The sequence below is a fragment of the Anastrepha obliqua genome, chromosome 3, assembly GCF_027943255.1.
Source record: "Anastrepha obliqua isolate idAnaObli1 chromosome 3, idAnaObli1_1.0, whole genome shotgun sequence".
NCBI lineage: Eukaryota > Metazoa > Arthropoda > Insecta > Diptera > Tephritidae > Anastrepha > Anastrepha obliqua.
This window is the reverse complement of record NC_072894.1, coordinates 125791168-125917071: the sequence shown is the minus strand read 5'-3', so window position 1 is coordinate 125917071 and position 125904 is coordinate 125791168. Positions and strand designations below refer to the sequence as shown.

The 125904-nt window shown below is 36.0% G+C and overlaps 1 protein-coding gene across 4 annotated transcripts; it reads right to left on the bottom strand.

Annotated features, from left to right (window-relative positions):
* Positions 1–21181: 21181 nt before the first annotated feature.
* Positions 21182–81539, bottom strand: LOC129242745 (formin-like protein). Of its 4 annotated transcripts, none has more exons than XM_054879554.1 (8): positions 81461–81539; positions 40001–40087; positions 31749–33467; positions 31479–31692; positions 31119–31411; positions 30503–31057; positions 27995–28114; positions 21182–22134 (listed from the first exon to the last, which is right to left on the bottom strand). In XM_054879554.1, the coding sequence occupies exons 1-8, from the start codon at positions 81536–81538 to the stop codon at positions 21895–21897; spliced, it is 3306 nt and encodes a 1101-aa protein (XP_054735529.1). In that variant the 5' UTR covers position 81539; the 3' UTR covers positions 21182–21894. The 4 variants fall into 4 exon arrangements, with proteins under 4 accessions (XP_054735529.1, XP_054735530.1, XP_054735531.1 ...); XM_054879555.1 differs by having other exon boundaries at positions 21182–22107; XM_054879556.1 differs by having other exon boundaries at positions 31749–33440.
* Between the last annotated feature and the right edge of the window lie 44365 nt (positions 81540–125904).

Below are 125904 nucleotides of genomic sequence, written 5' to 3'. Positions count from 1 at the left end.
AGGCGCCTTAATTTAGCTGTAAATTTTAGGTACCGTTATCCACGCTTTGCTTTGTCTTTGAAGCCAGCCAAATTTATGTCAGAAAAGTAAGTATACAGCAAACGATTGTTCAGTTAGCATAACAATTATTTTTACGCATTGATTAAAAAAGTTAAAACTGTTAAAAGGAAATAATTAAAGTGAGTATAAAAATTTAGGGAAGTACGTTTTGTATTAATTTTTGCGATATTTTTAGTAATGGCACCAAGAGGGAAAGAGCTTTCTGATGATTTAAAAAAACTGATTATAAAATATCACAAGGAACATAAATCATTGCGAGAAATCGGTCGTTTGATAGACAGGAGTTTTGCTACAGTTCAAAAGATTGTTAATAAATATAAAAGTGCGGGAAGCACCACTAATAAAGAGCGTTGTGGGCGTCCGCCGCTCTTAAGTCCCAGAGAAAAAAGCTGAGACGAACCGAAAATCAGGACAAGCGCCAAATTGAAATCTGACGTTGAAAATGAGCCTGGAAAACAATTTAGCACCAAACTAGCACCAAAACTTCGTGAGTAGTGCCAATTGGAGTAAACGTATTTCATTCGCCAAAGATCATGAAAAATATGACCAAACGTTTTGGAACCAAGTCATATTTTCTGATGAGTGTAAGTTCATTATATGTGGATCTGATGGCCGTGAAAAAGTTTGGAGACAAGTTAATGCGGAATTGGATCCAAACAATATAGTTATATTATAATGTTACATACTACTATAATTAGTTACATGATCACCCTATTCCTATATTATACCTACTCTTAATTCTAACTTAATCTTACTCTTATATTTAATTACTTATGCTAACTCTTATGTAAACCAACAACATACTTTCTCACACTCTACACCCACACGCTTACTCACGCACTCAACATACACACAACATGCATTCCTACATTCATTGCTAGCTTTACTTTCTCCCATTCTCATTAAATGTAAAATATTATTGTAGTTAAGCTTTAAGATAAGAAGAGTTTTTGTAAAAAGCAGAGTGAAATAAAGTTCTTTGACAGAAGAAGACGCGTTTAACTTCATTATTATATGACCGAAGCATGAAGCATGTTGGGGGCTCTGTTATGGTTTGGTATTTATCGAAAATATTATGAGCCGATATGGGTATTTAAATATTTTGAAAAATAATTTAAAAGTTAGCGCTACGAAATTAGGCTTTGGAGGAACGTTTATCTTCCAGCAGGATAATGACCCGAAGCACACATCCAACATTGTACGAGAGTGGGTGTTATACAATGTGCGAAAACAGCTGAAAACACAGCCACAGTCCCCCGAATACCAACCCAATCGAACATTTATACGAATACGAGTATTTAAAGCGGCAAATACGTAAACATCCGATTAGAAATAAGGAACAACTGAAAAACGTCCTTCAAGAGGAATGGAATAAAATACCACCAGCTCTAACTGAAAACTTGGTTAAATCAATGCCATCACGACTTAAAGCGATTGTAAAGTCTAATAGTTAACCTAGCAAATACTAGGCTTTGATTTAATTATGTTTTTGATATCACAAATTAATAATATGATGAACTGTATACTTACTTTTGAGACATGAATTTTTATAAAGTTTAATAATATATTAAAAGCTTTAAATTTGTTCCTTTTTAAAATTTTGTCATTATTTGGATTAAATATGATTGTTGTATTTCATTCATGCACCTAGGTTTGAAGGAATCGATTGGGGGAAAATTGAAAACGTGTCCGGTGTATACTTACTTCTGTTACTAACTGTATGTATGTTAATTAATAAAAATCATCAATAAAGTTGGAACCAAGACCTAAAGACAAAAATTTACTGCTTGATAAAATTTTGACTATAAAGTTTTTCACTAAGTGCTTCCTAGCGCACAGCATTAAAAAAAATTGTATAGAAACTATACTGAAAATTATTTTAAAAACTAGTACGACTTTTTAGCTATCCATAGAGTTAGTTATAGAATCGGTCTAAAACGGCCGAAGCCGATTCTTTGGTTGGTGCTGATGCCGATTAATCGGTCGGACTCTAGCTCTGTTACTGTATAACTAGAGTTGGGTTTCGGGAATTTCCCGACGGGAATTTTCGAGAAATTCTCGATATTTTTCCATCCCGAATCTCGAGAATTGAAATTTTTAGCATTTCGAGAAATCCCGAATCTCGAGAATGTTTCAAGATTTCTCGAGAAATCCATTTTTTTTTTAATTTTTGTTGTCAAATATAAAGAGAAAAAACAATTCTTTCAAAAGTAAAAGAATACACATACATATGATTAATACCTGGACACCAAACTGTAACGGCCATTATGTTACAAAGAATCGCACACTACATACTGTTTCGCAGAATCACATACAATTCACACCATAGTTTCAATTGCTATGCGAAAAGCCACAACAGTATAACTGTTCCATTTGTTTGTTTGTTTGCTTTTTTTGTTTTAGGGTGACTACAGAGTAAATGCTAGATGCGTTGCTATGCTATGTCGAGGGAATGCACTGTAACATCAAGCTAATGAAGTTTAGTTTTATGTGTTTCTTATATGTAGCAGCAGTTAAGGGGTTATATACCTTGTGGTCCGGTGAAATTAGCGAAAGTTGGGTTTTTTTTAAAGATATGTAGCAATAATTTTATTGTATAAAAGTTTTTATTATTGGATATTACAATGTTTAAAGAAAAAAAAGGCTTTGTTTGTGTAAAAATATTTAAAAATGGCGGAGTTATGGCGTTTTCCCCCAAGACCCTTTTTTTGGAAGAGGCTTGCGGTGGACGCGATTCAAGTCCACCAAGTCAACTGAAATCAAAAAATCGAAAAGATTTCATTAGTATAGGGTTATATCTTCTTAGTGAACGATCAATATATTAAATATTTTGATTTTTGTGAAAATAGGAACATGTTTTTAAAAAACTCCACTTCTACAGTCCTAAAATTGGCATTAAAAAATTCATATCTGTAAAATAAAAATTTATACATAAAAAGTTGATCGTTCACTAAGAGGCGACATCAATTACGAACAATTTAAAAAAAAATTATAAAAATCGGTTGAATACTTTTTTTGCAATCGCGTCCACCGCAAAAGCATTTTTGGAAAAACACGTTTTTGAGATAATCGCGTTTAAAGTTTCAAGCGCCGCATGAGGCCGTACGCTCAGGACGTGACGACGCACAATTTAAAACGCTGTAACTTTCGATCTATTGCTCAGATCTCTATGAAATTTTTGGAAAATGTTCTCAAGGGATTGTACTTTACGATAAAGAAATAAAATTTAGTTTGATTTTTTTGAAAAACACAAGGTATATAACCCCTTAAGCAATTAGAAATGCTTTGAAAATAGTCAAGCAATTTCAATTTGTTCGCAGACTGCACAGACGACGTTTGTAAATTTATTTTTTGTAGTGAGCGGGTGCATTTCATTTTGTGGTACCTGATTAAGTATAAATTATACACCGTATAATAAAATATTTTGTGGTCCAAATATTACTTATTTTTAAGTTTTGAATCGACGTATCGTTGACTGTGAGTACCGGTTAGTTACTTCCTTTAAAAAACAAAATTTAAAACAAATTTTGAATTTTTAGCATTAAAAATCATGAGTTCAGAATACGAATACGACCAAGTGTGGCAGCTTTTCAAGCGATTTGACGACGAAGCAACATGTTTGAAATGCAATAAAATCATTAAATGCTAGTCATCGTCAACATCTGGACTTCACCGTCACATGGAGAGGATACACAACATGAAGCGAAGGGAACATGAGGCTCCAAAAGAACAGCCACCAGCCAAGAAGACCCGAACTCTTCACAACTTTTTCAATACTTCTTCCTCGCCTGAATCGCTTGAACAAATTGTTGCAAAATTGGCTGCAAAAGATGGAATTCCAATAAACACGATAACAAAAAGTGAGTTCATTCGTAATAGTATCAGCCGCTTAGGATTTCATCTTCCAAAGTGTCACAAAGCTGTTTTGGGTTTGGTTATGAAGTACTGCACGAAAATAAAAAGCGATTTGAAGATCAAAATTGAAAATTTTAAATCTGCACAGCGTAAGTTCAGCTTGAGCATCGACGAGTGGACAAGCGTGCGAAACCGACGTTACATGAACATCCATATATATTATGACGATGGACAATCTGACAACCTTGGCCTGGTTCGCATTCAGGAATCATGTCCCGCTGAAAAAGTATATGAGCTCGTAAATGCAAAGCTTTCAGACTTCAATATAAAATTACAGTCCCACATCGCGGCTATTACAAGTGATGGTGCCAGTGTCATGATCAAATTTGGGAGACTATCACCAGCGCATCAACAGATTTGCTACAATCACGGCATACATTTCATTCCGATGAAAATGAAAACAATGCAGCCAGTACTTCATTTTCCGACATTAATGCGGAAAGCGCTTCCGATGACGAGGACGACAATATCGTATTTGTTGCTGACAAGACGGTCACTATAAAGTCTGCATTTGAAATCGTAAAAAAGGTTCGCAAGATAGTTTTGAAATTCAAGAACTCGCCTGTACGGAATGCCATTTGCAGGATTATGTTAAAGAGGTCGAGAAGAAAGAGCTTTTCTTGCTGTTGGATTGCAAAACACGTTAGAATAGCCTGGAAACTATGCTGGCCAGATACATTTGCATCAGCAAGCATGTTCGTAAGGCGCTCGACACTCTTAATTTAAATTTTATGGCCACTACTGACGCAGAAGAAAAGTATTGCGAGGATATCATAAATGCTCTTAAACCTATACGTGTTGCTGTAGAAGCACTTAGTCGCCAAAATGTGAACTTACTTGCTGCGGATTCTATTCTCAGATTTTTGTTCACAAAATTGGAGAATCAGCACACCGAATTGGGCAATGAATTCTTATCCAGCCTAAAAAAAAACTTAACAGCTCGTAGATCTAGCCGTTTGTTATCGGCCTTTAAATATTTACACGATCCAGTTAACAGCTCTAGTGACAAATCTGAATTTTTCCACACCGGTTCTAAAACAGAATTGATAAAAGAAGCCGAAAACTACTTGGTTCGTCTATTTTCTACGAGCATTCAAGAAGACTAAGCAGTGTCTAGTTCTGACGATGATGACGTATTTGCAACCAACAACTTCGATGAAGAAGATATGGCGAAACAGCTTGAAAAGTACGTTCAGCAATGCTCAAAACCGAAAGCAAACATTGCGCAACATGCGGCGAACCAGATGTTTTCGTCGCTTAGAAACGAGCTAAAACTATATGAAAAAACTGGAGAGAAAACACAAAATGTTGAAAGACTGATCGGGGCTTTTAACACTGTTAAGCCTACATCGACTCAAAATGAGAGGAATTTTTCTACAGCGGGTAATTTTGTGTCCAAAAAGCGTACGCGATCGTCAGACGAAGCCATTGACAGTCTGTGTTTTTTAAAACATCATTTTGGGAAATAATGTTTACAATCACTTTTTTCCCCTATTTTAATAAGTATAATCTTGAATTATTTTTGTTTTGAATTTTTTTGTAATTATTTTTGTTTCACTTTTTTGTTTGGAATAATTGAAATAGTAATATTTTCAAATATTTTTTTATGTAATTTATACTTTAATAAAAATAATATTTTATAAAATTCATTGTCTTACACTGGTTTTAGATTTTTTTTTAAATTTTTTGGAATTTTTCCCGAATTTTCGAGAATTCTCGAGAAATCTCAAAAATTATTTTCGGGAAATCCCGCATCTCGAGAATTGAAATTTTCGTTATTTCGGGAAATCCCGATTCTCGAGATTGGGATTTTCTCGGGAAATACCCAACTCTATGTACATACATATGTGCTTTTGCACGAAATTCAGGTCCGTCGGAACGAGCCGGGCTGTAACGCGTCTCATACCCAAAACATCAACAACAATGTGTTGTGTCGTTCCATATGAAATGCCAAGTTCACTAAAAATCTCTCTTAAGCTGGTATGACGATTTTCAAGCACGTTTTCACTTCACTTTCATTTTCGAGGACTTTCGGAACGAGGCAAATCTTCCACCACTGTACGACCACTTTTAAAGCCTTTATAGTACCCGTATGCCTTGTTCTTGATAAAGCAGATTCGCCAATGGCGCTAAAAAGTGACAGATGTGTGTCTTACAGTCCTACCAACATAACAAAAAAAATATGGGCCGGTTCCCACGTGCGCGGTTCGTTTAAATTAAACATTCCCGGTACTTTTTGATCATAGAGTATGTATGTTTATTTGACGTGCTTACTGTGTAACATATTTCATTGTTGAACTATGAAGTACATCAAATCAGCGCCAAAACCCAATTGAAAAAGTTCTGCTGTCGCTCCTACTTCTTCTTGGATGACTCTTTTCTAGCACGTTTTGCGTTCGAGCTACTAGGTTTGTTATATGCCATGAGACCTGCTCTCATAGGTCTTCGGTATAGGAGTATATAGCTCTTCTTAATAAGAAATTTGTGCTCCAATAGCTTCTCCATCCAAATCGAATATAGACATGCCCCACAAAGTCTGCGTTCACCTACAATAACTTTTTAGTGAATGAAACACACAACCTGATTTTATAATTTTTATAAATTTGTATATATTTATATGTTTATTATATGTTTAAGTTTCAAAAACCAAAATAAATTTGAAGATTCCTCACATAAGTTTTTAGATATCGGTGAATAATGGCTGTAACAAGTAAATAAAGCGACCATAAAGTCTGCGTTCAGTCTTAAAGTCTAATACAAAAACATGATATGCTATATGCAAAAATTAAATATAATATTTAGTTGGATATCCACGTTGCTTCAGGACTTCACTCAGCCTATTTGACATTGAACTTACTAGTTTCTCTGTTTCCTCTGCTGTTATCTTCCTCCATTCTGCCTGCAAGACACTCCGTAAAACCTATTTACTAGTAATCACTTGCTGACCTATTCTTTTTTATAATAGATCCCACAGATGCTTGATGGGGTTAAGATCTGGGGACTGTGGCGGTGTTTTAAGCTGTTTTGGGGCGTTGTACAAGAGCCAAAGTTTAACGATCTCGGCTGTGTGCTTCGGGTCGTTATCTTAATAAGCCGAGATTTTCTGCACTTTGCTTTAAATTCCGTTTTAGTATGTTCAAGTATCCCCAATTATCCATCGTCGAATCAATAAATTCTAACTGACCCACCCCATTTGCTGCCATGCAGCACCAAACCATAACCCCGCCACCTCCGTGCTTAACCGTGCCAACAAGATTTTGCTTTTCAAGAACAGTTCCAGGTTTTCGCCAAACAATTTGACGGCCTCTTATTCCGAATATACCTACAAAATTTACTTTCGTCTGAAAATATTACTTTTTTCCAGAACTCGGGAGGCTTATTTATGTACTCATTAGCAAACTGAATGCGTTTTCGTCTGTTCACAAGAGAAATGAAAGGCTTTCTTCGGGCGACTCTACCATGGTATCCAGCTTGACGTAAAACTTTATACTTTTTTTACTAAATATATACTTTTTTTAAATGTTTGATTTATGTTTTCAACTAATTTTGAGGATGTAATCCGGGGGTTAACCTTTGCCAAGTTGATTATAGAAAGCTCCTCCCGGGTCGATAATTTTTAGGGACGCCCTGAGCTGGGCTTAGATGTAAAAATTCCAGTTTGCCGAAAATTTGTTACAACTCGCTGAATAGAGGAATACGTTCTCCCAATAGATTTTCCAATATTTCGGAAACTTTTTCCGTGTGGATTGTGGAAATTTTTATAATTATTTTCCTCTCAGAAACGCTTATTTCTTTTCCCTTTCATTCCATGTTCTTTAATTATCTCCAGTAATAAATAAAAAGTTCAACTAAGCTTTGTTAACATTCAGTCGAAGTAATGCGCAATCAAAAATTAATATAAACAAGGAAAAATATCTTAAAATTAACGGTATCATTAAAATAAACAGGCTGAACGCAGACTTTTTGGTGCCACATTTACATGCTGCTGAAATTATTTTCCCGTTATCTAAAAAGTGAAGTGAGGAATCTTGTTTTTTTTTTTGCCCTTAAGAGCTGGGAATGTAGTGAATAAACAAATTGTAAAGATTTCAATTTAATCAAAATATTCTATTTTGTTTTTAATAAATTTAAGAAGGCTATTCGGGTGAACGCAGTCTTTGTGGGGCATGTGTATATATAATCATCATCGCTTTGAAAAACGATAGCGGTTTCGTTGGTTAAAAAATTAATATAAAAAAATAAGGGTATTTTAATTACCTTTGCACTCGCATATTTTCAAGTGGTTATTCAGTTGTCCAGATAATATTATTCTCTAAACCCAAGAGTTGAATTTTGACATTTAAATAAGTTTTCTTACATTTACACTTCCGCCAAGTAGGTAAAGTTGCGTGAAAAATAATTTCTTGGAAGAATAAGTTCGATGACTTGGTGAATGACATCTAGAGGCATGATAAATTATGGAGAGAACATTTCTTCACTCTGCTGAGTGATAACATCTGCGTTGCATGACGACCGAACGATGACTGAAATACGGTTGTGTTAATCGCTTCATGCTGCTGATGGAGCTCATCAAGTGGCTGTTATCAATACTTTTTATACCAGGAGGCGTAGCATAGAAGTGAGAACCAAGATAGCTAAATATTAGCCCACCGAAAGCAGGGTAGCTAATGAGGTGCTGATATGAGTCCACTTTATCCACCATACAGCTGACACAAAAAAGACTCGAAGTAATGTTGGGTCTGAAGGCATGCATACCTCGCGAACAATATCAAATAAGGGCACCCACAAAATTCGAGAGCTGAAGTTTTGCTAACCTTAGAAGCTTGCTCAGGCGCCTCCGATCTACTCGTGGCCAGAATCATCTCGTGGCCTTCCAATAGCAGGCCATAGGTAATTAAGAGGATCACAAAACCGTGGATTAGACCTACCTTCACCTTGTCAGAAAGCACTAACGGAGCGCTGCTTATTGAGAGGAGCTCAGTTCTGAGTATTTTATAGATATTTCCTCATGAATAGTGCGAGCTCTTAGTTAACCAATCTTCCGGCAGCCAGTTCTCACCAACCCCTCTCCGACAACCCAGAAAAATAGTAAGAAAACACCGCCTTGCGGAATGCCCCTACTCACCTATAGATAAACTTGATAAGGTGGGTTCCAACTGCAATTTATTCAGAATTAGTGTTTGCCTCCGGGAAGACATTATTAAAAGTGCCTTAATGTCGAACAAGGTGTCCACTGCAGGTATGTGCAGGTCAATCATTTTCACAAGGGCATGAAGCAACCCTCATAGCTCTCCACAACTTTGGTATACCTATAACGCCTGGCTATGCAGCTTGCACATATATGGTAGAGGTTAGCCAACGACACGACACCTCCGCAGATTTCTGTGCAGGTATGATGCCATTTGCGATTTGAAGTGTTTAAAAGAGCCCATTACCCAAGCTGGGTGGCGCTTATCTAGCAAACAGCTACGGATGCAAAAAGCAGCACCATAGAAGTTAAATTAAAAGAAAACGCATTTTTTCAATATGCCAAATTAGCGTTCTAACAAAGGCAAAAGAAGAGGATTGCAGGGGTCTCCGAGTATGTACCTAGTTCGACCTTTTAGTGTGTAGCCATCGATCTCATTAACTCTTTTACTACCTATTAAAACAAGAGTTTTGATTTCCACATAACATAAAATTAAATAAATAACCAACAATAATTAACAAGTTTTCACTATCTCGCTCTTCGAGTTCGTTTTGATCTATAAGAATGTAAGAAAGTAAGTGAGGTTATATGCACGTGCATATATCTTCTTCTACTTCTTGATTGGCGCGATAACTGCTTATGTGATTTTGGCCGAGTTTAACAAAGCGCGCCAGTCGTTTCTTTCTCGTGCTAATCGGCGCCAGTTGGATCTTTCCAACGCAGAGGAGGCCTTCCTCTTCCTCTTGTCATCGTCCAATCTTTTGCGCCATAGGTTAGGGCGGGCATGATGAGAGCTTTATATAGTGTTGGTTTTATTCGTCGAGAGAGCACTTTACTACTCAATTGCCTGCTTAGTTCACCGTAGCACTTGTAAGCAAGAGAGATTCTCCGTTGGATTTAAAGGCTGGCATTATTATTGGTGTTAATGCTGGCTTCTAGATAAACGAAGTCTCTTACAACCTTGAAATCATAACTTTTAACAGTGAAGTGGGTGACGATACGCGAGTGCGCTGACTGTTTGTTTGAGGTACGGTACACTAGGCAGTGCTAGTTTACCGGACTATGTACACTGCTACAACAACAACAGCAACATTGGTAGGTACATAAGCAAGGATTCAAATGCCTAGCGAAACCCATGCAAGAAATGTGCAACCACCCTATGAAAAAAAAAAATTCTTGTCTGTGTTATAATCAAAGGCATACAAGATTTCTATGATTTCAAGAGTTATGTATTTTAATATTTATAGTCACTGCGCTTTGATTGAGATTATAAGGACTTGCTTTCGATTAATGATTAATGTAAAGGTTCATAATGCAGCAAATATTTTTTAACAAATTATATTTCTTGTAACAAAATTAATGCAAGTATAAAACTATGAATATCATTTAAAAGGCTATTCTAATTTAAGGCCTTAGCACTAACCTGTAATTAATATTAAATTAGGTTTTACGTGTTTTCTTAATTTTACTTTTCAAAGCAGATATGCATTATATTATTCACTACACAAAAAAATTATGAAAGAAAATCAAAATGTAATACCATTGTTGTAAAAACATATATAATATTTCATAGATTTGTTTTAAAACGATTTTATAACGTTTCAAAACGATTTTGAAAAAACACAAAAAAAATTTATATTAATGTCACCTAAGAAGCTCATAAACTAGTAAATTCGAACTCAGATATTATATTAGCCCAAGGCTCTGATTTATGCTAAAATTATTAATGCTAATTATTTAGTATTTTTCAACATAATACATCCTACTTGAATTGTGCATGTATAAGTAATAGTTTCATACTTTGATAGCTTTATGTATGTATTGGTAGATAGATTCCTTTGCATTGTCGTGTACATATGCACTACAAATGTGTGTATGTTTATGGTTATAGAAACATTATAAAAAGCTTATCTATTTACAATAAAGTACTACAAATGCATTCAATATTCGTTCATTTATATGTAAGTATCTGCCATGCTCCTTTCTCGCACGAGTTGACCCATTTATTGGGGTTAGCAAAATGCAATTTTAATTGAGATACGTGTGCGGCATACACATACATACATATATATAAGTATGTGCGTATGTATATACGGATATCACCTATGCCCTTTTGTATGTATATGTAGGTATGTATGCAAGTGTGTATGTGTGTACACGTGCTTGTATTGCAGTTATTTATTTTTATTATTTCGTTTTTGTAAATAGTCTGTTAAAAATTGCAAATGCACAATATTATTGATTTATGATAAAATATGTTAAAAAATCTTTTTTAAAACTGCTATCAGTATATCAACGTATTTTTATAAATTTATTTTGAGTCTATTATCTCGTGATCGTATCTCTATGCACCCCACTGCATTTATGCATTTGTTTAGCTGTTTTTGTGCTGACTTGTTTCATATTCATTTGCTCTCTTAATCAATTGCAAAATATATAAATGCGCTTGAATATTAGTAAAATCAAATTATATGATAAACGAGGTTAGAAACTCAGGCGTAAGTTAATAAAAATAAATTAAATATACAATCAAATTTCCATAGCTCGAACTCAATGAAAATGTGAGACTTCGAATTAAAGAAAGATAGATTTTAAATAACGAACATATTTATTAATTCGTGGTCAAGTTCATTCCACGTAATAATCGGAAATTAGTGATTGAAAACCTACTTTCCCTTTGATGTTTTCAGTAAAAAGAGATTCTTATTAGTTGAAAGCCTTATAGCGATCATCAGTGGCAGTGTTATTCGTTTGCAAATATAGAAAACAAGTGTAAAATAAAATGAAGAAAAAACTAAAAAAAAACTCCTGAAGCAATCTATCGGGTGTTTTTTTAAAAGCTTGAAAACTTTAAATGATAATACAAATCAGAAATATTATTCGAATGATATTTTTTATCATAACCTGGTAGTTAATTTCATGGTATTTATTTTTTAGAATATGATATTCGGCACATGTCTGCCGTGGCTACGAAATACATGGTTCATTCGATCAGGATCCACAAAGAATAATAAATAAGGTTCTTGTGTCGCGCACTGGTTTCACAAAGGACCTCTAAGGTTTAAGTGAGTTGGCTGTTGTTGTTATTGTTGTAGCAGCATAAACATTCCCCGTGCATATGCGAGGAATGCTGCTGAAGTGACAGTTCTTGGTCGGACAGTTCTTGGTCTTCGACTGTCGTGTGAACGTGAGTAGGTCGTACAGGCCGACTACCACTATAACCCAACCTAACCTAAGCCAAGATCCTTTCTAACACTTCGCTCTATGAATTTCGCGAGATTTATTTTTTTCAAGTAATACGAGGGGTGCCTTTTATATTTCGCGATCTGGCAACCCTGGTGTTGCAATCTGGCAACTGACAGCTGTATCGCAAAGTTTGACATTTTTTGGCTTTTACGTACTCAGAACGTTTTGAAATACCAGTGCTATTTGTGTTGCTTACAGTAACTTAAAAGATTCATCTCGGTCCAAAAATGGAATTAAATCGTGAACATTTTTTACAACTTTCGACGTGGATTAACTCAGCAACATTGCATGGATGAACTTAATTCATTTTTTGGCGATGAAGCTCCATCACGGACCAGTGTTTATCGATGGTATGGTAAATTCAATCGGGGTCGTAGTTCACTCCAAGAAGAATTTCGTGAAGGTCGTCCAAAATCAGTTGTTGTTCCGAAAACTATTGATGCTGTGCGCGAACTGATATTGCCAGATCGTCATGTGACCTGCCGTGAGATTGAGACAATCTTAGGCATTAGTGGGACCAGCATACATTCAATATTACATAAACATTTAAATGTCAAAAAAATTTGTTCGCGTTGGATCCCACACAATTTGTCAATCGCTCAAAAACAGGCTCGTGTCGATTGGTCGAAGGAAATGCTCAAAAAATACGATCGTGGGGCTTCGAAACACGTCTATGACATCGTGACACGTCATGAATCATGGATTTATGCGTATGGGCCCGAAAGTAAACAGCAGTCGACTGTATGGGAGTTTCAAGATGAGCCAAATCCAACAAAAGTTATTCGCGCACGAAGCACTTCCAAGCAAATGGTCGCCTGTTTTTTCGGAAAAACTGGACATGTCGCAATCGTACCACTAGAACAACGCAGAACAGTAAATTCTGAGTGGTACACAACCATTTGTTTGCCAGTTGTCTTCCAAGAAATTAGGAAAACCAATCGCCAAAGACGGATCACTCTTCACCAGGACAATGCGTGCTCTCACACATTGGCTCAAACAACTGCATTTTTGAGCACCCAAAACATCGAATTAATGGGTCATCCGCCGTATAGTTCTGACTTGGCACCGAATGACTTCTTTTTTATTCCCGTACGTGAAAACCAAACTGAGAGGTCAACGTTTTTCGACACCTGAAGAAGCGGTTGCGGCATTCAGAATGCATGTTTTGGAGGTACCTCATTTAGAGTGGCAAAAGTGCTTCGACAATTGGTTCAAACGCATGCAAAAGTGTATAGATCTTCATGGAGAATATTTTGAAAAACAATAAAGTGATTTTCGATGATTAAAATTTGTTTTTGTTCTCTAATCCCGAAATAGGAAAAGGCACCCCTCGTATAATTTCACAATAAAGTTGTGGAAATACAATTTTGAAAAGTTGCTGCCGTCAAACCATAGTTATCAAAATCAATTCTCATTGCTAAAAAAACACCCTATGTTGCATCATCATTGGATTGTTACACAAAGGAGAGAAAACTATTCGCTATACAGAAGTATTTCCACAAATACTTACAAAATTTATTTCGAGTTATGAGACTAAAAATTTGCGTTTATTGCTCTTTAGACGCTATTGTCACACGGTTTAGATCGAATTATAAAAAATTTAGTTGGAGAAGTTCGAGTTATGGAAGTTTAACTGTATTTATGTAAGTACATAAAATACACATGTTACATATGCATATACATACTATACAAATCTACACGCTAACCAAACAAACAAACAAAATCACTGACGTTGCAGCGCGTGCAGAGCTAAGTATCAAATACTACCATATTGATCGCGCTTTTGCAAAAACTGCTGACGATACGTCTGGACATAAGACACCCTTACGCAAAGCCAACGTATTGCACCTAAAGGTGCAATTCCCACATTCTGAAATATTCGGTCACGTTGAAGTAACCAACTCCGCCTGTGGGAACAGCAAGAGCAGCAGAGTATCGAGCGGCAGCGGCTACATTTAGATATAATATAAGTGGGGTAGAAATAATTAAAAAGTTCAGTTTGTTAATAGCAACTCAATAAAGGAGCATAGCTCCCCAAAAAAATATTTTTTTATTCTTTCCCAGAGTAAAGAGTTTAACTTACACACGTTACATGCACATATGTGCATACAACTGCTGTCAAAATAATAACACCTCTCTCTCTACGGTAATAGGGTATTCGTCCAAATGTTTAAATTCACAAAACGCTTAAGTTTATGCTCTTAACACGCATGTCTTATAGTACGTCACCGAAAAAAAACGCGGCAATTTCATCACTTCGAACCTGCAAGTAACAAAAAGATTCGAAGTAAAATCTTCTCCGAGCACACATCTTGTTTCGAGACTATTATTACTAATTAAATTTTGTATGTTTTCATGTAGATATGGATGTATGTAATAAAAATTCTAGTAATGAAACATCTCATTTTTGAATCCTTAATCCTTTTGTATGTCTGTTTTAAGTGCTATACGTTTTAGTGTATGATCCCAAGGGACAATGCAAGGCCAACTGCGAAGCGCGTCGCGTTGCACCAGACTAAACTTTACAGAGTTTGACAAAAAATTCGATATCTTCAGAACGGATTGGATGAAAAAGTTTTTTTTACAGATTATTAAAGGTGAGCATTGTGCGCTTAATCTGACTGTAATATTGTCCATTTAGCGCGTGAAGAACGCAAAAATAATTGCGATTTTTCATAACAATTATTGTTAAAAATTATTGTTTCAACAAATACACAGTCTTTGAGCGTTAAATCGGTAGAGTAAACATTTTTCGGTAACCGAAATAAATTTCATCAAATTATCAATTGTAGTTTCTGAGATATTGATTTTACAAGAATATCATGCAAAAAAATTCAATTGTTAATAAAAGCGAAATAAAAAAAAAACTATTCACAGCAATTATTATGTGACAAATTCTCTATCCAAAAATGTATTTGATTTTAAAATCGGGAATTTGATGGAAAATTCGGGGCCAACTTGACGTGATTTGACTCTATATATGCTTCTGTATGCTCGGCAAGAAATGTCGCTGATTTGAACAACGCAGCAAGACGCAGATCCCAAGCATATTAGCTAGAATGCACAGAAGTAGTTCAAAGCAAATGGAGTTAATTAGACGGAATAGCCCCCAAAACCGCCAGATTTGAATGCATTTGAAAATCTTTCCATTGATATCAAAAGAGGGAGTATTCGATTGAAAGCCAAAAAAATATTTTAAGCTTTAAAAAGTAAGTGAGAGAACATGCAAGGTGGTTTACGTAGAAATATATATTAGCTTCATGGATTAAAATTAAAATGAATATAAAAAGAAAGGGTACTTTTTCCCCCGGGCCCGGAGTTTTCAGAGGGGCCCGGAGTCGAGGGTAATTCCAAGAAATTTCCAGCTTGAAAAAATATAGTAAATAATACTTCTACCAGAGTTCCGTCACAGACTTTTTTTGGTGTCACCATATCGAATGTTATGATCACAAATTACGAAGAATAAATATATTATAATATGGTGATACAAAAGTGTATATTATTGAGATGTGTCACTTAAGGTACTTGACCACCTTGGAAAGCTAAAAAGTACAACATATTCAATAATTTTTTTTTCATGTTCTGTATAATATATATTATTAAAATAAATTTTTTTTTTTAATTTTTATTTAGAGCTTATATAATACAAAAAAAAATTGATTTATTAAAATTTCTTTTTTTAACATATATCCAGGAGGCGCCAAAGTCGAGGCCTGAAGAAAATCATGTCTTGCGGCGGACAGTTAATCTTAGAAATGGTAATTCTAAAACAAAAGAGAGAAACAAAGTTTTCAAAAGGAAGGTTCCTTGCGTGAGAATTTACCACAAACTGACAAAAAAAAAAAAATAATAAAAAAATGGCGGATGTTTGAAAAAAAGTTAAGAAAACACCCCTGTTTTTCACAATGTTATGCTTAAAAAGCAATACTTTATTAACTTTTTTTTTGCAAAATGTGGTAAATTGGCATACAAAACATCTTAACAAATAAAACAAGACCAAAATCATTAAAATCGGCTAAGCAGTTTCGGAGATAAAGTGTCCGCCATTCGAAAAAAAGTAATTTCTGGAAAAACGCGTTTAAAGTTAAAACTTGCTATTTTCTTTCCGCTGAGTCAGCAAGTAATGAGTGCAGGATGCGCCTGCACATTTTCACTGATTTCACTTTGTTAGAATTCGAATTTAAAAAAACAGTTTCAGGTGATGATTTTTAAAAGTATAAGGATTGAAAAAATGTAAAAAAAAAAATTTAATTTTTTGAAACTTATAAGGTGGTCAAGTACCTTAAAGAGTGTGTATAAGGCGAATTTTACTGGAAATTCGGAATGTTGTATGCATCCGTTCGACTTGTTGAATGCCATCACAGCTAAAAACTTGGATACTCTGTTCCCGAACATCTGCATTGCTTTGCGAATATTCTGCACCCTGCCAGTATCGGTTGCCGGCGCCGAAAGATCGTTCAGCGCTTTATCAAGGATCAAAGACTACCATCGTTCTTGTTCAACTCAGAGTCAAGTAACAGGATTGGCAACTTTGTATTTGGAATCTGAGTTAGCAAGGAAACTCGACTTCGATGATATTATAAGAGCTTTTGCCTCAGCTAAAGCAAGAAAAGCAAAATTCTAAGCATCGTGGCAGTCATTTTCAAATATTTGTAAGGCTCACAAAATTAATAAAAAATTTTAATTTTTCTCAGCTGCGTTTTTTATTTCAGATCTGCTGAAGAGTTTTCTAAAATTAATTTTAATCAATATTTCATAATTAATTCTATCAAAAATTTTATCAATGTTTAAATGTTATATCACTATAACATAATACGCATTTTGATAATAAAAAAATTTGAAGGGGACCGCATCTCAAGTTTCCCCCGGGGCCCGAATACTCTCCCCACGGCCCTGTTGTTGCCTATTGTTGGTATTATTATTGTATTGTGCGTTATTTATTGCCCTTTTCTTTTCTAGTAATAATGTTGCATTTATCCTGCCCTGCGTTGTAAAATTTTCGTGTTTATTCTCAACATACTTAAAGAGTTGCGTATTCTTTTCTCTGTGCAGTGTTTTCTATCCTCTACAAAAAAATAAGAAGGAGTGTTGTCAAGCGGATTTGAATTTTTATGCGCAAATACATACGAAATTTCGTCGAAATAGTTGTGCGAAAATGTTGTTACAAAAAAAAAAAAACAGGAAGTGAGTTGGTGAATTCATCCTTGACTTCGTCCGATAATGAAATCGAGTTGGAAGAAATCGAAAATGTCGTCACTGCGTCACAATGTTGTACCTCTGCGTCAGAGGTAAACAAGGAAATCCATGTCTTAAAAATAAAGTAGACTTTCTTTATAATTATAGAGTTTAAGAAAACATCTAGCGCCACCCTACTGATTATCTTAAGGAAAAATACTCCTCAAACACGTGGCACACTACTAAGAGTTACCAGGGAGGAAGACTGCAAACGCCAGCAGAAACTCGGATGCTAGCATTGTTGTTGTTGTAGCAGTTCATCAAACCCTGCAAGTGCGGTGTCATCATCTACGTCATCTAACGGTAGGCCCAGGAAAGATGTTGTTTCGACGGGTTGGACACGGAAGAAAAAGGGTCTTAGGTGAGTGGGTTTAAGAGGACGTGTGAACAGGTGATTAGTATCGTGCGGGGTACCTTCACACACCGGACAAATATTGAGTATGTCGCGTTCGATTCTGGATAAGTAGGAGTGTAATTTGCTACAATATCCAGAACGTAATTGAGCCACAGTTACACGGTTCTTACGAGACTGCTGATGCTCTTCGTCTGCAATGGGTGGTGGTTGAGTTCTGATGACGGCATTCGGGGGTCGGGAGCTCCTGAATCTCCTGCTAGGTGGCTCGGCTTCTTGCAAGTACCTGCAGGGCTAATTTCTGCTGTAGCACCCCACCAGCAATTGCTTGCTGATCATCTTACTGAGCTTCTTAACCGGAAGCATGGAGGCCTCGTATGTTTAGATTTTTAAAATGTGTGAATGGAAAACGTGACTAACTGAAGACACTGAAGATACTATCAGTGTTGCTTTCAGTGAAACTACATTCAGAGAATTCGCGAATATATTCAAGATGTATTTATCAAACTTATACAACTTTCAACAATGCAATGAGCTTTATTTCCCTATAACAGTATACTTATATAAAAAGTCGAACAACTGATTTATATGTAATAGGGTTAATTTTTTCTTGTTCTATGATCATGTGAAATATGCAACATTTCCCCAGTGCGTATGACAGGTAAAATTTCTTCCGAGAAAAGAAAATACTATGAAATTTTATCCATTCACCTCGAAAATACTATGAAATTTTCTCCATTCCCCTCGCCTTCTGAAATCCAAAATATGTTAAACACGCCGCTTATTCAAAGCGGCATTTGCATGTATATATGTATGTATGCGTCTCTGCACTACACAGAGCGTTGAAGCACAACAAAGGAACCGCCGAAGAGATGCTCTTCTAAGAAATTGGGATAGCCTGCCTAAGCTAGCGGTATGAATTATTCGGATTTCTAACGAACCAGGACTGCCACTACGGCAGCATGCATCGAAAATGTAAGAAGCTGCCACAAAAGCAAAGTAAATCAATTTGTGCAACAGAGTGTTGTTGTTTCATATTTTCATTCCCACGGCAGTTGGTTCGACATTAACGGAAGGATGCGGATTTATATCCGGCCAAGCACTGTCACTCCAGCAGCATTTCCCGTTATTATATGGGAATGTTTATGCTGCTTCAACAACTATAAGAAAGCCTTATTTTAGTTCAATAGCTAAAAAAACAAAAACCAAAACTTATAAAACAAAACCCAGCTATTTAAAATAAATGAAAAGAATAGATTTTACTAAAAATTAATTTGAAACTAATTGTTTTTGTTGTATTTATAAAACAATTTATATATATGGACCTATAAAACATATGTATATATAAGATTATTACATAAGAATTTACACATATGGTTAATGTGGGCAATATAACAAATACAAATGTCTGCATATAATTCGCATATTAAGAATAAATTGTTTAAAATTAAAATTAACTAAAATGTGTTTAAATTTTTTAAATACGAAATAATTTGGGAATATGCTTAACGCACATATGTATGTATGTAACTACACACAGATATCCATATATTTTTAATAACATGCACGAACCTGTATCGAAATGGGTTTACCCATTTTTAAACTATATTTGAGATATACAAAAGTATCTACAACGCTAAAAATCTTAAAGTTCTATAAGTAACAGAAAAAAACAAAATTGTGCTTTCTCAATGCAGTACACACATTAAGTTATTGCGATATATTTACAGATAATAGAAAATTAGTTAACAATAAAATATATACGAAAGTATATACAAATATGCAAAAAAAAACACATACAAAGATACAAAATGGTACACAATGTGCATGTGGTATATCAAATAAAAGAATAAACATACGAGATTTTTCAAAAACATATTTTATATGTACGTATATGTGTATGAGCAGGCTGAGATTCTTAAATATATGTATGCGTGTGTGTGGTTATATTATATTAAAATTCTATAATACATAACTTTTGATTTAAACATTTCGAGCTTCTTCGCTAATTCCATTCCACAACGCATTTAAACGAAAGCTACTTAACGCTCAATAAACAAATGCCTGCATTTACATACATATACCTTTTTTCGAAATTCACAAATTTTGTTAACACTAAAGGGAATGTACTTAAGAATAAACGTGTATCGTTTTTGCATTTTAAATCATTTCTAATTCTTTCGATTCATGTACATATCTGTATGTATGTATGTGCGGGTCACTTCGTAAACGCATTAATACTAAGTGCCAGTCTCTTTTGTTTCATATAGGGCAGGCAGATGACAGGGGGTTAATGCGCATTTAAGAGAGCTTCAATGAGCATTGAAATTTTTACCCGGCAAACAGGTGGGTGCATTTATTTAAAATTCATTGCTGACAAGGCGAATTCACACAAGGTGATGGCAGTCACCTTGGTGGTTCGTTTACATTCTGATTGAAATTTTGGCATTCAAACCAGAAAATTGCAAAAAAAAAACAAATACACTAAATTTTGTTTTTGTACTATCGCCATCACCATATATGGATTCGCCGTGGTTACTGCTGTACCAAGGCGAATATATTCAAGGTGGTAGCATTCGAGCAAGAAACTTTTTTTTTAAATTAGAACTGTCAAAGGAAAGAGAATAGAAGACTGAAATTAATGACAAATAGATAACATTAGCTTGTCGCGCATTCACAACAATTTTTCGTCAGTTCGTTTTTTAATGGAAGAAGAGGAAATCAACGAGTGTAATCACACCACCTTCTCTAAATACGCCTTGGGCTGTACCTAGAATGATATAATAAGAGATTGCGCCTTCCGAATTCGCTGCGACGTCATGCGCCGAGAATATACAAACAAAAGGAGTAGGCGAAATCAATAGAAGTTGCCAAGCACAAGCAATGATACACACACACATTTTCTTGCCGCAGCGTCATTCGCATAAAAAATAAAAGAAAAACTGCGTTTGGACGCTTTAAATTCATTTGTGCTTTCACAATTTAACACGCGGCAACTAATTTTCATGAATTTGTTTAGTTTAAGTGTCACAAATCACAATATTACCAAGCCATGCACTGAATTTGTTTGCTTTGTATTGTTAACCCTTTCGGTACGGAAAGCCGCTAACGGAAATACAAATTATTTTATATGTTTAATAGTTGCAATGGGTGAAATAAAAGTATTTTGTCCCACCAAAATTGTAGGTATCTTCAAACATTGCCGGGACATATAAGTCCCGTTCGGACCGAAAGGGTTAAGGTGTCTGACGTCACACTTGGCAAAATCACGAAAAATAAGTAACGGTTTTCGGTTTTGCCCCGCTTCCACCTATTTGCTTAGAGTTGGGCAAACATGTTGCATACATTGAAGCGCAGAATTAAGAAAAAATCGTTGTTAAAGAATACGACTCATTACCAAAATATTGTAAACAGGTGTAAATTATGGACGGTGTTGCCATATTGGAGTCGGTAAATTCAGTTTAAATGCAATAATGCGCATTAATTTGCATTTTCGCTACCGTCTATCTATCGTATCAAACTCAAAAGATGAAAATGTGCAATTTGCACAACTTGCAATAGTTTGAGATTAGCATTCCGCCGTATTTGCGCATATTGGGCTTTAACATTTCCTATGGCTTAGGAATAAAGACTATGCACACTTTACATTAATGCATTTAGAATGTGCCCAAGTGGATGACATATGTATGTATGCTATTTATGTATGTATATAACTGTTTTGAAAAATGTATCAAAAATCCCTAGTCTTCACTCAACATTTTATGCTATTGTAGAAAATACAATTAAATTTGTTACTTGTAAAATAGTATTGTAAATATAATTGTACATGGAGCATTTTTGTTTTTTTTTTTGTTTTTAATTTTTCCGAGCTTTCGTATTTTTCATCTTCGCTTTCGCTTTAGACGTCCAGTTCTTCGAGTGTTCGCGAGAGGCGGTTGTTATCGATGCGTCTGCGTTGACTGCGTCGCACTGCATCGGCCCGCCGATAGGGTTCGCTCTTCAGCCCCAGCAATATGTCTTCAAGTGCACCATTATAAACTTCATCTTGTTGCAGCAACTTCTTTTCACGCACCGAATTCGTTTTGCTTTTCAGCTCGTTGATGACAGCGTCCTGTAAGGAGAAGCCACAACCGGGCAACTGTTATCAGTTCAATACGATTTATAGTGGAAAATGCGAAAGCGTCGTATCACATTCAAACGAAAGCAGCAAATAAAAGCATAAAGGGCGCCACCACAGTGAGCCAGTAAGCACATGAGCATGTATGAAAGGAGGCATGAAAATAGGAGAAAGGATAAAGAATAAAAATTAATTAGTTTACACCGCCACCAGCTTTGTAATTAATCGCACTTAAGGTTATACTATAGATAATTTTATATTATATGCACATTAATAATGTACAAAAGCTTATTCGGAAAATTATGTTGCATGACTTTGGAATAGTTTAGTATACTTATATTTTTATTGTTATGGATATTAACAGGTTTTGTTTTAGAACACACATAACGGTATTTTGCCCATATAAACTTAAAAACTGAACTACATATGTAGGCACTCGGGGTGATTGTTAAATACTATTTGGAGTCGATCTCAGATGTCTGATTATTTCTTACGACTAACTTTCAAAGATTCTAAGCGATTTTGAGTAATTTTCTCTCAGAGGTTTTTATTTCGGCTGGTAAGCACATTTTGTAGGAAAGGATACGTTTCATATTTTTATTAGAAGCTTTACTAAGCCAGAAGTAGCTGGAAGTTTGATCAAGAGCTCGACCAATTTATTTTATAACTGCGATGTTGCTTGCTTTAATGCATTCGACAAGTAATCCAACGTTCACTGAAGGCGTGACACTATGAATGGAATTTTGTACGAACATTATTGGATTGTGTAATGTAGCTGAACGGTATTTTAATTAAGTATTTTTTTAAGTTTTTAAAATTATAAGCCTATTGGCAGCGCCTAGCCAACGAAATGAAGGCAATGGGAAGTAGGATGAAAAAGAAGATGACGCTTCGTTAAATGCCCCATTAGAAAGACGACAAAGAAATAACTGTGAATACATTCCTTTTTTGGATGCGAATCGTTTTCCAATTAGCGAATCAGTCATTGGCTTTTGATGAGTGACACAGGCGATTGTGCAGAGAGCCAGACAGACTTTGTTCTACGGAAATGAGGATATGATAATGCAGTTTCAGCAAAAAAATCAAAATTTTTGTTGTATTGAGTTATTGGACTAACTTTTTTTGTATTAATATATATTACACCTATATTACCATATAAAGGGTGTTTTTTTAGAGGTTAGGTTTTCAAGTTGGCACTACTTTTTTCGTAGATGGTCTTTTTGACAGCTGTCACTTGATTTATGCTCAGTTTGGTTTGCCATTTCATAATGAATAGACTTACACCTGAACAACGTTTGCAAATCGTGCAAATTTGGGCCCAAAACGAGATGGCCACCGATCCCGATTTTCACAAGAAAATTTTGTTCAGCGATGAAGCTCACTTTTGGTTGAATGGGTATGTCAATAAGCAAAATTGTCGCATTTGGAGTGAACATAACCCACAAGCCATTGCTGAGACGCCGTTACATCCTCAAAAAGTCACTGTTTGGTGTGCTCTATGGGCAGAGGGAATCATTGGTCCATATTTCTTTAAAAATGAAGCCGGCCATAATGTTACAGTCAATGGAGAGCGCTGTAGAGCCATGATTAATGACTTTTTCGTGCCTGAATTGGACGATGTTGATGTGGACGACCTTTGGTTCCAACAAGACGGCGCTACATGCCATACAGCCAACGCAACAATCGATTTATTGAAGGAAACTTTTGGTGAGCGCATTATCTCGCGCCGTGGACCTGTGGCGTGGCCTCCAAGATCGTGCGATATAACACCGCTGGACTATTTCTTGTGGGGCTATGTGAAGTCGCTTGTCTATGCAGATAAGCCCGAAGAGAAGAGAATATTCGGCGCGTTATTGCTGACATACGGACCCAATTGCTGCAAAAAGTGGTCGAAAATTGGGCCTCTCGGCTGGAATTTATTCGAGCCAGCCGCGGCGGCCACTTGCCCGATATCATTTTTAAAACATAATGGCAAACCCTTATCTTTATAATAAAGCTAAATTCTTGGCCATAACATTAAATTATATACGTTTTATTTCATCTTGAAAACCTAACCTCTAAAAAAACACCCTTTATATACACCAATGTTCGCAATAATAGCAGCGCGACATATTGCTCAGTTGTTACTATTTACATTTTGATATTTTTGTTTTATTTATTTATTTATTATTTATATTATTTATTTATTTTTTACTTAAGTACATACTACAACAAAAGTGTCATGCTTTAATCAGAGCTTTTAGAAAAATTTCGAATATGCAGTTTTATAGCGCATTGTATTTTGGTAAAATGAAAGTGTGAAAAGCTGCGTTGATTTTTGATTTTTTTTTACATTTTCTTTTTATTTACCATATAAACAAATTTCGAACGTTCGTTATATGGAAGAAAATGCATAGCACAGTCAACAAAAAACAAAACAACGCAAATTTTGAGCTACTTTACTTCGGCCGCCTTAGCTGAATGACTACTATTCGGGAGTGCATAGGTTCGAATCTCCGTGCATGAAATAGCAAAATGATAGAATAAGTTTTTTTTCGAATAGCGGTCGCCCCTCGGCAGAAAAAGAGCTAGCCTCTGAGTGTATTTCTGCCATGAAAAACTCCTCATAAAAAAACAACCATTTGCCGTTCGGAGTCGGCTTAAAACTGTAGGTCTCACCATTTGTGGAACAACATCAAGACGCACGTCACAAATAGGAGGAGGAGCTCGGCCAAACACATAACAGAAGTGTATGCGCCAATTATTTATTTATTTGTTCTTTTTTTATGCTTTCGACATTTGTTGATTTTTTTTTTCATTTTTTCTAGATAAAAAATATTTCGAGCGTTCGGTATATGGATGAAAATGCATAGCACAGTACCCGAAAAAATTATTAAAGATCAATGCGAATTTTGAGCTACTTTAACTGCATAATTTTCTAAAAGTTCTAACTAAAAAGTTTGAAAAATTGATGAAAATTTGTTTTTTTTTGTTTTTGTTTAAATTTTTCCCCTATGAGTTATATGGTTTTTTATAGTAGAAACTATACTCTCATGAAACAATAAGAAAGAAAAATTAAATGAATAAATCGCCAAAACTTTGCAATATTTCGCGCTATTATTGCATTTGAGTAAATTTAATGTGGAAACAATTGCATTCTTTCCTATTACTCTTTACTGTCAATGCATCAATCAGTAATTACAGATGGACATAACAGATGTTACCTGTCATGTCCTACCGACTGTCGCTGATCTTCCTGTCATTTAGCAGAAGGGATTTTAGGTAGCTGGTTCGGCCTTCGCTCGAATCAGGCTTGAGGTCTTTGGCACTAATGTGTTAAGAAGCGACCACAATGGCTCCTTGACACCATAAGATCTACTCAGAAGTAGGGTAGATTTAAATAAAATTAATAAGGGAAGTCGAGTGCAGCACAATGAACCTAATGTTGTCTGAGTGTTGTACAGGGTGGGCCATATAGCGTTTGCTTTTTGAACTACCTATTTTTTTTGAGTAACACAAATGACATGTCAACAATCAACATTTACGAAATGGGACGCTATACGCTTGAACAAAATTGGGAAATATTGAAAACCTATTTCCAAATTGGTGGGTATTCTTCTTCTTTTCTGATTTTCACATCGGTGGCTACGTCAATAAGAAAAATTGTAGGATTTGGGGCTCAGAAAATCCACACGTTACTGTAGAGAAGCAAATGCATCCACAACGAGTCACTGTTTGGTGCGGTTTTTTTTCTGGCGGCATCATCGGGCCATTTCTTTTCGAAAATGAGCGAGGAGCCGCGGTTACAGTAAATGGCGAGTGTTACCGTGACATGCTCAACAAGTTGTTTCCAAAAATTGAAGAGGATTACATGAACGACATTTGGTTTCAACAAGACGGTCCAACTTGTCACACTGCCAAAGTTACACTCGAACTTTTGGCTACCGTTTTTGAAAACCGAATAATCAGCCGAAATTCCGATATCAATTGACCGCCTCGGAACTGTGATTTAAGCCTGTTGGACTATTTTTTGTGGGGAGCCGTTAAGGATAAATGCTATGCGAACCATCCAGAGACGATTGATGCTTTAAAACACGAAATCGAAATTGCCATTCATGAAATTGGAGGCCAAACAATCGAAAATGTGCTTAAAAATTAGGTTGATCGAATGGCCTACTGTAAAGCCAGTCGTGGCAGTCATTTGAACAATATTATTTTTCATTCATAAATGACAATGTTCAATCTTCATAAATAATAAAAAAAAAAGTTTGAAAAAATATTGATTAGTTTTTTTTTATAGCCGATTCAAAAAGCAAATTTTACATGGTCCACCCTATACTTGCTAGTTGTGCCTACAAAAAAAAATCACTGCTTCGAATGCAAAGGCTAGCGGTTTTGTCAAAAGTGATTTCAACTAAAATATGAGCACATTTTAACTAATATTTATTGTACGTACGGCACAAATTATATAAAATATTTCTTGTTAGTTGTGACATTAAATTACATATTGTTATCTTCCAAATAGTTTTAGCGTTTAACTTTAAAGTGTTACAATACGTAAAATGTAAGTAAAAGGTCAAAAACAAATACAAACAAAATTGAACAGCAAAAATTATTGAAAACACACAAATCGGAACAAATAACAAAGGGACAAACAAATTGAGAACACACAAGAAAGAGAACGTAAACAATTATGATATTTTAATACACGTTGTTAAGAAAACTATTGCTAATGATTACAGTTTCTCTACGAAGCAATGGAAGTTTTGGTTTGTGATAACTTACTTATTTTTCATCCTAAAAGCGTTGGAAATGCCAACAAGATGGAAGGTGTATCGAATTGCTTTAAACCCGGTCTTTAATTACATAAGTTACCAAGACCGATATCCTCTATTGTTATCGCTTATCGCTTTTCAGGAAGGGTGATGATTGTGGTGGTGGTTGTGATGATCTTAGTGATCGTGGGAGCGATGCGTTATTGGTAATGGTTGTGGTGGTGGTGATTGTCGTGACGGTGAAGGTAAACATAATAAATATAGAGGCACTTCCTTCTTATTCTATATGGATATTTTTGGTTTTCTTTGCAAATTACGTAAACTAAGCGTTATATTTATATGCTTTCATGTTTTTTTTTTGTTTTGGTTTTATTGAAACACTGTAGGTATATGCTGTATGTTATTTATGTAGGTGGATTATATGTGAGTACTATGAAGTCGTGTATATGTCGTTGTGTCGTTATATGAGGCTTGTTTTATTGTGCGCATGGCTAGCTAGGTAGTGTATATACATTACAAATTCGGATGACAATAACAGCAAAATTTCTTACACGATTTTCGTTTCACTCGTGTCCTTCACTTTGCATCATTGCGCAGATGCTTTCGCTGCAGTAGTACCAACACCAAAATACCATATAATATTATTATTCGTTTTAACTTAAGCCAAACACCTTTTTGCCTAATTTTACAACAATTTTCTCTTTTTTTGTTTGCCAAACATTCCACGCGCCACATTACAATTATAATTACATAACGATTACGAATAACTTGCTTAACTGTACATTATTTTCAATTATTCTACTCCTTAATATTGCTTTTTATTTATCTGCAATTATTTGCGTTGTCTTTTCACGCAGAATTAATAAGCGCTTTGTGTAGTAAACTGCTTTCCATAGTCACGCAACCCAGTTTCTGTATATGGACGAATGAATGGAGAAAAAACGAAAACAATAACAACTGCAACCAACACAATTACCAAACAAATCATAAATTATGAAGCGCCGTAGCCAAAAAAATAGCTAACAAGTTTTCGAACTTGTATTTATTACATTTAAAAAGCCTTTGTGTGTATAAGTAAGTAGTGGATGCTCTAAAAGGGGAAGCTATATTTTATTGCTCACGCTCACCTGTTGTTTTTTCTGGTTCATTTTGTTGCGCAGTAATACTTGATCGCTTTCTTTTTTGGTTGCAGCCTGGGCAGCTGCTTGCTCTAGACGACGACGCTGTTCGTTTTCTTGATCGTGTATCTAAAAATAAGCAAATTATAGTTTTACTTATATATACTTATATGCATAAAGAAGAGCCGAAGGATTTGATCGATAAAAACCTTACAAAGCTTAATAATTAATAAGCTCTGCAGAGCTTAAGCAACAAAGAGTCACTCCATTTGGCGGTCTTTAATATTCAATCTCGATAGCGATAGATTACACGATTTTTAGCGAGCAATAGGCAGAGTAACGGGCACGCTGCTGTTTTAAGCAGAACGGGGATTGAGCATAAAAGTTGTGACTGGCAGTTATCAGATATGAATTGTAGGCATAAATAAAAAGTTCATTCCCCTGCTAAATGATTACAAGTTACAAGATTTCATTATTAACGGTTGTCGGTTTCTTCTAGCCACCCTTCTGTGGAAACCTAAGCTTATTTTCCAAAACACGCCTTAGTTGGAGTTACGGACTGCATGCAGATATCACAGACAACCTATAACTTCTTTCACAGCATTAAGCTAAGTTCCAGATAATGTGAGAACGGAGATGAGAATGGGAAACTTATAGAGGTTGCAAGGACTGACCAAATTTGGCAAAAAATCATAATGGTTAAAAGACAAATATGGGCAGTTTTGGGGGAAAAAATATTTCCTGGACAAAAAGAATGGTATTTGTATTAGATAACAGAAAACATTTGCGATGTGCTATTAACGTGCTTTGCCTGGAAATCCAAAGGGCTTAAAAACATACAAAAAAATTAAAGCATATGGAATAAAATTAAAGATGTATATGCGCGTGGATGTTCCGATTTCCTGATTCCCATTAAAAACTATGAATTTTCTTATTTTCATTTGCATTAGTATATTTTATTAACCGTACCCGGCAGGCAATGGCAAATCTCTGAGTGTATTTCTGCCATGAAAAAAACCCTCACAAAAAACATCTATAATAACATAGGGTCCTCGATTTGTGGAAAAACATCAAGACGCACACTACAAATAGAAGGAGGAGCTCGGTCAAACACCCAACTATGGGTATATACATATATATAGCAGCATTCTCCAAACATTTATAAGGAAGGTTTAGTTTTTTCATAAACCTTTGATGAGAAGTAACTTTGCTTAACGATTTTCTCACGACTTAAAACAAAAATTTTTTTTTACGGAATAATTTTTGAGATATCGTAATTTTTAAATTTTTTGTTTACCTACGGGGGCCACCGTAGCCGAATGGATTGGTGCGTGACTACCATTCAGAATTCACAGTGTGCACGTAGGTTCGAATCTCGGTAAAACACCAAAATTAAGAAAAACATTTTTCTTATAGCGGTCACCCTTGGCAGGCAATGGCAAACCTCCGAGTGTATTTCTGCCATGAAAAAGCTCCTCATAAAAATATCTGCCGTTCGGAATCGGCTTGAAACTGTAGGTCCCGCCATTTGTGGAACAACATCAAACGCACAACACAAATAGGAGGAGGAGCTTGACTAAACACCCAAACAGGGTGTATGCGCCAAAAATATATATATTAGGGGTGGGATTATTTTCGAATAATATTCGAATAAACATTATTCGAATAAAACGAATAATACTATTCGTTTCAAATAATTCGAATAGTTCATTATTCGAATACCTTACTATTCGAATACCTCACTATTCGAATACCTTACTATTCGAATACCTCACTATTCGAATACCTTACTATTCGAATACCTTACTATTCGAATACCTCACTATATATTCATTAACATCAGGGAGAAAATGCTTTTAAAAATATAAAAATTACATTGGCCCTTCTCATGGTGCATGCACTTGTACATAAACCGATTAGTAGTCCGCTAATCTAAATAAATATTTACCAAAAATATTCGAATAGTGAAGTATTCGAATAGTGATGTATTCGAATAGTAAGGTATTCGAATAGTAAGGTATTCGAATAGTGAGGTATTCGAATAGTGAGGTTTTCGAATAGCATTATTCGAATAAACGAATAAAAAATTCGAATAAATATTATTCGAATTACGAATACCTCTCGAATAAAAGGTTTTATTATTCGAATAATTAGTCCCACCCCTAATATATATACATATTTCTACTTTAAGAACTATAGCACAAAATGAAATTAAATAATGAACGAATGTGTAATGGTTTAAAGGTGGAAAATGACTCGTTTGGCTAAAAAACAATCGACTGAAAAGCATCGAAATAGTTAAGCGGCTATATGTAAAGAATTATTAATTTAAAATGTTCATCAGTTGCTGAATATTTCGTTTTTGAAGTTACATTTTGCTAAGCTCGATTTCCGCTTTTCATGATCGAACGCTGTATTATTATTATTTTTTTTTCAAATTCCTACCTTAGCTCTGTCTAAGCGTCTTAAATAGATTAACTTAAAGGTTTCAGCTTTTCAAATTGGACACTAATTTACCTTAAATGCTCGCGTGAAACGCACAATCAATGCAAAGAACGCTGCTGCATCGGCGTTGCGCGAGGATTCTCCGAAATACTCAACACATTCTTTGAATGCATCCTGAGCATTCTTTAATTCCATTTTGATTTTCTTCAATTTATCCTCAGAGTTATTAAGGAAATCGCGCAGGATATGCGTTTGTGCACCTTTCACACGTTGTTCCGCCTCCCTCTTCACCAATTCCATGCCCTTTTCAAGATCATGTACGTCTGTCACGATGTTTTCCAACGATACTTGCGATGCTTTGTCTGTGCAATACAACTCTGTGTCAAAGTTGAGCAGCTCAGGGAATTTTTGGCGGATGGTTGCCACAATATAGTGCAGGAGTGATGTGCGTTTGTCAGTCGACTTCGTGTCGATTAAGGTATCAAGCGACTGTAATTTGAATCCATAAGCGGGACCTCGTTTACTGCTGTTGAGATAATTGCCGAAAGCTAATACAATTTCTAGCACGGCCTTAAATTTCATTGATTTCTTTAGAGAATTTGAAGCAGTGGTGATAGCTTGTATTTGCTGCAAGTAAACCAGAACATATTTTATTATAAGATTCTTCAAAAACTAAACTCGATCTTACTGGACTGATCAGGTGCAGACAATCGAAGAAATTGCCCATATAATTCATAATTGATAACTTAGATGAAATGCGTTCTACGCGCGACAATTGCAACATGAATTTATCCTCTTCGGTGAGTTGATTTTGGTCTTTACGCTCAGCTATGTATTCCTTGTAGGATTTCACTTCCACATCGGTGGGCACCATCTTCTGCAGCAGCTCCACATTTTCCAGGGAGAGTTTCTTCAAATCTAAGCTATGTATGGCGGCAATAACCTCATCGATAGGCATATCCAACTTGCGACGAGATATTGCTAATAAAGTAATTAAGCCCATGAAATAATAACATCCTCACAAATATGCACAAACTGTATATCGTACCAATATTTCGTAATCTCGTATGCTCCAATAGTGACACATTGTCCGGCTTCTTGAACCGCTTACTGGGATAAGAGTGCAGGCCATCTACTTCAGAGCTGCTACCATTTGTCAATCCTCCACCAATACCGATTTTAAAGCGCTCCTCGAATTCGTTGAAATCAATGTGCTTAAAGATTTTCTCATCATCCAATTCGTTAAAAATTGTTCCACGAACCTATTAAAAAATTATATCAGTTTTATGTTATGATTTTTAAATCAATATCGTCTCACCTGATTTGGCTTCAAAGCTATCCAGTTAAGTGTTGGCAGTTTATATTTCGTCGGCACTTTACGTTTGATTGTCATGGCACCATCTGGAGCAGGCATGAAACCGGCGACAGGTGGCGGCGGCGGCTGGAACGCACACATCATTGGTCCGCCATTTGGACCAGAACCATAAGGTGGTGAACGTGAACCCACTGATCCACCATTTGCAGACATTGTGGGTGAAAGTGTACCACCATTGCTCATGGATCCACCGGGCGCAAGAGGTGGTGGTGGTGGTGCTGGTGGTGCGGGCGGAGGAGGTGGCGGAGGTGCCGAGTTGGTAGGTGACATGGCATATGGCAGTGGTGGCGGCGGTGGAGGCAACGGAGGGGAAGCGCATTTGTCCGGCGAAGCTCCGCCATTTTGCAGGGACGTCTCACTATTCGAACCGGAGCGCGGCAATGAACGCGTTAATGTTTGCAGTTCGAGATTCTTACTTTGAAGCAGGGAATCACGCTTCTTTAGTTCCTGCTCATTCTGCTTGAGTATACGACGCAACGTTGTGACCTCTTCATCAAATTTCAGTTTCGTGGTTAATAAGTCCTCGCGTTCTGCTTTTAACACTGCCACCTCTGTCTCGAGCTCAGCAAGCTTATACATGAATTCTGAGTTGCGATCAACTTCGCGCTCTAACTGATCCTCAAGTTCTTGAACTCGTTCTAAGGCAGCAGTCTTCGTCTCGGAATCCTCCATTAGTCCTGCCACGTCGAAAACATTGTCCAAATAAGCGGATATTTGCACCTTGAGCTCCTCCGATTCAGTCATACGCAGTTTCTCCAGATATTTGTCCAGGCCAAGTGCTGTGAATTCATACTGCAGGTGCACACGATAATTCATGTCTTCTACGGAATGGACTACAATATTCATGAACTGCATACACGCTACCATAAAGTCAATGTTGAAGGCTTCAAAGTTCATGAAGTATTCCATTAGTGTTTGGAAGCGGCGCTTCTCCTGACACACGTCTTTGAAATTATCGAAAGACGACAAAATAATTTCGTGACCACCCTTCACCAGACAAATGGCAGCCAACAGCTCTAGCACCAGTGCTTTCGTACGCAACGATTTGTGTATCAGGCTCAACGCGATACAATTGATAGCTTCCCTATGTTGAATAACCATGTTGAAGCCGTACTTGTTGTTCATTATAGCTCGCAAGCACATTATGCACACATGTATGTCATCGGTGGATGCACCCATATTTAATTTGGCTATATGTCTGGACCGTCGCTTAATGCTGGGACTGTCGAGCACCTCGGCCAGCGAGGGACGCAAAAAACCATTCAGACTTCCGCCAGAGTGATGTGAATGTTGATGATGCCGTGCACCATCTAAATTAATGCTACCACTAAGAGGAGAACTTACTCCCACCGATGAACTACCCAGACCATCCGCGGCACTTGAGCCCGTACCACCTCCCACCGTTTGGCTGCTAGTCATATTCAAGCGTTCGTCTGAGTCGGAGAGTGCTTCTTCAACGCGCTGTTCATGTCGCATCATCTGCAGCCGGAAACTTAGATAATCTACAAGTGCATCGAGGCCCTGATTCGTGTCGTCGAGAAACTCCTTAACCCATTCGATATGGTTGGTACGTAGCGAGATCTCGAGATCACGCAGCACCTGTGTCGATGTGGACTCACCGACCATTTTACGTTTCTGACAAAGAAAGTAGAGGAAGTATAGCTGTAAGTGTACAAAATTGTCCCGGGCAGGAATTCGGAAAGGAGCGAGGTATATGGGATAAGTGGAGTGGGAAAATGTGCATTCAGAAATTATCCGTAATAAAAAATAATGTTCATTCATGGAACCAAAGGATTATTCAGGATAAAGGATATTCGGGATAAAAAAGATGCATACATTTTTGGGACAGGTGAGGTGTGCACGAGGATGAACCGTAAAAAAATCGCATATTACGTGTACAAGTAGTTGATTAAAGTATAAGATGAGTAGGAATTGGTGAACATAAAATTTGTAGGAAAATAAATTTTATTGTACGTTTTAAGAAGCATGAAACGAAACCAAATTAAAAAAAAAAAAAACAAAGTAAAAAGAAGGTAAAGTGTAAGTGTGTGAGTGTGTGAGTAGAGAAACGAAAATTTTGCATTAATTTTCATTATTTTTAAGAGAAATTTAATTATACTACATACAGAAATTAAAGGATTCGTTCAAGCCGCAAAAGTATGGATAGTAGCAGGTAAGTCGATTGGAGCCCAATTCCAAGATGCTTCTAGGTACTTATACATTGGCATATGTATTACTTTCAATTACAAAAACGCCAGGCTATTTCAATATTCAGCGTCTTTTATAATGGCTTTTAAGTACTTTCACTACAAGGACCGCTAAACCCTCCAAATCTTACTAAATGTTTAACTACACTTCGCATAGACAATTTTGGAAAATTAATTAGTAATATTAATTAATAATAATATTTTGCGCACGATTTTAATTTTTTGGAGTATTATTTATAATTTATGAATACATACATTATTATCAGGTCAGTCCATAAGTTCGTGCGTATTTTACCCATAATTTCACATTTGTACGATTTTTGCATACAAAAAATTATTCGCGGAATATAACGGAACTATTTGTATTTTCTTTGATATATTGTGCATTCAAAAAGTGATTTTAATCGCGGATAGAGGCACGTGCTGTTAAAAAATAAAATGCAATCTTCGAACGCGTATAAGAGGCATATTTTGTATTTTTTTTATAAAAGTGGTAAAAATGCAACAACTGCTGCTGCAGAAATAAACACTGTTCGCGGAGAGGATACCGTGAGTGTAAGGACTGCGCAAAAGTGGTTTTCAAAATTCCGAAGTGGTAACTGCGACGTGGAGGATGCCCCGCGCGTTGGTCGTCCTGAAGTCTTTAACTCCGACGCCTTGCTCGCACTCGTGCAAGCTGAGCCAAATTTGACAGTCGATATGATAGCTCAGAGGTTAAATTCATCGCATGGAACAGTTCACAGACACCTGGTTCAGTTGGGAAAGGTTTCAAAGCTGGGAAAATAAGTTCCGCATAGACTTTCCGTCGCCAACCTTCAGCAGAGAGTGAATGTGTGTTCTCAGCTGCTGCAACGGCTTGAAAATTCAAGTTTTTTGAACCGTATCGTTACTGGTGATGAAAAATGGGTCCTTTACAATAATCCTGTTAGCAAACGCTAATGGTTAGATAAAGATGAAACATCAGAACCGACCCCTAGATATTTTATTAATTTTAAAACCATCTTTAAAAAACGCACGAACTTATGGACTGACCTGATAATTTTAATTTTTTAAGTTGTGTGGGATCCAACGCGAACACACTTTGTTATTACCTCACGTCATCATTATCTCATACTAATGCTCAAGGATGCCTCACTCTCACGGTATCTGACATGATGATCTGGTTAATTTGTGCACAGCATATACATATATTTTCGGGCACAGCAACTGATTTTGGACAACCTTCCTGGAATTCGTAGGTGAGTGAACAATGACCACGAAAACATTCTTTATATAATCGATGCATACTTGTCTTGTTAATCCACTTCAAAAATTGTGAAAAATAATCGCTCGAAAATGTTCACGGTCGAAAATGTTTGCGATTTTTTTTCAAGGAAAAAATTAATTTAGCTCTGCAAAGTTTTTTCTATTTTTTAATGAACATTTAAAAAGTATAAAAAATTTTTGTACTGGTTAAAATAAGTTGAAAAAAATGTTTAACATAGACATTAGTAGAGCGCTGCAACGCTGGAGTTTCCAACTGGCGTACAAGATACAGCTCTTAATTATTATCTAAAGCAAAAAATTCAAATGGAGTTCTAATTATCATGATTTTTTATTCTAGATGAACTAAGAAAACTGAGAGAAATTCCAAAATTTCAACTTTTTGGAGGTTTTAAAGACAAAAATGCCTTTCTATAAAAAAAAAATGCACTTCAATTTGGTATAAAAATCTTGAAAACTTTTTTTTATCTATTTTGTTAGTTCAAATAGAAGAGAATTTAATACTGAAGGGAACAAGCTATGATTTCAAAAGGTTCATTAGTTTTTTTTCATTCATGTACGCCAATTCAAAGAAATCATAAAAATGAAAAGTCGAGAAAAGAAGATAAAGTTTGTACTATAGCTGTCCGGTCACAGCGTAACTACCTAACGCTCGCCTACCTTTGGCTTTGTATCTACGGAAATATTGAGAATTTGGCTCTGTAACTTTGTGTGAATTTTCTGAAATATATTAGGAATCGCTTAAAACGAAAATAAATTTTTTTGACCTTATAAACCAGGCTTCCCCCTTAAATTCACTTTTTTTGTAATGATGTGATTTTTACAGGTAGTGTTAACAACTCTAATATAGCTCGCACATCAAAACGTTCAGGATCAATTTCTGGTCAAATATGCCAATTTTTCCAATGGTCCAAGATCAGAAACATAAATAGCAACCCTCGAATCGTAGGGCCTTCGCCGTTAAAAAAGGATGGAACATGTGAAATTATGAAATCATTTGTTAAAAACAAAATCTCTCGACCTGTTGACTAGCCTCCTGGATCATGGGACTTAACACTACTCTTTTATTTTCTATGAGGATATATTAAGTCAATTGTTTACGCTAACAAACCGGCAACAATTGACGAATTTGAAACCAACATTGATCGAGTTATAACAGGAATAATACCAAACAATCGTTAAAACTTAAACTGATCGATTGCAGTTCGTCGGGGCAGCCTCTACCTCTGGCTTTATGTCAGAAATCATATTTCAACATAAATGATATACAAATATCTTCGAAATAAAATGATTTAATTAATTGAATAAATGAGTCTGTCTGGTGATGAACGAAGACAAAACGAAGTACAGGGTGGGCCAAATAAGACCTACTAATGTTAAACACAAATAACTTTTGCAATAATCATTTATTTTGGTTAATTGTTTTTATACATTGAATATATTTTATGGAAATTATGTATGAAATTTTACATCAGACAAATGTCCACCATTTTTCTCGTTACAAAGATTGGCTCTTTTTAACGCGTTTTCCATTACACATTATGTGGTATTTCTGGTTGAAGGCTCAGTATTTCGTCTCGAATATTTTGCTTCAGCTGTCTAATAGTCTCTGGTTTATTAAGATACACTTTGTCTTTTAAATATCCCCATAAAAAGAAGTCGGGCGCAGTCAAATCTGGCGAACGAGGTGGCCAAGGAAAATCTGAATTTTTGGAAATCAGACGTTCGCCAAAAATTTCACGCAGCAGGTCCATAGTTTGCGTAGCAGTATGCGCAATTGCTCCATCTTGTTGAAACCACAAATTAGGATACTGCTCCGCCATTGGCCGCAAAAAGTTTTCAATCAATGTTCCGTAAGAAGCTCCTGAAATCGATTCCGGCGTTTCATCCTCATTTTCGAAGAAATATGGACCGATAACTTTAGTGGCCATAACACCACACCAAACAGTACATTTAGATGGGTGCAACTGATGTTGGTGTGTTGCCCTTGCATTTTCAGAGCCTCACAATCTACAGTTTTGTTTGTTGACATAACCATTTTTCAATGGAAATGCGCTTCATCCGACATCTAAACATTATTTAAAAAATCAATTTGTGTGGCTAATTGTGTAAAACGAAAGCGCATAACTTTGTTACTCATTTGAATACTTAGTCTAAAGTAGCACGTGTTGGCAAGAAGGATTCTACGTTGGATGTCAAGGCTGACATTGTTATAAGTGTTAATGCTGGTTCCTAAATAAACGAAGTATTTTACAACCTCGAAATTATAACTCTCATCGGCAAACGCCAGCAATTGTACGCTCTTATAAAAAATTGTGCCTGAGCGATTAAGTTTTGCGGCTCGTACGATGCTCTCCAACATCAGGTTAAAGAAGTCACACGACAGCGAGTCACCCTGTCTGAAACCTCGTTTGGTATCAAACCACTCGGAGAGATCCTTCCCAATTCTGACGGCGCTGCTGGTGTTGAGCAACGTCATCTTGCATAGCCAAATTAGTTTTGTGGGGATACCAAATTCAGACATCGCGGCATACAAGTAACTCCTTTCCGTACTGTCGAATGCAGCTTTGAAATCGACGAAAAGATGGTGTGTGTCGATTCTCCTTTCATGGGTCTTTTCCAAGATTTAGCGTATTGTGAATATTTGGTCGATGGTAGACTTTCCAGGTCTAAAGCCACACTGATAAGGTCCAATCAGTTGGTTGACGGTGGGCTTCAACCTTTCACACAATACGCTCGCTAGAACTATCGCTTATAGGCGATATTTACAGGACTAATCCCGTGGTAATTGGTACAGATTGCAGGATCACCCTTCTTATGGATTGGGCAAAGCACACTTAACTTCCAATCGGCAGGCATGCTTTTATCAGACCATATTTTGCATAGAAGCTGATGCATGCATCTTACCAGCTCCTCGCCGTCATGCTGCTCGCCGCGTTATCTCTATTCTCACCTCGTCATGGTCGGGTAGCGGAACGACAATTCCGTCGTCAACGATTGGGGTATCGAGATCTTAACATTATCTGTGACATGCTCAGGTGTCACTATTTAACAGGTTCGAGAAGTGCTTTCTTCATAATTTAAGTATGCTCTGGATGTCAGTCACCAGATCGCCGTTTTCGTTCTTACAAGAAAACGCTCCGGTCGTAAAAGATCTTAAAGAGCGACTGCTGTTAGTAAAAAACCTTGACTATAATTCAATCGGGGGGATGCTTTTGCACCCAAATAGATAGACTAGCAGCCGATATGTCCAAATGAATAGTTCGTTTGTGCATTACTTGCATTTGTGCAGGAATTAGTGTAAAACGCTTTGAATAGGAAAATTTTGATAGTATGGCGAGGTAATCTGCAAAAATTGGCAAAGTGAAGAAATTGGAATTGCTTCTGTATTGCTTGCCGAACGTCAAAAGGCTGAGATGACCTGAAGTTTTACTGTCGCATTTTAATTTTCAACAATGTTGTCTTACATTTAATAAAAAAAAAAATTCTTTGTTTTGATAAACCCTACAAATTGTAACGATGACTGCAGGGTGATATGGTATGGAACAATACAATATAACAATGAACACAAAATTACCATGCAAAAAGCAGCCAGAGCAGTTGAACAACAGTGGCTCATTCATCATTTAAAACATGGACGGAGCAAATTTAAAAAGACAACTTTTTTATGAGTTTCAGCAACAATATCAGGAACTAGTAACTGCGAGACCTCAACTGATACTGAACCTGAGTTTTAACTACTTTAAAACTACCAAGTTACTTTTGGGTGCTTAAAACAAAAGGAATGCATGAATTTATTTAAGAACAACTGAACACTGTCAGTGCATTGCAGACTGAACTAACATTTGAATAAACTGGCACTTTATTCGTGTGAAATCTGCAATCAATATAAGAATTAAACTGCACGCCAAATATTACTTCAGCAAAGATGTAGTGGGAGAATAATAGATTGCAAGATTAAACCATTTGACCATCACATCACATGGGATTCGGCAACAGAATCCGCACTGTACTGATTTACTGATACGCTCGCCCAATCAGACGTTATTTAACGCCTACTACACAATTTTTTTTATATTAAAAGAAAACTCTCAACACCGTCAGCAGGAAAAACTGTCAAAAAGCAACGGAATTTTTAAGCCATTTGAAACTTTCACTTTATTATACCAAAATTCAGTGATCTATAAACTAAAATCATAGCAGTTCTTTAACAAAAGGCATATTTTCTAGAAATATCCCCACTAGATCCCACATTTTATAAGTAGGGCCCTATGTCGACAATATAATGTCAAAGTGGGATTGGAAGTTTCTGCCTCAAACTGTCCTTAAAACATCGTTAACTTAATTCTCTTAGTTAGGGAAAACGCTTTCAAAGACTATCAGGTAATAAAATATGCAAATGTATTTTTATCTACTTCAGAATATATGTTTGTACAATGCATATTCCAGAGCTACCTTTAGAAAGTAAAGTTCAGAAAACTATTTCTTTATTAAAGTATTACTTACAATACAGATCTATAAACAATAGAAAGGTGTACCCAAAAGCCATTATAAAATATAGACAAAAATTAAAAACTAAAAAATTAAACAAAATCAAATTGAAGTGAGAAAGGCAACTAGACTACAAAACGATAGACAAATACTCTTCAACCAACTGCAACTACTACAATACATTTACGCTAGAAACATAAAGAAGCTAAGTAATAAACAACATTTTTAACTTACCCGATGACTTCGAGATGCTTTTGGATCCAAGTATGTGCGCAATTTGTTCAAATAATGGGATGGTGGATCCTTTGCCTGTACCATTTCCTGCAAATTGAAGACGTTTTAAATTATTAAAAATTCTACAAATAAATCGGAGTTAGTCTAGAGCGAGTAAAATTGGTTCACTAAGGAAATCAATTAAAATTAAAAATAAAATTACAGTTTAAAAAACTAAATGTAAAATATAACTTGTAAATAATATATAAAAACTTCAATTAAGTGGAAAAGGAAGTTCCCTAATTTGATTATTTAAAATGTTTGGCAATAAAGGTTTCGATAAATTTGTGGAGACTTTTGTTGTTCCAACATTTCGCATTCTCTTTTGGTATTGCCCGTCGCGTTCACACACTTTGCAATTGTTAGTTTTTAGTCTAAAGTCAACATCGACATTGAGAAGAACGAGAACACAAACGGTATTGACAAATCATAGGCATCACAAGCAACGAGTCTTAGTAATACTCATGAAGTGCTTTCAAACAAATGTAAGTTTTGGCATCGTTTTTACAGTGCTTTTTTACTTGCTAACGCTTGGCGAATCGAAGGGGACTTATATTAAATGCTCTCAACTATCTTTTCTGATATTAGGCAAATTTCATTACTAATACCCATTAGTCATTTGTTTGCCCTTCATCTATTCGCTACACGTTAACTCATATGAATTCGAAGACGGCTTCTAATATTTTTCAAAGCCTACCGCCTGTAATTATGCATTTGTAATGCATCTCTCAGTGCACATGCACTACTTTACTGCTAGAACAAACATATGATCTTAAATGTGAGTAAATGCACATTTCATACACAAATGCGGTCCTATGAACGCCCTTTGAAAAAGTCGTGTTCGAAAGCACATTTCATTGCGTGATATTAAACTCAGTTTAAAAATTCACCACAGTTATACTAGCAGCTGTTTATAAACTGTATCCTGTTATACAGCCTTGAAAGCAATCTGGTATCATAAACACAAACCATGTGCCTTTCAAACTGCCCTGATATGCATATTAGTTTTACTAAAACCATATCAGCGGCTTACAAAATGTAATTTCCATTCGTACCGCCAACAGGTAGCATAAACATCAGCCATATGCCTTACAAACTGGCCTGAATTACAATGTTACAAGTCAAGCTAATAATAGCGAGATAATTTGTAGAAAAGTAAACGGTGGTTTGTTTCTCCGCTTTGCTGAATGGAAGGATCAGCGAATTCCAAATAGCAGACTTAATAGCCAAACCTATAGAACGACGGAATTTAGCCGCTCAGCCAGTAGTAGTTCATTGCAGTCAGTACTTTGTTGCTCCTAAGAAGTTGGTTCTTAGCAGACAATCTTCGCTCCGCAGAAATTGAAACGGACCACGACTTTTTTCCTGGCTTGAAAAAAGTGATATATCGGATTCCATATACAAGAAATACGTGCACACGACCGCTCCAAGCCACCAACATAGTACTGTCCACTCATTGTATGTCCAGCAGGGATATATTAACGATGAATAATGCCGCGAAATTATTAACATTGCTTTCGTTAGTCGCTCTCCATTACTTATTTTGTTTGCGGGTATCGGGTTCAGACTCAATTAACCGACTCATCGAATCTCTGAAAAACAACTACTCGCAGATTGATTTTCTTAAATCAATCTTGATTTCATTAAAAAGTGTTCCCGGTTCTCGAATCATAACTAAATTCGCGGAACTTAATTGCCACACCTCGTATGCGCCCTTGTACATATGTATGTATGTATGTATGAACATGAAATCTACATTCACAGTAAGAACTACTTTTATCTTACGGATACGCCATTAACGAAAGCGAAAACTATACTACTATACTTACATACATACACCCATTCATATGTATATAGAAGTGTCGAACGATATGGGCCATTTTGATGCGACAAAGAGACCTCTCTATCAGAACACTAGGAGCAATAAACTTATTTTCGCTTTTTAAGCTCCACTTTGCAATGGAAATGGTTTAAGATAAAAAAATAGCACATTTAGTTCCGTTTACTGGACTTTTGCTGATATTTAGAGTTAAACTTTTATCTGCTTAATATATTTCATACTCATGAAGACTATTATACTCCGAGGGCTTTTGATAAAACCACTTAATTGACTTTAAAACTTTTTGCTTTTGGGTTAATAGGTTCCGATCTGTTTTAGAAGAAATGATACTTTGATTGAAATTTAAATAAGATGGAAGCTTATTAAAAATTCAATTATTATAAACTTAATAAATATTGCGTCAAAATCGAGTAATTTGGTGCTTGACAGGAAATAAGTGCCAGGCTGACTTAACTCGTTTCGTCAAAAGCGCGTAGATATGAAAGAAAAGCGCAAGTACGTGTGCGGATTTCTTTTGCGATAAAAACTGCAACAGTTGCAAAATTTTTTACTTAGAATGGGGAGCAAAAGTGGTAAATGAATCGTTTAACAGCAAAAACCACATCCGCTCACACAATTTGAATTGTGGATTTATCACAAAGGCGTTCGTCCATTGAATTATACTTGTATTACAATTTAATCATTGTGGGTTCTTGCTGACATATCCATGGAAGTTATTCACTGTACACTGCTACCTGAGCCTGGATAATTTTTCGACCAAGAAATATTTTTGGTTGCCATTTTGTGTCAGTTAAAATTAAAAATTAATTATTTATTTATTGAAAGAGATTACACTGTGCGACAGTGAAATTATACTTTTATGGAGACCTAGTTCAACTTGTAGGTATAGTAAAACTAAGAAAAATGGTATAGGAGAAATTTCCAATACACCCCCAAAATCTCATTTTATGGCCAAAAAACCGTTTTTCAGTAGGTTGATGTGAAGAATCACTCCTAACTTCGCCAATTTCCATCCGATTTCGAATTTGCTTTTTTAGTTCGAAAGAACAAAAACAAGCCTTTTTGACAGTGTGTTGACATTTTTTCTGAAATGAGAACTGACGAGACTGTAGACGGAAGTATTTGGAATTTTTTTATTTTTTCTCTATTTTTTCAACTTTGACATAATTTTTACGATATTATCCGATATTGAGGATTTTTTTTAGTACCCTACTGTTATAGTAAATTTAATTTGCGTCAAATGAGCTATATTTGACTGTAATTGAATTAAAATTAATATAGTTGTGCGAGTTTTAAGATTTTTTTTTTTACTAATTTGGTATGTACGTATAACTTACGCTAAATGGGAATAAGGACGTGTTTTGATGCGTTATTATAGATACGTAATATTTATTGGAGTGTATATGTATACATAAGAGTACACTGTACTGCATACAACAGAACTGGTTAGAACTTACGAAAATATCTAACATATTATAACACAATTTTTTTCAATAGAAATATGAAAAAGCTCCCAAGTGTACCAAAGTTCACACTGAACATTGATTAACAAAAGAAGTTTATTTCATTGAAATTCAAGAGATATAAATCAAAACGTTGCCAGAAAAGTCGAATTTCTCAATATTCTCCGACGATGTGGCATCATCAGCCTTATCATAAACCAGATGATTGTTATTTTTGTAAAACGGACGTAAGCGGTCATCATTATAAAACTCGAAAGCACATAAAGTATGCTGATGTTGCAACTGTTAAGAACCCCGATTGGACGATATGATTGACTCAACTGCAGGAACTGAAGGAAGTTCAACAAACCTGATGATGAAGAGTACTTTCCGTCTGGTTCTAAGTCTTCAGAACGACACATTGTATCAAATTCAGATTTTCAGGATCTTTCTCGTGATTTACTTCTATCGGGAAGACAATCTGAAACGCTCGCTTCTCGATTTAAACAATGGAATTTAGTTGATGACGACTTCAGATGAATGATGATGATCGAATTTCTTACAGAGAAGTATTCAAAACTGATGAAGAGAATGACAAATGTACCGTACCATACTAAACTCTAAAGGGCCGTTTCCAATGCATTTTTAAGTTTGGAACCAGTTCCGTTGGGTACTGCACCGTACCGCACCGTACAGTGCTGCACTGCGCAATACTCCAATAAATATTATGTGTTTATAATGACACTTGTTATCATTTTCATGCCTCGAAACGCATACCAAATCTCGTAGTAAAAAAAAAAAGAAAAAATCTTAAAACCCACACAACTCTATTAATTTCAATTCAATTACAGTCAAATATAGCTCATTCGACGCAAAATTAAATTTACTATAACAGTAGTGTACTAAAAAAAATCCTCAATATCGGATAATATCGTAAAAATTATGTCAAAGTCGAAAAAATAGAGAAAAAATAAAAAAATTCCAAATACTTCCGTCTACAGTCTCGTCAGTTGTCATTTCAGAAAAATTGTCAACACACTGTCAAAAAGGCTTGTTTTTGTTCTTTCGAACTAAAAAAGCAAATTCGAAATCGGATGGAAATTGGCGAAGTTAGGAGTGATTCTTCACATCAACCTACTGAAAAACGGTTTTATGGCCATAAATGAGATTTTGGGAGTGTATTGGAAATTTCTCCTATACCATTTTTTTAGTTTTTCTATAGCCACAAGTTGTGCTAGGTCTCCATAAAAGTATATTTAATTTTTTTTTGTCACACAGTGTTATTAAAAATATGAATAATTTTTAAAATATTAATAATTATGAATAATTATTCTACATAAAACAGAATAACAGACACTGGCTGCTAAGGGATTCAGCTATTCATTAGAAATTTTATTCTTTTTTCGTAAACAAGTGGATGTCGTAAAAAAACATTTCGTCCAATGCAACTCTATCGTAAAGTTCTTATGGAATTGAAAAAGCTCATGCCTCTACCTTCATCGCTACCAGATATAACAGTTCTCTCGAATGCTTCTATTGCCTTTCCAAATTTGCTCGATAATATCCATGCATCTGTACCATATAATATGGATTTTTGTTTACCCAGAAAAGCGAGAGACAGAAGTAGAACCAACTAGCATGAATTCTCCTAATTTAGTTCCAAGTACACAAAATCCTTTAGAATTTCGAGGTTTGCTTTGTTTTGCGCTCGTCCAACGCTTTAGCAGCTTGCTTTGTAGGCGCCTTTCTTAAAGGCTGGTGGCATTGTACATTCCGGTAAAAGGCTTCGAACGTCGTTTTGAATAATCAAAGGAGTTTCGGAGCAAGAACAAAACTAATATAGATGCGGTGTTTTTTGCGTTGGTACTTTTCACTCTTGAAAAACGAATTTAAAATCGTCAGTTGGTTGTGGGTGGGTTTCATTTTTATCGCGCTGTACTATCGGTATAACCTTATTTGTGATATTGCATAGACTTATCCCGCAGAAATTAGCGTTACGTGTCACTAGGAGCACTACTTTTTTGGAGGGAGCAGAGAACACTTAAATACAAGACGTATTCTTCAGACTAAATCAAGCTCAGCATTTGCTGAATCTAACACACCACTTCTTGCCGTCGACTAGTGTAGATTAATGGTAACTGACTTTCTTAAGGTAAACTTCCTATTTAAGTAGCGCGTGTCTTTTTTAGACACACAGAATGTTTAAAAACAGTAGCTAATAAAACTTTTAAACATTTAATTATTCAGTTAAACTTTCAAACAAGCTTCGTTTTTAAGGAATAACTAAAGTGTGGTTTCTAAAAATTCGTTTACATAATCCAAATTTCAGAGAGGAGATCTAAAATCTCAACTTCTGTTATAGTATTTGGATTTATTTTATTTATTATGTGTAAGTTTTCCAAGTATTAAAATTCTAAAAAAAATCACTTAAACAAACAATAATGCAAGTGTCGTTGAGTGTACCGTTTCATTGATGCTACCTTGACTCAAAAAATAAAATGTGCTCTATTTCATCTTTAAATTTTAATGGGAAATGAATTCAAGTCACCTCATTGCAGTTTTTCGGCTGTGTGTGTGTGTAGCTGCAGTTTTTGATCGATTACACCGGTTAACACGGATTTTGTATCTAAGCTCGGATGTCGAATAGGAGAAAAATAATCATTAAATATTTGTAATTCAAAGAACTAATACCCATGTTCCCCAAGCCGTTATTGTAGCCAAGTAAATTGAGTTTCTCCTATTCAAAAATAAAAATTAATATCAAACTATAAATGCAAAACGAAAGAATTTAAACAAAGTTCAAAAGTTATTAAAATGAATACGCGTAGAACTCGTATCTTCGTATGAACTTAATTGCATCAAACTCGGATACGTCTTTTTGCACATATGTATGTATGTGTGTCCATTTTTTTTTTTTATTTTGAGTTGGAAGTTTCAGATAGTCTGAACAAGCCAGAAGCAAAAAATCCAAAAATATAAAGACTAAAATATGCACTTCGCGGCCCGTTCGCTAACATAACTCGAATGAGAAATTCGCCACTCAAAAACTAATTTGAACTAATTGCACACAGTTTGCAATAATTAGAATGAGTTTACATACCAACTGATTTTTAGGGTGAAATCCTGTGTTTTGTTAGCAGATCGAGCCTAATGTGAACTTTATTGAAAAATCTAATTAGATTTAATTTGAAATTTGTTTGAGTCAATTAGATTTTGCCATGGTGAATTACCTTCGCGAGTTTTAGCAAGGGTGAGAGATTTACCAGGTTTGCTCTTTAGATATGGTGAATAAGAAAATTGTGAGGGGAACTTTGGCTGCCACGTCACTTGGGGATGCGGCAGCCGAATTCTGCCCGAAATGATCGGCCATGTTTTCTCGCGCTCGTCTAATCGTATATCACCAACGCCATCTCAGTTTTTTTAAACACACCGCAAGTAACGTCAGCCCATCGGCTGATTCAGTCAAACTCACTGACAATCGAGTAGCGGTATGCTCAATCGTAACTGCGTTCGATTAGACAACTGCCTAATGAACAAATTTGGTGCGAACATAAAACAAAAAAAAATTTAACAAAATAAAAAAACTGTATACAGAAAATATAAAAATGTACAACGAACGGTTAAATTTGAGAAGTAATTGCGTTTTTATTGTCAATTATGCCCATAGACCACTAACGAAATGCAAAATGCTTCTTTGGAAGCACTGATTTAAGCAAGTTGTTTACGAGCTAAGCAGCTATTCATTAAGTTGCTTCATTTGTTATTGCTTTCCCAAAAAAGTACTTCATTCAATAAGCAGAACTGAACTTAAGGGAGTAGAGAAGTGACGAATCAAAATCAGCTATTTCAACACAAACTTCAAAACTTACTTATTCCAGAATAAAGAAAACAAAAGCAAGCGTTATATGGAATAGATACAGTTTTGTATTATTTTCCACGTCTATAATCAAAATTCACGCATTAAAATAGAAACTGAAAACAAGAAAAAACTTGGTTGACCTGTGTGATTTATTATTACTTAACAATAGTCAATCGACAACAGTTGCAGTAATGTTGATGTGGTATTGTTGTTTTTTTTTCGTTGTATTAATACGATTTGAAAATTTATTGTTTTTGTTGATGTCGTATCACTTTTTTCTTACTATTTTTAACTATATTTGGTGCTGTTTTTGCTTTTGTTTTTATGGTATTGCCAAGCGCCGCCGCTGCATTTACGCTTATTGCTTTCAGTGGTGAACTATTTGAGCCAAACTGTGCTGCCGATGCTTGGTGTTGTTTTCGTTGCTACTGCAAATGTTACAATTTTTCGTACTGCCTGCCATACATCTTTACGTCATTGGTGTTGTTGATTAATTTGATGTTGAATGTTTCTGTGATGCCTGTTTTGGTGTAAGTTTTGCTTACCAGCAGTCGTTCGTTGAGTCCGTCGTTGCAACAAATTAACGGTTTGTGATTTTGTTGTTGCTAATTATTGTCTGAAGATCTGCCGTTTGTAGACTACGGGTATAGCATTTATTACAATTACGTTTTCGTTTCGACTTTCGTAATATATTACATATTCATATAGTAATTTGTTTTTAATTTTTCGGTTGCGCTTTATTTTGTTGCCATTGATGGCATAATAATTTTTGTACATTTCAATTTATTTTGAATTTCTGGGTGGTACTTAACAACAAACCGGTATTTTGTGTAAGGGTCTAGCGAGAAAATGTGAAGGTTGCAGACTCTCGATACGGGACAGTTGGCTTAGGTTTCGAGAATTGAGAGTGCACTGAAAGCGCAACGGGACCGTGTTTGAGGACGGCTCGAGGATATGATACAACATATATAATGGGATGGCCGGAATATAATGTCGTTTATTATACAGTAAATTCGAATAAATAAATTTCTTCAAAGTATTTCTTTTTAGTCAATGATGTAATTACCCTCGTTGGCAACAACCTTTTGGCATCTAGGATGTAAATTTTCAGTGACGAATCGACGGATCGGAAAAATCAATTGGTTGGCAAATATCTGGAGATGGCTTTTTTCAATTTAGAAATTTTTTGTTTGTTAATAAATGTTGCAGTAAATGGTATAAATGAAAACCCGATGACATAATGCCGAGCGTGAGGTACCCATCCCAATAAATTATTATTTTCCAGCGTTTTTATTGCGCTGTGCGTTCTTGCATTGTCGAATTGCAAAATAACTCCTTTGTTTTGATAATGTCTGCATACTTTTACTGATTAACTCGATCTATTTGTTCACAATAAATGCCTGGATTAACAGTTTCACCAGGTTTATGCACTTTACTTTGTGGGCAAAAAGTAAGGTGAATTTGGTTAAAAATGAAAAATCTTCATTTATTCTTGTAAATAAATTTCATCCCCTTCAAAATAATCCACTCTCGATTAAATACACTTATGCCAACGATTTTTCCAATCCCCGAAACATGCCAAATAGTCCATTTCCAGTATAGCCATCAGCACCTTCTTCGATTCAGCTTTTATTTCCTCAATCGACTCGAAACGCGTTCCCCGGAGTGGTCTCTTGAGTTTTGGGAATAGCTAGAAGTCACACGGAGCCAAATCAGGCGAATACGGTGGTTGCGGAACGATATGCGTGGAATTTTTGGCGAAATGGTCACGAAGAACGAGTGCAGTGTGAGACGGTGCATTATCGTGATGCAAAAACCAAGAGTTGTTGGCCCATAATTCTTGTCTTTTTAGACGAATTGCTTCGCGTAAACGACGCATAACGCTCAAATAATATTCCTTATTAACAGTTTGGCCAGATGGAAGGAATTCATTGTGCACCACAAAACGCAAATCGAAAAAAACTGTCATTATGACCTTTATTTTTGAACGACTTTGACGTGCTCTTTTCGGTCTGGCCAGCCTTTAGCACGATATTCGCTTGATCGGTCGGTTGTTTCAGGGTCGTAAGCATAAATCCAAGTCTCATCTCCCGTAATGATGCATTTGAGCTTGTCCTGATAGTCTGAAAGCATTGTTTCACACACATCAACGCGACGACTTTTTCCAAAAAATTGAGAGTTTTCGGTACCAAACGAGATTTGACTTTCGTAGGCCCAAATGGTCTTTCAAAATGGTTTTCACAGATCCTTCTGATATTCCGATCATATCGGTTAGGTCTTTAACAGTCAACCGACGATTTTTGAGCACTAACTCTTTCACTTTATTGACGTGTTGGTCATCTGTTGACGTCGATGGTCGTCCGGAGCGCTCCAAGTCATCAACACGTCTCGACCCTCTTTGAAGTCTTTGTACCACTTATAAACATTTTTCTGCGACATGGTTGGATCACCAAATGCCTTCTGCAACATGCTAAACGTTTCCGCAGCCGTAATTTCATTACACAAACAAAATTTGATGGCACTTCTCTGCTCAATCAAATCAAAAATAGAAAAATGCACTCTTGGTCGTTTAGTAAACAAAAGCGTAAATATATTACTGATAATGACATGCACATGAAAGTTGGCCCAGGTGTTATTAACAGTGCTGCCAACTCATGAAAAAAATAACTAGAGCGAAATTTTAATCCCGCGAAGTTTGACAAATAAATTCACCTTACTTTTTGCCCACAGCAGTAAAATAGAGGATTCCACGAATACCCATCAAAGACAAAATGCGTCTTTTTCGGATGTAAACCTGACTTAGCAGTCCTTCGTGGTGGTTCCTTCGGAGAGAGCCACTGCCTTTTGCGTTTTGGATTATCATAAAGGACCCATTTTTCATCTGCAGTTATCAAGCACTCAAAAACGGTTCTGTATTGTACCGGTGAAGAGCTGCAAATGCTGGTCGACCGCGGTTGGTTAAAAGTATTTGACAATTCATCGATTGTCTGACACAAATATGCTTCCACCTCCGCCCTTAATACGTCATTGTCTAAACTTGGTCGTCCAGATCGATGTGAGTCGGGAAGATCAAAATTACCGGATCTGAACGTTGAAAACCACCTTTGGCATTTACGAATAACTGTTGTATCGCTACCCTTGTGAAACTTATGGATCTGTTCTGGTATTTAGCTAGCCATTTCACTCAAGCTGGCGGAAGAAAATTTAAGGTTTAAGTTTTTACAACTAAACAAGTCACTTAAGTTTCAAATGTCTCTGGCACGACCTTTAACTACCCAATGAACTCATAAACAGAAAAGAAGAAGACCCAATGTACATAGAACCTTCGAAGAAGAGATATGATTCTTGCATATAACTATCTGTATATCGCTAAGTATATTGTTTTTGTTCGAGTCTGGCCCATAAGTGAAGATTTATTTTACAAATGAAGATACTTTTCATAAATAATCAGAAAAGTCTTAAAATGAAGATAATAAAAACAAAATACAGGTCCATACAAAAATCTTAATTGTGAAGATATCTGACAACACTTCAAGATTTTTATTGGTAATGGGCAATAAATTATTCGTCATCACTTTCTGTGAAGCTGCGAAAGTAAGACAGGCAGTAAGACAGTAAGACAGGCAGATATCAATGATATCTGTCAATCTGTTTTTGACTTGTGACTTATGAAGATAAAAATTATGAAGCGATATTTGTTGAAACATGGAGCTAATTAACATTGGTTTCTAAATTAATAAATTTAATTTTCTACAAATAACTTTATAAAAGTATTATGATCATCATCATCTGCTAGGGAGTATAAATACATATTTAGATCCAATGTACATAGAACCTACGAAAACATATTCAGCAGATGAAAATATAGGGATATCTACAAGGTGGCACAAAACTAATCACCCTATGGAAAGATTCATAATTTGTGAAAATGGTATCGTAAAGTAATCCTATTTGATACAATTTGACAATATCGGTCTAAATAACGATTTCTACCGCTCAAAATAATTGTGTTATTAAGTTAAACAATTATTGAAAAAAATTGATGATGAGAACACGCGCTATGAGCATTTTGCTCAAGCAATTTTTCATTTCGCGAAATTTTTATGTTCTATGTATTTCTGGCACTAATTGTGGTGAGTACCTTCGCTAGTAGTTGTGATTCGTACTTTGAGGAGCATTTCTTTCGATTAGTGCATGATCGGACGTGTAGGTAGACGGTTGATTTTTGAGAGCGGCATTTTGCTCATTGCGCGAGAAACAATGTAAGTATTTCTTGATTTAGTGAAAAGGGTTGCTGCCCCAATTTTGAATAGTGGCAGAAACATTACCATGGATAATTATTTTACTTCAATACCTTTAGCAGATAAACTATACAAACAATATAGAAACGACCATTGTGGGTACAATAAGAAAAAATAAAAAGGAAATTCCACCTCAATGTATTTCAGCAAAAGGAAGGTCGCAACCACATACAATGACTGCATTTGCCGAAAACAAGGTTCTTGTCTCTTACGTTCCAGTGAAAAAAACGAAAAAAGTTGTACTTATGCTATCATGACTTCATGCCGATAACCAAGCTAATGATGAAACATCTGAGAACGAACCCGAAGTAATAACCTTTTACAACCAGACGAAAGGGGGTGTAGACACTGTTGATCAAACGAAAGGCACATATTCAGTTTCCAGGATAACCTGCAGGTGGCCAATGCGCCTCTTTTTCACGCTTATTGACATTACTGGCATACACGCACAAATTATTTACAAATCAAATACAGGCAATTTAACCCAGAGGAGGACGTTTCTAAAGGAAATTGCCCTGGAGCTAATAAAGCCACATATTTCGGCAGGCCATAAAAACTTTACCTGTGATTTAAGAAATACTATGGATCGCATTGTACCAGCAAAAGAACCTGAAAGCCAACACCTACAACCTGACTTTTGCGAGCTTTGCCCCAGGAGTAAAAACAGACGTTCGAAAAAAAGGCTGCACTTTATGTGGAAAATTACTTTGCACGGAACACGTTATGTATATGTGCCCATCTTGCTTCGAAAGCAACGTAAATGTCAATCTTACCGAAGACAGATTTTTGTCTTTTATTTATTTATTTTGTTACAAGGAGTTTTTTTTTCTTAATATACTAAAGTATGAATGTAAAATTTTTGGTTATGTCTTGATTGAATGAATTTATATAATTTTACAGTGTGAATTTCTTAAATAAACACATAATTGCAAAAAAATGACTTGGTATTATAACTATGTTAAAAATGAAATGTTTAAAAATCGTAATCCATTAAAAAGTTACATTCTTACATGAAGTGAGCAAAATGCTCATGCGCGAGAATCCGTGCTATCTTACGAGGCGCGTGTTCTCGAGGGTTAAAAAGCTTCTTATTTAAGCTTTTTTTCTTGCTGATTTAATAAAAAATAAATAAATATTATATCATATCATAAAATAAAAATTCATATTAAAATCTTCAAAACAAAAAAGATTTTTCCAGATCCAGTTCGATCTTTTTGTTTTTTTAATGAAATTTTCCTGAAAGCACTGGTCTAACGTGGCCTATTGCATGAATAATTGGCGCATTTATCCCTTGTTAGATATTCTTCTTAATGTTGTCCTACAACTGGAGAGATTTACAGTTTTACGATTTCCACTATAAGGTTTTTATTGCAAAAGAATAGTCGGAGGTTTGCGTTACATGAGGTTCGCTTCACCTTATAGCATTAGTGTTTTACCCAGTGACCCAGAAAAAAAAAAACAATTTTAGAAGTTAAACTTTACTGAGAACCGAACTTTTTACAAATGTAATAAATATTGTGACAGCTTTTGGTCTTGATTTCACATGCTTTGATTCATACAGCAATATTTTCGAAAATTCATTACCGTTTTATTCATATTCCGTTACTTCTACTCTTCATTGCAATAAAAACAGAAGTTCTTATTGATAATTGAAAAATTACAACAGACATGACGCATAAACAAATATTTCACAACGCGAATCTCAATTAGTTGAAAGAATGAATGAGCGGTTTATATCGCTCTTTTTATTGAATGAATACAACAACTTTATATGCCGTACTATAAATGACCCTGCCACTTAACCTTACAATTGTAAGGTTATGAGTTTTCTTCTTTCGGTTTTTTTTTTTTTTTTTTTTTTTTATAATATAATTATTTTAAGCACTTACAATTGGCAGTTCTGTTGTGCACCTTGCCATCTTGACTCCTGCAGCTACTCAGTCATTATCTAATTAAGTGTTTTTAAATTTGTATTTTTTGCGTTGTTTTTGAAAAGGCGGATTCAGCAGTTGAATTTGTAAATATTTCCTTTATGGCGTCTTTAAATGCAAATGATACGAAAAGTTTGTAAGCCTTAGTGTAGAAAAATAGTTAAGCTTAAGTAAGCTGTTTGCGTTGTTTGATCCGAAAGTGAACTATTTTTCACGATTACGATAGTTGAAACCGCTCAGACTTTGAACCTTAACACTAAAGCCAAAAAAGCCTACCACATCGGAATAATCAACTTGTGGTGTTGACTGATAGTACCTTACAGACACACAATTTAGATACTGCTACAGCCTGAAAGTTAATTTCATTAACTTTTCATTAGACAGGAAATGTAATAATCTGTGCTGTGAACTTTGTTTGACCGCCATTTTCAATTGTATGACATTTCAATCAGTTATCTTTCAGTCAGTATTTAACGCTATAGCTACGTTTGGAAAATATTCACATATACATTTAGTTAAATATTTTTCAATTTAGAATGCCCTGAGGAACTTACTTGTTTCGTGACATGAATAATTTCAAAAATTTGGGAGTTAAGTTACACATTGGACGCCAATGAAGCCAACGCACACCAATATTGATGCAGTTGACCGAATAACTGTTGAGCGTCACGGTACGAGAGACATGATGACGCCTTGCATAGGAATTAAATATTGTGGAAGAATTGAAAAATTGTGCTTCCAAATTTCGTTATACTCACAAGCGGACTTCATCGATATCATATTTTATAACTAACATTAAAGACAATATCAAATACAAAATTTATTTCATTTAAAATTTATTAAGAGCACAACTATGAGTACCCGCAATATTAAACGTACCCTGTTGTGTAAGCAAGTGTAAAAATTAGGTTAGGTTGAAGTGCTTGCTACCTACTTAATAATAATAATAATTGACGCTTGGGTGTTTGGCTGCCCTCCTCCTCTTATTTGTTTTGCGGATTTTCGTGAGAAGCCTTTTCATTGCAGAAATACTCTCGGAGGTTTGCTATTCTCTTCCGAGAGGCCAAAACTCGTTTCCTATTACCACCAGTGGTGAAACGATTTTTCAGCTGATGGGCCAACGTCACTTGGGATGTGTTTACAAAAAAAACTGAGATTATGTTCGTGATATACGAAAAAACAACAACCAATGACACTGACCGTCTGAACAACGACTGATTGGACGAGTATGTGAAATTATTCTCCAAATTTCGGCTGGCGATAAAATTATGTTAGTGATATACGAAAAAAAATCAACAGGGTCTTCGCTCAAGGAAGATAGAATACAAAGTTGCGCCTTCCGAATTCAGTGTGTCGTCAGACTCCATGAATAAACAAACAAAAGGAAGGGAAATTATTACTAATTTGTGAAGAGGAAGAGTAGGCGAACGCAGTGACAACTACCAAACACAAGCAATTATACGCACACACACCTTCTTAGCATGGCGTCTTCCGCATAAAAACGCAAACAAATTGCATTTGGTGGCTTTATTTTTTTTTTCACAATTTCACACTTCGTTTTCATTCGTTTTTTATCCTAAATCTCACAAATCTCAATATTACCAAGCCATTCACTACATTTTCACAAACATGTAATTTCTTCTCCGTTTTTTTGTTTTGTATTATTAAGGCACCTGACGTCACACTTGTCAACACTACGAAAAATAAAGTAACTGTTTTGAGAAGACGCCACCTTCAGTATTCAATTCACCTTGATCTTAGCACATATTACTTCGTTGCTATCTGAACAACGAAATGTGCGAAATTCGGCTGCCGAGTCTCCCAAGTAACGTGGCAGCCGAAGTTTTCTTTATAAATTTCTTTTTCCCCATAGTTAACGAGCAAACCAACCGCGAATTAGTAGTCAGTCGATTTCCTGCCGGTATGCGCGTAAAGCTTGAACTGTTAGACGTAAAAACTCACAAATACACATATGTATGTATACGTGTATATACATAAATATTTATATATCTTGCGTTAGATATATGCAAAGCGCATACAAGCACTGTCCAATCACATCACCTCCTTTTCCACCTCGTTTCTAAACCTGGATTTGTTTTGTCAACTTTTAAACGGCCAAAGAAGTAGTAGAAGTTCGTGTTGTGCATGCGCGTGGGATATCATCTCAGTTGCACACTTTGTTGCAAATTGGTCCGGATGCCAGTTCGAGTTTACAAGTAGGTTGCATTTTTACGCCTATTCAATATGTTCAAGTGCCACTATTTATGATTTTTGCCCACTTATATATATGTGTATACATATATATATATATAATATATTATAATATTGTTGGTATGTATACTTCAAAAAAATGTCAATAGTTATTTGAATAAAATAAATTGAATGTACAACAGATAAAACGCATCCGCATGTATTATTAATCACTGCTGCATAATTCCACGTTCTCCAACTGTCACTATTCCTGTAGCGAAAGAGAACCACTCAATCTTTGAACATTTCGACTTAGGAGAGAGTGGCCTGTGAAAAACTAATATAGAGACGTTTTTCCTTGACCGATGAAGTAGCGGCCAATGGGTCGGTAGTAGTCACAATGGGTCCGTTGCGGCAACGAATTTGATTGACGTGACGCGAACAAGGGTGGGTGGTACCACAATAAAAATATTGCCGCATATAAACAAAAAACAAACAGATGTTATTGTCGTGAAATCAAATGTTACAAAATGAATGTTTGTTTATTGAAGCAAAAAGAGTTTTAATAAAATTTGTGGTAGTCGTAGACACAGAATGCGACCATGACTTCGAGTTTGGGACGCACATTCATTTTTCTGTACAACTTGGTTAAGCCTGGCCTTTTCTCTACTCTTTATCGAAAAGATAAGGTTGCATTTGAATTGACTCATTTAATTTAAATTTCATTTATTTTCTGCATTTAATGTGATAATAAAAAAAAAACACCATCTACAAATTTTCGCGATACAAAATGGTTCTTCGGTAAGCAGTTATCATTTTCGGCACATTTGCCGTTCGGCAAGTAAACACAATCTATTTTCTATTTGATCGCCTGACGTCCTATTCTGGACGATTTCTTTTTGTAACGGTACATGTCAGACTATCAACCCATCTCGTGTGCGCTGAAGTGGCAATGCTACTTGCACCACGCAGTTTGTAGATTGAGAGGAGTAATACCTAAAATTTCCATACCAAGAGGGAGGCGAGTGGTAGTGTCTCTCTCTATCGCTAATTTGTTCGCGACAATATTGTATCGACACAATATTACCATTAATATTTTTGCATACACACTTTTTGCACACATCCGCGTTATCAATCAGTTACAATTATTATTTTCCCACGTCTCCAATAAAGGTAATTTTAGCCGAAGCAGGACTGCCAACTATTTCGCAAAGAACAATGAGCAACTCAATGATGCTAATCCCAAAAATGCTTCACTGCAGAAACAAGTTGCTGTTGTCATACGTTGAATCAGAATGGCTTCAAAAAGACAAGTCCAAGTCACCATCAGCAATATCGCGCATTTTAAACTTATTCAAGAACCTCGACATTGTTTCTGTACCAACGCTCTCAGCAATCGAAACGCATCCGTAGTGGTTGGATCGAAGATCTATCTTCATCACCACTTTATTAAAATATCCAAAACCTTCTACCAGCCCCAACAAATACAAACAACTCTATAACAAATTTGTTGAACCTCTTAGAGGTAACTGGGAGTTTATTTTTACAGACGGATCGAAGTCTGACACCAGCACTACGTTTGCAGTGACAAACGAGCTTGGTAGTTTGATTTCGGCCGCTGCAATGCCAACATATTGCTCGATATTTACAGCTGAAGCAGCTGCAATATTTGAAGCGGTACGGTTTGCCTCCGGTAGTGGAAATTAATATCTGATATGTAGTGATAGTAAATCCACATTCGAAGCCCTTACTATCCACTTCAACAACACCCCACTAATTGAAAAAATTCGCAAAATACTTCCAAAACATAAGGATTCCATAAAAATTATGTGGATACCAGGACAACCGTTACATCTATCCGAACACTTCATCGATAAAGACATTAAAAAGCTCGTAAAAAAATATATTCAGAAATGTTTCGCTAGCGATTGGTGTAGCTATCATCACTGCTACAAAAATTACAACCCTAATGGGGAAACTCCGATATATTCATCTAATGTATCATGCGGCAAACTCAAAATATTTGTTCGCCTTAAAATTGGACACACACTCACCACACATGCACACCTTTCAAAAGGCTCCACAAAACAAACCTGCTCCTTTTGCGGCTCTACCGACAACACCGTTCTTCACCTTCTGTACGAATGCGCTGGACTCAAACAAATAAGAACCTCCATTTTTAACAATACCAAACCATCATCCTACCTAAAGCTTCGCGATATCGATAGTATTAACATCATTTATAAATTTATTTATCTGTGTAAGATACCTACTTAACCATTATTTTTTCTTGTATATATTACTTTTAATATATGTATGTAAATAATCCTTGTTGGAAAATGTTCGTTAGAAAATATACGGGCGTACATCTATGCGCTTAATCGTACACATATTACGATGAGCGTATATATGTTACTCACACATGTTAGTACGAATGGACATGAGTACCATCAGTCTTGCATTTGCCAATAACTTTAAATATTTTTAAATCCTATTAGACTATTTTTTCCTTTTAGCAATAAGCCGAAGGCCCTGGTAGCCAGCGCTGTAATATTATAAGTGTAATAATTATTAATTAGTTGTTACTCTTTCAAATTAATAAATCAAAATAAATATAGATTACTTTCATAATAAATATAGATTTCTCCAAAGGTGGTCACATTTTTGCCTAACCAGACAGCCAACTCTTCACATACATAAGTCGCTTATAATCTTCACATACTCACATGATGTCTGACTGGAGTTAGAAATTTACTTAACATAAAACACAAACAGTGACCGACAAAAGTCTACTTACACCCCCCATTTCCCCTGGATTGAAAGTTGAAAAACTTTACTGAGAAATGTGTTTACACAGTTTTATTTGAAAGCTTTTTCTAATCATTATAAACTTAAAAAAATCCGTACATTAACATAAAATAGCAAAACCTATGGCGAAAAATCCTAAAACCAACGTTGACAAAAGTCTACATACACTACACAAATATCTTACTCCAGTGTGAAAAACTTCACTTAACACAAAGTAATATTGCGTCTTAGCATTTAGTTGGTCCACCATTAGCATCAATTACAGCTTGAAGCCGTCGTAGCATCGAGGTGACTAAATTTGTTAACTCCGCAGAAGTTATATTGTTCCAAGCTTCTATTAATCGTTCTTTGAGTACTGAAGCCCTTGAAGTCGGATTTTTTCTAATTTTTCGATCTAAAATTTCCCAAGCATTTTCAATAATATTCAAATCTGGGATTTGCGGTGGTGTATTTAATTGCCTTGGAGCATGGTAAAGCAGCCAATCCTTCATAATGTGTGCTGCGCGCTTTGGATCGAGGTGCGACCGCTATTAGAAACAACTCTTTCATTTGGTTTCCACAGAAATTCAAACCTTCGCACTCCCGAATAGCAATCACGCATCAATCCATTCCACTACAGTGGCCGCCAAGCATGTAAAAATGTAGACTCTTTCAGATTTGACTGTTTTTATTCCAAATACGGCTCTTAGAAATTATATGTATGTGAAAAATGGCATCATTTAAATGTACACCATGAGCAAAACTTCAGGTAAAATCAGCCAACAAGTCTATTCATGAATGCCTAATTGTTGATAACGTCGAGATATCGTCTTTGTTCAGCGCCACTTTGTGCTACAACCGCAATATTCTCAACAGAACGTCTAGTTTTTGGCCTGTCAATCCTTTTTCTACTCGCATCCTCCACAGAACCAGTTTCTTAAACTTTGAATTGTCGACTCATAGCGTCTAGGTATTATTCACTACAGACATTTAGCCATCACTTTTGAAAGACTCTTTACAAATGGATCCAAACATTTTTCTGACCAATCTTGAATTCCTGGGCAATGGGAAAATTGCTTACGATTTCCGTGATTTTATCATAATTTGCGATTATTGGCCTACCACAACTGATTTTATGTTGCATTTGATACTGTATGGATCCTTAAACATCGCCAAATTTTTGGCCGCATATTTACTATGATTATAGAGGGACTGAATAATGTATTGAATTTTCAAACACAAAACTGTCAAAGAACTTTTTCGAAGAGTAATACCTCTTTTGCCATGCCGCATAGTATCATCTGATGCGATGAGTTATGACTCACTAAAGTCATCTGTCCGTACGACTTGATTGTAGAACAAATGCAGTATAGAGAAATAATTCTTGGTGTTTATTGTTTATTTGCATTTAAATGACCAGTCCATCGATTAACCAATGAGAGAATGTCAGATCCTCAGTCCCTTGTTGAAATGTATAATTTTCGCATGTTGGCTCGATCAATACAAAGCCCACCCATTTTTATATCAATGCACACATCAAAGTTTTAATTTAAGAGCTATTGCACAAATATTTTTCTATGTATGTTTGACGTGGGTGTGTCAATGCTCCGATTTATATATACATACATGTATAGGTACTTATAATTGCGTATGTATGTGTATTATGAAGTGTGCTTTTTCTTTGCATTACCAGCAATTTGTTGATGTTTTGATAAAGAAAACTCGTTTGTCCTGTTCGCCTTGTTGTGTGACTTTATTCTCGCCTGTAGGTGCAGAACGAAATCGCACTATAATCAAAAGCACTGACTTGCCACATTGTTTTCCTTTCTTTATGAAACACTTTTCGTTACATCGTTTGCCAATACAGTGTGGAGCACCTCTCTTTATCGATCGTTGATATTGATAAAATTGAGGTTCAGCGTTCGCTTATGACCCATTTAATGTTGATACGCAGTAAGACTTACTTATATTGGGTAGTTCAAAAAGTTCGGTAGCAAATTTGAGGACGTGAAATATTTTTCGGTGTATTTTCCGGTCATTGGACGATCGACACACATGCGGAAAAGCCATTTAACCCCCTCTGCAGAAGTTGTGGGCATCTTTCAGAGAAGAAGACTGTTGAACACTTTAAGATGATTAAGGTCACTGGACGTTCCTTTCATTGACAGCCTGGGGCAGTGCGCCAACCTCCATGAATCCCAGCAATCTTCTCCATTACATCAACTACACTGGCTGGCTGTAGATATCTGCCTGCTGGAGGTCATAATGGTATCGAAACGGTGCTTTTGTGCTACTTGGGGACTGCCAGAGTGGTACTTCAACCATTTATTGTTACCGATGGTCTTCTAGTGTATAGCTTCTGACTGGTCTGAACAAAAGACTGGTTCAATTTTGTGAGCTTCTCTTGAATTTATGTAAATTTACAACATTAAGGAAGAGTTGTGGAACCCGCAACTAAGTCATAATCTGCAGATGCTCCCAGCAAAATTTTACCAAAGTTTAAAAGTATAGCTATTTTTTCTGTAAAACAAAAAAGGTCATGGCTATTTTGAATTCCTGAATTTGAATTTTAATCTTTTTAGACGTTTTTTTATATTTGAAAGTGATTTCCATAGCATAACCTAGCAAAAACATTAGTATAAAGTAAACCAGCACCTATTATTTTTGTATCATTTGTTTTTTTTTTAGGAATATTATTTACTACTAGAAAAGCACCGAGCTTTACTTTTTGAGGCCGAGGCTGAGACGAAGCGTTTAGTTTGATAGCTGTGGGCGCTGAATCCGAATTCACCCTCAAAAATGTTCTACAGGGTGGGCCATATAGCGTTTGCTTTTTGAACCACCTATTTTTTTGAGAATGGTAACACAAATGACATGTCAAATGTGTTCATAATTCACTTAAGGGGGAAGTCTACTGTGACAAGGGAAAAAACAGGCTTATTTTCCGGATTTTATTTCTAACAAAATATTGCTCGTACATAAAATCTATTTAAACTCTAATCTTTATTATATATTTAAGTTTTTGAAAAAAAAATTTTAAGTCAAAATATTCAAAATGGCCGCTGTGGCACTTCTGCAAGCGCAGGTCCGCTTTTCTTAGGTGCCTAAACGGTGTACATGAAATCTTACGTTTCGGTGATCTAAAACAAAAAAACAAAATATTGTTATCATATACATAGTATTGACTCTCGTCTGACGTAGGATTATGTCGATAAAAAATTTTGGCGTTGAAAAAAAAATTCTTGAAATTTTTTTCTTTTTTTTGCCTAAAATTCATGTTACTATTGTTTATAACAATTTAACAAATAACGATATCAAAAAAATCCTATGTCAGACGAGAGACACTATTACAGAGAATATATAATTAAATTTTTAAGCTGATTCATTTATCAGAACTCGAGATATCGTGTACACCGTATACAAAAACTTAGTTTCGAGAAAAAATGCGTTTAAAGTTTCAGTATTAGCAGGTACGCGCTTTGGAGCGCTTCGGGAAAAGGTCGAAATTTCAACGAAGAAAAATTTAGCCAGCTGTAACACATATTGTACATTATTTAAGAGGGTTCAAAGTATTTTTTAAGCTAATAAAAAAAAAATCGATTTTTTGAAAAATTCACAGTAGACTTCCCCCTTAAAGGTTTGAAATTTACGAAATGGGACGCTATAAGCTTGAACAAAATTGGGAAATATTGAAAACCTATTTCCAAATTGGTGGATCTTCTTCTTCTTTTCTGATTTTTCACATCGGTCGCTACGTCAATAAGCAAAATTGTCGGATTTGGGGCTCAGAAAATCCACACGTTACTGTAGAGAAGCAAATGCATCCACAACGAGTCACTGTTTGGTTCGGTTTCTGGTCTGGCGGCATCATCGGGCCATTTTTTTTCGAAAATGAGCGAGGAGCCGCGGTTACAGTAAATAGCGAGCGTTACCGTGACATGCTCAACAAGTTGTTTCCAAAAATTGAAGAGGATTACATGAACGACATTTGGTTTCAACAAGACGGTCCAATTTGTCACACTGCCAAAGTTACACTCGAACTTTTGGCTACCGTTTTTGAAAACCGAATAATCAGCCGAAATTCCGATATCAATTGGCCGCCTCGGAGCTGTGATTTAAGCCCGTTGGACTATTTTTTGTGGGGAGCCGTTAAGGACAAATGCTATGCGAACCATCCAGAGACGATTGATGCTTTAAAACACGAAATGGAAGTTGCCATTCATGAAATTGGAGCCCAAACGATCGAAAATGTGCTTAAAAATTAGGTTGATCGAATGGCCTACTGTAAAGCCCGTCGTGGCAGTCATTTGAACAAAATTATTTTTTATTCATAAATGACAATGTTCAATCTTCAAAATAAAAAAAAAAGTTTGAAAAAATATTGATTAGTTTTTTTTTATAGCCGATTCAAAAAGCAAATTTTACATGGCCCACCCTATATCATGTTTTGGAACATATAGTGTTTATGTAATTTTGGAACCAGAAAAAAAAATTAAGAAATTTTCTGTAAAGTTCGGCTGAAGGCAAGCCGAACCGAAACATACCTACTTTTGAGCCCGCAGCCCAAGTTCGGTCTGTTAAGGGGACAGATACCTGTAAACGGCCATATTTTCCCTGATTTTCATTAAAATTATTTAAAATGAAGAAGTCAAAATATTTTTTCAAAATTGGCATACAGTTTATTTATACATTAAAATAATATAAAAAAAAAATTTATTCTAATCATTTAAAATTGCGGATGTACACTCAATTCTTCCAGGAAGGTCGCAGCGGGGCTTCTCAATCGGCGGGCATTGTAGCATCGGCGTCAGTGGCCTAAATACAAAAAACCAATAATTTTTTTGTTTATTAATGTCATAATTTCTATATGAATTAAAAAAAAAATGGAAAAAATAGCAGAATAAAATGCTTAGAAAAAAAATGAATTCTGGGGAGAATTTTCCTACTTTCAATAACTTTTCGAGTGTACGCCAATTCCAAAAGTACAGTTTTGAGAAAAACGCGTCTTAAGTTTGAATACAACGTAACTATACCTCCCCCAGCGCTCGAACGCAAAGAAAAGAGTCGTCACGGTTGACGATCTATAATATAAGAAATACTTAAATTTACGTTCTAAAAATTTTTTGACATATTCTGAAAGGATTATATTAACATTAAAAAAAATAAAAAATTCGAAATTTTACAGGTATCTGTCCTCTTAAGTAATTAGAACGGGCGCTTATCATAAAGCGAACCCAGTGACGCATGCCGGGAATCTAGTATCAATTAAATATTCTGACGCTTTTTTAGTTTACTTGTAATTTTTTTGCTGTCCATTCTTATAATTCCTAGAAACCTTTTACAAATATGTGAATTACTTTAAAATGTGACATGGATTTTATCCTTTCTAGTAAACAAATTTATCATTTTATAGGTAGCTCTTAGATAAGCTGAACCGGTGTTTTCCTTTTCAACCTTAAAAAGACACGTAGTGCTGACAAGAATTAGAGGCCAGTTCATTTGGTAGTGATTGAAGATGATTCTGGTGTTTGCTGGTTAAATTTTGTATTTCCTCTTTTATTAAACGAATTTTTAAGTCCCGATCAATTTGAGCATTCGTCACATCCTACATAGCGTATACCAGGGTGCGTAGACTCTTGGTTTGATGCAGTGGCCCACAGTTGGATTCGGTAAGTCCAGACAAGAATATAAGCACAAAACAGTGCTTCACGAGTTCCCATACCATCTTTAAAACCAAATTGCACATGGCTCATGGCCTCATCACACTTTTTACAAATTCTGTTGAGTATTATTTAAAAAAAAATTAATGAATGATTCATCATAAGCCTATATTCCTCGCACTTTTTCGGGGCGGATTTTTTTGGTAATGTAATAAAAACAGTTTTAGCCAATCCTATGGTAGCTTACCCGGTATCATAAATGTGATTAAAAATGCGCAGAAGTATCTGTAAACCTTCTTCGTCAATTAGTTTTAAAATTTCTGCGTGAATTTCGTCAGAACCAATAGCTTTCTTATCCTTTGAAGAACATACAGCCTTTTCTATTTCATCTAATGTTACGCTGTAACCGGTGACGCCATCTGATTGGTTAAATTCGAATTGCATAAACTATTTTCGAATTAGAAGAGTTTTCCTATTAATGTAGGATTTTCCGTTTTTGGCTATCAGTAATTTGACTGTTTTTAATAAATTTGACATCACGCTGCTACAAAATGATGCGAGAAGCGTTTTAAGCGTTTTAAGCGTTTTTAGGCACGGTGCCGTAAACTTTTAGTGCGAACTCTTTTACAGGCTTGGCGTTACATTGGTATAAAGTCACTTTAGAATTTGCTAATTTAACGCTTCATGATATTCCAAAAACAGGCACTATTGGAAACATTAATGGGAGCTGAATTGCATCAATAAATGTACATATGCACATACATAGGTAATATATAGCTGAAAGCAATAATAACAACAGTTATAGCGCCTCGGCAATCAGCGTAAAACTCATTTAACCGGTTTGGCAAAACCGAATTTTGAGCCACCGAAGCTTGACGGCTATTGATAAAATCACAATACAAAGAAATATAGCATACAACAAATTTAAAGGCACATAAATGTGTATAGTACATGCATTTGTGCTCAGAGTAAAGCATGAATCACTATTTGTATGTTCATGTCAAAATTTTTCTGTGCCACATTAAGAATTTTGGGCATGTCGCGCGACGAACTACTGCATCTACACATTGTGCATAATAAATACTTGCTAAATGAATTCACTTTATACGTATGAATGTATGTGTAAGTATATATATATTTCTAAATATTTTTAAGCTTTTTGCGGCACTCAAACATATGAGAGTCGTTTGAAAAGTCCGTGCAAAGCCACAGAGATGGCACTACTAGCGCGTATCGAGGTTATGTTTAGAAGGTCCGGCACTCGAGGTTTAACCAACTTCAGACCGCTCGCGCAGCTGATGCACGGGCATAAGTTGGCTAAATGACAGTCCAGAGTATTGTTTACAACTGTGCGGAAGGATTTTGCCGAGAGTAAACGCGAAAAAAGAAAATCAGTAATGGATTTCAAACGTATAGTGTGATTGCGGAAAATTACTACCAGCGATTGTTCGTGAGCTCGAGCATCTTAAAGTAAATAAAGTTTTTGTTTATTGCACCGTTGTCGTTACAATAATGCTGGTAGCATCGCGAAACGTCGTGGAGGTGGTCATCAAAAGACTGCAATGTCACGTGAAATGGTTCAAAAAGTGACGAAGCGGCTTGAGCCGAATCCCCGACGAAATACCAATCAAATGGCGAAAGAACTGAAAATATCTGACCGCAGCATCCACCACATACTGAAAAATGATCTCGAAGTCAAGCCTTACAAGATCCAAGAGGACCGGGATCTCACAACAAAGCAGCAACAAAACAAGTCAGACTTGAGAGAGCGAAGGAGTTGCTTCGCTTGACCGAAAACAATAAACTTGCGAACATTGTGTTTTCTGACGAGAAAATTGTTCAAATTGTAAACTCCCAAAACGGTAGGGTTTATTTGACCGACCGTTCATACCGCCACACGTAATGGTTTGGGCCGCTGTAACCGCAGATGGGCGCTCTCCAATCGTTTTCATAGAGCCTGGCGTCAAGGTAAACGCGAAATATTATCGGGAAAGTACTCTGGAGGTTGCTTTGAAGCCGTGGGCAGACAAACATTTCGGTGGCAGGCCACGGACGTTTCAACAGGACTCGGCACTGTCTCACAAAGCTCGAGTAAACCAAGAATGGCTAAAAAACAACGTTCCGAAATTCACCAGAAGCGAATCCGATGGATTATTCTCTTTAGGCCATTTTGGAGAGCAAGGTCTGGACTAAAAGATTCACCAGTCTCGAGGCGCTGAAAAACGCCATTGTCCGCGAGAGGGCCAAAATACATGCAAGTCGCATTCGGGCAGCTTGCGATCCATTTTTGGACCGTCATATCGAGCAAAACTAAATTGATTCTTAATTTTGTATTATTTTCACACTTTTTTTTATTTTGAATTTAATAAAAGTAATTTTCCACACTAAATTTATGGCTTTTTCAATTGGTTACACTTCGACTGCCGGACCCTGTGGTTAGTAGCATCTATTCGAAGCACTCACAACAAGTTTCAGCCTGATCGGCTGCCACATTTCTTTGGTAGACATTTCACCAGGCATTCGTTTGAATCAATGAAGTTTAATGATTTTCAAAAAAGTCCTTTCCCTTCACGGCAACGCACTAGCTGCCACCTGAGCAGTTGTGGTCGCAAAATTATTGGAAATATGGATCCAACTCGTTTAAATCCACCATTGTCCAGACTGGACTCCCTCGGATCTCTCGTACTACTATTTGTTCCCCAATTTGAAGAAATGGCTGGCGCGAAATATATTTTATTCAAACGAGCAGATTGCAGAAACGAGTGACTATTTTTCAGACTTAGACAAATCCTATTTTCCGGAAGGGATCAACGAATTAGAACAGCGTTGGACAAAGTGTATAAGCATAAAAAGAAGCTATGTCTAAAAATAAAAAAGGTTTATCCCAACAATTAAGTAATATTTTTTTTTATTTTATTTTATTTTATAAAGGTTTACATAACAATAAAATTATTATACAAACTAAAAGTAGTTCAGCGCTAGCATCGGAGGCTTTTGGCTGGAATTAAGTAATATTTAATATAATTAATTAAGTAATATTTTTTAGCACGGACTTCAAACTACCCTCGTACATCACTATTTTGATCATTTCCAGTCGTAGAAGGTCATTACGAATTAAAAGCCTGTTGGTGACGAGTCTGGGCAGTCAAATGGATGCTACACAGCATACAGTAATTTAAATGATTGATAAATAAACACGAATATAATTTTTAAAAAATATGTACGTATGTGGACTGCTTCCCTGCAGGGAATTCGAGATCCCAAGCCCAGCACTTGAATGAAGTGGCAATTTAAGTCGATTCAACACTTTCTGCTCATTATTAATGCACTAAATATGTATGTATCTAGGTTATAATGCAATATTTAAACCACTCTTAGGTGAAGGTTCAGAAGTCATCCTCATAAATATGTAAAATCGTTCTGTGAAAAATCAAGGCTTATTGCTTCAAAACCAAAGCTTTCTAAAATTAGATAAGCTGTTTTGTCACAACCCCAGAGATATGTTATTTTATATGAACAACTCAAACACCAGTTATAGTTTGAGCTGACTGTCACAATTTATCGCTCTTGCTGTATAAAGTATATCCGGTCAAGGACTGACACTCCAGCAAAATGCCCCATATATGTATTGGGAATGTTTATGCTGCTACAACAACAACAACTTCTCAATTGATTCGCCAAGTTCCAACGAGCGAAATTCTCTTGAAAAATCAAGTACAGTAGATTCGGTTTTTATGCCGTTTTGATATAGTGCGGTTTTTAAAAAATTAAAAAATGGATGATGACCAATCGGGGATTGTACATATAAACAAGCAAAAACTCATCACAGATTATATCAAAAATGCTAACTTTACAAGTATGGAACCGCCTGCATCACCATCCAGATCAGAAGTGTACATTTCCTCAAGTGACGGAAGTGATTTTACGCCAAATTCTAAACGAATGCGCAACATGTGGGTATTGTCTGATTCTATTTCTGACGATGTAAATTTATTCTTCGATTCTGACGTTTCTTAAATAAAGATATAATTTTCAAAAATACAATTTTTTGTTTATGCGATTTTATTTAACTATTTCAGATTCATGCGGTCTATGGAACATATCTATAGTTATAATGTGGGACTAGTACCCTTTTTTTATGCGATTTTATTACATTATTTCAGATTTATGCGGTTCTTAGCACTTTTGAAACGTATCTATAGTTTTACTATAGAACTGGTAGCTTTTTTTATGCTGTTTCTTGCGGAACGTATGTACCGCATAAAAAACAGAATCTACTGTACTTATGAAGTGAAGTAATAAGAAGAAAAAATAAAAATAAATAAATAACGAATTGTTTGTATCTGCAGATTTTTTAAAGCTCATAAGGGAGCCAACAATGAGTTTTATAAAGCTCATTATACTGAATATACCTATACATTTTTGTATAAACTAATCATGCTTAAGTTTTTACAAATCAGCTGGCTCTTACGCCCTTGATATTAAATATTCAAAACATACTTCATACTTGGAACTTTTTATGATGATGACTAGGTACAATTGCCACACCAAAATTTACAAAATTTTAAAATCTTCCATTTTTTGCGTTCAATTGAGTCATATTTCATAAAAAATATTCATTTGTTAATATATGGAAAGTCTATTCACTATGTCTTTATGTAACGAATGCTGCTTATTTTTGGTTATATAATTTTGAAGAATAAAATTTCAATATCGATACGAGTTTTAAGCCGAAGCGTGCAAATTTTAAATAGATTTCTAGTGGTGCATTACAGAAAATGTAAAAAGTTAAACGAAGTATCATATTTTATTGTGTATTTATTTTTTGAAAGAACATCAACCCCATAAGTATATACTTACGGATAAAAATCAATATTAAATTCCTAAAATGTGCATTTATTTTTCCATAACACGATAAAATCACAATTTTATATTTAAGAAAATTCTGATGGTCGCGCACATTTATCTCCTTAACTCAATCTGGTTTTTTGCTTCTCCCGGTGGTCTAGAAATTTCAAAAAATCGATGTTTTGTTTTTATCGATATTTCGAAAGTATAGTATATTAAGAATATACTGTGAAATTTTCATGCGGAAATTCAGAATATTATAGTTTCTACAGCCCCTTTATCTCGAAACCACTTTTTTCAGCCAGGTGTTGTGAAAAGAAAAAAATATTCATCGTCTAAAATTTGACTATGTTGTTCCCAACATCAATGGCTATTGAATCATATTATTATTTGAATTATTTCGTATCTTTTTGATTAAAAAAATGAAAAAATAACCCGATTTTTAGATTGTCAAATTCAAAACCGTGCCACTTTGTAAATTTTTTGTATTTTAGTAGAGGGGCATAGCTACTGCCATACTGATTAATAATTTTTTTTGGTTTTTGTGTTTGAAATAAATAGAATTTTTCGGTGGGGTCAACTTCAGCGCCATTTTAAAAATTATTAATTAAAAAATTTTTTTTTTTTTGCATTTTTGTATGTAAAAGTTAAATAAAAAGACTAAACAATTTTAAATATCGCTTTTTATTTTTTTATTGTAAAAAACAATTCCTGAAAATACCCTACATTTTCGAGCTCTAGACCACCGGGACCCCTCAACATTTTGCACTTGAGTGATTGAGTCAGCTACTAGTCGATATTAAACAAGTTTTTCATTTATTTTTTCTTTCTAAAAATACATTGTAAAAGCATTTCCGCTGAAATAATTTCAAAATTTTAAAATTGTTCTACTCCATGATTCAACTATTAAAGGTTTGTTCACTTGTGACATTGCGGTTTGGCGAACGTGGGTTCATTGGAAACATATTTCGTCATTCCCAGATTTTTTAATGAAGCCTACAACATATTCTCTATCGGAGACTACCCAACACTCCTCCCTATTTTAGATCTTTTTTGAAAGCTAGCTCGTTGTAAAATTTGAATTCCTTCAAAAAAGAAACCTTTTTATATCTTTCATTTATGTGTAACTTAGACACAGTTTACCACTGCTTATGTGGTATTTCGGGCTGTGATTAATTACACATTGCTAAATGATAACTATATATTTTTAAGGCAACTTAGGAAGAATTTCCGCAACCTATATTTGAAATGCATGGGGCTTGAATTGACAAAAAGCTCACCTTTTGCGCGCATTGCCCCGAAAAACAATACTTTATGATGTCCTGATTTAAGCGGTGGGTCAGGATGTATTTAATGTCATACTGGTCCTGGACATACCGATACAAACCACCTAGCGAGGTGGAGACGAAACTTTTTTCTACGAATTTGCCTCCACTTTTACCCAAAATTTCTAGAGTTAGCAACCCAGTGCTTTGCTAAGGGAGCCGATTTGTCAAGAAGGAACGAGAAAGCTGCTTACTGAGCAAATCTCTTATTATTGAATCTTGGTTCTACTGGCTCATGTATTTCTGATATTTCATTTCAATTTTATTTACGAAAGAAAACGTAAACAATAATTATTTTGCCTTTTGAAGACAATTTCTTGACAAACTGTACATATAAAGAGTGATTTTTTAGCTAATATTTTTTAAAAAAGTTGGTTTAAACAGCTGACGCACGTTTGGTGTTTTGTTTCACTGTCAAACATCTTCAGTTTGGTCTATAATTTAACCGTGAATCGTCTTACAAACGAACAACGCTTGCAAATCATTGAATTTTATTATAAAAATGCGTGTTCTGTTAAGAAAGTTTAAAGTCGAAAAATTGTGTTCATCGACGAAGCTCATTTTTGGATCAATGGGTACGTAAATAAGCAGAATTGTCGATTTTGTAGTGAAGATTAGCCAGAAGAATTGCAAGAGCTACCAATGTACCCAGAAAAGGTCACAGTTTGGTGCGATTTATGGGCTGGAGGTATCATTGGACCATACTTCTTCAAAGATGCTGCGAATCGTAACGTAACTGTGAATGGTGAGCGCTGCCGGTGGTCAATTGGCCACCCAGATCGTGCGATATAACGCCTTTAGATTATTTTTTATGGGGCTATGTCGATTCAGACAAGCCTGCTTCAATTAACGCATTGGAAGACAACATTAAAGCATTTATGATTTTTGAGATACCGGCCGAAGCATTGGAAAGAGTGTGCCAAAATTGTACTAAGCGGATGGACCATTTGAAGCGCAGTCGCGGTCAACATTTGCCTGAAATAGTCTTCAAACATTAAATTATATGGACTGTACTATTGATTTAAATAAAAATTTCATGCATTTTTCTCAATTTTACGTGTATTTTTTTGAAAAACTTTCTATAGCTCTTAAAAAATCACCCTTTATAAATAATTATGTATGTAACCAGTAGCATAAAAGTGCATTATAGATAAACCAGTTTTTGCGAAATACAGAATAAAACAACATTGGATTTTGAGTCGTACCAAATTACTTCATAATTTTTATAAACTCTAATAGGCATACTTGAAGCATACGCCTACGCTTAGCGCCCATATACTTCGTGCAAAGTTATGTATGTACGAGTACATTTAAGTGTATGCATGTATGAAGGCGCATAAATATGAAACTTTTTGTAAAATCATACATTTCGTGTTGCTTTCAAAATACAAGCCTACTTATGTAATTTCAAACCGCCGGTTTTAACACACAAAAAACGGCGTCTGGTTAACGAAAACCTCTCGTAGCCCATCACTCAATCTCTCCGCCTTCTTATCATGCTTCGTTGATTTGAAAAATTTTCAAGTTAGTAGAATTAGAATGGTATACTAAATGAACAATACAGCTAATGCCTCATCATGCCGATAAATATATTATCGTTCTCTCAAAAGCTGATTAAACTCTTGGGCCGACATATTTAAAGTTTGGTTATTATCCACTTTAAAATTTGTTGTCAGCATTGTAATAATTTCACTTTCAGGCTTTAAATGAATTGTAAACAAATTTGACGATGTAAATGATCAACACTGGACCCGGTTTGATTCATTGGCATTATCAGCCTTAAAAATATATTAATTTAAAAAAAAATAGTAGATTTTCTCTCAAGCCTTACTGTATTGTTTATCTTTGTCAGGGCGAAAACCTTAGAAATGTTGGTAAACTGTACTCTAAAGAAAATAACCGTTTACGAGTGGCATGAACGCTTCAGAAGACATCGTGGCTCCATCGTGAAAGAAAAGTTGATCAATAACCGCAAATTAGTCATCAGAGAGCTGGCAGAGGACTTGAACATTGCTTATGATTCCGTTCAGGACATTGCAGTTAATGATTTGGGTTTGCGCCGTGTTGATCTCAAAGGACCTGAATTTCATGAGAAAAAAACGGCGTTGATATCGTCAAAAACATGATTTCCAAGGCTGAATGCGACCAAACATTCGTCAAACGCTTCATTACTGGAGACGAGTCGTGGGTATGAGTACGACACGCAATACGACGATATCAGGTCAGTGAGTGGAGAGCTCCCAATGAACCAAGCCCAAAAAACACGTCGTTTTCAGTCACAAAAGAAAGTGATACTCTCGGTTTTTATGGATTACAATGGAATTGTACACCACAAAATTTTGCCAGTAGGTCAGACAGTTAATAAGGACCACTATGACTTTATTCGGGCGTTAAGAGATGTTTACATGAAGCAAGAAGAAAGGATTTGCGGGAAAACAACTGTAGATTTTACACCGTGATAACGCACAGTCGCAAAGTGGCATATTTATCCGCGAATTTTTTGGCAAGAGCGAAACGAATACCATCCAACAGCCGTGGAATTCACCTGATATGACTTCTTGCAATTTTCTTCTCGAGACAAAAACTAGGAGCCGCGTTTTAACAGCCGAAAGGAAGTAATTTAAAAATCGAAGACGTCTCTGATGGATATAACGAAAGTAGAGTTCCAAAAATGTTTCGAGAGCTGGATCAAACGCTGGCATAAGTGTGTTGCAGCTGTGTACTTTGAAGGTGATAATATCACATTTGAGGAATAAACTTTTATTTTGAAATTTCTGAATCTATTCCGGGAACTTAAATTTACATAATTGAAATATACATCGCGAATAATCAATTTTTATAAATAGTGGTAGACAAAAGTTTTCGGCATTGCATCAGTATTAATATGCATTATATGAAAATGCCTATATATAAAATGAACGAAACTCCGTACGAAATATTATTTTCAGTAAAATAGAATAAAGGTCATATTTCGAGGAGAAAAATTTAAGATTTTATTAATTAATTTGAATAGCAAAAGTAGCACGTTTAATTCTAATAAATAAAATACAGTAGATTCTGTTTTTATGCGGTATATACGTTCCGCAAGAAACAGTATAAAAAAATAGCATAAAAAAAGCTACCAGTTCTATAGTAAAACTATAGATACGTTTCAAAAGTGCTAAGAACCGCATAAATCTGAAATAATGTAATAAAATCGCATAAAAAAGGGCACTAGTCCCATATTATTACTATAGATATGTTCCATAGACCGCATGAATCTGAAATAATTAAATAAAATCGCACAAACAAAATATTGTATTTTTGAAAATTATATCTTTATTTAAGAATCGTCAGAATCGAAGAATAAATTTACATCGTCAGAAATAGAATCAGACAATACCCGCATGTTGCGCATTCGTTTAGGATTTGGCGTAAAATCACTTTCGTCACTTGAGGAAATGTACACGTCTGATCTAGATGGTTATGCAGGCGGTTCCATACTTGTAGGGTTAGCATTTCTGATGTAATCTGTGATGAGTTTTTGCTTAGCTGGTTTAGAATCTTGTTTATATGTACAATTCCCGATAGGTCGACATGCATTGTTTAATTAAAAAAAAACCGCACTATTTCAAAACCGCATAAAAAAAGCCGCATAAAAACAGAACCTACTGTATATGGTTTTAGTCTTTGATATACACTTCTCACAAAAATTAAGGGAACAGTAAAATTTCCTAAGTTTCTTAGTGATTTTTGAAAAGCTGTATCTCGGTGAAAAATGGGCGCACAGAGCTCCGACAAAAACCATTTAGAAGCTTTAAGATCTTTAAGCACTTTTTTTTTATTTAACGGTTATTTTGTAATCGTCAGTTAAAGGGCGACACAAAAATTTTCGAAATTTATGCTTTTTTTTTTTGATTGCACGGGCTTGGAAAAATTTGTCCGACTAAAACTAGCCATACAGTCAACTAGCTTGATTATTTAGCTTCAATTTGCTTTTTTTTTTAATTCTCGCTACGATCATTTCTCTCTGAGATACCCGCATTTTACGAAAAAGACCATTTTATCTTTTATCATTGATATCTCAACAACTAATAACCCCACAATAAATCAAACAATGGTTTTGGAAAGTGGAATAAACTTCCTATAAGATCCTAATTTAATTTTTTGAGAAAAAAAATTTTTTTTTACCCTTAACGTTGGTTTGAAGTGAACACAAAAAAACGTCTTTTTATGGTTTTTCAGAAAATCTATCGCTCACTTACAAATATTAATGCGGGAACTAATGTTTCCAGGGATTTTTACAGTTTAATATTCCACTAATGACCCTGTAAGTTTTTAAATCGATCCATCAAACCGTTTTTCCGAACCGATTGATCAAAATTTTACAAAAGAATTATAGGAATAAGTGCATTGTTTTTAAACATTGGCTAAACATTATTACATAAAATTGAAAAAACATTTTTTTTGTTTATTAAATTAAAAACAAAAAAAAATCAAACAAAAAAAATTTTCAAATTTGTTTGAAAAAAATTTTGAATATTTTTATCTTGATAAAAGATTAGTTTTGAAAAAAAAACTGTTGCTTGGACGTATATTTAGTCAAAATTTAATATGTAAATTTATTGCACGAACTCCGTAGATCGAGTACTGAATAATGTCTTGGCGATAATAATTAAAAAAAAAACATTAGTAAAATTAGGGTACGCAGCGGTTAAATAGTTTCAATAAGTGCTCAGTATTGTTCCTGAACACAATTTTTTTGCAAATTAAAAAACAAAAAAAATTTGAAAATTTCTGAAATTTTTTTTTTATTTTAATAAGATACTAATGCAAAACTGCGAAAAAAGTTGAAAAAAAAATTTTTTTCAATTATATGTCATACTATTTAGCCAATGTTTAAAAACAATGCACTTATTCTTATAATTCTTTTGTAAAATTTTGATCAATCGGTCCGGAAAAACGGTTTGATGGATCGATTTAAAAATTTACAGGGTTATTAGTGGAATATTAAACTGTAAAAATCCCTGGAAACATGAGTTCCCGCATTAATATTTGTAAGTGAGCGATAGATTTTCTGAAAAACCGTAAAAGGCGTTTTTTTGTGTTCACTTCAAACCAACGTTAAGGGTAAAAAAAATTTTTTTTTCAAAAAATTAAATTAGAATCTTATAGGAAATTTATTCCATTTTCCAAAACCATTTTTTGATTTATTGTGGGGTTATTAGTTGTTGAGATATCAATGATCAAAGATAAAAATGGTCTTTTTCGTAAAGTGCGGATATCTCAGAGAGAAATGATCGTAGCGAGAATTCAAAAAAAAGCAAATTGTTGACTGATCTTAAAACTAGGAATTTAAAGTTTCTAAATAATTTTTGTCGGAACTCCGTACGCCCATTTTTCACCGAGATACAGCTTTTCAACAATCACTAAGAAATTTAGGAAATTTTACTGTTCCCTTAATTTTTGTGAGAAGTGTATGCCAATTTATGGTGCACCCGAATCCATAAATATTTCAGTTTTAAATTTTCATATATTTGTAGCATAAATCTCGGTTACGGCTTAAAGGATGTCCTGCTCCAATGTGCTGAAACCCTCTGAGTTGATAGATCGAAAGGTGAAAAGTACGTATCAGTATATTATTTCATTCCATCGCTGAAAACTTTTACTGGAATTTCCTCGTCCTCTTGAGCAGATAAATAAAATCTTCTGCAGGCTAGTTTATAGAAAATGTGTATAGAGTTTATTATTATGATCCCTCACTATTCTGCTAAAATCACTGGAGCGGCGAAAAGTCAATGAAAGATGCTTGTGGTTGAATGCATGCGCGGAACACCTCTCTTTTAGACATAATGCAATGGTGTCAACGAAATGCTTGGTGGCTATGGGCAACGACAACTATTTAATTATTCTTGTTTTTTTACAAGTTGCAATTACAAATATCAACCGATAAGCAATTACAAATAGCAACTGATAAGCAATTACAATAAGCGATGACGAACCATTCACCACCGTCAGTGATATCGGTGACGTGGTCAATAAAACAGCCGCAACAAAAGCCGACACCATAGCCAATTATGATTCTGATAAATGCAAAGCATGCTCCAAGTCTTGTGCTTTATTCTAAAATTCTATTATTGTTGGATTTTATGCTATCACTTAATGTGACGACCGATCGTCGGGTGACTAATGTTCGCCACCATGACCCATAACAATTGTTGGCAATGGCGACGACGTCGCTACCAACAAGTGGCTCTATTTGATTTCAACGCTGACTGGATGTTTGGATCCACACTGTATTCGCTTCGATTGCCTATTGATTGCGTGCTTATCAAGAAAATTTGCCGCCATGCAGTTCTACAAACAGGCTTTCTTGCATAATATGTTCTTATATATGTGCAAAGCTAGGCAGCACGTGCAACCAGAGTAGGTTGAAGTAACAGCAGCAAGGAATAACTCAAATTATTTGCCACTATATACAAATTCACAACTGAGCTAATTTATTGCCACTTGTACCCGATTTCAGCGCTGAAAATTTATTCAATGCTACATATTTGGCTGCTTGGGATGGTGTGTATGTATGTATGAGTGTGTATGTATGTACATGTACAGGTGCATAGCTGGAAGTGCGTTCTACTGTGAAAATCTGCCTCTCTGCTTCTTGCAGCATTACAAATAAAGCAAATGCAGCGAAAAGGTTGCACCAAAGATTCGATCACGTTCAGATGTGTACGTGACGCATTTGAGTTAACTTATGCACATTTGCAACCAAAATAATAGCAGTTCGCAGAGGAGCTTTTTATCTACCATTGTAATTTTATTACTTTGAAGTTTTTTTAATTTTTCTTCCTCCTAATGCATTTACCAGAGGATAGAACTAGAACAAAACGAAGTACCCACTGTCATCAAAAAAGCAGTCGGCGCACTCGCGTATCGACACCTAAGTAAGAGACTTCGTTTATCTAGGAACCATCATTAACACAAATTTAATGGCAGCCTTGAAATCCAACGGAGAATATCTCTTACCAACAAGTGCTATCTTGGACTAAGTAGCCCATTAAGTAGTAAAATCTTGTCTCGACGAACAAAACTAACACTCTACAAGGCTCTCATTATGTCCGTCCTAATGTATGGCGCAGAAGCTTGGATGACGACAATATCTGATGGGGCGCCTCTTGGAGTGTTTGAGAGAAAGATTCTGCGGAAGATTTTTGGACTTCTGCACATTAGCAACGGCGAGCATCGCAGGCGATGGAACAATGAGCTGTATGAGCTTTACAACGACATAGACAAAGAGCAGCGAATAAAGATCCAAGATCATGTCGTCCGAATGGATACAAACACTCCGGCTCTGAAAGTATTGGATGCGGTACCAGCTGGTAGAAACAAAAAAGAGGAAGGCCTCCTCTGTGTTGGAAAGAACAGGTAGAGAAAGACTTGGCTTCACTTGGTGTTTCCAACTGGCGCCGGTTAGCACGAGAAAGAAACGACTGAGGCGCTTTGTTAAACTCGACCAAAATCTCGGAAGCGATTTTCGCTCCAATCAAGAAGAAAAAGACCTCATTAAAGGAGTTGTAAATAAAAAAAGACTATTGTGTATGGGCCGCTGCTGGAAAGCACTTGGCAAAGCACTTCCAGCAAAAGATCAAATTGCTGGATTCACACATAAAACCAAGGCATATAAAATGTCCATTAATCAGGTCGCATACCATACATATCGCCCCCTAAATACAAAAGGGTCACAACTCAAAATTTTCCACACTCGAGCTTGACTTGTTTACAGTAACACAGAAAACAAACTATGTGACATATCACGCTGAAATTTGCCATGTAAGCTTATAACAGTCCTACCAAAAAACAAAAAATTTATTTTTGCCATATGTCATCCGCGGACCGTTTTATTGATAACGTCTCGTTCATATTTGAGCAGAAGGGACATTTTGAGTTGTGACCCTTTTGTATTTAGGGTGCGATATAGTAAACCGCAGTATCGCAATACTTTTTAATAATATATAAATACATTTTTTTTTAATAAAATATAAATTAAACCAAACTTTTTGGCATGCAGAAACTGCTCTCTAGGATTATTAGGTTGGGATGAAAAAGTAATTAATATAAAAATAAAAAATAAATGTTTATCAACATGTTAAGAAATATGGAGTAGCACTGCTGTTAATAAGCTCGCAACTGTGTGTATGTATGTTTGGGTGCATACATATATGTATGTAACTGGTTGCAAAATTTGCAAATTTCCCTGTTGTTGGACTAGAAGCAGGGCAAACAAGCTTTTTTTACTTGGACGATTTACTTACAAAAGGAGTTTTTTATTATGGCACAAATATCCAAGTTTATTTAATTTTAATTTATTTATTATTTGCATGTAGCAAAATCTTTCGCATAGTTAAGTGCACTACATCACGCCAAATATGCCCTTTTTTTACAAAATCGCTAAATATCCTGACTTGAAAACTTACACCGTACATGAAGCATTAAAAAATACTTTTCTGTGGCCGACTATACTCTACGTAAAACCACATGCGGCTTCCTTATCTCTACTCTTATGTATCCTTTTTACAATAATAATAAAATAAATTTACTAAATACAAATAGAAAATAATTATACTAAAACTGGCACTTCGTCACATAATTTTTGCGAAAACGACCGCAAAGTGCATGCATATGTATGTACGAGTATAAAACCTCAAAAAATGTTCTCTTCTTGGTTTAGTCACCGCCTTAAACCTTATCTTTAACCAATGTTTCTGCACTAAAACTAAGTCAAGCAAGCTGTACCTTCCGCGCTTGTATATAAGAGTTTACTACTTATACTTTAGTTCACGCTATACGTAAGAGTTTAGGTTAAAAAATGAAATCATTTTCGATTTATTGAGATTTAACTGAATAACTAAATTTGCGCGCAAAATCTAGGCGCCCGGCACGATTCCGGGAAGCGTATGGGCTTTCCCTCTAATTGCTTCTGTCGCAGCTACACGAGAAGGAGATGGAGAGTGTTGAACAATTTCTCTGCCACTCTCCCGCTCTTAACCTGAATGCGATATCGCTGTCTAAACTCTTACCTTTTTGGAAGTCTGGCAGACTTAGTATCCCCAGCCATCCACAGTATTTCACCGCTAGAAACGAAGTGGCTTCAGCATATGGGGACTTACAGCCCAAACTAGTGGTATTAAGTGGGGCCTTTCTACACCTTCATTAAGAGTAGCGATCATCCCTCAAAATTGTTAACACACTCAATTGCTACGAGAAGAGTCTCAAAATTGCTAACACTCAATTGCTAAGTGAGCTATGAATATGGATGTTAGAGTTTGGAAAGGAGAGATAGATTTATTTATTTTATTTTAATAATCTACAGTACAAATTAACTTACAGACTAGACAAAAAGTGTAGAAAATCAAGCAATGGGTGCATTACTTGCCAATTTAGTCTTCAAGTTTTCCCCATAAAAGGAGTAAACATTACGAAGACTTTTTTGTGAACATTAAAGCTTTTCCACTCAAGTAGAACTGGGCAGTCGACGATGCCATTAATAACCCTGAAAATATATAAAAGTGAAAGGAATGTGCTTCTCTTTTCTAAAGATTCTAAATTATTTAGCTTTAGCCGAGAATTATAGGGTGGAACAGGGGCCTCGAATCGCAGGGAATGCAATGCCTGCTTAGGAAATATTTTTTGAACGCGCTCAATTCTATTTATCGTCAGTTGGTCATAAGGTTCCAAATAATAACAAGGAACGAATATGCGAACGAACAAGAGCAGTAAACAGCAGTTTATAGGAATACGGATCAGAAAATTCAAATTCATTGCGACGAATGAAACCTAGAACCGAGTACGATTTTGAAAGAATACTAAAACTAATGTGACCACTGAACTAAATCTTTTTATCGAATAAAACTTCAAGATCCTTAAACTCTATTACACTTTGTAATACATTATTAGAAATGGTGTAGGACGTGTAAAAATGTACTAACGCCTCGGAAATGGTAAATGAAATATTCAAACACAGACGCGACTTCATGCACTATCCATGAAGATTTCTTAAATCGAGTAGAAGCTTCTGAGCATCCACTAAGTCCTTAACAGATGACGAAACTTTCAAATCATTCGTGAAGAGCAGAACTTCGAATAGGAAAAACATTTGTTTATGTCAATGATATAAATGAAAAACAGATTTTGAAATATTTGTGAAATTTATATATATATATATATATATAAATATATTGTGAATATTTCAGTAAGAGCGCTTCAACTTTTAAACTTTTTTGAATAAAACACAAACGGTTTGACTTTTTTAACTATTTTTTTTTTTATTATCGAGTTGGAACATATACATTTAAGTATGAAATTCGATTTCTTTTGCATGACCACCGCGTGCACGTTTTACGAAGTCCAATCGTTGAACCCAATTTTCGACCACTCTTTTGCATAAATCGGCCGAAATTCCAGCAATTTCGCGTTCAATATTGGCTCTGAGCTCACAAATCGTCGCCGAGTTGTTACTGTAGACCAATGACTTCACATAACCCCAAAAACGGGACGGCTTGTTAAATGGACCGTAAAATGGCCGTAATGCTCTTAAAGTAGCAGCAACAGAACGATTATTTTCATAAAAAATTTGCACGATTTGCAATCGTTGCTCAAGTGTGTAGCGTTCCATGATGAAATGTATACTAATGAAGTTTACAAATGACAAGCGAAAAATAAAAAATATTGCGTCGTTCGCCCTCCCTATCGGAAAAAAGTTGAAGCGCACCTATTAAAAAACCCTATACAAAAAACTTGTGAACGAAGAATAGTTTTCTTTAAAATAAATTATATGCGTCGTGCGTCTTAACCCACCCATATGAAAAATGAGCGTTCTAAAGCTTTAAACGCAATTTTTCTGGAATTTTTATATCCTCTGTGGTTTTTAAACAAGGTGGCGCTAAATAAAACATCCAATTAGAAGCTTTATAATTTTTGCAAATCGCGTCGTACGTCAATCATTTGATACTTATGAACTAGACAGCTGCGGTATACAAACAGACAAGTAACGGTAAAAGTAAAAGTAGAGATTTTCATCACTCAAAATCATTTTTTGATTTAGTAGATAAGTTATTTAATAATAAAATTGGATGATTAATTTTGCGCCATGAGAGCGTGAATACGCACATACTTAAATAAAAAGTTTTATTTTCTAAACTCCCCATGCATGCAAGCACAAATACAATAAACAGTTGTAGATAAGTATGAATATCCACTAACCTGATCACAAATTATGTCCCATTTCTTTTCATCATCGTAATTCTTAAGTAATTTCGCTTTGTCTGGCGGTAAGTCCATGGAAGCCTGAAAAATATAAGTAAATATTTAGCTCTTTATGTACATATGTGAATATAAAGGTTATGTAAAATCATTCGAATTCAATTGAAAACTTTATTGTGGCCAAAACTCATTATTGAAATTAAATCGATCGTTTACATTAGAAAACCAGCAACCAAAAAACAAAGCAAATTAAAGCAGTTGGTGGCCAGAAATCGCCCTTCACATGTCCATATAAAAATGGGAGTGGTTATAAATAACGGTAGTGGAGGCATATATACAGTAACTAAAACAAAAAAAAATGCAACCCTCATTTAGATGACGTAAATGCGAGTTTTTGAAGGCATAACTTTTCGCTCGTACATACATAAATACATATAAGTATGTGTGTATATATTACAAGGTGCCTTTTGAAGTAAGCAGGACTTTTAAGAATATATATTTCTACTGCTACAGATGCCGGCAGTTACTTGCATCGGAAGTGCACATCCATTCGCGGCGATAGCACAAAAATAACATCCAACAAAGACCCAATACATTTAGTATTTTAGTATTCATGAAGCTTGAAGCAGGCATTTCTATTCAAATTAACCAAATTTGTATTGCGTGAGATAATTCATGAATGGCGGAAAAGGTTTAAAAACGGTCATGAAGATGTAAATGGTGAATTATATATTGAAGAAGCTAAAGAACGCATGCATCCATTTTCAATATAGTCCATTGCAATGGAAAGTTTCGGAGATAATAATGATACTCAGGCTCAGGTAAAAGCTCAAATGAAGCGGCTTATTACCGCCCAATTGCATTACTACCGTTTAAAAATCACATACAGGAAACTGATACCTCCACACCAATTCGGCTTTCGTGAAAACCACTCAACAAGTGCATCGAATAGTCTACCCCATAGAACTCCAAGAAAGCCACAAAGTCTGTTCTGCAATGTTCCTTGACGTCGCTCAAGCGTTCGTTAAAGTTTGGCACGAAGACCTACTTCAACTTGTCAACGCAAAACAAAATTCTTATTTAAGATCACATATTAAAGCGGGTTTAGTCGTACGGCATACGGCATGTGGTCTCGTTTTCGTTTATTTCAAGTCTAAAACATAATTGTAGTTTTTCCAAACCACTATGAGCTAATATGAACTTAAATTATTACAGATAGTTAAATACATAAATTTAAAAACAGAGTTCAAAAATGTTTAAAATGACGCCGGAAAGTCAAGCACAATAGAACTCGAGATCTCATTGAATTGAATTCACGGGCAATAGAAACATTACGCGCATAATTCGCGTTAATCAATTTAAGATGAAATGGGTAAGTGTTGCGTGGAGATCTTGTAGGGATATTAAAGTTAATGCTCCCTAAAAGAGATGAACAATGGATTTCTCCTTCAATTACACTAAAAACAAAAGACAATGAGAGAACAGACCTTCTACTCTGCTTTAAGTTAAATTAAATTTGGTTTGTACTGCCAAAACAGATATTTATATCATAGAAAGATTTCAGAACAAGGTCATCAGTGCCATTGTAAATGCGCCCAGGTACGTACGCAACGAGAGGCTTGCATAGAGACCTAAAGATTAAAATGGTTTCCGAAACAATTGGTTCAATGCAATTCAACACACACAAAGCCTAGAAATACTTGTAAACCATGAGAAGCTGTCATACTTGGTGATGGGGCAACCGCAACAAGAAGGCTGAAGGAAACCAAAATGCTTGATTTGATCAGTAGTTAACACTCTATTTTAAAATTTAATTCTTAACCAAATGAAAATTACTTATTAGTTTCATATAACTAATGTAATATTTAATTTAATTTAATTTTAATTAAAATTCATTGAGTTAGGAAAAATTATGTCAACAATTTTAATTTTCGCTTTTCGACGTGACATGGGGGCTAGAAGAAAAAGCTGAGTTGTTGTCTCATCTCGCCGATCGTCACTAGTAGGAAATGCGTTGATTTAAAATCGTAGAATTATCGCATGTTCATCAATCAATTGGTATCTGAACTGCGAAGCTTTTTCTTTAAAAATAATTATGGGTGATCAGTGTGCACTCTCGCGGAGAGCAAGCACGACTTCTTCATTCACAAACTTTCAAGGGAAGCGTGAGCAAAGTGCAGTATTTGGTAACAAAAACATGAAATTAAAACTGAAAGGTTGCTAAAGGGGCTTTTTGCAAGGAGCTCCCCATGAAGATTAAGTCCAGGCTGACGGACCACTGATGTGTGGGAAGTTGCTATCAAAACAGATGCTCACTAGTGTAAGAAGGACGTAAATATTTTCTCCGACAAAAAAACAAAAATTCGGGCTCTAGGTTCGCTGATGGTGCGCACGAGACTAGGGAATGTTTGGCCATCCGAATACTTTGAAATTAAGCTCATATGGGTACCTGAGCACATAGATTTGTAAGAAACATTTCTGATAAGGTAGCTAGATAGGGGGCATATGAAGCGGTTTACCCGCGAAATGAATGAGCTTGGGTTTCTTGACTACTTGTGGTCTGCTTCTGGAAATATGGGGTTTGCGTCAACTATCGCAAAGGCCAGTGCACCAGCTGGCACCAGCTTCACTCAATGCTTAGTGTTTAGCGATGAAGAGAAAGATCCGCATTTGGAGCAACACTAATCCATCAACTATCGATGCGCTTCGAAAAATGAACCACTTAGTGTCATATCACACCACCCACGAGCAATCAATTGATAATTTTGCAGTACTGGGTATCAAGATTTCCCTCAGAAATGAAAAGATCTAGCCTTCACAATCATGTCATGTGGATAAGGCAACTACTTATTATTGCAGTCTCGATCTTATCAATCATGATAAGTGGTATCGTGGAAGTGGAAATTCGCGGACGTGATCGAAAATGTGTACTCTACTATGCAATTGGTGCTCTGCTTCCATGGTGTGCATATGGCTTGATGGAGCTCTTGTGTGCCTTCCCAATGGGTAACTCTTTGAGCATGTTCCCAACTAATTACCCTGCTTTTAGCTTCTGCCCAGTTGATACCACAGCATGGTTCTGAACCGTGAAAATCTGCTGACGGCCCCGCTTTAGCGAGTTCATCAATAATTTCATTACCATTTATTCCAGAGTCACCCGGAACCTAGCAAAGTACAATTTCGTTTCGTTGTTGGTTGTTGCGAGTAATTTTAACTATTTAAGCCCCTAAAGCCACCCTTTACATAAATGTCTGTAATTTTTTGGGCTGGTGCTTATCTATGAAATTTCATTAGCTGCATAGTTGCCATTTTGTCACACCTCAAAAATTAATAGGTAACTTCACAAAATGCATTGTCACAATTTCTACATTCACAATCAAAACGGAAATATGTACATATGCATGTGTGCGTACGAATAAGGCACAATATCCAATCACTACAGTTTCGTCAATTGTAATGCAGCCAAAGATAAAATTTACTTTAGTGTTAAGCACTCGCAATCGTGTACTGTACCGTAAAGCGATGACAGAGCAGTTACCTAACCGTACGTATTGCACCAGTACATACATACATACATTTTAACTGTTCCTAAATCACTGGGATCGGACATACATATGCACATATTTATTTATTCAATATATATATTTTTTAATTTATTATTATGATTTTGATTTTGATTTTAAAATTTGCTATAGAAAAGTTAGTCTGGCACGTAAGTAATAGAACGTAGATAATCAATAGTTAAAAATTCTACTTCAATTGCAAAACAATTGCACTTAAATACTCTTTGCCGTGGCATCTATGTACCTACATAAATAACTCAAAATACACCTTTTACAGTTACGGTATTAATGGGCAGTTACTCGTATAACTGCATTCTAGCACTCGCACGTATTGTTTTTATGCAACTTTTAAAAGCGCAATGCAATATCTTTTATTAGTTATTTGAAAAATTTTCATATTTAGTCATTGATTCCGTTGGATATTGAATACATATGCAAAAATGTGAAAAGTGGTTATCCATGAGGGTATTTTACTGCAAAAATGTATACTTTTATGGCATGCAGTAAAGTATAATTATACTTACATACATACACACATGAGCGAACATTATTACATGTAACTTTGTATCCAACACGTACATACATACATAGAGTAACATGAAAATGATCTTAAAGTAAGGTAACATCAATTCAGTGGAATGTAATTGAACCGATCATTTAGAAATTCAAGAGAAAGTAGCACTCATACAAGGGAGTTCTATATTTTTCTACTTCTGTTCGCTTATCTTTCATCAAATAGTAGGTATTAGTAGTTACTTTAAAACTATACCTATCTACGTAAGCCTAAGCGTGTCCACCTGAACCTAACCTTGCATGCATAAGGCGCACTTATGAGTGAATGAACTCAGATCGTTTTTATTTTTTTTTTTTTTTTTTTTTTTTGTATTCGTATATGGTTGTTTCCTTTTAGATGCTAGGCAAGAAAGCAATGAAACATGTTTTAAATACAAATTTATTTTGTGTATTTAACCGCTATAGCCCGTCATCACCTACGCCATCAGAATCAAAAGTCAAACTCCTAGTTTCAGATTTCTCAGCCGTCTGTGTTTGTTTGTTTTATAGATGCGAGCCAAGCAGAGAATGGTCTGACCAGTTCAACTATGGCAGGTTTTGTCCAGTGTTTGATGTTCTTATTATGGACGCATGTCGAATTTGACAAACACGATTGCTTAAAAACGATATACATACATATATGATTCAATTATTAAAGGTTTGCTCACTAGTGACATTCGATTTTTGACACTCCCTTACAAAAGGTTGTATTTAAGAAGGTGATAAACGGGAACAAATTAAATCCTTTTTGGTAAAAATGGTAGCAAAAAAGAATTTTTTTACTTAATATTTGAATTTGAGTCTGATATTAAAACAAGAAATTATTTCACTTAAACCAATATTTTATTTTGTGATTTTTAAATTTAAAACCGATTGCGAAGTTGCAAAGTTTCGCCAATATGAAACTCTTTCGTTAAAAATAAATAAATATTTGACGCGTACAATTCTGTTAGGTGTTTGGCCGAGATCCTCCTGCTATTTGTGGCATGCGTCTTGTTATTCCACAAATGGAGGGACCTACAGTTTTAAGCTGAATCCGAAAGGCGGATGGTTTTTATGAAAAGCTTTTTCATGCTTGTACTGTACTTCGCTGAGGCTCCTCTGGACACTTCATCCATTATTGGTGATAAGTTCCGTCAATATTAACTTTCTTATAATGAGGTCTGCAATGTTAGCGATTGCGTCGGCACTATCCCATTATTCTCCCTGCCGTAACACTTTGGGAAATGCTCTTTTCAAAACATGAATTCCTTCTAAACCACCACATCATAAAAAATAAAGCTTTTTAAATTCTCCTTTTATCGATCTCGGATTGCCTGACTTAAGCGGTATGTATTTCATGTCATACTACCATAGTCCTGGACATACCGATAAAAACTCTTCAGCGGGTTGTTGCTGGTAAGCAGACCATTTTGAAAATGAAATATTTTTTCTACAAACTTTACTTTTCCTCCATTTTTACTAAACATTTCTAAAGCTAGCAACCCAGTGCCTTGTTAAGGGAGCTGATTTGAAAAGAGGGAACGAGAAAGCTGCTTACTGAGCAAACCTTTTATTATTGAATCATGACATACATACACCATCAAAATAGGTAAGCCCATTAGATCCATTTACAATGGTAGTACAACATATTTACAGTAGGATGGCCAAAACAAAAAATGTGTTCTTCTTGGTGGTAATTTGTTCTATGGACACAAAAATGACAAAAAAACACCTGAGTCCGTGACATGTGATTCATTTGACATTGTGGTAAATTTATCTGAAATTTTGTTAAAAAACAAAATTAGTTCATTCAATGTTGAAAATTTGGATGTAAAGTTTTTTAATAACACTTTCACGTGCGGTAGCACCAACGTGGTGTTATGGAAAGTCATTTGCAAAGTCTTTCAGAGCGTTAGTTGCTTCATTGTTTTCAAAGCGTCACATTGCAGTTGGGTATACATATAGTTTTAGTAACGTTGTAAAAGTATTCCCTGATAATGGATTACGAAAGAGCTAATACCATAGAAGATAATTATGCTGATGTGCTCTCTAATCTTCCTGCGGATTTCCACGATTGTTATTTAGAAGAGACAAGTGAAAGTGATGCAGAATCTGTAGATTCAGATATTATTACTGGAGTGCATAGAAGTCAACGGATCTAGCCTTTACCGAGTGATTCTGAAGAAAGCGATGAAGAAATCCATTTAGATTGAATAGGATTTGATGAAACTGTGAATAATGAAGGCTTTTAGAGGTATTTCGCGTCCTATTGAGTTTCCAATAAATAAAAGGAAGGTAGATGAGTTTGTAGACATGTATGTTTACTGGAAACGAGTTGTTTAAATGTATTGCCACGGAAAAAAACAGATACCACCCACAGAATTGTATTAGCACAAAAAAGTTCCAAGTGGTTGGATGTAACGGTAGCAGAGCTTAAAAAGTGGTTTGTACTAATAATTGTAATGGGACTTGTAAAAAACCAAGAACGAACGATTAGTGGTCCACAAATCCACTGATAGAGACACCAATATTTTCCAAAATAATGAGCCGTAATAGATTTAGGCAAATATTGAGTCACTCATTTTGCAAGCAATGGCTCACAATCTAACCGATTATTCAAAGTTCAATACCTAATAGAATATTTCTCCAAAAAATTACAAAAAACTACAATGTATTTAATTTTTTCTTTTTCAATAACCTCAATAAATAACGTTTATTTATACGTATTGTATGATTTAATAATAATCAGCTATAATCAAAAATTTGTTGTCTTCTATTTTTTTCTAACTTTTTTGCATTAATAGCTGAAACTATTCTCACAACTTTTCAAGTTAGCAGTTATTTTTAAATAAGTAGTGTAAAATACTGCCTTAGTGAAGCGCTACGCACCTACGCGAATAATATGTCCGTTTGCAAATCAATCGAAACGACGCTGCGTAATGTTCAAGCAGATACACGGTATTTTAAAAATTGCCGACAAAAAATGTTTACATAGAAAAATTTTAGAGTTACACAAATTTTAACAAAAAAACAATATATTTATTTTTGTAATAAATTTACAAAAAAAATTGAAATTATTTTTCACAAGAAACAAAAGCAAAATGTTTGCAACAAAGAAACAAAAACATTTCCAAAAATTATTTTATTTTAAAGTAAATTTTTCATGAAAACTTAAAAAAAGAGCCCTTAAAACTGAATAGATTTCAAAATTACAATTTTTTTTCAAATGTTTTTTAGTTTACTTCTTATTATATTCGAGGCTACAAATATTCCAATTGTCAAAAAATCGATGACAATCTCGGAAATACTGGAACCACTTGACATGGAATCGCTCACCTATTTTTCTTATTTAATATTTACCCGTGCCGCCAACGCTTTCATTGAATTCTAATGGGAAAAATGCACTTACAAATGCAAAATGAATCACCCTGTATGTGTACTTATGCAGTTTTTAAAGCTTTTTTTGAAGCTCATAGATATAGAACGTCTGGATTTATGAAAAGTAGAGAAGCCACAGCTTCAAGGTAGCGATATGGCAATCTGGTTGCACTAATCCTCTCTGCGGGTACGCAAAATAGGGCTTTACAGGTGGAATTTCTAAGCATGGATTTGTATTCATTCCTGCATTGCGTTTCAATCAAGCGGATTGCTGAGACTCATGCATTATTTCTGGATAGTGTTGCGTTTTGGACTCATGCCTCTTTGTTTTTAGTTTTTTTATGTTTTTGATACTTTTCGTAAACTTGTGCTTTTCGACTTCCATCCCATTTTCTTTGCCTACTCGTTGACACCTTTTCTTCGCACAACCTGATAATCAAAATAGTAAATATTGTAATTTGCCGTAGACATCCGCATGCTCTTGTTGCTCAGCTAAAGTTGACATTCAGTCGTTGTCTGACGTTATTTAATTGTAAATTTTTACAATACATTCTTATGTTGTTTGTTTATGAGTCGTAAATTTTATTTCTAGTTCAGGCAACTATTGCGAGTAGATCTTTGTTGAACTTTAAAAAGGAGCAGAATGCTAGCACGTGCCCAGTTACTGCATGCTTTAGAAAAAAGTGATAATTGAGTTTTAAATAAGATTACTATTAACTGAACTTTGGGTACTTGAAATACTTATCTACATGAATATGTTTTTTATTCTTTAGGCGGCTTAGAGTAACCGGAAAAATATCAAGATAACCCATCAAAATTACAATAAATAAAAATACAATACAAAAAACAATAAAGCATAAAATTTCGTGAATAACTTTCGTAAATCTGCACTGTACTCGATAATTAGAACATGAAATAGAACAAAATTACATCACTAACTTTTCCCATGCATATCGAATGGACGTGGGGCCGCGGGGCAGTAAAACTGAGCATAAATAATTACAGATAGAGAAAAAACCGTTGCTCAAGGCTTTTCAAGTTTGACGTTTCTTAATCAAAATTCAACACACATTTTGAAAGGAGATTCATTATCCGTTTATTGGCATCTGTAATAGAGGGTAGGGTAGGTAGGTAGGTAAGATGGCAAGAGTACCCCAGGTACACTACAAGTAGCACTTACGTGCCGTTTTGATACCATAATGTGGACCACTACCTGTGAAAGGATTAAGGGAGGAGAGAAAAAAGATCTAGATCTAAAAAAGAGAGAAAAGGGATCTAGACTAGAGAATTTCATCAAGTCATCCCCAAAGGGGACGCTGAGGAATCTCAAGCGCCTAGCCGCCAGAGCCGGACATTTGCAGAGAAAGTGTTCCACAGTCTCTTTCTCTGCAGGATCCCGACAGCTTCTGCAATGGGGGTTGTACGGAATTCCAAGCTTCTCCGCATGAGTGCCGATCACCCAGTGACCAGTGATCACCGCAATGAGTTTGGAAATTGAATGGCGGGGGGGTTCCCATCACCTTAAGCGTTCTGTTTATATCGTATTGAGGCCACAGTGCTTATGAAATGGCACACGATGAGACAGACCTCCATCTGTCTTGCGCTTTTCTTAGAAAGAAGTTGTGTAGTTTCCCTTTAACGACAGCCAAGGGGATACCGATGTCTGAGAAGGGGGCAGCTGGATCCGGCTCTGCCGCCCCCTTCCTGGCAAGCTCATCGGCAATTTCATTTCCCTCTATATTCCTGTGCCCAGGAACCCAGGTGAGGGAAATGTTTCCTGCACGTCCGAGACGTTTAAGTTCCTCCTTACAGGAGTTCACGAGAAAAGAGTTGTAATACGGCGACGACAGTGCCTTGATTGCAGCTTGGCTATCGGAAAAAATATTAATGTCTCCCTCCCAACAGCGATCCCGAAGCATTTTGCATGCCTGCAGGATCGCGAAGACCTCTGCTTGAAAGACGCTGCTTGTCTCCGGCAGTTTAAAGGAGACCGAGATGCTGGCTGATTTAGAGTAGACCCCCGCTCCTACTCCAGACTCCATTTTGGAGGGGATCCGTCAGTGAAAACAATAGAGGGTATACAATTTCTGAATAATAAGCGATATTTTCCAACTGTCCACTGAGCTTCAATTATTTCTGGTTCACATATACTCTTTCCTTGAGCTTGCCCCACAATATAGGATTTACTTTTTTTTATTAGGTTGCATCCCCCATAAAACTATTTCTTGATTCAGTATATAGTATATTTCACTTACTAGATAGGTGACAGTCCTTAAAAAAATATATTGCCTAGGTTCGAAGCCCACTATGGGCATGAAACACCAAATCACAGAAACGGTTTTCTCTAATAGCGATCGGCCCTCGGCAGGCAATGGCAAACCTCTGAGTACATTCCTGTCATACAGGGGCGGTATAAAACAGTGAACGCATCTATTTCAAGATGCACAACACAAATTGGAGAAGGAACTCAACCAAACATCTAACAAAAGAAGTACAGTCGTTTATCAAAAATATATAGCCGGGTTAAAGCTTTCTGAAACATCCTTCGTTTGATATATATTTTTTTGTATATTTTTTCTTCTTTATCGGAGAGTGTACCTTCAAGGTCCTCCGGCTACACAGTTGGATCCATGTTGTTGTTGTACCAGAGTACTTAACCCTGCCAGTGCGGTGTAGCCAGCGATCGTCATCTTCTAACTCATCTAACGGCAGGCCCAGGAAACGTGTTGTTTCGACAGATTGGCTCCGGTGGCAGAGGGGTGTTAGGTGAGGTGGTTAATATCGTACGGTGTGCCTTCACGGGGTCGATTCTGAATGAGTAGGAGTTTAACCCACTACAATATCCAGAACGTAATTGAGCCAAAGTTATGCGGGTCTCACGAGGCAGCTGAAGCTCTTCGTCTGCAATAGGTGGAGGTTGGTTTCTGATAACGGCGTTCGGGAGTTTAGAAATGTGGTAAGAGTCTTCCGATTAATGTCGTTTAATGTCTGCCTGATCCAGTAGTTGTAGTGTTTTGGCCTGGATCTCGTCAGTGTAGTTGCAGAGATGCCTCATGACATGCCTGGGAGGTGACTCAGGCTGAAGCAAATGTCTGCAGGGGTGATACCTTCGATGGATCCATGTCTCCGGTACCGGTTTATATGTCAAAACAAAAATTCAGTTCTTGAGCCTGTACTTCCCCAAAAACTACCAAGTGGTTTCGGAGTCTATATAACAAACATTGAAGTAAGTTTTCTATTTTGAGATAAAGTGAAGACGCACACCTCAAATTCAAGAAGAAGCATGCCACTGTTCATATTTCAATATATTCACAGCTTAGGAGGCAATTTGGCCGTGCTTGCACACATCCTTAATATTGCATAATAACTCACACGCTCTTGTAACGTGTTGACGTAGGTAGCACTTTATATTGTTTCTTTTCTGGAATATTATTCTCACGAGTGGAAGAGTTGGTCGTATTGATTAAACAGGTGCGAGAGCAAGATGTTACACACAACTACAATAGGTGGCGTAGTATGTAAGATATGTAGCCAGCTTTAACGTTTTTAAAAACAAACTTCGAGTATGCCGGCATGAGATGAGATCACTGGAATACACAAAAAAGTAGTTACACTTAAATCTGAAATACTCATTGATAATTACATGTGCAGGTATAGGGCGACTTGCAACAACTAACAACTAAAATGGCATTCGTGGAAATAGAACGTCTTCGAACATCAAATATTTTTGATTTTTCTTTGTATTTTTTTTTTCAGCGCCATCTGATAAGACGGATATTATAGCGTTTATAACTCGAACAAAGGTACTGTTGGCACTTTTTCTACGGTGGCCACTTTGCTATTTTAATTGTTTATTATGTCATAGTCAATTATTGTGTCATCCACGTCTACAATAATAACCGTAATAATAAAAAAAAACCACTAACTGCTCGCGGTTTTTATTAGAGAAGTCTCTGCCTTAAATTTAACATATGTAACAGGTGGCGCTAAAGTAATCCTCCATCAGAAAATTCTATAAATTTTGCGATTGGCCCCTAATTTCAGTTCTGTTTTGACATTTGTGTAGTAAACACATGCGAAATACACGTTAATAAACAATGTTACGCTAAACTGCTCCAGAATGCGGAATATTGCTGACTATTTATTTGCCCAATAATCGGTCGGTGACTTTGGCACAACGTGAATTTCGTCGCAGATTTCCTCGTCGTCCAACGCCTAGTGGTGAAACACTGCGCCGTTTAGCCGCTCGCCTCGAAGAGACTGGCACAACACGAGATGCTGCCAGGTGTGGCAGACCCGGAGTAGCCGTGCTGCAGAGAATATTGCTGCTGTAGCCGAGGATGTCATGGAAGCGCCGTCGACATCGACCAGACGACGTGCCACTCAAATGGGTATCAGTCGACGGTCTTTACAGCGGATTTTGGTACAAGATTTGAAGATGTTTCCGTACAAAGTCCAGACAGTGCATCAGCTGTTAGCTGCTGACCGCCAATCGCGTCTAACATACGCTCAAGCCATTCTTAATCACCACCAAGAGGAAGATGATTTTTCATCAAAAATAATCATGAGTGATGAGGCCCATCGCTTACAAGGTCCTGTCTAGTGTCCTATGTGGAAGACTTAAGCCGTTTGCCAACACACTGATCGGGCCTTAAAAGTGCGGCTTCAGAAGTGGTAAGTCCACCATCGACCAGATTTTCACATTACGCCAAATCCTGGAAAAGACCCATGAAAAGCAAGTCGACACCCATCATCTCTTTGTCGACTATAAAGCTGCGTTCGATAGCCCGATAAGGGATTGCCTGTATGCCACCATGTCTGAGTTCGGTATACCAGCGAAGCTCATACGGCTTTGCAGAATGACGTTGAGCAACACAACCAGCTCCGTCAAGGTAGGAAATAACCTCTCCGAGCCATTCAGTACCGTTCGAGGTTTCAGACAAGGCGATCCACTGTCATGCAACCTCTTCAACTTCGTGATGGAAGGGGTGCTCCGAAAAGCAGGTGTGCATCGTAATGGCACTATTTTCTACAAATGTGGCCAGCTCTTTGCGTACGCCGATGACATTGACATTATCGGCCGCTGTAAGCGAGATGTCACGGCTGCGTTTTCTGCTATCGAGAAGGAATCATCACGAGTGGGTCTGGCGGTGAACGAGGGTAAAACGAAGTATATGCTGTCTACAACGCGGAACACACGGCGTGTAGGAACGCACGTCATTGCGGACAACTATACCTTCGAAGTTGTGCCAGAATTTATTTATCTTGGTAACGCCGTTAACAGCAACAACGATATCAGCCTGGAGATCAAACGGAGAATCACTCTTGCTAATAGGTGTTACTATGGGCTAAGTAAGCAATTGAGTAGTCGAGCCCTTTCTCGCATGACCAAATTGACACTGTACAAGACGCTCATCATACCCGTGTTGCTTTATGGCGCAGAGGCATGGGTAGTGTCACAAAGCGATGCAGCCGCTCTTGGGGTGTTCGAGAGAAAAGTTCTTCGTAAGATCTTCGGTCCTGTGCGCGTTGGCGAAGACTACCGTTCAAGAATGAACCACGAGCTGTATGAGCTCTACGCCGCCATTGACGTAGTTAAACGCATCGCCATCCAACGCCTGCGTTGGCTAGGGCATGTGGTGCGTATGGATGAAGAAGCTCCAGCAAAGAAGGTGTTCGAGGGCGAAGTCCAAGGGAGCCGACGCAGAGGAAGACCAGTGCTCCGGTGGAAGGAGGAATCCCTATGCTCGCTTGGTGTACAGAATTGGAAAAGGCGCGCGCGGAGCAGAGGCACCTGGAGAGAGCTAGTGAGGTCGGCCGTAACTCGGTAACGGGTTGTTATGGCCACCTAAGTAAGTAAGTAAGATGAGGCCCATTTCCATCTTAGCGGGTACGTAAATAAGCAAAATTTACGCTTCTGAGGCACTGAAAATCCGCGTGTAACCCACGAAGAGCCATTAAACCCGCTCAAAGTCACTGTATGGTGTGCTGTTTTCGCTGGAGGAGTCATCCGACCTTTTTTCTGCGAAGACGTCGCGGGCCAAACGGTTACTGTGAATGGAGCAGAGCAATGATCAACGAGTTCTTTTTGCCGCAACTTGATGAATTGGGATTGGAAAACATGTGGTCGGTGCAACGGCACACACTGCACGTGCCACAACCGATATGCTGAAGGATGCATTTCCCGGGCGCCTAATCTCCCGTTTTGGCGATTTGCACTGGTTTGCAAGATCGCCTGATTTGACCGCTCCAGACTTCTTTTTGTGGGGCTTTTTGAAGTCGCGGGTTTATTTCAACAAGCCTCAGACTCTTGCAGCTCTTAGGCGATGCTTTGCCTGATGTACCCAACCCCAACGCTAAAAATTAGGGATTATGTAACTGCTGTTATTATAAAAAAATGTGTGGCCAGACTTATCGGCACTTCCTGCAACCGTCACTTGAATATAGAACATCGCGGCAATTTGTTCCAAACATGATTAAATTGATTTTTTAAATCTATTTTTTTATATTTAAAGTGTCAATCAAAGTTATTCCTAACTAGTATTTGTAGATTTACTAATATGTATCTCCCGTAATACTCAAATTAGGTGACCTTAGAACCATGTGGTGGAATTGGATCCGCTAAATTGAAAGAACGGAGAGTAAAGCGAACAAAATTTTTTTTGAGCTCACTCAAGTATTTTGATTTGAAAATGATAGTATAGTCTATAGATGAAAACAGCATATTCTAATTTCGATCGTACAAGAGAATTATAAAATAATTTGGTGGTATACGGATCGGTGAAATCTGAGCTAAAACGATTAATAAAACCAAGCATGGTATTATAGCCAATGTGACTTTGAAATCGAAATTTTAAATCAAAAACCACTCCCTTATCCGAAGTACCCTCCAGAGTTCTTAAACGAAAGCTATGTAGCAATATAATAGAAGGTAGAAATACATAACGATTCTTAAAGTATGAAATGTGCCAGCATTTTTTGTATTCAAGTTCAGAGGGTTTTTAATGCAACGTTATTAATATCCTAGTTGAAGTAAATTCCACTTACTAGAGGGAACAACATCAAGACGCACACCACAAATAGCTCGGCCAAACGTCCAAAAAGGGTGTACGCGCCAATTAATATATAATATATATATATATATATATAGAGGGACCACCCTGTACTGTTAGGTATGAATATATTTCCGCACATTAATCCCCAAATATACGTTTTATCAACTACCTCATAAAGGAATATGTACACATCATTTAATTGAACCCAAAAATAACCCATTTTTTGCTGATTGTTTGATGAACACTACAAACTTGCACGCCCACAAAAAGTCTAAATGTGCCAATAAACACAAACTCAAATCGTTTTAAAAGTTATCGCATTTATCATTGAATTCCGCCACCAAATTGTATTGGAGTGGATCTTGGATAATATACTCTATTATAATACATAGATACATACAGTATGCAAAATTCGTATTAGTACACCCCCTTATAAATAAAAAAACCACGTATATTTTCAAATTAATTTTAAAACAAATGCTTGAAACCGTTTTATTTTATAGATAATTAACTAAAATAAGGCCAAATAACAAAACCGCTCACAAAGTGTATTGAATTGCAAAAAAAAATAAGAAAGAAAAAAATTAACACTTTTCACAGAAGCAAAATTCGTATTAGTATACATGTATTTTTAATGATTTAAAGAGTAAATAAAAGATAGTTCAGAAAATTAATATTTTGTAGGATACCCTCGTTGCCTTAGAACAGCAGACAACCTCTTCGGCATAGATTCCACCAAATTTTTTGTGAGATTTGGAGAAATATTCTTCCACTGTGATTTGATGACTTTTTTTAAATGTTCTCGGTTCCTTTTTTGATGATGTTTCAGTTGCTTTTTGAAAATCGACCATAAATTTTCTATGGGATTAATATCTGGGCTTTGTGGTGGTGTTTTGAGATAATTTGGACAGTTTTAAAGGATCCATAACCTTGTATTCAACGCCGTGTGCTTAGGGTCGTTATCTTCTTGGAATATACATTTTTTTTTGCAACCCAATTTTTTTGGCACTTTTGCGTAGATTCTTTTTTAAATATCAATATATTGCCTCGCAGTCATAGTTCCATCAATAAAATGCAACTTTCCTACTCCGTTTGCCCCGAAACATCCCCATACCATCAGAGAACCACCACCGTGCTTGAAAGAAGGCTGAAAATTTCATTTTTTAAGGCTAGTATTACATCTCTCCAAATTTTTAAGCCTCCATCGGACATATTTATATTAAATTTACACTCGTACGAAAAAATTACCCTTTTCCAAAACCGCATATTTTTGTTTAAATATTGCCTGGCGAATATAACACGCTTTCTTCTATTGACTGAGCTTACACACGGTTTTCTAACCGCAGTTCTGTTTCTAAATCCCAATTTTTTTACATAATTGCGCACTGTTTGAGGTGTAACTTTGATAGAAAAGTATTTTTCTAGTTCTGCAGCTAGTGAAACTCCACTGACGGTGGGATCTTTCCTGATAAGGCGTTTCAAATATGCCCTGTTCACATTTCGGAGCTTTTTGTCAATCCTTCTGTCTCTATAAATTTTGACTACGTTTTGTATTGTAGACACACTTTTCTGCAATGTTCTCGCAATTTCGCGTAAAGACTTTCCGTTTTTGTTCATATAGGGTTTTTCAGTAAGAGCGCTTCAACTTTTGAACTTTTTTGAATAAAACACAAACGGTTTGACTTTTTTGACTAATTTTTTTTTTTTATTATCGAGTTTGAACATATACATTTAAGTATGAAATTCGATTTCTTTTGCATTACCACCGCGTGCACGTTTTATGAAGTCCAATCGTTGAACCCAATTTTCGACCACTCTTTTGCATAAATCGGCCGAAATTCCATCAATTTCGCGTTCAATATTGGCTCTGAGTTCACAAATCGTCGCCGGCTTGTTACTGTAGACCAATGACTTCACATAACCCCAAAACGGGACGGCTTGTTAAATGGACCGTAAAATGGCCGTAATGCTCTTAAAGTAGCAGCAACAGAACGATTATTTTCATAAAAAATTGGCACGATTTGCAATCGTTGCTCAAGTGTGTAGCGTTCCATGATGAAATGTATTATATGCTAATGAAGTTTACAAATGCACCTATTGAATAACCCTATATTTATTATTAATCTCCTAGTTTCGTTTGATAATTCACTTACTTTAGGCGACATTGCAAACTAACTCTGCAAACTTCAACAAATGGCTACTAAAACGCAACTGCCCAAGGTTAAACATTGAATGTTTAACACAATCGTTTCGAAAATAACGGTAAATACCAACAAATTGTTGACAAATTTAACGCATACGAAGTGTACTAATACGAATTTTGCCTGCAGTAAAAATAGCTACACTGCCACTAAAGCTATTTTTTTTCAATTCTATGCAAATGTTTCGTAGTTTTTGTTATTATTCTATTTTTTTATGAATTATACAATACCGCACTACGATTGAAATCAATTGCTTTAAAGTAAATTTGAAAATATACGTGGTATTTTTATTTGTAAGAGGGTGTACTAATACGAACTTTGCATACTGTACATATATGTACATTAATATATTACGTTTACGGGAGCTCAGAATGCCGCAAAATTTCAATACGCTGACTCATACGATTTCCCGCAATTGATTTTTTTACATCTGTCTGTGCTTGTGTCTCTACATCCCTAGATCGCGTCATCAATATACATACATATGTATATGTATGTATATGCATGCGCACCTTTTCATCGCGGCCCCACTCCAGCACACACAGCCAACGGAATCTTTCAAAACAAGCTTCTTCTATTAAGCTGAAAGCTGAAAAAGGCCACTTCTCGCACTCGTATCTCACTTTTCTATTTGTATTGTGGATTATTTATTACATTTGCTGTCATAAAATGTAGAAAAAGCTTTTAGCGTCGCAGTGTTTTCTTTTCTTTATTACTAAGCTTTTTTCTCTTTATACAATCTATTTGTTTGTATTAATTTTATTTGTTTACGCATTTTTAGAACATACTTACACTCACATACATATGTATGTATATAGTCACGTGCGCATATGGTCGATTCATCAATCCAATTTTTTTAGAAAATAAATGAATTATTTCTAAATTATTATTTATTACTAAAATTTTTGAATTTCATACGTGCTTATATTCGAACCCGCTCACATAAACGAGAAGTAAAGAAGAGATCGAACTATCTATATTACTTATTTTCCAGACAATATGGGTCAGTTTTGTAGATGCAAAAATTTCGTGCGATGACTTATTACGTAGATTATCCCGACGACGGGAATATATTGACCAACTTATTATACTCCGACTTTTGGTGTTAAAGCACCACACTTAGCCACTGTGAAAGAAGCACCTCAAAGCAAATGGTGGCCTGTGTTTTCGGAAATCTGGGCATGTTGCAACTAATCCACTAGAGGAACATAAAGCAGTAAATTCTGAGTTTTCCTAGAATATATTAAAATCAACCGCCGAAGACGAATCATCCATCACCAAGAATTTCGAGCTCGTGCATATCGGCTCACAACAGAGTTTTTGAGCACTTCAAGGATCGAATTAATTGGTCATCCACCTTACAGTCTTTTCATACTAACCTTTTACTGTGTCTTCATAATTGGCGCAAAGCATAAAAGGCAACACTCGTACCAAAAAAACTTGATGGAAAGTACGCCAACACATATGAATGTATACAAAATAATTTGCAAAATAAGGGATTATATATCGAAAAGACGCCTCTTCAGTTGCAGTGAAGTGCACAAATGTATTTCTTTTTTTTTTTTGTTATTCGTTTTAAAAATAATTTGTAAGCTTTTTGCTGAGCACTGGCCAGGATAAAAGGAAAACGCAATTTGGTGACCTGTTTTTATTGCTATTCTTATACCCATTGTACCCATTATGTACTTATTTCCTTGAACCACGCCTACTACCTAAAATATTGATTTCACGGAATTTCATAGAATTTTCGTGTTGGTAATTTCAAGTGTTAGAGAAAGTGCTTAGTAAAGTTTTTTGAATAAACACGCACATATGTACTTATACTCGCATATACCAGAGAGAGAATGAATGAATTCAAAACGCTTTTTAAATTACTCATTTCTTTTCTTACCTACTCACTCAACCACTCAGCCTTCTATAAACATAAAATGCGTTAGCATGGAAATAAGAAAGTTAAACTAGTGAGTGAATCATAATTTCTAAGTGGTTAATTTGAATAACGAGCGCATGACATCTTCGATATTTTTTATGTATGAATTGAAAAATCTTATGAAGTCTTATGAAATTTCGAACTCCTACATTCTTTTTATCTTACGTAAATCCATTACATCTGCCCCATATTTGGCAACAATGAGAATAAAAAATTTTGCAACTTTTCAACTCCCGTATAACCCATTTCTTATATTATATATAGACGACAATTTTCAAACAACAAATTTTTATACGACGACAAAATAATTTCTATCAAGAACAACGCATTCATTCCAGCCCCACTCTAGCATTTCAATACCTTTTTGGTAGAACGATTTATCTTTACCTCAAAATAGGCCTCAATTTCAGCTATAACCTCTTAATTCGAGCGAAATTTCTTACCGCTGAGCAGTTTTTTAGGTCTGCGAACAGCCTGTAGTGCTGGGAGCCAAATAGTTTTGCCATTGTTTGGATTGACTTGTGACTTCTTGTTTTTGGTCAACAGTGAGTCCATTTTGAACAGAGCTTTCTCATATTCAAATGCTCATGCAATTCATCTTTTTATATCATTACGATGTCAGCTAACTCACTTAACTTCACTTTTCCATCATTCATCGATTTTGTGGAGTTTTTTGATGTTACCGCCTCATTTGGACATCCACTGCTTAGTGCATCATAGCTATCTCTACGACCACGTTTGAAGTCAGTGTTTAGTGTTTTTGTTGTTTCTGTTACGTATGATGAGCACTTTTCAAGCCATTGCTTCGATTGAAAGGTATTTTTCCCCATCAAGAAGCAGTGCAAAATTAAACCACGAAATACATTTTGATCTATTGTTTTAAAAACAACAAAAGTAGCGTCACTCTTAGCAAAATAACTCACGAACTAAAGAATAGAATATCATGAAATTTTAACAGTTGTCTTTTTAAGGTAAGTATAATACTAACTGAATAAGAGGTGAATGCAATACAATTAGTGCCACCTATGTATTAAGCCCAGGACTTTTCAGCCCATGTGTTACAATATAAGTATATATAGAAACATTAGTAAAATAATTGTTTAATTTGTGATGGCAGCTAATGAATTGATCAGAGGGTTTACTGAAAATTTGCAGAATCTAATGAATTTTTCATTAATTTTACATATTTGTTGTTAAAATAAAGCCGATCGGTAAAGTAGTGCAAATACAGATTAAGCAACATTTTTTGGGGTGGTAGCAAGAAATTACTAGCAAACAGAATACTGTTCTATCGTAAGTGTGCGCCTCGTGCTCAATATGCCTCCCAAAGAAAGTTAGTGGGGTCGGAACTGTAATGCGAGTAATGATATAAATCTTTACTTACATGTGTATGTACCTTCTGCTCAAATATGAACGAGACTGATTTAATAAAACACAAACGGTTAATTATTGTTCAATTTTTATTTTATCTCCTTCAAAGTAATCACCATTGGAGGCTATACACATATGCCAACGTTTTTTTTTCAATCATCATAGCATTTCTGGAAGCCCGATTTCGGTATGGATTTCAGTTCCTTCTTCGAATTCTCATTTATGACTTCAATTGTCTCAAAATGTTTTCCACGGAGCGGCAACTTGAGCTTGGGAAACAGGAAAAAGTCACATGGAGCCATATCAGGCGAACACGGTGCTTGCGGAACGATATTAACATTATTTTTGTTCAAATAATCGCGAACAAGACGTGATGTGTGAGCTGGTGCATTATCGTGATGCAAGAACCATGACTTGTTGTCCCACAATTCCTTCCTTTTAAGACGAATGTTCTCGCGCAAACGCTTTAAAACGTCTAAATAATATTCAGCGTTAACCAATCGGCCTTGCGGAAGGAACTCCGAGTGCACCACACCTTCGTAATCGAATAAAACAGTCAGCATAACCTTAATTTTTGAGCGACTTTGGCGTGGTTTTTTGGGTTGATGTACGGCCCTCTTTGAACGATTTGTACCACTGGAAAACACGTGCACGCAGAGTCCCCATTGGTTGTCTGCAACATTTTTAAGGCGTCTGTTAACATTTTTAAGGTGTCTGCAACATTTTTAAGGCGTCTGTGCTAAGTTTTTGTCGACAAGTGCCGGTCAGAGCCGAGAAGACCCCCGTATCCATGTACATAGCGAATTGACTGATGCGTGACTTCCTTTCAAAAGTGCCCGGGTTCGAACCTCCTGGCATGAAGCACCAATTGATAAAACAAGATTTTTCTAATACCGGTCGCCTATCCTCAGACAAACTTCCGAGTGCATTTCAGCCATGAAAAAGCTCCTCATAAAAACAACAACCATTTGTCGTTCGGAGACGGCTTAAAACTGTAGATCCCTCCATTTTCACACAAATAGGAGGAAGAGCTCGGCCAAATACCCAAAAAGGGTGTAAGCGCCTATTATACATATACATTCTTATATATACAAGGTGGCGCAAAATTAATCATCCAATTGATTTTGAATAAGTTGTCTACTAAATAAATAAAAAATTATTTTGAGTGAAGGAAATTTTTATTTGGACCATCCAGCGCTCCATTACAAGCAATGTTTGTATACTCCAGCTGCCTGCCTATATACATACATACAGTTTGTCAAGAATATCTTGCAAATACCCAAAAAGGGTGTAAGCGCCTATTATACATATACATTCTTATATATACAAGGTGGCGCAAAATTAATCATCCAATCGATTTTGAATAAGTTGTCTACTAAATAAATAAAAAATTATTTTGAGTGAAGGAAATTTTTATTTGGACCATCCAGCGCTCCATTACAAGCAATGTTTGTATACTCCAGCTGCCTGCCTATATACATACATACAGTTTGTCAAGAATATCTTGCATAGTGAAGAAAAATTTTAAATTTTAGCTTTGATCGAGAATTCCAACAACAAATAAAAAAGCAAACAAAAAATGTTCACATACATTCCATTACTGTACTTGTCTACGACTATTAGGCGCCAACAGTTATTAAATAAACACACACACATTACAAAAACAACAACAAAAAAAGATGTTTACTCTATTTAAAAAGTGTCAAAAAAATCTTTGCATGCCTGATGAAAACAACAAAAAATGCAGTCTTTTGAGGTTAATATTTTGTATGTCCGCCTTGGGCATCAATTGCCGCTTGAAGACGACATCGCATTGATCTAATTAGCTTCGGAATATCATATTCCAATGGTATTTTTCCCCACTCTTCTCTGATGAATCTTATTAATTCAGTTTTATTAGTCGGCGATCTTTTTCCTACTTTTCTTTTTAAATGAACCCACAAATTTTCGATTGGGTTAATGTCGGGACTTTGGGCGGAGTATCAATAACTTTGGTGCAGTTGTAGAGTAACCAGGACCTGCATAAATAAGATTTATGTTTGGGATCATTATCTTGACAGTATTTGTATTTAAATTTGTTCGAAATTTCCGGGTCAACAAAGCCGAATTTTCTAATACTGGAAGTCAATTCGTTTTTTAAAATATCAAGATATACTTCCTTGGTCATTATTTCGTCCAAAATTTTGATTTTATCCACTCCCATTGTTGATATACAACCCCAAACCATTACTGACAGTTTTCCAAACTTTACGGTACGGATAATATTTTTGTTTTGTAGTGCTGTGAGAGGCTTACGCCAAACTCTCTGGGGCCCATCATGGTAGTAGAGCATCATTATCGTCTCATCTGAGAAAATAACGTCATCTCAGTACTCTGTGGGAAGTGGTATGTGCTCGGTGACAAATCGCAATCTTTTATCAACGTTTTGTGCTGATAACAGGGGTTTTTTCCTAACCACTTTTGAAAAATATTTGTATTTTTGCAACACTTTTTGAACAGTTTCATGAGAGACTCTTAATCCGTAGTCTTTTTCCACTTGAAGAGCTAATCCTCTTGTACTGCGTTGCGGGCTACTATAAATTCGTTGCGTCACTTTTTTTGGTCTGCCTGTAGATCCTGAGTCAAACCACGTCAACTGGGCCCCGAAATTTCCATCAAATTACCGATTTTAAAATCAAATGCATTTTTGGATAGAGAGTTTGTCACATAATAATAGCTGTGAATAGTTTTTTTTTTTATTTCGCTTTTTGCATGATATTCTTGTAAAATCAATATCTCAGAAACTACAATTGATAATTTGATGAAATTTATTTCGGTTACCGAAAAATGTTTACTCTATCGATTTAACGTATATACGAGGGGTGCTTTTTATATGTCGGGATTAGAGAGCAAAAACAAATTTTAATCATCAAAAATCACTTTATTGTTTTTCAAAATATTCTCCATGAAGATCTATACACTTTTGCATGCGTTTGAACCAATTGTCGAAGCACTTTTTCCACTCTGAATGAGGTACCTCCAAAACATGCATTCTGAATGCCGCAACCGCTTCTTCAGGTGTCGAAAAACGTTGACCTCTCAGTTTGGTTTTTACGTACGGCAATAAAAAGAAGTCATTCGGTGCCAGCCATTAATTCGATGTTTTGGGTGCTCAAAAAAGCAGTTGTTTGAGCCGATGTGTGAGAACTCGCATTGTCCTGGTGAAGAGTGATCCGTCTTTGGCGATTGGTTTTCCTAATTTCTTGAAAGACAACTGGCAATCAAATGGTTGTGTACCACTCATAATTTACTGTTCTGCGTTGTTCTAGTGGTACGGTTGCGACATGTCCAGTTTTTCCAAAAAAAACAGGCGACCATTTGCTTGGAAGTGCTTCGTGCGCGAACAACTTTTGTTGGATTTGGCTCACCTTGAAACACCCATACAGTCGACTGCTGTTTACTTTCGGGCTCATACGCGTAAATCCATGATTCATCACATGTCACGATGTCATAGACGTGTTTCGAAGCCCCGCGATCGTATTTTTTGAGCATTTCCTTCGACCAATCGACACGAGCCTTTTTTTGAGCGATTGACAAATTGTGTGGGATCCAACGCGAACAAATTTTTTTGACAGTCAAATGTTTATGCAATATTGAATGTATGCTGGTACCACTAATGCCTAAGATTGTCTCAATCTCACGATAGGTCACATGACGATCTTGCAATATCAGTTCGCGCACAGCATCAATGGTTTTCGGAACAACAACTGATTTTGGACGACCTTCACAAAATTCGTCTTGGAGTGAACTACGACCGTAATTGAATTCACCATACCATCGATAAACACTGGTCCTTGATGAAGCTTCATCGCCAAAAAATGAATTAAGTTCAACCATGCAATGTTACTGAGTTAATCCACGTCGAAAGTTGTAAAAAATAATCGTACGAAAATGTTCACGATTTAATTCTATTTTTGGACCGAGATGAATCTTTTAAGTTACTGTAAACAACACAAATGGCGCGGGTATTTCAAAACGTTCTGAGTACGTAAAAGCCAAAAAATGTCAAACTTTGTGATACAGCTGTCAGTTGCCAGATTGCAACACCAGGGTTGCCAAATCCCGACACATAAAAGGCACCCCTCGAACACTTTAGTTGTTGAAACAATACTTTTTTATAAACAATCGCAATTATTTTTGCGTTCTTCACTCTGTAAATGGACAATAGTACAGTCAGATTAAGCGCACAATCCTCACCTTTAATAATCTGTAAAAAAACTTTGTTCATCCAATCCGTTCTGAAGATACAGAATTTGTCAAATCTTTTCGTTACTTGCAGGTTCGAAGTGATGAAATTGCCGCATTTTTGTTTTTTTGATAGCTGTTGCCTCATTGAAGCGTTTGGGAAATTTTTTTCATGTGCATCATGATCTTTTTGGGGGAAAAAAAAAATCTATCGATTTAAACGCATCTTTGGCCCACTCGAAAAGAACTTTAGCATCGCGAATATGATTTCCAGTAACACACTGCATACTTGCTAAAATATTGCATTTTCCAGAAGTACCATTATATAGAAGGTAGACATATGTAGTTTTCATTTGATTTCTCCCATTTTCATCACCAGGCTAGCCAAAGGATAATGTGTATGAAGTTTCATTACGAAATCTCATTTAGCTTCAGAGAAAATGAGTTTACACCGTCTAGCCATAGCCCTTCAATTATCATACATTATTTCTTTTTATTCGCTGAAAAAATATTAAGTGTAACCATACAGCAAAAAAATTCGCCAGTTTATTAACCAGAGGTTTCTAACTAAGTACGCCGCACGACTTCCATCGATTTTCTATTAAAAGGAATATGATTTGAGCCCGTTAATATATGATTAAAGCGGCACGCGCCTTGGAAGAGCTCACTAGAGAAGATTTCCAACGCTGTTGTTTGAATAAGAACGGAATGGAAATTTTTTTTCAGCCCGGTTATTTAATAGTGAACCCTCGTATGTGTGTACATATATAAATATATCAGCGTTGCAATTGCACGACAAGAAGTTAGTGGATGGAAATACATAAGTCCTATGTTGTGCCTTCCAATTCACTACGTGCATATGTCAATCTTTCGTGTGGAAGCCGGGAAAGGAAAAAGTGAATTATCTTATGCTACAGATATTTTTCGAAACAACTTCTTTCAAATAATTGTGCCAATTATCGGCCACTGCAGCAATTAGATATCCACCACATCGCCTCCGAGTGTTTTGTTTTTGTTTAATTATTTTTTCGTATACAATTGGCTTCTGCGATGCCACAGAAAGCTGAAATTGCAATTATTCAAGGTTACACACAAGTGGTGAGGGAAGCCAGGTGGGCAGGGTAATTGATACACGCGAACATCTGATTTCAATACCCTCAACTCGTGGTTCCCCTGTGCTTGACATTTCATGTTTTATTGTGACAGTAAAGAATGTTGATAAGCTAGTAACAGTAAAATACACAAACGCCACTAAATTAGCGCACAAAAAAACACAAAAGGCGGCCAACCATACAGAGCGAAAAATAACAACTTCATGGTCAAGAATTGTTATTTCAACAGATTGTCAGTTTTTCCAACGCCCGAGTGGGTATATTGTATAAATGCATGCAGGTATTAGTATGCAATCTTACCTAACGTTATTTGGGTTGCACACACTGGCAAAGAAACGCCAGCTTAATTAAGTGAAGAAAGAAACAATGGGTACACCCCTCAACCGCTCAGCACGTGCACGCTTGCATTAGGTAATTACATGTGTACGTATTGTATAATATTATATATGTAAACATATGTACAGTTGCAGTCAAAATAATAGCATCACACGAGTGATAGAACTTTGAGCAACAATATCGCGAATATTTTTTATAGACAATATTTTGTTATAAAAACTCAATGCGGCGTACCGAGTAGATTATTCCCCGCTCAGGCAATCCCATTCTCAATCCGCTAGAGACCTATTGACAAATTTTGATACGTTTTCATTTCTTATTCAATTTTAATAATTTTTTAAGAAAATATAGCTCATTCTCCTACAAAGACTATATAAATCCAAGTTTGAAATTGAAATAATGTAATAAATTTGCAACAAAATTTCAACATTTTTGTTCACAATTTTTTCAAGTACATGATTTTATAGCCCATTTCATTTTTATTTTTTCTTTGATAATAACTGAGCTGCAACGAGCTACTACGAAGAAGAAATTGTAAAAATTAGCGACACCTTTTCACGAGCATACTCGTACAAAAAATCAGTTTTTTTTTTTTTAGAAAATCAAAATCCAATAATTGGATTGGCATTTGATGCTCGATTGCTTTCATGGTAGGTCTTTGTATACTCGTATACTTCACATTAATGGGGTTTTAACGTGAAATCGAAACGTTCTTTCGTCGTATAACACGATTTTGCTCTCTTCAGTAGGTACAAAATATACTTCGCCACGCACCCATTTTTTGTCATAAGTAGTGCAACCAAAAAATAGCACTAAGAAGTTTTTTGTTATAATAATTATCACACAATTCCTAATAAATTGCCAAATTTTATGCAATTTTCAGTGATAGTTGAAAAATAAAAAAAAAATCAGAAAAAAAAAAATCCGGAATATTGTTACTAATTTCGGTTTTCCGACAGAGTCGTCCCTGGAGACTGTCGGTCTTCCGCTCACAACCCGATTACAGGTGATGGCAGATGTTTAAAAAAAAAAAAAACCATTGACAGAGTTGACCGTGGGGAAGTAGTAGAAAAGCTCTGCTCAATATTATTAAACAACAAGGCTACTTTGAGATAAAAAGTATTGCCAAAATGCATGATGTTCGAAAATTTAGATGAAATATTTGTTTTCGACTCCAACACCAAAATTATTTTTTTTTTATGGAAAAATTAAATTGGTTTTCCATCTTAAAACTTTATCAAAGAAATTATGTATCTTTCGTTATTTTTATAGTTGTTATGCTAAATAGAAAAAAATAGAACGAAAAATCCCACTTTGACCCATTTAGAGTGCTTCAATCGAGTCCAAATGTATGACCGACCCCCACTAACTCCCCCACTAACTTTGGACGGCCGATCCACCCATGCCAGTGGCACACCCCCTGGAACTCCCCTGGGGGGTTCCCCATACAATCATTTCAAAATATCACCATTTTTGGTCTTTACATGAGAAAAGAAACTAAAAAGTTCGACCCAAATTGGGGGACATCAGAATTCGTTTTAGAGGTATGGTTCCTTCGGCAAAGTTTCTTATTTTGATCCCTAGAATATGATTTTCACAGAGCAATGGTCAATTGTTTTGCCTCCCCACAAATCGACCCGGCCTAATATGTATGTCTGTTCTCACATTGGGTTCACAATAGCCTTCCGGATCATTTTCTTGGAAAAGCTAACTAATCGCATGATTTCGAGGTAGTTTTACCTTCAGGCTTCAACTTTTTTCTTAGAATCTTTTTTCAGGATGGCATGTTCTTCTTCACTCATTGTAAAAAATATGTTTTTCAAAACTTATTTGAAGCACTTTAAATATGCCATTATTGCGGCATTATTATTTGACTGCGGCTGTATATTGTATGTAGTATATATGCATATGTACACAAAATCATTTAAGCTTGTAGACTTTTATGTACCTATAATAAACATATAGAAACTTGTACCAGATTATTGCACTTTTCTTATTTCTACACGTATTTCTTTCAGCGTTTTTAAATGCATGGCTTTGTTAAACCTGTTGATCTCTGGTCTGTATGTAAAACTGACAACTTGTACTTTTGTCCGCCAACACCGTGTAACCGCATACTCTTAGCGACATAACCTCGCTTTTATATTTTTTCCAATGTAACCAAGATTTCCGCGCACTAAGTGCAACTGTGCATTTATGCGAGCAATTTTTATTTTCTTGTCAAAGGGCGGAGTGCTACCTACATTTTGTATAAATGCGGTTCTTACAACAATTTTTATACTCGCGCTAAAAGGTATTATAATTGTGTTCATATAGCAGTTGTATGTAACAGCATAATGAAATACAAGATATAGCCCAAAGTGCTCTGAATGAAGAACCATACGACGGAGGTACACTAACAATTATGGGCTATTCCTCATCTAATTTTAAGAAATCCATGCATGTATCCCGATAACGATTTCACAAGACTCGCTCAAAGTTGGCACATCTCATTTAAATTCGACTTAAATATTACTGAGATGTTAAAACTAAATTTCAGTCTCTCTGTCTGATGTTTCAAGATATGACTGTCATTATCTATGAGTTTGTATGATTCCAAAAATTTAACAGCCAGCCTAAATAAAATTTTACCAATATAAAGTTCGATTTAGATCGAAAGACGGCTAACCTTACTTGTTTGAATTCATGGCTGCTTTAAATGGATTCAATAGTACAAGCAAAAGTTGGGAATAAAATGTTTGAGCTGCCTTGTAAATAGCCTTGACCTCCTTACCATATAAGTAGCAGATGTGTAGTTGCAGAAAGTGCTACCTGATCCCGTCCTCCGGTATTTTCACTAGCAAACATCTGGATCCAGCAACGGAGCTTCTTATCTCTAAAACTCGTCTAGCTTCTCAAAAATCAGTGCCACTTCCAAGGCGGAGGCCAAAGTCAGAACCGCCAAGGGGGAACAAGATTATTGGTCAACAAAGAAATGAATTCTTTAATCTAGCTAAGGTCACCGATTGCGATGAATGCTGGAGAGTACAGAACCTTACTGGCCCTACATAAGAAGATAATTAGGAGAGCCAAGAGATGCTCCTGGCAGAGTTTCTGTGGGTACATAGGTAAGACTTCTGAAGCATCAAGAATCAGGAAGATTCTTGCCAAATCACCTACCGTTCCAACATTTATCTGTAAAGATACAGCAGAATGGATACTAGATTGCAAGGAAACACTGGACGTACTAATAGATAAAGAATTTCCGAGCTGCAGCGCGATTCCCAATGATTCTGGAATTACGCACAGCACAAGGAGTGACGAGAACTTCGAAGACCTGATCTCAACAACTAAGTTGGATTGGGCACTGAAGTCTTTTGATCCTTTAAATCTGCGGGTTCAGACCGAGTCTTCCCAGCGCTGCTGCAGAAAGGAAGCTCCGTGCTGATACCGCAGATTTCTGTACCATTTGAAGCTAAATTACGTCCCTAAAAGGTGGAGATTAACTAAACATAAACCGGGTAAAAGCTTTCAATTCCAAGGACTATAAGCCAATTAGCCTAACACCATTCGTTCGAAAGACTGCTAGATTCGTACATTAAGGAAAGAACTGAACCGAGCCTACTGTCACCAAATCAGCTTGCGTACACTGAATCAGATATTCACAGGGTGGTGCTACAGATAGAGAAAACACTGCACTGTGCAGAATATGCGATGGGATTCTTCCTTCACTTATCTGGAGGCTGTAATAATGCATAAGCTTTGATATAGTTCCTGAATTCAACTGGTGTGGAACCTACTATTCAATACTGGATCGGCAGCCTATTCAACTGTCGGATAGTGATAAGCGAATAGGTGTTCAGTAAAATCTGGAAAAAGGCAAACAGAGGAACCCCACAGGGAGGAGTGCTTTCCCCTCTTCTATGGAACCTAGTGATAAATCAGATTCTCATCAAACTTGAATAGCAGGCCGAAACTAACAGCATATGCTGACGACTTGGCTGTTATCAAGTCAGGTAGGTGTCCACAAACGAAGACTGAAAATCTCACAAGGACGCTGAGAGATCTACATACAAGTGGACGGAAGTGGTCGGACTGGAAGTAAATCCCGACAAAACGGACTTCGTACCCTTTAGTACAAGATTCCTAACTGGTCAAGGGATAATATCATGAACCATCATGTTCTAACAATTTTATGTGAAATTCCACGAGAATAACTTTCTTGAATATTTTAATGTACTTTTATTTCTTCTCCTCTTCAGAATGTTAAAAAAATGCATAAACAGTTGCATAACAGGTTAAAATATACATACATATGTAGTAAAAAAATTGTCCAGAAGATTTCGTCACTGCGCTGATAATATCCTCGGACTTGCACATATAAACATGCATAACTTATTTTTGAGTTTAGAACAAAATATACATATGTATGCTCTGGGTTGCAGTAACTTTGTGTTATCACACATTCTGTTTCTCCTCATTCCGATAGCACAATAAAAAATTGTAATTTATATTATATTACTTTTTATTCAAAAGCACTTATAAGTATATGAAAAGTTTATTTATAGAATGGTGTTGTTCATTTACATATTATATGTACATATTTTTTAGCAAAATAAAGTAATGACTTCTCGATTTGGTTTAATGTGTTTCGCTTTTTCTACCTTCCCTTCTTTGTTCTACAAATTCGTCGCTAAATTCCATTGAAATTATATTTTTTTTATAAATACTCGTACAGCAATCAAAGTACGCTCATTTCCGTTATACTTTAGTTTTTGATTTTGGGTATGTGTGTTGTTTTCATTTTTTAGGTTTAACAATTTTCGAGTCAAAAACGCACAAACTCACATGGTACATACATATACAGTGGCTCAATAAAGAACTCGGACAAACCTTAGTTAAAACTTTGTATAAAAAACACTGCTAAAATAAAGGCAATTTGAAACAATATTTTTCGATTTCTAAATGCTTTATTTATATAATTTAAGAAATAACAAAAACATAAGATAAGTCGTGTGCACTTCTTTTACAATAACAAAAAACTTTCAAAATGAGGAGAATTCAAGCCAAAAAAGAATTGACATCTGGCATCAATTCGTAATTTCTGACAGTTTAAATGGGGGAATCCCATTTTTTTAATTATATATACATATAGTTAATTGAGGAACGATCGACAGGTTTGGAAACAAATTGTGTCAAGTACGCATTTTCTTTTTTCTTTTTTGTAAAATGAGTCGACAACGTGGCCAAACTTCGCTGTAAGTGCGAAAAGTAATTATTGAGCAACATAAAAATGGAAAAACCATGCGTGAAATCGGCAAACTTGTAAATCGACCGCGATCAACTGTATGTGACACCATAAAACGCTTTAAAGAAACAAAATCGGTAGAAAACAAAGTGAAAACAGGACGGCCAAAGCTTTTTACGGACGCTAACGAGCGGTGGATAGTAAACCAAGTCAGAGCAAATCCTCATTTAAGTGCTCCAAAACTTACAACACAAGTTAAAGAACATCTTGAAATTGACTGCAATCCAGAAACTTTGCGATTAGTTCTAAGAAAAAACAACCTCAATGGCAGAGTCGCAAGAAAACGACCTACATTAGTAAGGAAAATATAAACAAGCGAATTAATTTTGCAAAAACCTATAAAAATAAGGACATTGAATTGTGGAAAGATGTGATATTTTGCGACGAAAGCAAATACAACATATTCAGATCAGATGGGCAGTCGTATGTATGCAGGAAACCAAATGAGGAGCTGAAAGAGAAAAACCTGCGTGGCACTGTTAAACACGGTGGCGGTTCAGTGATGGTTTGGGATGTATGTCCGCCTCCGGACCCGGAAATCTTTGTTTTGTTGATGGCATAATGGATCACAAGCAATATCTTTCAATTTTAAAAAGAAATTTAATTCAAAGTGCTGAAAAACTGGGTATAAAGGAACGATTTTATTTTTACCAAGACAATGACCCCAAGCATAAGGCGCTTGATGTTCGCTTCTGGTTGATGCATAACTGCCCGAAACTGCTCGAAACTCCACCACAGTCTCCTGATACAAACGTCATTGAGCATTTATGGGCGCATTTGGAGAATAAACTCAAAAATCACAAAATTTCAAACAAAAAGGACCTCGAAGCTGCTCTTAAGGACGAATGGGCTAAAATTGATCCTTCCGTTTGCAGAAATTTGGTAGAGTCAATGCAGAAACGACTAAATGCTGTTATTAAATCGAAAGGGTTTCCCACAAAATATTAATTTTTTATTTTTATTGGCTTTTAAAGTAAAATTAATTTCCAGGTCCGAGTTCTTTTTTGGCGTGAATTCTCCTCATTTTGAAAGTTTTTTGTTATTGTAAAAGAAGCGCACACGACTTATATTATGTTTTTGTTATTTCTTAAATTATATAATATAAATAAAGCATTTAGAAATCGAAAAATATTGTTTCAAATTGCCTTTATTTTAGCAGTGTTTTTTATACAAAGTTTTAACTAAGGTTTGTCCGAGTTCTTTATTGAGCCACTGTATATGTGTAGTTTTATACTGCCCGCGAAAAAAATGTAGCACCACAGCTGACAACTTTTGCTGACTATTTATTTACTAATTTTTTATTCAAATTAAATATTTTTTAATTTAAATTATTTGTTTATAAAACTTGAATTTAATCTATATAAAGATCGCATTAGTCCTAGTTTCAAAGTAAAAATTAGTTACGCAATTTTATAGCCTATTAAATTTCAGTATAACAAAGTGCATGTTAGAAAAAACTCACCTGGCGAAGTTTCGCATTTTCACTGATTTATTACATGGGGAAAATTTTTTAAAAAATCAATGGAATTTTCAAGAAACTTCAAGCTTGCACTTTATGCTATCACAATTTAATACGCTATAAAAATTTATATGTATGTTTAAAAAGTTTGAAATTTTGATGAAAAATTGTGCATTTGTCTAATTTTTGTATAAAGTTTCAAATTCGGATTTATATGGAAAGAAAAATAGCCAAAACTGGTCAACATGATGACAATTTTTCGCTGGCTTTACACGCATACGAGTATATCCTGTACGCACTATTAGTAGTGCTGATGTAAAAATTTATTTGAATGATTCCAGAGTTTTCACTGCAGGGTTAGCACAATCGCTTAGTTTTCTGGTGAATGTAGCACCAAGACGCATTTTGATATTCGGTTGTTTATTATCACCTGGTAATTTTCATGTTGTTTTATGTTGATTTTGTATTTTATTTTGCTTGAATCAGAAGCGCGGCAGGGTGGGCTAAATGCAAGAACATACATTTTTTTAATGAAATAAACAGAACAATCTCAATTTATCTATACTAATATTATAAAGAGGAAAACTTTGTTTGTTTGTTTGTAACGAATAGGCTCAAAAACTACTGGACCGATTTTAAAAATTCTTTCACCATTCGAAAACTACATTATCCACGAGTAACATGGAGTACATTTTATTTTGGAAAAAAATAGGGTTCCGTAAGATATTTGGATTTTTAGGACACAAACTGAAAAAAATCTTATCTCTTCTTCTTCTTAATTGGCGCGATAACCGCTTACGCGATTTTGGCCGAGATTAACAAAGCGCGCCAGTCGTTTCTTTCTCGTGCTAACCGGCGCCAATTGGACACACCAAGTGAAGCCAAGTCCTTCTCCACCTGATCTTTCCAACGCAGAGGAGGCCTTCCTCTTCCTCTGCTACCACCAGCTGGTACCGCATCGAATACTTTCAAAGCCGGAGCGTTTGTATCCATTCGGACGACATGACCCAGCCAACGAAGCCGCTGGATCTTTATTCGCTGCGCTATGTCTATGTCGTCGTAAAGCTCATACAGCTCATCGTTCCATCGTCTGCGATATTCGCCGTTGCCAACGTGCAAAGGTCCAAAAATCTTACGCAGAATCTTTCTCTCGAACACTCCAAGCGTCGCTTCATCGGATGTTGTCATCGTCCAAGCTTCTGCGCCATACGTTAGGACGGGCATGATGAGAGTCTTGTAGAGTGTTAGTTTTGTTCGTCGAGAGAGGACTTTACTGCTCAATTGCCTACTTAGTCCAAAGTAGCACTTGTTGGCAAGAGAGATTCTACGTTGGATTTCAAGGCTGACATTGTTATCGGTGTTAATGCTGGTTCCTAAATACACGAAGTCTTTTACAACCTCAAAATTATAACTGTCAACAGTGACGTGGGTGCCGATACGCGAGTGCGCCGACTGTTTGTTTGAAGACAGGAGGTACTTCGTTTTGTCCTCGTTCACCACCAAACCCATTCGCTTTGCCTCTTTATCCAGTTTAGAGAGAAAGAGAAAAAAATCTTATATATAAAATAAAATCAACTTTTTGTGTGTGTTCGCTAACCGGCCGTGTCTGCATCGAATTAAACCAAACTTACACACATTGTTAAGAAGGTATTGAAGATGGTTTCCGTATAGTTTGGATACCTATTGGTGGATAGGGCTCGAGATATAGGTCAAAACGTGGACCCGGGTAACCTTCGGATGTGCATGTACAATATGGGTATCAAATTGAAGCTGTTGGTGAATGCTTTAGTACAGAGTATTTTTCATGCCGCTCCGTGACTGGGGTCTCGAGATATAGGTCAAAACGTGGACCCGGGTAACCTTTGGTTGTGTATGTACAATATGGGTATCAAATGAAAGCTGTTGATAAGTGCTTTAATACGGAGTAATTTTCATACCTATTGATGACTAGGGTCTCGAAATATATGCCAAAACGTGGACCCGCCGTGTCTTTGCACCGAATTAAACCAAACTTACACACATTGTTAAGGAGGTATTGAAGATGGTTTCCGTATAGTTTGGATACCTATTGGTAGATAGGCTCTCGAGATATAGGTCAAAATGTGGACCTGGGTAACCTTCGGATGTATATGTACAATATGGGTATCAAATGGAAGCTGTTGGTGAATGCTTTAGTTCAGAGTATTTCCATCCGCTCCGTGACTAGGGTCTAGAGATAGAGAACAAAACGTGGACCCTAGAATGTGTTTGTACAATATGGATATCAAATGAAAGCTGTTGATAAGTGCTTTAATACGGGGTAATTTTCATACCTATTGATGACTAGGGTCTCGAAATATATGCCAAAACGTGGACCCGCTGTGTCTTTGCACCGAATTAAACCAAACTTACACACATTGTTAAGTAGGTATTGAAGATGATTTCCGTATAGTTTGAATACCTATTGGTAGACAGGGTCTCGAGATATAGGTCAAAACGTGGACCCGGGTAACCTTCGGACGTGTATGTACAATATGAGTATCAAATGAAAGCTGTTGATAAGTGCTTTAATACGGGGTAATTTTCATACCTATTGATGACTAGGGTCTGGAAATATATGCCAAAACGTGGACCCGCCGTGTCTTTGCACCGAATTAAACCAAACTTACACACAGTGTTAAGGAGGTATTGAAGATGGTTTCCGTATAGTTTGGATACCTATTGGTAGATAGGCTCTCGAGATATAGGTCAAAATGTGGACCTGGGTAACCTTCGGATGTATATGTACAATATGGGTATCAAATGGAAGCTGTTGGTGAATGCTTTAGTTCAGAGTATTTCCATCCGCTCCGTGACTAGGGTCTAGAGATAGAGACCAAAACGTGGACCCTAGAATGTGTTTGTACAATATGGATATCAAATGAAAGCTGTTGATAAGTGCTTTAATACGGGGTAATTTTCATACCTATTGATGACTAGGGTCTCGAAATATATGCCAAAACGTGGACCCGCTGTGTCTTTGCACCGAATTAAACCAAACTTACACACATTGTTAAGTAGGTATTGAAGATGATTTCCGTATAGTTTGAATACCTATTGGTAGACAGGGTCTCGAGATATAGGTCAAAACGTGGACCCGGGTAACCTTCGGACGTGTATGTACAATATGAGTATCAAATGAAAGCTGTTGATAAGTGCTTTAATACGGGGTAATTTTCATACCTATTGATGACTAGGGTCTCGAAATATATGCCAAAACGTGGACCCGCCGTGTCTTTGCACCGAATTAAACCAAACTTATGCACATTGTTAAGTAAGGGTTGAAAATGGGTTTCGTAAAGTTTGGTTGTAATTCGGAGCAGTGGCAACGGGTACAGCGTTCTTTTGAGCCAGCCATAATGTCGCTTACTTTTTTAACGCTTGGGGCGGAACTGAACTGTCAAATTGACAGTGTGAGTTACAATGTGTCAATATTTCTTTCTGATTTGGATGCCATAAGGAAAAAACGTAAGTGCAACATGTAAAAATTGTTTGTGAATTTTTTTGGAGTGGATTTTGGAACAGTGAATAATTTCTTACGAAATTTGAGAATTTAATGTGAAATCCGAATGAAATTATGTGTTCGTGGAAAAAACAATTTTTTTGGTTTTTTTTTTTTTTTTGAAAAATATAAATGGATAATGGTTAAAAAAGCTCCAATGCTTAATAAAACATATAAATTGAAACGAAAAATTCATGGATGATCAGGAAAAAAGACGATTGTTTATTCATATGCGTTGATTTGAAATTTAAAAACAATCTTCTTTTTTCCTGATTTTCAATTTATATTTTATATTTACTCAAAAACAAATAGAAAAACAAAAAATATTGTTTATGCCAAAGCGCTTGAATAAAGAATAAAGAAATAAATAATATAATATGAAAATCATATATTTTCTGTTCTAAACCATATCTATTCTATTTTAGTGTGCCCAGCGTAGGGGGCCGGGTTTGCTAGTTTTTTATATAGAAGAGTAAACTTTCCCCATTATTTATGGAACGCGATTTTATTTTTGTGGTTGACTCGGTTGACCAATAGGTCTTCTTGACGGTTTCTGGTTCTATACCACCAATGGCTCGAACGAGATTCACCTTAGGAATATGGATAATTTCTGGACTTTCCGCATAATAGTTTTCTTTAACAAAAACCCCCACTTTGTTCAAAGGACCAATTGCAGGATGGTCAGCCATTCTGCTGAAAACAAATATCATCCAAGCCCATATCTTCAACTTTGGTTAGGTTAACATAGGTTATGGTGGTGGTCGGTCTCTACCACCAACTCACTTAGACCAATCTGGTCAGACTGGCTTTTTCGACGTTGGACATGAATTTAATATATTTCTATTAAAAACATGAGCTGCTAGGTAGCTTCCTAAAACTTAATTTTCTATCGATTTATGGATATAACCTTTTAAAAAAGGTCCTCGAACAGGACGAAAAAAGGCCAGACCTGGGTGCCCAACCGAAGATTTAAAAAAAAGGTGTTCGACGTAGGGCTAATTATTAATTTGCTCATGGCCATAGGTATCCCAACGGTACTTCTATCACTGAGCAGTTGAAGAGTACTACCTTTGCCTGCTAGCTCATCGGCTTTGCAATTGCACTCAATATCTCTGTGTTCCGGAACACAAATAAGGCTGATCTTTAATACGACGCTAATGTCATTTAGTGCTGACCGGCATTCCTGTGCAATCTTTGATCTTAGTATAGCCACATTCATTGAGTTAATATTTATAGTAGTTTTGTTACGGCCTGCGAATTTAGATACGTAGTAACTGCTTTTATAGTTAGAATTTCCGCGTCATAGACGCTGCAGTAGTCTGGAGTCGAATGGATAGTTCAAGTCCTAATTCCTTCGAAAATACTCCAGAGCCAACCTTATCGTCTAGCTTGGAACCATCTGAATAGAAATTTAATTCTCCCTTCTCCATGGCCTTGATGTCTGCCACTCTTTTTTCTTGATGGTATGCTCGTCTTGAAGTCTGTCGAAGGTGAGTCTAGGAATAGAAAAGTCTATTTTGGACTGGAAAAAGTAGGCGGTGTAAAAATAACGTAGGATTCAAAAATACACCTGTATGTAGACCAACCTGTATATGCGCACTACAAATCAACCCCACGCACTTAAACTAAAGGCAAATTTGCATCAATAAAAAAGAGTGCAAAACGCAAAATGAGTAATAACAAAGAAAATAATGACAACAACGGCGCACCACCGGACGTGTCCATTTGAATTTATTGAATAAAAGAATGAATGGCATAGAAATAAATTAAATAATTTGATTAAAATATTTTTTCCATATACACATTTTATATAGAAACAAATGTATGTGCGCATGTATATATGTATTTTTTGGTGGGCGAGTAAAATGTAAATGAGGTTATGCGAGTGGAACGACAACTCGAGGAAGAGAAGAAATCGGGAGAATGGGGAAGAGGGATTTTTAAGCGTCGGGTGATTTAAGTCTGATAATGAGTCATGCGGGTCTTTATTAACAATGCGATAACCATATGGCATAAATTTACTAATAGTTTTTTAAGTAACGATTACTACATTCGTTCCGCAGGTTTTTATTTAGCATTGTCAACGGGACAATTTAGTCTAGAAACTGAATTATTGAAAGACTCATCAGTGGAACTATTTTGGATTATAAAAAAAATAATAATTAAAAATAATATATAATTCAAGGGAACACAAACCAATTTGGCTACAGCTGCCACCTTTTTACCTTTTTTATTAACATGTCTTGTAACAATAAAACTTTCGAATGATTGAGAGGCATATGGTTTGTGTTTATTTCTGAGCAAAGGTTTTTCTTTATCGCTCTGCTCTAGCTCTGTACTGGTATTTTATTTCTCTCCGAGCACCTTTTCTTCTCCTAATAAAAAAATTAGAATTTTATTTCAGACTTACCTAAATCGCTAAACTGAATTCAACTCAAAATATACAATAGATCGAACGTTTTCGAAATATTTTTCTACAGCTTTGAAAACATTATGCGTTTTCAATCGCACTTTCAGTTCTACAAAGGTTTTCAACAAAAGCCCTTCGAAACTCTTTAACGGTCACTGTCTTCATCCAGATGCTTTTCAAAATCGTTTTCTTCGAGGTTGCTGTTAAAGCACTTATTTTGAAGTATAGGGTGTTTTCATAAAGAGCGAATTTTGATATTAAATAAAAGCAACAGTTTGGGTATGTTTTCCAGAACTTTTTATTTTTACTGGCATTCGATGGCATTACGTTGCAATATAATTTGGGCAAATGGCTGCCGCACTATCGCTGTAGGTCCATTTAGTGAACGCTAATGGCTTTTGGCACTTATCTAAAAACCCTACATTTACGTAAATAAGTAACGACACTGTTTTATGGGTTGACGGGTTACCGTCTGTGTGGCCGTTTTGGTTAATTTAGACCAAAATTTATTATTTATTATTTTCGTTTGGTTAAGAGGTTACTTTTTCCTCAATTAAATTGTCCAATTTGGCACTTTTATATTGAATCTGTTTGAATACTCATTTTATTTTTGCTAAATATAGGTAGTGTGGCAACAGTAGGTAGGCAGGTAGGTGAAATGGTTGAAGTACCACTCTGACATTCCCCAAGTAGCACTAAACCGCCGTTTGATACCAAAAAAAGGGCTCAACAGTCTCCTTCTAGGTGAGAAACACAGCAGTTGCAATGAGTATTAAATGGTAATCCTAGATTTTCCGCGTGTGTGCCGAACGTCCAATGACTGGTAAACACAGCTACGAATTTGGAAATTGAATAGCGTGGAGTCCCCAGTTTTATCTGCGCCTTGCGTCTATTGTACTGGGGCCACGGGGTTCTCGATATAGTACATGAAGAGATGGAGCTCCATCTGATCTGTGTTTTCCTCATAAATAAGTTGTACAATTCCCAGCACCAGGCTGATGATCAGGTAGGAGATCTCTATGACCCCTTCCTGGCAACCTCATCAGCAATTCATTTCCCTCCATGCTACTATGTCCTGGAAGCCAGATTAGGAAAATGTTATCTGCATTTTCAAGAGATTTGATGTCCTCCTTACAGGAGCTGAGTTTGGATCTGCACCATAGCACCGTCAGAGCCTTGATCGCGGTTTGACTATCGGAAAAAATTGTAATATCTCCCTCGCTCTCATGTTTCCCTAGACTTCTGTCTGAAAAAGACTAGCAGCATTCGGCAGTTTGAAGGAAATAGATAAATTAGCTGATTTAGAGAAAACCTCTACTCAGACTCCCGATTTCTTCTGGGAGCCGTCAGTGAAAACAGTGGCACCAGCTTCGGCGCAGATTTTCCTCTAGTTTCAATCCTATCTACTTGGAAAGATAGCCTTGGCACGACTCTCAAACTCCAGTTTGCGAATAGAAAGATATAATCGAAGTTCAGAGAAATACAGTGTTAAAAAAATAAATAAATAATTGGCGCGTACACTTCTGTTAGGTGTTTGGCCGAGCTCCTCCTCCTATTTGTGGTGTGCGTCTTGATGTTGTTCCACAAATGGAGGGACCTACAGTTTCAAGCCGACTCCTAACGGCAGATATTTTTATGAGGAGCTTTTTCATGGCAGAAATACACTCGGAGATTTGCCATTGCCTGCCGTGGGGCGACCGCTATTAGAAAAATGTTTTTATTAATTTTGCTTTCACCGAGATTCGAACCAACGACCTCTCTGTGAATTCCGAATGGTAATCACGCACCAACCCATTCGGCTACGGCGGCCGCAGTGTTAACTGACTAAAAATGCTACCATGTCCCTTGAGTGACTGGCTCCAGAGGCAAACCTTCCTTGAGCAGCGAGTCATTGCGGCAACAGTAGTCATTGCGAAATCTAAATGTGAATATTTGGTAGTAAATATATGGTGACGAAATGTGAGCAAAATTTGCAACTGTTTATTTTTATGTTTTTAATTAGAAAAGCAGCTGGTGCGTTGGTCACGCACAGTAAGAGCGGCAAAAGCTGGAGTACATATGTGAAATACACTTACATACATACATACATACTATATATCGTATAATTAAGCCTCTTCACCTTTTTACAATATTCGCAATAATTTTAGTGGTTAAACAAATTTTTTTTGTTAATTTTTTATAAATCGATCAATAGAATCAATTTTAAGTTTGAAGTCGCTCAAAATTCGCGCTGATTTTTGATAATTTTTATTGCAAACGATTTTGAACATTTTCTGTAATTACTTTGTTTGTGTATATTTACTCCAAACAAAAACAAAGCATAAATGCTGTTATCAAACATTCTATAATTATTTTAATTTGAATACTTTTTTCAAAATATTTTTTTATAAATATGTACTAAATTTTTACCAAAATATTACCTAACCCTAAATAGGCTTAACTCAAAAACTTTTAACGCATCTGTATGTATGTATGTACGTGAATATAACTGTTTGATAGTTCGTATTGAAGCATTTATACTAGTTGCAATATACTAGTTAGACCATATTAAAAACTTAAAAAAACATATATGCATGCATACATACATACACGAATATGTACATATAATTACAGAACAAAAGCCATACACAAGCCTCTATATGATTATCTTTTTCCCCCACTTACAAATCATCAACATCTGCAAATCAGCAAAGCGAAGAAAAAAAGTAAGCTTCACAATTTACCAGCAATCGAAATTGCAGACATCATACCTACTTATTTCCGCTGTATGCGTGTGTTATGCCTTTTTTCTTGCCTTAATCAGTGCATAACCCTCTATACACGCTGGTTGCTGCCAGCAACGCGAAGGAGCGCGGCAGCAGAACACATTTTGAACTCAACATGTGTTTCAATGCCTTTGCAGATATAAACAATAAAATTCATTATTTAACGACGGCACCATCGTTCCCCACACTATTACCACTACACATAGACGATTTTGTATGCGCATACAGTGTGCCGCAAAATTGTTCAAATTGCCTCCAAACCCAGTAGTAACCCAGTTCGTCCACTAGTTGCAAGTCGCACGTTGTACACGGCACTGACACCACGCATGGGACCGAACCCTACAAAAATTATTATATATAATGAAGCTACACTAGCAATGCGCGAGGAATCTAGACACTGGCAAGAGAATGAAATATATCACATTGAGTGCCACGTCGCACGTTTTTTTACAGCTTTTAATTCTCCTGGGGTGTCACGTAGCGCAATAGTACTACAGAAGTTGTTTCGCATTAGACGCGCTTTCGTGCTTCACTACATGAATTTTTCTATATCTTTAGAGTACGCTGATATTTGCCAAAAATTTACTCTGATTTCCACTTATACAGAGTAATGTCGTACAAAAGCAATCAACATATATTACAAAAACAGTTACAAAATCCAAAATACTTGGCACTTAATGTAATATTATATGCACCACCCTGTACCATCAGATTGGAGGTACTTTTTCCAATAGGGTTTTTTTACGAGTGACTACTGTAGTGGGCCGAGACAGAGATAACATAGGTTCGAATCTCGGTGAAACACCAAAATGAAGAAAAAGTTTTTTTCTAATAGCGGTCGCCCTCGGCAGGCTATGGCAAACCTCCGAGTGTAATTCTGCCATGAAAAAGCTCCTCATAAAAAAGTATCTGCCGTTCGGAACGGCTTGAAACTGTAAGTCGCTCCTTTTTTGGAACAACATTGACGCACGCCACAAATAGGAGGAGGAGCTCGGCTTAACACCCAAAAAGGGTGTACGAGCCAATTATATAATTGAAAGTAAGTCTTTCCATGATGAAGTGTCAATGAATACTGAAAACAATTATGTATTTAGTTTGAAAGTATATATAGACTTACGTTTGAACAACGTTTCCAAATCGTCCATCGATTTACGACCATCGACACTCTGTGAAAAGTGTTCATAGCGCGCAGGCCAATTTATGGTGTTCAGCGAAAAGGCCCATTTTTGCTTAATTTATTTGCTTCCATAAAATATTGCACCTATCGTTAGGAAATGGAATGACAGTGATATTAAATGGACAATGCCCTCAAGATCTGATGGTGTTTGACGGTTAAGCCGACTTCGGGTATATTTCTCTATTTGGAAGCATTCTCATCACAGGATTTGTGTGCGTCAATAGTCAGCTTATGTGTCTTCTGCTGCGCTTTGTATTGTCTCGTCAATAATATCGATGTCAAGATCGCAATGAATATCTGCGTTAGATATTTGCATCAGTCAAGGCCCTAAGTGTTTTAGACTGGACTCGTTGCAGTATACATAGATTACTTTTTGCAGTAGTGCTCCAAGCCTCAATTCCATATTTCCTGATCGGTGAAAATGTTGTTACATATATAAGTACTTTATTTTGCAAAAGATAGTTCGGACTGAGGTCCAAGCAGCTTGATAAGATGAAGTGAGCTTTAATGTTAAAAGTTTATTAAAATCGTCTTAAAACCAAGGATGGCAGATTACCAGGTTTGGTCATTCGAAGCAAAATTCTGAGAGTAATTTCGGCTGAAACGTCCCGGAGACTCGGCAGCATAACTTTGGCCGTTCATTTCACACGCTCGTCCTATCGTCGTTTAGCAGACGGTAACGAAGTAGCATTAATCGAAAATCTAACGTGCCTTTTGAGCCACTTCAAATTTGCACTTTATTACACCAAAAATAAATGGGCTCTAGAACTGCATATTTGAAATTTTTCTAAAATTTCTGCTTAAAAAGTATGAAATTTAAACAAAAACTTGTTAATTTTTATAATTTTGTTGGGCATCCAAAATTTTTTTTATTTTATTTTATAAAGGTTTACATAACAATAAAATTAATATATTATACAAACTAAAAGTAGTTCAGCGCTAGCATCGGAGGCTTTCCGCTGGGCATCCAAAATTATGTTGTGTGGTTTTGAGTAAAAAGTTTGAAGTTTTGAAATGTATTGATTTTTTTTATTTGAAGAAAGTTTTTTCAAACTTTGTATTGTATTTTATTTTTATACAATAAATAAAAATAAAATAAATAGTAAAAACGTAGTCAAAACTTTGCAATGTGTCCCGCTGCTATATTGTGAATACAGGTGTAAATATCATACAATATATTTCAGTAATCAATATGGAAAGACTACTCAAATTCGATATAAGAGAGAAAATTCTACAATTCTTTAAAGATTTTGGAAAAACTGCTCCAACTACAGTTCGGTCTATCCCCCGCCCTCAACCACTTATTTATTTATGCTCATCTTGAAATGTCATAAAGTGAAGTTGACCAAACACAGCACTTCTCTACTGGAATTCCCAACGACTCTCAGCTGAATCGTTTTCCAATGAGAAAAACTGTAATTTGAAATTTGTTTGTTCCGTTACTAATGACATGTTGATAGAATAGATCAAGCGTCGAATCAATTTTGGAAAATATTCAACAATCAAAAAAAATTCAACATGTTTGAAATATTTATAATGAATAGAGGCAATATTGAATGAACAGCAGAACTGAATTGAATGCAAAGCAAAGCGAGATCTTCATGAAAATAGCACGTGAAATGGTTACAAAAAATCGGTACTTTTTTACACTAATTGCCTCTGAATGAGCAATAAAGTGAAAGTCCCACTAAAACAAAACAAATGGCCCCAAAACTGAACCACTGGCAACATAATAATCTTTCTTACCTCTAAACTAAAAGATATGCAGCTTTGAGACACCCTATACGCCACTAGTTGAATATTGATTTTTTATTTCATAGCTGGCAATGTAAAAGTTTTAAGCATGAAATGTCACCTTCCTGTTGCTTGCCTTGTTCTTGACCTGCCTGACGTGTGCCAGAAATGCACGCTTGTAATTTGAAACTATTCAGCTAGACAGCAGAAAAGTAAGTATGCATTATGCGCCGGGTGGATCCTTGACACATGGCCAGCCATTGCCTTACGCTTCAGTTGGCACAGACGCAGAATTTGTACGTAAACGTAGAACTTACCCGCTGATATTTTTTTGATTATTAACAGCTTAATGGCTGCTATTTTCTTTACAAACAAAAACGATGGCAAT

What these genes read in the sequence shown, in the direction of transcription:
- LOC129242745 (XM_054879554.1), bottom strand. Translation starts at nt 81,538, where the DNA reads ATGGACTTACCGCCAGACAAAGCGAAATTACTTAAGAATTACGATGAT. An exon ending in TACGAGATTACGAAATATTG is followed by an intron (nt 31,412 to 31,478) that starts GTACGATATACA and finishes TTACTTTATTAG; the next exon opens with CAATATCTCGTCGCAAGTTG. An exon ending in GTTTCACGCGAGCATTTAAG is followed by an intron (nt 28,115 to 30,502) that starts GTAAATTAGTGT and finishes GCTTATTTTTAG; the next exon opens with ATACACGATCAAGAAAACGA.